This window comes from Podarcis muralis, chromosome 4, assembly GCF_964188315.1.
Source record: "Podarcis muralis chromosome 4, rPodMur119.hap1.1, whole genome shotgun sequence".
In the NCBI taxonomy this organism is placed as follows: Eukaryota; Metazoa; Chordata; class Lepidosauria; order Squamata; family Lacertidae; genus Podarcis; species Podarcis muralis.
The window spans coordinates 48,706,008-48,850,186 of NC_135658.1; the positions used below are offsets into that span (position 1 = coordinate 48,706,008).

Below are 144,179 nucleotides of genomic sequence, written 5' to 3' on the forward strand. Positions count from 1 at the left end.
AAGTAATTTCAAGAACTGACACAGACAGACAGACAGACAGACAGACAGACTATTTTTAGGTCAAATATTTCTTTTCAAGCCGGCAGCGAGATTTAACATTAAAGTGTGTTCAGAGGAATGGGCATTAAATCACTTTCATTTGAGCCACAGCTATGCCTTTGTTGCTAATATTTAGTTATTGAGAAACATGATTTAGTTTAATATTAGAAATCAGCTTCTCTCCTGCCTCTAATTATTTACATGAGATTGATATTTTGTTTCTCTAAACTGAAGTTATAAAAATGCAATCTCAATACAAGTTTGAGCTAGAGTTGGATTAAAGTCGTGACTATAAATCCTAATACCTATGGTTAAGCAGACTTCAACTCTCAGGATGAACTCACGTCATGCAATTGTCAAAAGAAAATGCTGAACAAACACCTGTGTCTAACATTGTTATATTTATTGCCTGAAAACAGATGGTCGATATTAGCCTGCACATTAACTAATAGCACCAATGATGCCCCTGCCCATACAATATCATAGTTAATAGCAATCATAATGTCTTGCTGCCACAATAATTGGCTTCCTCAGAAATCGATGGACTCCATTTCTGACGCAGACAGAACAGTTGAAAAAAAACATTTTGTATTTAGAAAGAGTTGTTTATTCAGGTAACATGGAATTTAGAAAAAAAGATGGATTTATTGGGTCGTGTGTGTGTGTGTGTGTGTGTGTGTGTGTGTTTGTGTAAATTGCTACAACATTGATGCATGAAAGCCAGTGGCAGTGCAGAAGAGTTTGCTAAGTTGGAAGTCCTGAAATACACTGAAATCCAGGCATACTTGGTTGCCCCATCTATTAAAAACCATTGTTGTTTTAATAATATACTGTTTGTTTTAGACTGTACAACCACTTAGAGATTCCTGAAATATATACACTTAATATTTCAAAAATATTAAAATAAGTGCTGTACAACAAAAAATAAACTAAAATTGATACTTCTTGGGATCTAAGGTTTGAATTGACACAATTTGTTCTCATTCAGGTTTTGCCTACTTTCCCTCTTCCCTTTTGGACTCATGGCAGCTGAAGAAAACACAGAGATACTTAAGTGTCAAGAAAGGGCTTTCTGTCTGTCAACTCTGCCTGTTCATCGAAACAAAAATTCCTAACTTCTCATATACATTAAGAAGGTATGAAATGATGATAACTAACCAGGAATGAGATCTTGGGGTTGGGTGAATAGCCCAATGAAAATGTTCACCTAGTGAGTGACATCTGTGAAAATGGTGAATTATGTGTTCCTAAAAACCAATATCATTATACCGTTAAAGAAATCTATTGTGTGACCACACCTGGAAAATTGTGTACAGTTCTGGAAGAGCTGGAATGGTGCAGAAAAGGTACTGAAACAACTCCCTAGTGAAGATACCTTACAAAAAGGCAACAGGGAACATGATGGAGGTGTGTATTCATGATATAGAGAAAATTCATAAGAGATATGTACCCCCCCTCACAACACTAGAAGCTGGTCCTGGGGTCATCCAGTGAAGCTGAATATTGGAAGATTTTAGATGAAAAAAGGAAGTACTTCTTCACATAGCACAAACTGGACTTCTATACCACAAGATTTAGTGATGGCTACCAACTTGAGCAGCTTAGAAGATTCATGGATGGTTAATACCCATGCTTAATAGCCATGAAAGCTGTGTACTGGAAGTGTTATGCCTCTGAACACTAGCAGCTGGGGAACATAAGCAAGAAGAGTGTTATTGCCCTCATTTCCTACTGGTGAACTTCTCATTAGCATTTGGTTCCTCACTGTGAGAACAAGATTCTGGACTAAGTAGGTCTCTAGTCTGATCAAGTAGGGCTCTTCTGATGTTATAACGAAATTGATGCAAGCTAACTTATATGTATCCATACAAATTTAGAAATAATACACATAATATAATTGGGGAATGCTGAGTGATTGCTTGGTGTATTGTTTAGGTGCTAACTGTTGATGGGCAATTTCCAGGCTTATGTTCTCCCTTCTTATGGATCTTTATCTGGAAACTGGGCTTGGACCACACATCCCTTCAAACTGGGGACTATCCTTTACAGATGGCCACCCTCTAATCTTCTTGAAAAGGAAGTAGGACTCACAACATGATGTGGGGAGAAGAGATTTAACATAAGTGAGTGGGCATCATCACCAAGCTAAATGTTTTTTTTTAAAAAATTAGACCTTAAAATGTTTAACCTATCTGATATAGGAGCATGATTTTTAAAGGATGCTTGAAAAGATCATTACATTCAAATTAAACCATGCAGTTTCCTGCAAACCTTAATGGACAGGCTTCAAAACAGATGATGGATCTGAAAGACATGAAAGACTTCCATCACTATCTCAGCAGCTCTTTGCAGATGATGATAATAATTTGCTAACTGACCACATTTTAAAGTTCCGATCATCTTCTCTTATCCATGTTTCCACACTATTTATTGAGATCTTAATTAATTAAATGCTTTAAGTGCTGAAGTAAATCGACATTGATTTTTAAACTGGAATGGTAATTCCAAAAATAGGGGAAAGGGGATATTTATGAAAAGCCATAGCTTGATTCATTTATAGGTACTTTCTGGCACCAGCTCGTATGCAAGTTGTTAACCAGCAGTGCTTTGATTATTGATAGTATTGGAAAAATAAAGCTTGCAGCTTTTTAAAGAATATGTAAATGAGGTTTCTCTGGCATAAATACTAGCAGATATTTTTTTTTTAAAAAAAGTCATAGGGCTTGTCTATATATACATTTTAGTCAAGATGATCACTCAGCATTTTACCACCAGCTGGTAATCATCCAAATGCAGCAGTCCCCCTCCCCACTTACTTGTATTACTGAGGCCCAGTCCTGGTGGACTTTTTTCTTTTGCCGAAAGATAGGTGCAGAAAAATATACATAGACAAAATATGTACAAATTTTAAATGAAACATTTATTCAGCAGAATTTCCCTCCTGTCCTTAATATCCTCTCCCCATATTCTCTGGCTTGGCCTCTGTTGCACAGTGGTGGATGCTGCTGCTCTGTGGTGCAACAGCAACAGGCCAGCCAGATGCCTGCCTGCCCCCTAGAAGTCATCTTAAAGTGAGAAGTTATTGTCAAATGGGGTGGCAGCTGTCTAGCTAGGAGCTATTCTTCCTGTTCACCCAGCTCTCCACCTAACCCTGATATGGTAATAATGAGGAACAGCTTCCCCAAATAAGCACTCCTTCCCTGGTTCAGGTATTCAAATTTTGATGGGACAAACTATTCTGTTGAGGTTAGCAATCTTTGGCCATGATGCCTCTCCATAATGAAACGTTCTGTGAACCACCCTGAGACCTCTGGATATAGGGAGGTATAGTGGTACCTCGGGTTAAGAACTTAATTCATTCTGGAGGTCCGTTCTTAACCTGAAACTGTTCTTAACCTGAAGTACCACTTTAGTTAATGGGGCCTCCTGCCGCCGCCACGCAATTTCTGTTCTCATCCTGAGGTAAAGTTCTTAACCCGAGGTACTATTTCTGGGTTAGCAAAGTCTGTAACCCGAGGTGTCTGTAACCCAAGGTACCACTGTATATAAATTCAATAAATAATAATAGCAATAACTTACTATAGAAGATGCTAAGGGATGGTAGGGAGAAAAAGAGGAATGCCTATTTAATTAATTAAATATTTTGATTGACTAAGACTGTATCTCAACTAATCAGGAAGCAACTTCTTTTTTTAATGATGATAGACAAGTAGTTATAAAAACTGCAGGTAGCAAATACCATTTTAACCAATGCATTTCCACTTTTCTCACTTAAAAATAAATACGTATCTGGTATCAGAACTAATGTTTTTACACACATGATTGATAGATTAAACAGTTCTATTGCAATCCCATGCACATTAAGAAGTAAGCCCCACTGTGTTCAGGTTTACTCCTAGGTAAGTTTGCATAGGATTGCAACTTTCATCAGCTAAAACATATATGAATGATCAAATGATATGTCATTAATTGGGTGATAGCACTAGAATAAAGCTATTCAAATGAGCCATTTAGTCACATGAGCAGTGGGAAAAGGTGACCATGAAAACATGTGAGATCATGCTCCCATTTTTTGTAAACAGAAAATGCATAAATTATCATCTTTCTTTTCCTGGCAGAGAAGGCAGGATTTTGCATTGAGTTTGTGCATCACACATCACATTGTTTATATGAACAGACCTCTCTTGTGAACGCAGCCCCACTGCCATCATCAGCCTTGGCATTTCAGCAGAACCAAACTCTCAGTCACCCTGTCTTGACTGAAAGAAATACTGACTTGTGCACTTTGTTTGTGAAATCAAGTACTGACCCTTGTGGAGAACAAGCTTCTGGGAGGCAAGATAAATCTGAAAACATCTGTATATAGTATTCATCCCATTTTCTCCAAGTATATCAAAAGGTCTCCCGTGGTGTATGCAAACATCCCATGTGCTGAGAAACACTTTCCGATTCCACATGTCCCATTGCAAATATTATGCACTGCAGGAGTATCATCTTCTTTGCTGCCATTTAGGCAACTGCAAATGGAATGTGCAATTTACTTCGCCAAAGCCTGGCATAATCACTAAATGGAAAAGACAGAAATTTATATTTATTGAAATCAGGATTAAGCTGCACAAGTGCCAGATTTCTGGAAGCCTACAGAAACTGGCCAGCAGCCATAGACATTGAATTTCTGCTGAATACAGTTTTATGTGACCACTGCTGTAAAAGTAAGCTTGCCCACAGTTACTGTATATCATCCATAAGACTGTCAGATCTGTTTCTTTGCACACTCTTCACAAAAGCATCCATTTCTCCCATCTTATACTTCTTTCTTTTAAAATAGCTGATCTCAGATTAAGCCATCAAATCTGGTTCATTTCCCCCCCCTAAGAGGGCAACAAAGATCACTTCTTTGCTTGTCAGCAACGAGACTCCGTAGCTAAGTTTGAGGCACCTGTAGATCAATGAATGTAGCACATCTAAATATGAATGACTTGTTACCATAGCAAGAAAAGTACATCTTCCCTTTCTTTTATTACATTTGTACACTTCATCTGTTTTTGGAGTAATCTGTTGAGAAAAAAATTTCCATAAAGAGAAGCAGTCTTGATAAGCATGTCTGATGCTCATAATTACAGTGATTTTTCAGGATCATTCATGTCTTCTCTCACTTGCACTCATGTTTATTTTGCCATATTCTCCTTCAGCTGTAGTGGCAGATAGTAACGCTCCTTAGCTGAAGGTAATCTTATAATCAAAGTATGTGTTGTATGACAGTAGAAATAACGCACAGTTGCTACTTGAATGTTCTCTTTCCTTCCACTAGAATAAAAAGCCAAAGCTGCAGAAATAGGCCAGGGGTGTGGATTGAAGATGAGGCTTTGTATCTTGCTGATATAGTCCCTGAGATTCCTGCATCCCAGGGGTTTGGACTAGATGACCCTTGGGGTTCCTTCTAACACTACAACAGCTGCCCTAAAGAATTTACACCTAACATGTTTAGGCTCCAGCAACTCATTCAACAAACTTTTTTTTAAAGCACCTCTTATGGTCGTTTCCTTTCTAATTTTTTTGAAGCCATCAGTGCACATCAGGGAATGACTTGTACATCTGCTAAAATGTACAGACTGGCCCTCAAATGTTTGTATAATAAAGCTCATGAGCAAACACATAAGGAAGGCAGAGTGATGCATGAGAAGTGGATGAATGACTGAGAACAGCCCTCCCACCCGGCAATCCACAATGATTTGTCCTTGTTGTGTTTGGAGTCGGAACATCATGATGTGAGTATATTTGCTATTGCAGCAACATATGGAACCGCCCAATCAATACAATCGACTCTTCATAAGCTATTTGCTAGATTTAAAATTTCCTTTGGGGATTTGATTTCCCTTCACTACAAAATTTGGGGCTCCATGAATATGCTTCTGTCAGACAAAAGGTAAGCGATCTTGACATAAATTAACTGCTGCCTGTCATTGCAATCCTACAGATCAGCTTAACAACACAGTGCTACAACTAGTGAAATGCGAACCATTCCTATGTTTAGCCAGGCCAGCATCAGCACCTGGTATCCTCAGGCAGAGGTTGAGGCTTCTACACTCTTATGCCCCATCATTGATGGGTGCCCTGGGCTTCCCCTTTCCAGTGCTCTGATGAGTGCTGGGATGCCTCAGAGCCACAATGTAAACATCCCACAGTGCCCTGGATTGCCCCCATTGCTCCACCCATTCCCAGGGAAACCTGCCAAGGCTCATGGAGGGCACTGAAATAAAAGAGGCCTATCAGAGGACATGGCTCAGAGAGTTTTATTCAAACTTCAGATCAACCTGCTGCTAAAGAATCAGGATGGTGTTGACATGACAAACAGGGATGGGCGAAAAATTCATGGGGTCTGAATTCACAGGGGAACTCTCCTTCCATACTAGTGTGCTAATTTGGATGGAGTTCACCTGAGGAATCTGTACCACAACAAATAGTTTGAGGTGGTCTAAGGCTGCCTTTCAAACCTTTCCATCTTTTTAAGCACTGAGTTTTGGGCTTGCCGATCGGAAGGTCAGCGGTTCGAATCCCCGTGATGGGGTAAGCTCCCGTTGTTTGGTTCCAGCTCCTTTCCACTTAGCAGTCAAAGTGCAAGTAGATAAATAGGTACCACCCTGGCGGGAAGGTAAATGGCATTTCCGTGCGCTGCTCTGGTGTTGTCAGAAGCGGCTTAGTCATGTTGGCCACATGACCCGGAAAAACTGTCCGCGGACAAACGTCGGCTCCCTTGGCCAATAAAGCGAGATGAGCACTGCAACCCCAGAGTCATTCACAACTGGACTTAACTGTCAGGGGTCCTTGACCTTAATAACTGCATGGAGCAGTGAGCATTGGGGTCTTGGGTGGCAGCTGCCTTTCCCTCTATGTGATGCTACAGTTCAACATATCTTCCCATCATGGACCAGGGACATGTTGAGGCCCCATTTTCAGGATATGGCAAGAGCAGTGCTTGCTAGTTCCTCCAAGTAGCTGTTAACTGCTTTTAAAAAGTAAGAAAGAAGATGTAGAAAATAGACCACTATGTAAAAGTGAGTGATTCATTTTGTTTTGGGAGTGAGAGGGGCAGAATATAGTGTTGTTGTTGTTTTTTAAAAATCCAACAACTATAGAAATACAGTACACTGCTTGATCGTAAAAAACCTCAAAGTGGTTTATAAAATCAAGAAAAATTCACAACCATACTTTAAAACATACTAAAACATATTAAAATTACCTCAACTTTCTAAGCATCTGGGTAGGCTTGTCTAAAGAAGATTGTTTTTAGCAGGCACTGAAAAGATTAGTGCAGTGGAACTTCTTTGTGGGTAGAGACTACACCAAAGCCATGTTCACCTCCAGGCAATGATGTGCAGGGATGAGCTGTAATGGTCAAAGAGTCATGGTTCAGTCCTCAAATGATGAACTTCAGAACAGCCACACTCCAGCTAGAGCAAAGCAAAGCACTTTAGCTGCTGTAGTTTTCCTACACCAAAGAGACTGAATTAAACATGCAGCTTGCCAAACGTGTGACAGCTCTGAACACGTCTTGGCAATCTTCCTAAAACATCTCTTGCATGTTTCTTTTTTTTATGCTCTGATTTATTTATTTATTTTAAATAAAATCTAGGCGTTAACAGCATAGCTGTAGAGACTGAAAATAAAGAACAAAAGGCAATGAATTGAAGCATTTTCACCAAAGGGATTTATCATAAAATGGATCTGATAATTGCTAAGGAATATATAAGGAATGGGGGAATCATAAGAAATAAGCAATAAGGAATCCCCATATGGTCTTAATCTCCTGTCCCAGTAACCTACTGCAGAACTGAAAACTCAAATATCTTGTCTTTGGTGTGGATTCAACTAAGGCCTCAGCTACACCATACATTTAAAGCAGAGTCATAGCTTCTCTCAAAGAAGGGTGCTGAGAGATGTTGTTGTTGTTGTTTAGTCGTTTAGTCGTGTCCGACTCTTCGTGACCACATGGACCAGAGCACGCCAGGCACCTCTGTCCTCCACTACCTCCCACAGTTTGGTCAAACTCATGCTGGTAACCTTGAAAACACTATCCAACCATCTCGTCCTCTGTCGCCCCCTTCTCCTTGGGCCCTCCATCTTTCTCAGCATCAGTGTCTTCTCCACGGAGTCTTCTCTTCTCATGAGGTGGCCAAAGTACTGGAGCCTCAGCTTCACGATCTGTCCTTCCAGTGAGCACTCAGGGCTGATTTCCTTAAGAATGGATGCGTTTGATCTTCTTGCAGTCCATGGGACTCTCAAGAGTCTTCTCCAGCACCATAATTCAAAAGCATCAATTCTTCGGCGATCAGCCTTCTCTGAGAGATGTTAGGTTACCCAATTCCCCTCACAAACTACAATTCTCAGAGCAGTTTAACATTCAATCCCTTCTCTCAGGAAACAAAATTTCTGCCTCTGATTCCCACTTTGAGCCTTATCTGAGAAAAGTCTGATTAGTTCTTCCAGAAAGCAGCCTAGTAACATGATACATCATAGGTAGCAAGTTTAGCAGACAGAGAGCAAAAAACTCAGAATGACCCATGCAGATAAAAATTAGGTATCAGTGAAGCTCTCCAAGTTTGGGCTCAGAAATTAACTTGGGAGGCTTATTCCAAACTCCTATTCCAGCTCTGATTAAAATTGCAGAAGCCCTGGGAATACTACATCATACAGCATGTTCTACAGTATGCTAGGGTGATAGAAAGTAGAAGAGGGAAATGTCTCTTCTCTATGTATGCATTCACTGTTACACCTGCTACTGTTGATTCAAGGTAAGGAAATATAGGTTTGGAGTGTTTTGGAGGAGTAAGGAATAATGAGGGTTGTGGAAAGAAGCAGAGTTTGTCCAAGACCCTGAGATTGGAGTGGAAAAGTTACCCGAGAACTTCCTCCCCCCCCCACTCTAATCTTCGATAATTGCTGAGTTAACCTGAAGCAAGTTTGAACTGCATGTCTGATTCCAGCAAAAAAATGCTCTTGAGAAACCTATATTTATTTCAGTGGACCTTGTGTGGGAGATGGCCAAGTGGCCTGACCCTGAGTGAAACCCTTTGACAATCTGTCAGTTTGTTAAAATATTCCCAGACTATGAAAAATAGATTATAGTGATTTCACCACTACATACCAACTTTATTGCTCCTAAGTGCTTGATACAATGTCAGCTGCTTCTGACTTACTCTAGAGGCTTTCAGTTCCTTAGTGACATGGTAGGAACATATAATTGGTGGCTGCTTAAATGTTGAAGAATGTCAATGAAATGGAAACCGCTTTACCATATTGATTTGCTTAACAAGAGGGTGGCACAACATTAATAGTACCCCATTACATGTGACAAGATGTTCAGAGACCAGATGTTATTGTAAGGCTCTGTCACTTCGGCTGTAATAAGATAGGGGCTTTGAGCATTCTAGCTGTAGAAACTGACATGGTAACTATTATATTATCCTTCATGGAGAAGACCTTGTCACCATTTTCCTTCTTGAATATGTCTGGCAGGGTAGATGGATTATAAAGTGGCTGGCTAGGAAGGAATAGGACTTTCAGACAATTGTTTTTCAATTGGACAAAGCCTGGACCCAAGAATGGGCACAGCCTGCCAAATTACAGGCAGCTAAGCCCATGGGCTGCCATGCTAGCTAGGCATTTTGAAAAAATGCCTGGGTGGTGTTCAACTAAGTTTTACTCAGAGTAGGCTCATTGAAATTAATGGATGTGATTAAGTCAAGTCCATTTATACCAGCGTGTCTACTCTGAGTAAAACCTGAATTTGAACCATCCATATTGTCAAATCCACAATATTTTATAGACGGTGCATTTGGTTTAGAAAGCTTTTTAATTCTAGTGGCTTGAAACGGAACAATTCTTCAGAGAAAATGTCAAGAAAATAAAGATTTTTTTTAAAGCCTATTACTTAAAGTCCATAAAAGCGTATTTAATAGAATGGAAGCTTTCAGAACCATTGAAAGTGGACAGCATGTCTCCTTATGTTGCTGATTTATAAAATAGTGCAAGAGTTATTGGTATTTTACAATCCGTTAACCACTTTATTGTGGTAATAGCAGGGATTGTACAATCCTCTGTGTCTTATAGCAGTAATTAACTGAAGCCTATTTTAAAGCCCCTGTTACTAACTGCTCGTACAGGCAGCTCTAAGTGTGATTTTCCATATGAATGCATGATTCCTTATATTTCACTGGAGCTATTAATAAGATTTGGACAATAGGTACTCTAGAAAACGATTTGAGGCATGCATATTCAAACATTTTTACCCACAGTTAATGCCAACATGTGTGTAGCAAGCAGGGCCATGCTGAATGACTGTTCTTCAATGTATAATACAAACATCTGAAAATGACTCTTGGTGTCTACAGGCTCTTCTTGATCTGGAACCCTAATCAATTGCTCATGGTTCAAATACTTCCATGGAAGGGCCTGTTCAGTAAGTCTCCACTTCCCATTCATATTGGTTTTAGCTATGTGTAGACCATGTGACCAGGGCTTCAATTTGAGGTATAACCCCCAGTCCTGCAAACTGGGTGGAATAGCAAAAAGGGACCAGAAAAGATCAATGCAGGCAAAGTACAAAGTAAATCATGCTAAGGGGAAACAAGCTAAAAACCCCAAGAGCTGATCAGATCTGAATTTGCTTTGACTGCTGAGGAAAGAGATATCTGAGTAATGATAGTTCACTGAAAGCGTACAGTGTTCAGTGGTAGTGAAAAAATGTAAACGTGGAGTAAAACCTATGTGCATATGAAAGTAATTGCAGCAACACTCAGTGGGACTTACACCCAATTAAGTGTAGACATGACCACCACCTTAATGGAATTATTAGAGAATGAAATTAATACAAGGATTATTTAGATTAATTTTAAAATGTAGCCAAAAGTTGATATACTGTGTACAGTTCTACGGGCCCTATTTCAAAAGGGACATTAGAAAGACTTTACATGATCAAGTAGTTCCTTCCTTTTGCTAGTAGAGGCAAAGTATTTACTGCAAAAGAGCAACCTGCCACGATCTCTTCCATTAGACTAGTCAGTGTGCAAGGCAATATGGAACTTCAGTATGTCAGATTTAGGAGCAGCAAATACATGAGCTGTCACATCAGGAATCCAAGGAAATGCAGCCAGAAACAAATATGACCAAAGTTGGATTCAACATGTCCTTAAGATATTAAATATATCGAATTTTAGATGTCTGCTCATTAAAAAGATTTCATCAAAGAACTTTCAAATACAAATTTGTCTCATCTCCCACATTTCAGGGGATCTAGATGGATGCCTACAACTAACCAAAGTTGAACGCCAAGTTGAAGGCTATGGGTATAAAAATAGACATTTTGTCAGGGCCACTGAACAACAGTCCCATAGATCCTTCTTTAGTGTGTATGAAGGCAGTGCTGTAACGGGCACCTTAGTTCTTTGGTTCAGTAGCTTGAATCCTAATATTCTCTCCCCTTTTCTTTCCCACATTGCTCAGGGAGCTCCCTTGACCCTGTAGAGAGGTGGGTGGCTCGAGTGCAGACTGAGGTTTGGGTGGCTTGGGCTTATAATAATAATAATTCCCCAGCTCAGGCTGGCAGTGGCTCAAGCGGCCTCCTTTTTTTTTTTTTTGCTCTTCAAGATATGGCAACTCTAATATATGTAAGATATTCTGTTTTTTCTCATAATTCACAGATTGTAATAAAAACTTTTAAGAATGAACGACGAGTGGGAGCTGTTATCATAATCTGCTCCTCACTCTGACTGTTGACTTCACACCAATAATGGCACAGGAAAATGGCACCTGTTTTAACTAACATTTATTGGGGTTAGTTACAAATGTTAGTATCTGTTTCAACAGTCACAATATCTTACTGAAAAGAGCAAAGCAAAAATCACACATGTTCCAGGTTGTCTTAAGAATCACTTAAGGCTGAGTGCTGCTTGAAGATTGAAGAATGCTGAATTTGAAAGAGGGTAATGGATAAGCAGGGACGTGGGTGGTGCTGTGGGTTAAAGCCTCAGTGCCTAGGACTTGCCGATCGAAAGGTCGGCGGTTCGAATCCCCGCGGCAGGGTGCGCTCCCGTTGCTCAGTCCCAGCGCCTGCCAACCTAGCAGTTCAAAAGCACCTTCGGGTGCAAGTAGATAAATAGGGACCGCTTACCAGCGGGAAGGTAAACGGCGTTCCGTGTGCTGTACTGGCTCGCCAGATGCAGCTTGTCACGCTGGCCATGTGACCCGGAAGTGTCTGCGGACAGCGCTGGCTCCCGGCCTATAGAGTGAGATGAGCGCACAACCCTAGAGTCTGGCAAGACTGGCCCGTATGGGCAGGGGTACCTTTACCTTTACCTTTAATGGATAAATGCTTTATCTAAACACCTGAGGGGAGAAAAAAAGGTGTGTGTACGCTACCTAAAATGCGCTTTCAGGTGCAGTGGATAGTTTCCTTCACTTCAACTTCTCAGTTGAAGTGTTCAGTGCAGTGCAGTCTCAGGTTCAGTCTCAGGTTCCATAGTCAATATAGTATGTTCCATGCAGTATCTATCCCTACTGGACAGGTGTCCATAACCCAATTGGAGAGTGGTCCATAAAGCAGGAATTGAGCCTTTAGGGCTGTGACACCTTCCGCACTGGAATTCCTTCCCCTTGACTATTAGACAGGCACCATCTCTGTTGTCTTTTCAGCACCTACTGAATATGTTCCTCTTCCAGAAAGCCTTTTGAGATCTTTCCCTCTCTGCAACTGTATTGGAATGGTTGTCTGTTAACAGGTGCTCCAACTCTAGGGAGCCGAGGCACCTTTAGCCCCCTCAATATTTGTTTTAAGGGGGCCTGCCCCCCTCAGTGTTGATGGGGCCCAGTTTGACATCACAGAAGGCTGCACCGGCCTGCTCAGCATCGGGAGAGGTGTGTGACTTCCCATGTGCAACGCACACTGGGGGTCCCCAATCTTGGGGGCAACCTGGCGCCTCTGCCTGTTAAGGTGGCTGTATTGTTTTAGCACTTGTTTGCTGCCCTGGGCTTCTTTGGGAAGAAGTGAGGGATATAAATTTAATAAATAATAAAACAAGCAATAATTGCTTTCTTTGCTTTACTTAATAATATTCTTATAAGTTTCCATAAGCATACTGAGATCCAATTCTCACATCCGGAAGACTTTTGTAGTTGACTCGTACTTTCAAACAGTGCCTTTAAACCCCAATTCTGCAATTCCCTCAGAGGCAAGAGAAAAATAGGAAATGGGTGAACGCAAACAGAAAGAACAAACTTAAGATGTGTAGACAGAAGATTTGCTGAATCCAAAAGCTCCCCCTCATATAACATGGCTGTTATATCTACAATTTATACTCTGAACCTTCAGTGCTGTTCTTCATTGTTGGAATCATGGCAGTATTCAGCTTAATAACTGAGGGGCTAGGAGGGCTGCAATGTAGGACACACCCCTCAGTTACTGGGACAGGAGTCAGAGGGACAGGCTGTGTGGTTAGCACTGAGTCCGGGGCCTCCACAGTTTTTGCTTCAACATCATGGCCAGTATCCTCATTGGCTAGTGAACAACTGTCCTTTGTTTGCAGTGGCTTAGACTTTTCAAATCTCAGGGCAGGGCCAGAATAATCATATTCTATTGTATCATCCAGGTTATCCTCCCCAAGACGACAATGTCTCTCTTTCTTTGTAGAAATCTGAAAACAAATAAGAAGTTAGGTAAGTTCCATTTACCCCAGTTCCAAGAGCTAGAGCATAGATACCAGCACACACTCCATGAGAAGTGGAGACCAGCACAGTCATTCCTCTCCTCCCAAGCACCAGGCGAGACATTTTAGGACCCAAAATAAAAAGGAGCTTTTGCCCACCTCCTGTAGGTCAAAGTGCATAGTACCCAAAGGTGGGAAAGTTTGGCATCCAAAGTGAAAAATCCAGAAGAACCTCCCTGGGAGTAAAAACACCATAATGAACTAAACAATTTGCTGTCATGGTGCCAAAAATCAGCTGCTCTTTCATGAGACCCAATATCAGTTCTCAGGTAAGGTCAGCCCTGCAGGGCAGTAGATGGCATAACATGGGAAAAAACTTCATGATAAGCCTTGACTACAAAGTGCTGTATTTGCACATTATCCTAGCTTTCTTTAAAGAAGTAGATTAATTTTAATGAATCCTAAATAAAATAGGATTGGAGTCCAGTTGATCTCCACAGGAAGGGCATTTAAGAGATTTGGTGCTACCACCAAGAAGTCTGTGTCTCTTGTACCTGCACATCTGATCTCATGTCAAGACAACACAAAGAGCAGGGCATCACACACTGATCTCAATGTTTGGGAAGGTTTGAATGGGAGAAGGTTGTCCTTGAGGTAACCTGCTGCATGAGCACTCATGGCTTTAAAGGAAAAGGATACTGCTTTAAACTGATTTGAGAAATTAGCCAGCAGAAGCAGAAGAAAAGTGCTCCTGGTCACAGTTGCTGCCAGGCCCAGGTGCCTCTTCAAAATGCATACCTGCTTCTTCAGGGGAACATAACCCTATCCAAAACATGTTGTAAGTCTTCTCCCACATCACAAGAACCCTGCAATGCCTCTAATTTGTCCTTATTAACTTTTAACACCAACCATCAAATTATCACTCAAAACAGAAGCAACCTGGTGGAGTGGCCCTGCTTCCCTTCTCTCCCTCTGCTTCAGTTCCATGGAATGGCTACTACTGTGCAACTGATGAGGGAAAGAGGAGCTGGTATCATATTATACATTTTTTGGAAAATGTGTGCCATTTTTTGTCTTATCCTATGGATGGTAAAAAAAGAAGATGACCTAGAGCATAATTTTATCCCAAGTGAATGATTACACTTCCTTTTACAGCTGCTAATGTTGGATAATCTTTTTCCTGGACAGGATCCTGCACATGGCAAGTTTTAATAGCTGAATGTCTGTTTTTGCCTTATTAGGATATACTAATAGCAGATCCTCTATCCCAGTCCACTAGCCAGATACCCCTTCTATTCTAGTCCTTAAAGAGACCCATTAATCCTTGGTTGAAGAGGGAGGAAGGGGAGAAAGAATTCTTACTTCTTCATCTGATGAAATATAGTCAGAATCCTCCATTTCTGTCCAAGTGGGAGCAAATTCTGAAAAAGAAGAATGAGGATAATTAGAAGGACTAGAACCAGGGCTTGGTTTCAGCTGGAACTGACCAGAACTCAGTTTCAGTACCTCTCGGGTGAATACCATTGCCATTATAAGAAAACAAGGGAGGCATTCATGGTTTCTATAAAAATAGCACTGCCTAGAACAAAAATATTAAAACTCTAACTTTCAAATTCAGTACTCAACTATTTAATATAAAAGTCCTAATAGGATCTAAGGCTCCATAAGAAAGCCTTATTATAACACAATGGAGGGTGGGGCAGGAGAGAAAAGCAGGACTGAAATAACAAGGATAACAGGTAGCATAAAAAGCCATCACAGAAATGTGAGTAACAGTGCCTGTGGAACACCCCACTTTTAACCTAGGCTGTTGCTTTTTAGTGTAAGTAGAATAATAATTTCACCCATACAAACAACTAGGTATAAATGCCACAGGGAGGCTAATACCTTTACTGAGTTGCTGTCCCTTCCTATTGGCTTGTAGCTGTTCCACAAGGTTAATTATTTCAGTTGTGTGAAGTAATAACTGATCGTTTCCTTTCGCAAGAGGAACCTACTGCCCACAGATCTTACAAATACTTATACACTGAAGCACCATTTAAGTTAAATGCTTCCACCTGTTATGTGCTCCCAGCTCTAATGACTTTCACATTCCAAACATCCCACAGAGTTCTCTGTACCAAGGAATCAGGCATGTTCAAACTAGCACGTACACCTCAAGACATCAAGGCAGGAAGAGGTTGCAGCCACCAACCCTAGCCTACCACACCCTCTACCATTCACACATGAGTGAAAAGGCCAAACATGGGTGGACTGATGGACATGGGTGAGTCCCCATATTGGAGAGGATCCTGCAGCCATTCAGATTTTCCCCTCCCTTATGTAAAGGTACACACATAGGTCCCTGCTCATGCGTTCTGGCTATACAGCCAGAGTGTTTCACATCTGGTGGACATGTCAGCAACAAGGGGCAGGGTTCACATGATATTTCAATGCATTATGGGGTTCATCTTAATCCTCCTCCTCAAACAATTAGCTTCCATGGAGAGACATTTACTTCATCCCAAGTTTTCAGCCTTTTCTTTGCCTGCATAAAGTAAAATGGAACGTAACTGATTCCTTGCACCTCCATATTGACTGTAAACCACATGACGTGCAATGAGAAGGAGATGTTGTGAGTTTACAGGACTATTTCCACTCATAGCTGTCAACTTTTCCCTTTTCTTGTGAGGAATCCTATTCGGAATAAGGGAATTTCCCTTTAAAAAAGGGAAACATTGTTCCAGAGATTCTCTTCTAGTCTTGACTCTCAGTACTATTAAAAGGAAACATCAGATAAGGTTAAGATTCACAGGACTGCAAGCTAGAGCTGAAATTAAATATCCTTAAAATTTCCAGTTTGACTTTACCCAAATCAATTTTTTTATCTCAAAATATTACTATTTTTGTTATCTCTTTAAGGTTGCAGTCCTGTAGACATAACTTACACTTAAGGAGGAGACTTATTTCTGATTTGACATGCATAGGGTTGCTCTGTAAAGGAATGTTTCCCAAATAGCTTTATGAATCGCTAAGGCTGCAATCCCAACTCTAAGTACTTGGAAGTACTCTCTATTGAATTCAATAGAATTTACGTCTGAGTAGACAAGGTTAAGTTTGTGCTGTAAGTCTGCAGTCATAACCCTGCTTGCCTGAGAGTAAGCTCCACTGAATTGAATAGGGCTTACCTCTGAGTAGACATGGTTAGGATTGTGTTGCAAAATTAGCACTAAAGACCGCATTCACAAAAGGCTATTGATGTCAGGTGTCAGATACTGAATAAACCTCAAGTGAGCTATTTAAAATGTTAACTACCAAGTATAGATGATTATTAGGTATAAAACATTGACATGAAATATAAAATATCCTTAGATGTCACAACAGCCAGAAATAGAATTTGAATGAACAGAACTTATCTGACACCAGCATGTATAGAGTTAATGCCTCTCCACTTACAAATGTGTGATGTGATGTGCAATAAATACAAGCAAGCAATGGGGACTTTTCAAAATGTTGTATGCCCTGTGGATAGATGAAGGAGGCTGTTCAGTGACTTTGAGAATCCATCTGTTCAGCTATTAAATATTAGACTATTAAGGATTAAAATCTCTGTGCTGGATCTTGAAAACCACAATTTGCATTTGATATTAAAGCTAGGTCTAGACATAGATATAGATATGCTATTATATAGATTATTTAAGAATCAAATTCCATAACTCATGAGATCTATTATAAATTAGAGTATTCCCAATAGAAGTGCAGTATTTTGAAGCATTAGCAAAGATGCCAGGCTTTTGTCAGTACTGTTTTCATATATGGTGCATAACTTATTAATGCAGAAGGGAGGACAGCCATTTTAAGATTGAAAATGGACATTCCATTCAATGTACCACTTCATTTAATTCACAAGCAAGGCGAACCGGGATACAGATTTTATTATTGTGTGTAAAAGGCACTGGGATTGGCTCAGCCACATAATTTTCCTTGTGTGAAATTTTTTGAATAATGTTATAATGCAGAAACAGATTAAAATTACCTCAACATGCTAAGCATCTGAGTAGGCTTGTCTAAACAGGAGTGTTTTTAGCAGGTGCTGAAAAGACTAAATGGAAGGCACCTGCTTGTTGTCAAGAGGTGGGGAGTTCCAAAGTTTAGGCACTGCCACACTAAATGTGGAGCAGGTATTATGAGGCACCTGCAGTAGGCCAGTTCCTTCATGGTAGAGGGCTGTTGCCTTTCTCTCCTGCTTGTGGTCTTCTATAGGGGATTTTGGACCCGAGATGGACTTTAGTCTAATCCAGCAGTACTCTTGCCTTCTGCAGGCAGCATAAGGATGGCTTATGGTTACATTCCTAAGGAAGGTTCACTAGAGCAGGCATAGGCAAACCTGGCTCTCCAGATGTTTTGGGACTACAACTCCCACTATCCCTGACCACTGGTCCTGTTAGCTAGGGATGATGGGATTTGTAGTCCCAAAACATCTGGAGGGCCAAGTTTGCCTGTGCCTGCACTAGAGAGTCAATAATGCCCACCGAACACAGTAACAATTACTTGTAGGTAAGCAGGCATAAGATACAGGCTGCTTACACTGCTCTTCCCAGTTGCCATCAAGAAAAGGTCTATTGCGGGGCCTGCACTGGGGAAAATAAAGTCAAAACTAGTGCATTGTTTCTTGATTGTTAATCATGCAATGAGTGCCAACCAGGGACCTTTAGTAGCTTCTTTTTAATTACTTGGTTGGCTTCTTGGTTTATCTCGAAAGCACCATCCTGTGCATCAGTGAGGACATCAGATATGGCAATGAGCTTAAGAAAGATTTTGGTCCCCAAACTATTAGATTAGTCCTGTTGGTTCTCTGTGGCTGTTCATAAAAAAGGCAGCTGTTTCATTATCTCAATCTACCCATGGAACCATAAAGAGCAAGCTAGCATTTAATCCATTTTTTTAACGTCTTGTAGTAGGAGGCTATGTTAATATGCATTTCAGATGGAAAAGAACCTGAAGTTTAAATGAGTCAGAACTGCAGATTCCCAGGATTGTGGGAAATTCGGGAGGGGGGGGTCATTATCCACAGTCCCATTAACAAATGAGGGTTTTTTCTATGTATTTCTTCTACAGCTGAGGGAGCACCATGATAATGCTGAGCTCCAGTTTTTCTTCTGGTTGGCAGTAGGTAAGTTCCACTTACCAATATCTTTCCACTATATGGGTCCAAACCCAGTGATCACCCTCTGCCCGCAAGTACAAAAGTGACTCTGCACACAAGTGACTTGATTCCATTTCTAAATTATTATAGCATTGCTTGGAAGCAAATCCCAGAAATAAGCACTTAGAACTGCATTACAGAGACACCTCTTGTGAGACATTTTGTGCTTTTGTGCAGAGATCCCTGAATACAAAAAGCTCCCAAATGCATTGCCTCAGGATGAAGGGCATACACCCAGATGCTCAGAAAGTTGCTGTGAATCATAACCTCTTTTAGTATTTTAACTTTTTGTATGTTTAAAATCATTATTGTATCCCCCCTTGATTTTGTTTCATCTTTTTGTAAACTGCTTTGAAGGATTATTTTAATAAAAAATATGATTAAGCGGTGTATAAACTTTATGAAATGAAATAAATAAATAAAATATTTAAACAGATGCATTTCCCCTTCAAATACACACAAGTGGTGACTGGGCAATAGTAGTTTGAAAGGGAAAGCTTGGGTTTCTTCTTGTGTGTTCTTAGCACATGACTTTGGTCTACATATATTTTGAAGTGTGCTTTGAGTATTTGTGCCGGTCTCAGTGCAAAGCACTGCATAAGAAGTAGCCCTTAGCTTTGGCCCTTCCTTGCCCTACCATTAGGCTGACTGAGGCAGGCGCTTCAGGTGACAGGTGCTAGGAATGAGGGAGTGGCACTGTGCTGTTGGAGAAAATCAGGGGTGAGGAACCTCCACCTTGTGGGCCAGACTTGGTCCACCAGTCCTCCCCATTTGGCAAACAAAGCTAATGTCATCCATGATGCCAGGTGTGGGGGATTAAGGGTGGGGCTTAAAAGGAACAATCCGGGACTTGAAGTGGGATTCCAGTGGCTCTTTTGCTGGAACTAGGCATGCTTCCAACTGCCCATCAACTCATGGGTGAATGAAAGGAGGAACGCCTGGGGTGATAGGAGCATGTCTAGCTCAAGGAGGGTTTTTTTTTTTTTTTAAAGCTGCCCCATGCCAACCCTCCAATGTCTCACTTTCTTGGGTCTCCCACAGCAGCAGTGGGTGCTTGAGAACTGTGCCATGGATTTTAACAGGTGGGTGCATAGGCGTAGATAGGCTTTATGTTGGGGGAGGCAGAACCTCAGTTAGTTCTGTATTTTTATTCAGTGATTTAGGGGGCAGCTTCCCCCCTGCTGCCCCTTTAGGCTATGCTCATGGGCCAACCTATCTGTTACTCATGTGAGGTCATAATGGCACCATGTGATTGACAGGCAAACATGCCCATCCACCTGTTGAATTTGGCCTACATTGCTGATCCTGATAGAGCCGCGAGGATTCTTCACCACTGAAGAAAACAGTTGCATAACCCAGCATTGCTGCTCCGCCCCCGCCCCCAGCCTGGGGCAGAACTTGGTGCATCTGGCTCCTGGCTCCCAGGGAGATTTTGCTGGAACCTGGAAGTCACTGCTGCTGCCCCTTTTCCTCACTTCTCTGGCGTGGGCGGGTGGAGAGGTAGGACATGCCTGTGCTTCTCTGGTGCCACCTCGGGCACTTCCCACCCCCTGTCACCAGATAAGTTAGGAAAAGCGACCTCGCCAGAACCCAAAAGCTGAGTGACCCCGACTTTGGAGCAGGGTGCGGGTGAAGCAGCATTTTGCCTTAGGCAGCAAAACGGCGGGTAGGGTCGATCCTGGTCTTGAGCCTTCAGACTGCTTAGGGTTTATTTATAGACGCCTTTCATCTGGCCCATCAAAGAGCCTTCTTGGCTTCATGTAATCCACAAATGGCAAAACCGCAGCCTAAAGGCAAGGCGATGCCAAAACTCCGTCTCCCCTCTGATCTTATAGAAATGGGTGCTGCTACATATGCCTACATCTCCAGTAATATGGGGAAGGCGCTCTGTATATGCCCAGAAATATTCTGCCTCACCACCACCCAATCTCGCCTGGCTGCAGCGCGGATTGCAGAAGTGGCGCCTTGACCGTGCGCTAAAGCGACAAGGAAGCCCAAAGAGCCGGTAGAATAAAGCCAGAAAGTCACGCTGCTTTCCCAGAGAGGGGTTGGGGTGGGTGGGTTGCAGCCGCCCGTTAGCATCTTCTGCGCGGTGGCAGAAAGACAGGGAGGCCACCCGCTCCTTTTGCGATTTGGCACCGTCGCCCTCTTTTAATCGCCTCTGCGGCTCTGGAAAGCCCTCTGCCTTGAGGAGGGGGCTGCTGAATCCGCGGCTTTCAGGACCCCCGCCCCCCAGCCCAGCCCCCCGCCTCGCGCTCGGCCCCCTCCCAAGCTGCAGCGCTGCATTTCGCACCAGAAATCGATAGTCGCGGGGCTGGCCCTGCCCAACGCGGAGGCTCCGGGAGGCTGGCCGGGGCCGCTATATAACCAGGAGCCAGCAGCTTGCGCCTTCTTTCTCCCTGCGCGTCCAGCGTCGCCAGGCGCAGGCAGGCCAAGGCGAGGAGAAGGGAGACCTTGCAGTGCTTCCTGCTCCTGCTGCTTCTCCTCCTCCTCCTCCCTTGGACAAGACGCTTCTCCTTCTCGCCCAAAGGGGTCCTGCAAAAACGCGCGCGCTTCCTTGGCGCACGGAGATGCGCGCAGCGGCAGCGGGCAGGGCAACAGCTGGCTCTCAGGGATCTCCTCAAGGCGGCTGCCGCTCCTGCAGTTGTTTGGCGCTTTGAAGGGACCCGCTTTGAAGCATCTTCCCCGCGGAGGACCGGCCGTTGCGCAGGCGCTGAGGGTGCCTGCCTGCCTAACCTGCTGCTGCTGTCACTTCGGGGACTTTGTTCAGACGCCCATCGCCTCTTCCCTCGGCCGCTGCGATGCTCCCTTTTCCGTGCGGAAGGCGTCCTCAGCTGCTGCTGCTGGGCTACTGTTGGCTGTGGGCTCAGAGTTGCCTCTCGCTGCGAGTCTTGAGTGGTGAGTTGAAGGGAGGGATGAGGAACCTGGTTTCTTATTTGGGGGAGAGCAGAGTGAGAGCTGGGACCCCCTCCAGATGTTTCTGGACTCCACACTCCCATCAGTCCTGACCATTGACCATGCTGCCTGGGACTGTTGGGAATTGGAGCGCAACAACCTCTGCAGGACCCTTTCCCTGCTGTATAAAGACCCCCGAAGTGCTCCGGGTATTCGGGTGCAATACTTCCACCTCCTCCTTTCATTGCTTTTCAACTTGATCATTGAACAGTGGTTAGAGATTCCCAGACAGAAAGGTGGCTCTTTCTGGCGGGGATCCTCTTACTTTCAAGCGGGTGGCGCTCTATTGATTCAGTGAGGCAAAGGGAACTCAGGGAACGCAGCCTTGGCATTGTGTCACTGGCACTAGGGACGAGCTGTTTCCTGGCGAGTAAAAAAAGGCTCGATTTTTGTCCCAAGTTGATGATTTGACTTTGCGGAAAGATCACAGCCTCAATGCTGGAAACTCCAAAGATGAGATCCCCAATTCATATCTTTAAATATGGGGGTGGAAAGTTTGATGTCCCTTATATTGTGTCTCCTAAGTCAAAAGGTTTTGCTCTGACTTGTCCTCCATTTATAGAGAGTCTATTTGTCCCTCATTTTTAAAAAGTTCAGAGACTGAGAAGCAAGATAGAGGATCAAATACGGAGAAGCAGGATGGGAGCTCAAATGCCAGATAAAGAGTGGTGTGAAAGAGATGCCCATCACACCTGACAACTTTCTCAGTTCCTGCTTGTCTGCAGTAACCACCGAAATCCACATTCATGTTTGTGGATAGGGATTTGTGTGGCAGGAAAGATATCAGTGCAAGAATACCTCTGAAGAACCATGTGTCCTACCAGATGTAGGCTTCCACCCTGAGTAGTGGGCGGTAGGGGTATATGGGTGGTGTCCTAAACTTCTAAGCTTGTACTTCTACTGATCTTTGATGTGAATCAGTATTGGAAAATCCTACAGTTTCCTCAGATGATCCTAATCTGCAGAGGGTTGGACTAGATGACCATTGGGTTCCCATTCTATGATACGATTGTCTTGCCTTGAATATTTCTTTCCAAGGAAAGATCTTCACAGGGAATTTGCTGAACTGCTCAATTCTTTATACTTAGGAAGCCATCTTCATATATTGAAAAGCTCCTTAAGGAATTTTTAAAGAAAATATTGATTAACATACAAAGTTTTTGAACTGCGGCGCAAAGTTCCTTCCTTCCTTATATATTTGCCATAAATATGTGAAATATGTCATAAATATGAGAAATATACTGTGCCTATCCATTCATTGCATGCAAGTGGTGGAGGAGCTGGAACCTGCCCTGAGTGTCCTGCACATAAAGATACAGTGTACATAAGCAATAAAGAATCCAGTTGTATCTTTAAGGTCAACAAACTTACTATGCAAGGAGCTTTGATAGATTACAGCTAACTTTCCCCGGTGCAGATTCAGTGTGTGCCTATTTTCTAGATGGACCTGTACATATTATTACCTGAGTGTGTTCTATAGGGTACATTTCAGCCCAATTCCAATGGTTTCCTGAAAGACCAGGCGGGAAGCAAGGGACTAGAAATTGGATAAGGTGATAGTTATGCTCCAGTTTTCCATAATTAGAATAGATTCATGAAACATGAACACAAGAAGCAGGAACCTTTAGACCCCTCGTCATTGGACACACCACTTTTAAAATGAAATGAAAAGAAAAACATTCCAGGGAATCTCTTAGGAATGGCTTAAATAGTTCACGTAACCTAGAACCAGTTCTGGTCCTTTTCAGCTACTGATCACATGCAGCACCAACCTTAAGGTGCTATGTAGACACCAGGGGGTGTCAGTGTCAGGAACTTGTCAAGGCTGCCACCACAGTTATGGGGACCATTGCAGATCCCCCCCATCCCCTGTCTCTGCTTATCTGGCTGTTGTTTCTTGTTCATTCAGTGGCAACAACAAGTAGAAATATTGCCCTTTTGGGCAATGGTGGAGATGGTCTCAGGGAAAGGAAATCAGTGACAGCAGTCACAAGGAAGCAAGTCCATGCAGGAATGGGGAAGTGTTGAAGGCATCTTATCCAAGGGCCCCTCAAAATCTGGATTGTGATAATAGCTGAGGGGAGGGAGTTGCATGTAGCAAACAGGAGATTACGGTAATTCATGCCGTTCCTTCTGAGCTTTCTGCCTGGAAGCCACTATACGAATGGAACATTAATCAAATCATAGGAGATAACACTGTCCATTCAGATGCCAGACAGAACTGTTAAAAGAGATCTGTACCATCTCCAGGTTACAAAGTCTTTACCTGAAGACAGTGGCCACCCCTTTAAAAGTTCTAAAGTATTAGGCAACTTCTTCAAAGTACTGCTCTAGTCTCTTTGTCCACCCACCTCTTTTCTACCAGAACACAGGGGGAAGAAAAGCAGAGTGGACTTTAGTGAATTAACTGTACAGGAGGTACACCAACTGTAGTCTTGGTGTAGAGCATTTCAGGAGTGAAGTGCAACCTATGGATGAAGACCTTGAGATACTTTTGGGTGCTGAATCCTTTGGTGTCTTCAGATAACCTGTTTATGAAGTATCCAACCTGATTTGTTTGCAGAAAGCTTGTGCTGCAGTTAGACTATGTCTTGCCTTTGTTGAGCATTTGTTCACATTTGTTTGTGGTGATGTTATATGGCCATGAGCATTCTTTCAAAATCCTTCCTGATTTGCTTGCATGATGTTTATACATCTTCCCATGAATTGTTTGTTCATCCTACACTTTTCAGTGTAGATTTTTGTGCCAGGGAAACAGAGTGCTTTGATCTACTTTAATTGCACAAACCTAAATTTCTGGTATGGTTTGACTCCATTCCACAAAATGCTGACACTCAGAAGGTGTCTATTGCCTGTAACAACCCAGGACAAATGTGAGAGTGAAAGTATCTGATGGAGAGAAATGATCATGGGATTTGGAGAGAGGGGCATTCAATACATTGGTAACATGGAGCTCTACTTTGTGTTCCTATCTTATTCAAGTGAAGCTTTAGAAGTGCAAAATATTGATGTCTGGGATTTGGGATGGCATGGATGAGGGCGAGGGAAATAAGCTCAATTTAGATATGATGGAGCTGATGTTGCTGGGTAGTTTGTCTGGCTTGGGTTCAACTCATTCTGGGAGGATCACACCCTACAAGAGGATCATATTTGCAGTTTGGTGGGTGTTGATTGACCCAGCTTTGTCACCAGAGGCCTACGTGGCTTAAGAAGCACAAAACATTTCCCATTAGCTAAGGCTGGTATACCAGCTGTGGTCCCTTTTAAGCAGAGATAAGCCACAGTCATCCTTACTTTGGTGATTGCCTGAATAGATTATGGCGATATGTTGTATGCAGAGCTGCCTTTGAAACTTTCTGAAAATTTATGAATGCTGTTAGACTAACTGAGATGAGCTATATGTAACACATCTTGCTGGTTCTGAAACAGCTTTGTTGTCGATCAGCCCCAAATTCTAAGAGCAATTTAAAGCCTTATAAGCAGTGTTTGAAATCTCCCAGGTGCCAGGCGCGTTTTGAGACTGGCATGGGTCCAACTGTGACTATGTGACTGACATCTCCATCTGGCTGGCCCCTCCAGCTCTCTTAAGCAGGTAAGCAGAAGAGCGTATTTACTGCATTTATATCCCACCTTTTCCTCCAAAGAGTACAGTACATGGTTCACCACCCTCCTCAGTTAATCCTGAGAACGACCCTGTGATGAGGTTAAGAGGCTGTGACTGGCCCAAGGGCACCCAGTGAGCTTCATGACTGAGTGGGGATTTGAACCCTGATCTCCCAGGTCCTAGTCCGACACTCTAACCACTACACCACACTGGCTTCCTATAGTATTTCTGCTATGGGGCAGCAACCTAAATTAAGTAGGTAAATAAGTATGGGAAAAGCAAATATGTCACCCAGAGAAGGATCTGAAATATTTTCCTTGAAGCTTGAATTTGTTTTATTTTGGATTGTTTCATTTGATGTTTTAATGTGTTGTAAACCACTTTGAGCTTTTTTCCGTTATAGTAATGAAATGAATAATAATAATAATAAACTTCACTGGGAAACCCATAGCTATGTTTTCCCAGTACTGATGTATGGAAGTGAGAGCTGGACCATAAAGAAGGCTGATTGACAAAGAATTGATGCTTTTGAATTATGGTGCTGGAGGAGACTCTTGAGAGTCCCATGGACTGCAAGAAGATCAAACGTATCCATTCTGAAGGAAATCAGCCCTGAGTGCTCACTGGAAGGACAGATCGTGAAGCTGAGGCTCCAATACTTTGGCCACCTCACGAGAAGAGAAGACTCCCTGGAAAAGACCCTGATGTTGGGAAAGATTGAGGGCACAAGGAGAAGGGGACGACAGAGGACGAGATGGTTGGACACTGTTTTCGAAGCTACCAGCATGAGTTTGACCAAACTGTGGGAGGCAGTGGAAGACAGGAGTGCCTGGCGTGCTCTGGTCCATGGGGTCACGAAGAGTCGGACATGACTAAATGACAAAACAACAAATAAATTTCACTTCAAAAAAGAAAACATGCTAGACATGCCAGTAGAAACTGTGACCCAGGTTTAAGGTGCCATTTGGTGATTAGCTGATTAGCTGATATATTTGAGTTAATAAATTATTATTATTATTATTATTATTATTACCCCGTCCATCTGTCTGGGTTTCCCCAGCCACTCTGGGTGGCTTCCAACAGAACACTAAAATGCAATAACCTATTAAGCATTAAAACAGGGCTGCCTTCAGATGTCTTCTAAAAGTTTGATAGTTATTTTTCTTTTTGATATCTGGTGGGAGGGCATTCCACAGGGTGGGTGCCACTACCGAGAAGGCCCTCTGCCTGGTTCCCTGTAACTTGGCTTCTTGTAGCGAGGGAACCTCCAGAAGGCCCTCGGCACTGGACCTCAGTGTCCGCGCAGAACGATGGAGGTGGAGTTTCTTCCTTCAAGTTTCTAACACTGATAAGCCTTGGGACCTCAGGGTCCTCTTCTGGTCACATTTCCTGTGCTAACATCAGAGTAAATGGACCTTTTCGGGATGCTGCTGCTATTAGAGGTTAGATAGGTGTCTCTCAGGGAAAAAAGCCTTTTCAGCTGTGATGCCTCACTTATGGAACCCTCTCCTCTGCAAAGGTTACCTGGTGCCAATTCTTATGCCTTTTCAGCAGCAGACTCTTTCTCTCTCTCTGTATATATACAGTAACATTCTCCAGATCTTTTTAAACATGAAGATAAAATTGATTTCTGCTTCTGGGGCCTCTCTCTGGGATAAACTTAACAGCAGCACAATATACAAAATCATAGTCTATAACAAGAATGTACACAATAGAAAGAAGTTGTGTTCTCAAAACTACACCATGCAACCAAATTCCAAACAAAGTTAAGCACCTTAAGCCTGTTAATTTTAATGGGATTAGACCTGCCTATTTAATGGACTTATTTGCTGTATGTGCGCAGGAAGACGAAATGAGGAGGTGCCAATCACAGAAGGAGACTTCCAGGTGCACAGGAAAAGGTTGATTAGGCCCAATTTGTTTTGGAATAAATCCTCCTTTGGAAGACTCTTGAATTATTGCTGTCAACCTGTCTATAAACCACTGTTGTAGCTTGTTCCACATATACACCAGTATTCCTAATGGTGTAGTCTTAAGCCTGTTTACTCAGACGTAAGCATCTCTATGTTGAATGAGACTGGCTCTTTGCTGTGGAAGACTGGGGATTTCCAAGCCATATTGAAAGCAGAGCTACTTGAAGTTTTGTCTGAGGGTTTATGTGCAGTCAAATGATTTTTATTTTTATTTTGAACAGTTGACTCCCTCCTCATTGCCGCATCACTAATGCCTCTCAAAAAACAACAACAGTGTATTATGAAACATAATGGGAGAGGTGACAGCTGTTGCGGTGTGTGTGTAAAGCCCCCTTGGATTCAGGGAACTAGTTCCATGGACTTACGAATACTAGTCAGGGTTGAACTGTAGGCCACAGTAGGGATGGGGGAGAATTTCAACTCAGTTGCCATTTAAGGGCAAACCCACCTCTTCTGTATTTGCTGAAGAAGTATGTGAACCAAAATAGAGCCATCCTTTAGAATTTGCTCTTTCCCAAACTGTGGAGGGCAGTTCTCCAAACCAAGTAACATGTACACAGATGCATATACAGTGGTACCTCGGGTTAAGTACTTAATTCATTCCGGAGGTCTGTTCTTAACCTGAAACTGTTCTTAACCTGAAGCACCACTTTAGCTAATGGGGCCTCCTGCTGCCGCCGCACCGCCGGAGCACGATTTCTGTTCTCATCCTGAAGCAAAGTTCTTAACCCGAGGTACTATTTCTGGGTTAGCGGAGTCTGTAACCTGAAGTGTATGTAACCCGAAGCATATGTAACCCGGGGTACCACTGTACTAGGGTGCGTAAACTGTATGTACCAGTATATATTTGTGAAAGTAACACAGAATAATACATTATATTAGGGGAAATTGGATTGCAAAGAAATTGCATATTAGGAGAAATTCACACTAAAACATTCAATAATTTTCAAGAGTACTTTTTTTTTTTTTTTTGCTTTTAAAGGAAAAAGTTTAAAAATGAGAAAAAGAGAGAAAATGAAATGGATATATTTTTCCATCCCTGGTCACAGCGAACATAATCTTTGTTGGGTTCTAAATGAATGCTAGAAGGGGAAGAAATGGAGGCAGTGAGAGATTTTACTTTCTTGGGCTCCATGATCACTGCAGATGGTGACAGCAGTCATGAAATTAAAAGACGCCTGCTCCTTGGGAGAAAGGCGATGGCAAACCTAGACAACATCTTAAAGAGCAGAGACATCACCTTGCCAACAAAGGTCCATATAGTAAAAGTCATGGTTTTCCCAGTAGTGATGTATGGAAATGAGAGCTGGACCATAAAGAAGGCTGATCACCGAAGAATTGATGCTTTTGAACTGTGGTGCTGGAGGAGACTCTTGAGAGTCCCATGGACTGCAAGAAGATCAAACGTATCCATTCTGAAGGAAATCAGCCCTGAGTGCTCACTGGAAGGACAGATCCTGAAGCTGAGACTCCAATACTTTGGCCACCTCATGAGAAGAGAAGACTCCCTTGAAAAGACCCTGATGTTGGGAAAGATTGAGGGCACAAGGAGAAGGGGACGACAGAGGACAAGATGGTTAGACAGCGTTCTCGAAGCTACCAGCATGAGTCTGACCAAACTGTGGGAGGCAGTGGAAGATAGGAGTGCCTGGCGTGCTCTGGTCCATGGGGTCACAAAGAGTCGGACACAACTAAATGACTAAACAACAACAAAATGAATGCTCCATAAAATCACTGGAAAGGTGTCTAATTGAGTTCAACAGGTATGACTCCAGGACTAGCAAGGTAACTGCAATTAAATGCCATCTCTGAAAGTTAAGCCAAGATTACATAAAATGCACCTTGGAGCCAATTGTATATGTAGTAGCACCTGATTCAAGTTTTCAATGCACTTCTGATGTGTAATAGTGCCATTATTTTCTCTTCTCACCATAAATTAGCTCCCCCAATTCACCTTTTGTCAATAGGATTGAAAAGAGACTGGCAGCTTGGTTGTTATCAGCGAAAATGATGGACATTTCTCCCACTATTTATTCAAAACTCTCTCTGCAACTGTAAGGGCTATAAGTATTTCTCCAAAAAAACAACAAAAAAACCCCCACTGGTAATAATGTCAAAATGATAGAATGGTGGAGATGAAAAGGATTTGATCTGTGGGCTTCATAAATGAGCTCCTGAGAACTGCATGCTCCTTATCCCTCAGCAGAGCAAAATTATTCTATTCTGTTCTCTTATCTCTGCTAACTCATGATACTTCATGGTACCTTGCAGCATTTTTACATTCTACCATGTCTTATCTCATATCCTCGTAATTGACCCTGTAGCAATTTTTCTCATGGTGGTAGTGCTATAACAAGTGATAGGGAAACACATTATGCTTTTGTGTTCATATTGAATTATTGGCAACAATAGCTGTTTGCAATGCAGTAGTTCAGAATGCCTGGAGTTGGCTGAAGACCAGTCCTTAAAAAAGAAAAGAAAAGTGAGAAAACAGGGTTAGGAAAAACTGCTGAGTGTTACATAACCCGCATTGCTGTACCTATGACATCATAAAGCACATAAAGTGATGATAATGCAGTTTGCAAAAATGCAATTACTTTAAGTATCTGTTGGGCAGGAAATACGCGAGCTAATCTTTTTACTAGCCACTTAACAACCAATGTATTAATCAAAGCCATTATGCCTTAATGACTGCTGTTTGCTGTCAGTTTATTTTTGCCCTTTTATTTGTGATATTTTCTTGATTTTGTCAAGTGTGTATTCTAATATTTATGTGACAGTACTCAAAATAAGATCTCTGAAGATCAAAAATAATTCATAGGGGTGTGTGTGTGTAAAGTTGCCATTTACTAAAATGGAAATATCAGCAACAGAAGTGTGGCACAATTCCAGAGAGAGTTGTTGTGTTAATAATGGGCAGACAATAACTACAGTAGCCCAAAGAGTAGATGCAGATCCATATGTCAATCTGTTTCACAGTCTGTATGGAATGGTAGATCCCTCTGAACATTGTGGCATGAGCATCTGGTCTGTGTGGACACTTTTCGCTTTTCTATGAGCAGTTACTCTGTAGCTGATCACATGAGTTCTTGCTCTAGAAACAGGCATCTGATGGAATCATAGCTCTCAAACCACTGCGGTAACATTCAAAAATGCCTTTATGTCTGCACATGCTCAGGTACACTCTTGCTTTTACTTTTACTTCACACATTCCAGAAGAGAGCTCTGGAAGTTACAGAGCTTCTGGAGCCAGCCCCGGGCTCACATTAGAGCTAGTTAAAGGCTTTCCAATATTGATCCAAGACATTTGAATTCACATCACCACTTCACGCTGAATAGGAGGTTGTGACTTATGCTTCTCTACAAAGAATTACAACTGGCTGAAGCATGAAAGCATTTACAACTTTGCAATAAGCAATACCTCTGATTAGGCAAGCACTATGTCAAAATTAGACTAGCTAATTTTAAGGTTGGTTTCCCATTGTCAAGCTTGTATCACCCTTATGTTCAAGATGTTGGCAGCAAAATAGATGGGACTAAAGAAAAGGTAAAGGACCCCTGGACAGTTAATTCCAGTTAAAGGTGACTATGGGGTTGCGGTGCTCATCTCGCTTTCAGGCTGAGGGAGCAGGCATTTGTCCACAGACAGCTTTCTGGGTCACATGGCCAGCATGACTAAACCACTTCTGGGGCAATGCCACACCGTGATGGAAACCAGAGCGCACGGAAATGCCGTTTACCCTCCCACCACAGTGGTACCTATTTATCTGCTTGCACTGGTGTGCTTTCGAACTGCTAGGCAAGCAGGAGCTGGGACAGAGCAACGGGAGCTCACCCTGTTGTGCGGAGCTATGAGGAGCATTAGGCAGAAAGACAGGCATTTGCCCAAGGCCTTGAATCCAGGAGTATTTCCAGACTGCTGCATCTGACTTCCCTACAAACAAATCAAAATGAGTGTTCAGTAAATAATAATGTTTATTCACCCTGCAAACAAATTAGGATGAATGCTCAATTGGTGGCTTGGAAGTGACCCTCTGTTTCCCCAGTTCAATACAATAATCATGAGGCCACACTGACTTACTTTGGGTGTGATTGGCCATTTTCAAATATGCTTTTGATCTATTCACTTACTTTAGAAGACAGAGCAAACTAATGGATGAATATATGTTTTTAGATTCTTAATAACATTCTTGGAAGAAGCTTAGCACTATTTATCAAATCATGTTGCAAAACATAGTTGGCAAAACAAACCAAACCTTGTTTCAAGACTTGAGATTTTCTGCATATTCATCAAGAGCTTTGAAAAACCAAAGATCCTTGATGAAAGCAGGAGTCCTGCTAAGATGTTATCTCCTCCGCAAGCAAGAAAAGCAACAAGGAAATGTGATGCTTCACAATGTTTTCAGTTTAGAAAAATGACCCTTGATCACTGTGGCCACAGAAAATAAGTGCAGCTGCTGTAGAGAATCTGCTGCTTCTGTTACTTCAAGTGAAATGAGCATGTTCCACTAGGTACCGGTAAATGTGGGGTGCACAAATGTGGGATATGATACATAAGTAGCAGTCAAGTACAACATGCCTTGTTTTCCTAGAGTAGACATGCAGGGGAATGTTTGGTCCAGCCAGTTGGAAACTTACTGTTTACTGGGACAAACTTCCTCTGCATGTGACTAGAAGTGGGCGTGACCTTACCTGTCCAGGTAACAAAAGGACAAGGCATGCTGCCACTCTCTCTCTCTTTGACTTCCTCTGTCGTTGAAGCAGCTTTTTAGCTAGAAATGCTCTGTTGGCTTTTAGCCAACAGAGGACACTGGGATTATCCCCATTTGGGATAGATCCACATGCATATACTTTGTAACTACGTCTGCCTTCAGGGATCCAATTGTAAACTGATGATGTGAGTAAACTTATTTTATACACTTTAAACAAGATTGTGACATTTTTATTCTTTTAAGAGGGATATAAGGAACTCACCAGGAACCTCATATTGAGAGGCTTAAACAAGCCTGCAGCCAGCTATCCGCTGGGCGTTTAAAAGGGGAATGTAAAACTCTGCTAAGTAAAGGAACTTGCTAGTGCAAGTTAGGAAGGATATTAATAAACAATATAACCTCTTCTGCCTCCTTGAACATTCCCACAGCACTTGTGCTCCGAGCCCCAAAACTCATCCCTCATGGAAATAAAGACACAGTGGAGACAGAATTTAGTTTAAATGTTAATGGGCAAATTTTGGCCACAACTTTATTGAATACACAAATGTGACTGGCATTGGCTTAGGCATTGGTATCAAAACTATATCTGGCTCCTGCCCCACCCTGCAGGAAGCCTGGAAGGGTAAACAACCAGCAGGGGGATCTCCGTCAGTGTATATTGACTGGTGCTCACCCCTGGGGTTCCCCGGGGGTCCTGGCATGGCCCTAGCCCCTCTCCGGGCTTCAGACGAGATCCAGACCCCCAGATTCTTTTAATGGAATACCCTATTCATTGGAGGGGAAGGTGATGGCTGCACCTCCCCTCCCCACATTTCCCTAAACCAACTTACAAAGTTGTGACGATTGCTAAGAGGTGGGCAAAAACCAAGTGGCCACAGACAATCTGCCACAGTGGGAAAAATTCCTACCCGGCCCCCATTCCAAAAGAGGCGACCAACCGAAGTCCAAAGCAAGGCCAAACATGACCTAATTAACGGGTGGGTGAGCGGGTGTTTGGCAGCGTGAAGCAAAAGGAGGTCCCTATGTCGCTCTGCCAAATAAGATACCCCCAAACCCCAACCTTGCCACGCTGCTGATTGGCTAAAGGCTGGTAGCATAACTGTGGCATCACTGGCTTGGGGTGGGGCAAGCCCCACCCACAAGCTGGTTAGGGAAGAGTTTCAGGGGCCAAGCACAACATGAACCCTCTGTTAGGAGGATCCAACTTGCCAGGCATCTTTAGATTGCCCCTGGTACAAGCAAATCTGCAGCAGGAAGGTAAAGAGAAAAGAGGCAGGTTATGCTGAGAAAGGCAGGTGAGCAGAACAGGTGAATTGGGTCCAGAGCCAGCTTCAGAGTCCAGCTTCGAAAACAAGGTCTCCCACTGATCAGAACATCTTCTACTAAAAAAAGGGGGGGGGTTAAAAACATCACAGCAGAATGAGAAGCAACTTCATGTGGATTTAGTAATACCATATTATTCAAATACAAACAATTTAATTATTAGTACAATTATCACGAGTTTCATCTGAGTGACTGTAGAGAAAATAAATAAATGAGTGTACACGTACATATTATGCCTTAAAGTTATTCTCTGTTCTTTTGAACCAGGGCACAGCTAGGGTGTGTTAAATAGAAAACCCCAAGGCTGAGAAGAGCTTGTGTGCCACTTTTGACTAGACCAACAGAAGCCTGCACAGGAAAGCCATTGGTTAACCTTTAGCTTCATGTTTAGAGAGAGTGTGTCCCATCCTAGGTTTCAAGTTATGCTTCAAGATCTCTGTGAAGCCACAGATACCACCAGTTTGAGACTGCTGGAACATTCTTAAGAGACTTCTGCTTAGACAGAACTCTGGCTGTCTGCCAATACTGATCCTATAATTTACAGCTGCAGGGTCCATGAGATCAAATGGGGGTGGGGGGAAGCATCTATTACAGAAACAACTAAATGGGTCTCAGCCTCACATTTTATAGCATATTAAATATATGGAGTGGAACTAATGCCAAAAAATAGACATTTTCTACTTAGAACGGTAAAGCTGTCAGAATTTTAATAGTTTGGCGCACAATTGCCTTCAGGAAATACTGTAATATGTAGGGCTTTTTCCTTGATAAAGGCATACCACTTAAACCAACAAGTAAAACAGTGTTTCATTTGCTCCTTCAGCATAATACCAATTTGCTGGTTGAAAAACCATTTATCGTGTATTGATCCAGGTAATTAGACTTCTGCGTTTCTTCTGGAAATCTGCGTTTCTTCTGAAATCTGTGAAAACTAAAATGCTGAGTCTGTTTTAGTCAGATGTGCAAATAAACTTTGAGACAGTACTAATGTATGCCCAGGTCTGAAGAGCTTTGTTCTTTGTGGATTCTTTCAGAGCTCACTTTTTCTGTGATTGCATTAAATTGGAAGTGTGACACTTTAGGTTATAGGTGATAGATGCATACTGCTCAGAATGGGTTTACACATCCATGTACATTATTTGATTTATCTGTATTTATATACCACCCAACTTTATCAACCCCTAACTAGGATGCGCATCTTCTGGGATGTGCTGCTGGGTGAGTTACATGACTCACACCTTGCTTTTGCCCTGGGTTAATGTGAATTTTGCTGAGGAAAGGCCCTGTGTATATGAGACTGTGGGACCTGCACAATAACAAGGAAAGTAAGGGATTGTTACAGTAGTTGATAAGAGGCTGAGAAGATGATCGCGAGGTGAAGCCATAAGACGTTTGGTAGAGATAACAGAGAATATTCTGAGTCAAAATTTGTTTATGAGATAGTGGGACAAATCACAAGGACAGTGCTTAAACTTTCCCCCTGATTTTTATTTTTTATTTTGCAAACAAGGAGAGTGGAATAGTTCCCACCTCTTAGCAACACAGAAAGTCTGGCCCCACCTCTGATTGATTAATATTGATTAATTATATACCACTTAATGCCAAGATAGGCTTCCAAGCCATTTACAAAAACCATGTGTAAAATCCTTAAAACATTCAACTCTGAACATCCATAGCTTAAAACATGCAGCAAAACAATAATCTTGCAACAGAGTAGCTAGAACAGAGTACTTGGATCAAGAGATCAAGAGAATTCAATATAAAAAGGTCAGGATTAGTGAGTTGGAGTATACCATCTCTGCCTCTCTTCTCAGGGGAGTGATGGATAGAAAAAGTTCACCAGGCCCTTTATAGTGGTTGATATGAAGTACTTTGGAACTCAGAAGGGGCTAGACTGATTTAACTTTTAAGTAGGTGGACTAGAAGGGAGCTTTGGATAAGAGGAAAGCTTGGCTTCATTTGTTTCTTATCTTTTTAATTCTACATGGCTGTACTGTTTCTTTATTTCTACAAAGTTCTTTATTACCCTTATTGTTTTATCATTTCTTTATCACCCATTCTTCTTTGCATTTATAGTATTTCTCCTATTTTATTAAGCAGATATATAATTATTTCTCTACTACCCCTCGTGTTTTAAGTTTAGTTCACATGAGTTACCGTTTTGAGTGTATGGTCTTTTATTAGTGACTCAGCTGTACCCATGGGGAATAGTTTTGAACCCAGATTCACTTGCTACATTTGCTGGAAAAAATGGCCAGTGGGAGATCTCCTACCATAAGGCTTGTGTCTCATGCGCTTAAGGGAATCTTAAATTCTGGATGCTCGGGCAAGATGTTCTTAAGTTCTGATTCTCTGGATGTAGTTAGGTAGGACATTTGTGTACTTAGAAAAAATATATTGGCAATATATCCCCAGGGGATCTTGCATTGTTTTAAATAGTCACTCCCTGACTCACCAAGTCATGTATGGTAGCTTATAAGAATTTGATCAACCTCCTTGTTTTGCTTCCTACCTGAGGCCACCAAAAGTGTGTATTCTCAGGTACCAGGCAGGTTACTATACCTGGTTGGTCATCAGAATTCAGCTTTATGGGTCACATCGTGTGCAGGCTTGGCAAAAGATAACTAGCTAGAGGGATGAAAGACCAGCATAAATGTTGAAGCAGAAAGATGTTTCTTAGCGGAAAAGAAGCTATTAGTTTCCATATATTTATCTTACTAATGAATACAGAGTACAATTATGAAATTATGCTGCGGCAGTAGTTTTTGAAGAGACATAATGTAATGTGATTTATCCTAAAATGCAGATTAGAGCCCATCGATGGAACAAAAAAGAAAAAAAGGGTATGGTGCAGTGAAACATCAATAGTACTTAATGCAATTCATCACAAGATTGGCTTCTGAATCGGATCAAAGTTCTGACAACATAATAGGAAAGGATGATTGCTAATCATATGATACATCATGGATGGGTCAAAATGCTACCCTAGAGATCTGTTCTTTCTATTTATCAGCTCACATCTTGCATTTTCTGTGGCATGTTAGCTCTCAAGCTGAAATTGTGTGTGACATTTAGGTAGTCAGGACCACTTGTAGGATGAATAAAATAACTTTGGTACATTAACAGAGATATCAATGAATTTGCTATCATCATTTTCAGCAGCTGTGACAATCCGTTGCCTATTATGTAGCATTTGAGGGTGTGGCTGTAAATTTAAAAAAATGTCAAGTTGGTCTTTACTCCTATTATTCCCTTCAGGTTTTTCCCCTATTGATCTCTTCATTTCCTGATCTTCCAGGGATTCTCATGCATCCCTCTTCTTTAAAACATGGGCATTTGTCAACATCACTCTTTGCCTCTCCAGCAAAACTATTTTCTTATTCTTCATGGTTCTCTCTAATTCCCTTTTGAAGCTGTCCAGATTGGTGGCAAAAATCACACACCTTCTGGTAGAGAATTCCTTGGTTTAACTAAGTGCTGTGTGAAGTAGTCCCTCTTCTTATTTGTCTTCATTCTTCCACCATGCATCTTCATTGGAAAAATGGGTTCTAAGTATTATAGGAGGAAGAGAGAAAGACTTCTATCTACAGTGGTACCTTGGGTTAAGAACTTAATTCATTCTGAAGGTCTGTTCTTAACCTGAAACTGTTCTTAACCTGAGGCACCACTTTAGCTAATGGGGCCTCCCACTGCTGCCATGCCATCGCCATGCGATTTCTGAAGCAAAGTTCTTAACCCGAGGTACTATTTCTGGGTTGCCGGAGTCTGTAACCTGAAGCGTCTGTAACCTGAAGCATCTGTAACCCGAGGTACCACTGTACTTTTGTACACCATGCATAATTCTGCCATGTTCCCACAGTTTACTTACATTTTAAAAATAAGTTTAAAAGTCTCAGTGATTGTAGCCTTTTCTCATTGAGAAGTTGCTGCAGCCGCTTGATCATTTTTACTGCTCTATTCCATCTCTGTAGCATTTTTTAAAAATAACCAGACTTATAGGCAGTCTTTCAAATGTGGCCACACTAGATTTGTATAAAGGCATTTTGATAACGGTATTTTTAGTTTCTTTTCTAAGGCCATAACAATTTGACCTTTACACAACTGTCAGACAATGGTTTGATGTTTTCATCAAGTTGTCCACCATAACCTCAGATCCCATTGTCATTTATGTGGTTAGGATTCTTTTTGCTCTAACGCAAATCACTTTCTACTTGGACTTACACAGTGGTACCTCAGCTTACGAACTTAATGCATTCTGGAAGTCCGTTCTAAAACCGAAACTGTTCTTAAACTGAGGTGTGCTTAATAAGCCTCCCACTGCTGGTGCCCTTCCACCGTTCGGATTCCGTTCTTAGACCACAAACTGGGATACTGCTTCTGGATGGAGTTCGTAAACTGAATAGTTCATAAACAGGGCTGTTCTTAAACCGAGGTACCACTGTACTTAGACTTTATGAACATACTTTATACGTATACTGAATTATATTTGCTATGCTCATTCATGCAGTTTTGTGAGATTCTTTTAGAGGTCCTTGCAATCCCCTTTTTCTTTTAAGAGCATTGAACAATTGGGGATCATGAACAAATATGGATATCATTCTGTTCCCCCAGAACTACTGATAATTTATGAATGTTTAAAAAGCATTGGTCCTATACAGATCCTTGGAGGACCCCACTGTTCACATCTCTCCTTGATGCAGTCTGTCCATATATTCTTATTTCTCTTATTTAACTAGTTTCTGATCCATAAGAGGACCTCTCCTCTTATCCCATTCCTGTTGGCCTTATCTGGTACCCGATATGCTTTTTCTTTGTGGAGTTGGAAAGTATTTTTATTCAATTCATTCATGAAAGTCAGCAAGGAATAAATGCATGCCTACCTTCATTCAATATTGCATGCTTTTGATATGGTATTTGTTGGATATTTCACAGACGATGTGGTAGGTATAAAGCTTTCTGGTTTAAATTATATTTTCATGGGGAAATACAAAAATAAATAAAACAAGGATGATGCTGTGATTCTTTCAGTAGGCTGAGTCCACATCTGAGTTTGCAATTTGTTTCTTGTTTTTCTTAAACTATTCAGATCACCTTGTTTCTGTGTCTTAACTTTATACTATATTGTTAAACAGGGTGTTTACTCTATTAATATAGATATTTTATTATATATATGTTTATCATATTAAACATGATATATATGTCTCTCTGTGTTAGATAAATGTGAATTTGGTTACTAACAAATGTACACCTGGTTCCTTTGTCTGGATACCATAACTCATGACCACAGCCTAGGGTTGCATATGATTTTCTGTTGCAGAATTGGGACCACACATGTGGCACTGAAAAGTTGACCAGTTCTGCCATATATGGTAGGGCTAACGTGCTTGGGCATGAGGGACAAGCAGTGATGTGCACATATCTCTGAATCAGAATATGCAACCATGAATTAGATTTCTATCACACTGTCCACTTAATCCAGTAAAGTCAGATTAAAATGATCCAACAATTTAGAACTATGTGACATAATCAAAACCCAAACCTGGCAATTAAAAGGCAGCAAGAGGTGGCAGATAACTGACCCCAAAACAAAACAAAAAATAATGGTTAAGTGATTAAGTTATAGTGCAATTCTATGCATGTATTCTTGGAAGTAAACCCCATTAAGTTCAGCAGGATTTGGGCTGCACTCAGACAGCACTTTATTATTTCCCTGACATTTCCATACCTGATAATTTCTTATCTTTTATGTGGTATTTCACATGACATAAAAGCCACTTTTGGAAATCTGGTGGAGGTTTAGCACTTATTTCCATACTAATTGTTGTTGTTTTTTAATCTGTTTGCAATCCCATTAACTCGCAAGCCTGATAACTTGGAAAGCTGAGTTTTGTATTGTAGTTCCATGTGATGAAAAGTGGGGCAATATCCCAGCAAGAGTTCTTCCCCACTGTTCAAAATTCAGCTTGACATGGCAGTATGTCAATCTAAAAGCCACAGTTCCACAATGCAGCTGGTACTGCAGTGTAAAAGGAACATTAGAAATTGGGATAGAAGCTCTAGCCTTATAAGCAGTAAAACTAATGCAGCAAACCTCACATTTGAATGCAGCCTTGCTTCCAGCCCATAACCATGTGTATTAGCCTAGCAAAGAAGTTTTGAGAAAGGCACTGAAAATATTGTAAGGTGGGGGATGACATATCTACCTAGGCAAGGAGTTACATACGCTGGGAGCCATCACAGAGCAGATCCCCTTCCACATTCTTACTGGATGTACTGCAGGCAAAGGGAAGATATACAGCATAACCTTATCAGATGTGCTCAGTGGTAGAGTAGCCTAAAATGGGAGAAGGAGGACCTTTACATATTCTGGTCTCAAGCCTGGTAGACTTCAGTAGTGCCAGCAAGCACTTTGATTGGAGTCCAAAAACTTATTGGTACAGTATCCAGTGCAGTTAGTACAGCAGAAGTGTTATTATTATGTCCCAAGGACCAGCCCACTTAGTGCTCTTGCTGCTAGCTGAAGTTTCTGAAAGCTTCTCTATAGCAGCCTCACATAGAGCACATTGCAGTAGCAGTCCATTCTTGAAGTAACTATGGAGCAATGTAGTGTAGATAGATATTCTTTTCAGAGTCCTTAGCAGGGCTTTTTTTCTCTCCCCTATCTGGAACTCGCCAGAGTTCAGTTCCAGCACCTCTCAGTTGGGTGCCATTGCCATTATAAGAGAACAAGAGAGATGTTCATGGTGAGTTCCGGCACTTCTTTTTCTAGAAAAATAGCACTGGTCGTTTGGAAACCATAGTTTCATGCTCTGTCTGCTATGAACCTGTGTGAGCATTGGGTTCATGCGCTTCGCCCTCTCGTAATTTTTCACAGTCACAAGGGGAGGATTAGAAACATTCATTTCTGCTTTTGAACAAATCAGTTTCTGATTACTGGTGCTGGTTTTAGCCTTTAAAGCCCTAAACGGTTTGGGCCAAGGATACCTGAAAGACCACTTTCATCCATATGAGCCTCACCAGATGCTCAGTTCAACATCCGAGGTCATGCTGTCTGGCCAATCAATAAACCAAATATTTATATGTTTATATTCTTACATTTGTAGCCTACGTTCCTTCCATTATGTAATCCAAGACAGCATTCATGTGCTTCCCAAAGACAGTCTTTCATCTATTCACTGACCAGAGCCAGAACTGCTTAGCTTCAGCAATGTGGTGGCCTCGTGATTCTTCAGATCAGACCTTGGGCAGGCACCTTACACAGGGCATTCTCAATGGTGTCCCCATACCCTTGAACCCTCTCCCCATTTCTGTTTTTTGTAACTTGAAAGGTTTTGCAAGAACAAACCATGCTTTAGATCCTGAAGGGTGTATTAGAAAAGTATTTAAAACATGAATACTGGGGAAACTGGTTTGTTCTAATTAAACCTAGTTTGTGCAAATCACAACTCTCTGAATTCGTAATGGAGGACTGTAGTTTGTTTAAAAGCTGAAAAGATGCTTCCATTGAAGCTCACTCCATTTAAGCTTCTGATGAGGTCCTTTCCAGTTCCATTTTAACAGGACCAGTATCAGCATTTTGATGAGTGTTCAAATTACACTTGTCTCAGGATCCATCATGTGACATTTGCTCAGGAGACAGCTTTTGCTCATCAATCTCTGTAGTTGGATAGGAGCAGAGCAGTTAGGGTAGAGAGGATCAATGGAGGAAAGATGTCATTTTCATGTCATTCCATTTCTTTCATTTTCCACAAAAAAATGTTCATGGCTCCCACAAATAATAATAATAATGAAAATGTACACATGATTCATTGATCCCCCCCTTTAGTCTGCACTTGTGGGTTGTAACCTTCACGAATATTGTACCCATTGCGTCTCAAAAGTTATCATATCAGATTCTTACATTTTTAAGGCACATAACATTTTTGAGTTGTTTATTAATTTTTCAATCATTAGCATGGAATTCTGGGAAAAGTTAATAAAAGATGGTGCGAGAGTAGGGGAATGTAACCCTGATGTCATTCATATGCTGTTTTGCTATGAAAGAAGGCTCCATTAACCTATAACTGCATGTCTCTATATTGGTGTGTGGTTGTTTTTTTAGGGCAAAAGATATGTTATGGTGATTCAACACACCCCTGCTACAAGATAGCCTATTTTCAAGACTTGTCTAGACGTCTGGGATTCCAGGAGGCTCGCCTGGCCTGTGAAATAGATGGCGGAGTACTCCTCAGCCTTGAAAGTGAAACAGAGCAAAAGTTAATAGAAAACATGCTGCAGAACCTCACAAAATCAGGCCTCGGCATTTCTGACGGGGACTTTTGGATCGGGCTGTGGAGAAGTGGTGAGGGACAAACCACATCAAGTGCCTGCCCTGATCTTTACAAGTGGACAGATGGAAGCAATTCACTCTTCAGGTAAATATTTTGTGTCATTTGCTGCTGCTGCTGCTGCAAACAGAGACCAAAAGGGGATTTGGGTCTGCTAGGCAGACTTGATATTGCCCTGGGGCCCCATAATCCCTGAAGAGAAAATGGATCCTGTGAAATAAGAATAATGAATTATGTATTAGTAATTTATAAAGAAAGAAATGCTTACTAGTGAAATACCCACCAAATGCTGGCAGCATGTATAGAAATGTGACTAAGTGGGTAGATAAATGCTAATCTCAATTTTCTCTGTTTTTGTCTCACTTTCCCCATTTCTCTGCTCCACCACTGAATCTAGCATAGTATTATTTATATCCAGGGTAGTCAACATGCTGTCCTTCAGATGATGTTAAACTGCAGCTCCCAGCTTCCTTAGCCATTGGCTATGTAGGCTGAAGATGATGGGAATTGTAGTCCAACAACATTTGAAGTCACCATGTTGGCTACCTCTGGTCTTCATAGGCATAAAGTGGTTTTCCAAAGCTTCAGAATGAAGTATTTCTCAGTCCTTGCTGGGAATTGAACCTTGGATGTTTTGCCTGCAGAGAATGTGCTTTACCACTGAGCTACTCCTGCTCCCTTTTTTAGATCCAACAAAGCAAAAACGGACTCACAAGCAATAATAGTTTTCAAACCAATTTTTACTGTAATTTGTGTATTGTTATAGAAATTGGTATACAGATGAGCCTTCCTGTGGGAGCGAAGCTTGTGTTGTGATGTATCATCAACCAACTGCAAATCCTGGCTTGGGAGGGCCTTACCTTTACCAATGGAATGATGACAGATGCAACATGAAGCACAATTTTATCTGCAAATATGGTCCAGGTAGGAAATGCTGAAGATGAGCTTCATATGTTGTGTGTGATTTCTGGTTGACTTTTCAAACCCTTGAAGTCCTGGTGACTTTACCCTAGTGCAGGCCATGTATCTCATTAAGACAGGTGAAATTCACAGTTTAGTTGGATTAGTGTATAGAAGCAAGATAAAATGTAAACCAGGGGGGTACTATGTTATTCTGTTACTAAGAGGCAACATCACCCCGCTTCAGATTTTAACAGAGGGCCTAGATTTTAGCAGAAGTTAAACTAATCATTACACACTATTTTATTTTCTGCCTCAAGCATAGGATCTTGCATTAACTATCCATACAGTAGTATACATATCTCCTTATAAATAAATTCCATTGAGTTCAATGGGACTTATTCCAAGGGAAGTAGGTATAGAATTGCAACTCTAATTAAGTACTTCTTAAGATGCTACAGGATGCATTGTGTCCTTAAGTACAAAAATCTATCCCACTGAACACAATTGTCAACATATGGTTTTAAGTATCTGAAAATCTGCTTATTTAAATTTAGGATTGCCTGAAAAATGTAAACAACCTATTCCTCCCTGTCTTGTTTATATATTATTTTAACAGATGACATCCTAGAAAAAGAATTAGGAGACAGAGCAGATCCAGATTATGGTAAGAAACGTTTGGATTGAGTTGCAATGGTAAAGCAATAGAATCTCATCCATCATTTCCAAAAGCAAAACAATCCATAGATTGGAAAAGCAGAGTAGCCATGGAACAGCTGAACAATGAATCCTGTAGAGAATAATAGTTACCATGTATGTTTTTATAAGTGTATGGATACATTTTGGAATATTTCAGTTTGTAACTCTTATTCCAGATGTGATCCCTATGTTACAGTAAAGTCCTTAGACGAGTTTATCACCTACACGTATTCATGTTCAAAACTGATTAATCCTGTTGCCTTTGGAGCTTTTGCAAAGTGCAGTAATATGTGCAGATGTCCCAACACAGGAATTCGATTTTGTTTTGTTAAAATATGTAATTACTTTCACAGAAGCCCAGCCAACGGTGCCAGCAGGGAAGCCTCACGATTCAAGCAGGCCAGAAGATCATTTTCCGGTGGTTGTTACTGAAACTGGTAATTGATGCATATGATTCTGATATCTGAGTAATATTTAAATATAAAGCATAGACTGCAGACATGCAAACCCCACTTATTCATCATATGAATAAACTGGCTGTACTCCCAGAAACTAAAATGAACCTGAGCTCTGGGATTTTAAAAAGAAGAAGAATTCAAGATGTCGTTGCTGCAGGGCAAATAGCTCTACTTGGGTTTTTAAGGGGAAATGCTTTTTGTCAAGGATAGACATCACATCGCAAACAGCCAGAGTCAATATGCCAAGTATTTTCTCCCACAGTTTCCTCTCATTCTTACTCCAGAGCCACACACAGTGAATGAATTGCAGGGGGTTCTGCATGTTCAAGTCTTAATCTAGTCCATTAAGCTTAATGGACCGCAGAATAACTAATTAAAAAAATAAACTAACAAAACATTTGGTTAATGAACAAGTTTTGGAAAGTCAGCTTTTTGCTAAAGATCTGCACCTTCCCAATCAGGTTCTTGTTTTGTTTGTTTGTTTGGCTTTTATAAATGGTGGCTGGTGAGGTTGTTTGTTGAGTACAAATGCATACAGCTATGATGCTGAAGTAGGGGGCATGCATTTTTCCTTACATTGTTAGGTAGTGTTGGAGGTAAAGGTAAAGGTAAAGGGACCCCTGACCATTAGGTCCAGTCATGACCGACTCTGGGGTTGCGGCGCTCAACTCACTTTATTGGCTGAGGGAGCCAGCGTACAGATTCCGGGTCATGTGGCCAGCATGACTAAGCCACTTCTGGTGAACCAGAGCAGTGCACGGAAACGCTGTTTACTTTCCTGCTGGAGCAGTACCTATTTATCTACTTGCACTTTGACGTGCTTTCGAACCGCTAGGTGGGCAGGAGCTGGGACAGAGCAACAGGAGCTCACCCCGTTGCGGGGATTCAAACCTTCGATCTTCTGATCGGCAAGTCCTAGGCTCTGTGGTTTAACCCACAGCGCCACCCGCGTCCCTGGAGGTAGGGTACTATTAAAGCAACCTGCACCCATGCTGGGTTGACCGTCCGGTTACCAATCATACATGGGACTGGGTTCAGCACTCCCTGCTTCCACTGCTACCACTCAACACAGAAAGGAAATGATGAGAACCAAAAGCCCTGGCCAGGACTGAAGATAAACCCTGGGACACTCTCAAAACTTTTGCAGTTGTGCTTTATGTGGAAAGGTCTTTAGAGGTGGGCAAGTTGTTTTTCAGGAAAGCTTTGCTGCCATGACCAGTTTTTTCACTGAGGCCTTGAAAGAGCCTCAGGGTGGTGTTCTGCAGTCTACAGTTTCAAAATTGGAAGAGTAGAGTCCTTAAGGTTGGACACCTCTTGGGTTGTAAGATTTCATGGACTAGATCACGCTAGTTCATATGTGTGAGCCATTGGCCTAAGAGATCTCTGATTGTTGTGATTAACTGGTGCAGTACAAGAGAATTTGTGCAAACAGAGCCTATGATTTAAATCAACATACAATAATGAAACCCTTTTTTTTGTAGGTTTAATTCCCAATTTAATTTATGTTGTTATACCTACTATACCACTGCTGTTGTTGATATTAGTGGCTTTCGGGACTTGCTGTTTCCAGATGCTGCATAAAAGGTAACTATTATGACTGGACAGAAAGAGTGTCTTGGAACTTAAGCTCATGTATTAATCCTTTCAACTGGCTCATATTCAAGGACATTCCACACACAAAGCAAGGCCATTCTCATTTGCACTTGAAAATGAATATTATTCCAGTGTTATGCCTTGACTAAAATGGCAGGAAGTCCACATTTAATAATGTAGCCACATCGTCAAATATATAATGTGTTCAACATTATTAGCAGGTATATTGAGTTTGCAAAACCTTTTGTTCTAAGTAAGTTAATGCTGCTCTCATGCTAGTGTAAAGAACTCGTTGCATTTGTAGATTAGTCATGGGGAGCCTTGGCCTTCCAAATGTTATTGGACTACATTTTGCATTTTTGTTGCTCTTTGGCCATGCTGCCTGGGGCCAATAAGAGTCTAACAACATCTGGATGGCTGCTGCTTACACACACCTGTAGTATAGTATAGAAACTAGAAAACTAACATTTAAACCCAATGCCTAAGCAAACAGCCCTTAGATAGAAGAAAAGGTCCTTGTTGTGTACTTGATTGCAATGCAAAACTGAACTTAATACTTTTTCTACCCTGCTCTGATACCTGCCTAGCTTTTCCTTTCAAAAGTCTGTTTAAGAAGAAATCAAGGTCAATCATACTCAGTGAGTTTCCCAGCTTTGAAGATTTGGTTAGTTTCTGTTATCAAAAGGATCACAGGAACAAGCTGTTTTTTAGGGCTGAATCAGCTGAAACACTTTCTCTGACACAGGCTGTGTACCCACCAAACATTTAAAGTACATGACACCACCTGAAGAATCCTAGGAACTGTAGTTTAGCCCATCACAGAGCTACAATTCCAGTACCCTCAGCAAACCAAAGTCCCCAGGGTTCTATGGGGGAAGTAATGTGCTTTAAATGTATGATGTGCACATAGCCACCACAGTATGTAGTCTTGGAATATTGTGGGCACTGTTCTCTCTGCACTGCAAGCGAGGGCATAGCCACTGCTGCTACTGCTACCTATGCAGAAGAAAGAGAAATGGCAGGAACACAAGGATTTGATCCCATGCTGAGCTTTGTCCTCATCCCCATAAAGTTTAGTCAGACTTACATCATCCACATTTCCTTAACCAATCGGCTGCAGTCAAAGATGTGGAGCTGAAGTGGGTTGGGAAAACAACACAGGCATATCTGACTGAAAGTTGCAAGGAGAAGTAGGAGCTGATGCACAAATGCCATTTCAGAAGCAAACTTATGTCAAGAACACACCAAGTTCTGCTCCGACAGGATGCTATATCGCTCTTGCTCTCAAAGGAAGAAAAAGTTATGATGGTCCCACTGGTAGTGCTAAAACCAAAGTAAGGCACGAGAAGCATCCACACTGAGGATTTCTCCTGTTCTTTATGGCAAACCAGCAACTCATTCATGCTTAGTGGCTTTCCCTTTCCTTTCTTCTAGGGAAGCAAGGAGAAACTGCTTCAATGACTCATCTCCATTATCATCTGAATGCCTTGCAGAAAGTTTAGATTCTAACTTGGTATATTTCTCAGTTTCTATGATTGTATTTTTAAGGTAGAGCTAGGATTCCTGGCAACTCCTGTGATCTACAGAAGGCTCTTCCAAGAAACTTTGCACAGGGACAGAATCTCCTCACCAGGAGGAGCTCGGGTGGCTTCATTTAGTTTGGTGGCCTTGAAATTGTGTTGCTCTATATCTATGGATATAGTTCAATCTATGCACTTGGTTCAGAACATATTTTTGCTACCTTTGTTCAGATGACATCCCACTCAAAGTGTCCTTTAAAAGCAGCAGTACTGGATTGGGGGTAACTTTTCCTTGCTTCATTCCATGGCACGGTGGCAAATTCTAAAGGTTTGGCACAATGTGGTTGGGATCAATTGTGCTTTTAGTATCAGATTGTTCCTAGCCCAACCCATGCATCTCAGATGACCAACAGTTGTATGGGAAGGACTCAAATGTATTGCTAGGCTTTTAGCTGCAGTGCCTTTGAATGGAGCCATAGAAAATAAGCTTCCACATTATGGATATAGTGCCCTTAGGTTAGCTGAGAAATAAATGCATACTGCAAAACGGGTTTCAAAGTATAACACTGCTAATGGTGGATTGAAGAAGGAAAGCCACTGGGCTGATTCAACAGCTATGGCTATTAATTACCATTAGGAATTTTTGACTCAATACAAAGAAGCTATAGATCAGGTAATGAATTAATGTACTGTAAGATAAATATGTAAAGTACCACACGAAGCTTACTGGATCTAAGCTTTAGACTTTAAGGTTTGCCTGAGGGTGGGCATAGATTTTGAGGATCATATAGATGCTAGATCTGTGAGAAAGCACAGCACTGATAGGCTCATCTTGTATACTTCCTTACCAAGAAAAACATCCTGTCGAGTGTGAGGTCACTTTCCAGCGGCTAAGTGCATAATCTTTTTACAGGAGGCCAACCAAGCAACATTAGTAGCAGAGACCATTTGGAAAGCCTTTACAATTGTTTTTTGTGCACCGTCACCCATCTTTCATTGCATACTTACATGAACATATGAAAGGAATAGATGCATAATAAATGCATGTATATACAATTGTGTTTCTAATTTTCCAGTAAAGGAAGAACAAAAACCAGTCCGGACCAGTCTACGCTATGGATTTCTAAGAATGCACGGAAAGACAGCAGCATGGAGGTATAGAGATATGACTGAAAAGAAAGCAGGAATAACACTTTTCCATTCAGGATCTATTATAATGTCATGTCAGATATTAGCTTGGAATGGCTTGGAATTGCAATGGATCAGCAAAATGAACTGGAAGCTCCCCCTTGAGGCAATTGTTCAGATCATTTTTATATGCAAAGTTTGATTTTGAATTCAGTAGCAAAACATGGCACTCCAAAAGAAAAAAAGAATGCATTTATTTTGCTATGGAAACTGACTCTGCTACAGATAGTAATGAGATGGAAAGAGCATTTGGAATATATATGGGAAAATGTCTTCTGTATATGTCACTTCTAAACAGTCATTTCTAGTTTAAATTTTAACTCCCTCCTTGTTAGTTTCTCATACGTTGTATTGTCTCTTATTAATGGGTGTACTGTAAATTCAGTTAATATAAATTTACAGTGTAACAAAATAATTTATCTTTGCATAAAAATTTGATAAAAATATTGACTGTAGGATTATTTATTTGAAATAGGAGGTGATTTTACTGTTGTTCTTTGACTTACATTACTAAAGACAATTGGCAACACTGTGCTATTCTGCAAGGATAAACTTCAAAACCACGGGGAAACAAACTGATGAACTGTAATGAGTACACTTTGGTAGCAAAAAGGGTATTTTGATATTATGCTTGCCCAGGGGCAACTTGAGTCATTCTGCCCGTGACAAGTTATTCATTCAATCCTTGGAAACAAACAAAAAAGGGGGGTGGGGGTGGGAAGGCAAAGATCACTAGTTATTGCTGTGCCAAGTAACTAGATTTTAAGAACAATTGTTGACGATCTAAATAAATAAACTGTCACCATCTGTGTTTTGCTATGTCAGGAAAGGCAGAAATGTCCAGGGTCTAGTATAAAGAAGCCAGCCACTGGCACAGGGGGACATTTTGTCTCCTTGTTTTGGTGTTTTTCCTCTTTCTTGCACTGGGAAAGATAAGACACTGTCCCAGTGCATCAGAGTTTCTAGCTCACTGATCCTTTCAAGACCCTGGGAAGCACAACTGCTATTCAAAGGCGGTGGCAGTTAAGGGAGGGATATATGTGGCAATTGAGAAGAAGCTTATATATACAGCTTCTTACAGCGCAGTATCAGAAAAGCACAACTACAGTCATTCTAATGATCCAACACCAATGGAGGTTGTGTAGGTATATCCCTGCAGTAAGGAAGTGAAGCTATGTTGCGTTTTGACCTTCAGAAATGGACGGCTCTGCCAAAGTTGCCTGTTCCAGGAACATTTTTTTGACAGCAGAAATCTCTGCTTCTATCTCAGCATCTTAAATAATACTTCAGGATTGAGATTTCCAGTAACCAAAATCAACGGAGGAAGCGTTACTTAAAGCATCTTCAGTACTTTATTTGTGATGAGAAAGGCACAACGAAAGTTAAGCAGAGAGAGCAGGCATGAACAATATTCAGTACTACAAAAATACATTTTAAAGACTATGATTCCTTCATTGCAGGGGGTTAGCTTAGATGTCCCTTGGGGTACCTTCCAACTCTACAATTCTATGATGCTATGGTATACATGTCACAGTTGATGTTTCAGGGTAAAGAGGTGCATTTATAGTATACAGTGATTGATGAAGATGCAAGACACTTCTCTCTCGGGAGAGAGTTCTACCATTTAGGGGCTGCCATGGAGAATGCTATCTCCTGGGGTACCGTTCTCTGCACTTCTGAATGTGGTGCCCTTCTCTGCTGATCTTGTAGTCCTAACGGGACACTGTTGTCCCCAGAACATACTTATTGTGGGGGGTGGAAACACAGGGGGAGAAGAGGCAGTGGAAGTTCTTCTGAACAAGTGGAAATCCTTGTAGTAATGGAGTGGCTTTGTTGAAAATCATCCTCTAGTTTTCCATATATATATATGTATATATATTAAATGGTGCTAATGGATAGTCTTTTTTATCCAGTCAACAAATTTCGAAACTTTCACATAAACGCCGGGACGATTTGGCAGAGCACACTGACGGCCAAAGGATATCACGCCAGCCAGTAACCACCTTTCATTCTCCTGACACATCAGTGGCCCACCAGAATCTCCCTGGAATGACAAATATTGTTACATACATTTGTTTTTAATTGGAGACAAAACGCTATGTAAAGCTAAAATGGGATTTGCTATGGCCTTCAGCATTCACTGAGATGCCTGTCAGTTATACGCAGTATTAACAGAACCCTCTGCATGAGCTTCTACTTTAAGCTAAATTCTTTGAGCCAGCATGAAAGTTGTGTCAGAAGGGCTTTTGTAAGCATTGGAGAAATAGACATTGCCTTTCTTAGACGGCAGAATATCTTTAGAAACAATCTGAGGATGACAGCAGCCCATGGCCTGCAATGCTATCAGTAGTTGCTTTGTATTCCCTTGGAGGTGACAGAGCCTAGAGGTTGTTGTTTCTCTAAATAAATTCAAGTATGCTAAGGTCATAAATGAGAAGAATTGAAAGCAGTAAGATAATGATGATGTTGATAATGATGCTGCCCTTAAAGAAAGCTCCCAACTTAAGTAATGCTTTTTCCATTTATCAGTTATCGAATTATGATATAGAACATTTAGCACCATAAGTAATGGTCAGAGAATAAAAAAATGTGCCTAATAATAATAATAATAATAATAATAATAATTTATTATTTATACCCCACCCATCTGGCTAGGTTTCCCCAGCTGTATTGTAGCAGAAAAGACATATCAATTTTACCTGACAGGAATCAGTTCCTCCTTCATCATATCCTGCACATATCATATTTTCAGTAATATTGTACTCTGGCATCAATTGCTGGCATTTCTCATGTGTTATAAGAGGGACTTCTGCTTCCTGCAATATGCTTGCCACAGAACCTGTTTAAACATATTCATTGAATGAGCCTGATGTATAATGTAAAACAAGTTCTTCAAGCAATATTTTCATTCATTCTAACATTGCTCGTTTCCAACGGACAGTTTATAGATGCCTTATACTGCCTGTGTTACCGTGCTAATAAATCCAGTGAAGTCTATGAGCAGCTAGCTTTCCATAATGAGTAGAGAGCTTCATAACTGCTGCAGGAAACAACATATATCAGGTATTTTCTGCTGCAAATACATGAAGAGCGAAAGAAAAATATGCATGCATATATATATATATATATATATATATATATATATATATATACCTATTTTAAATACCCACATTTGGGAAACCTGAATCATTCATTTATAATTACTTATGTCTGTACATTTGGGATTGCAGCAAGACTCTTAGAAAGTCAACAATATGAGCTTGTAGTAGATGTGTACATGAGCATAGCCGTGATAATGCACAGACTGGCTTAAAGTTTGGACTAACATAGCCAGGTGGTCTTCTTATTCAGTCATCTCCTTTTAGTTGTTAAAAACAAAGATTGTCACAACAATTGACGTTCACACAACTTGGGTGGTGTTCAGCTATGCTGTGATTCCTGCCTTGCAGGGGATCCTACTAAATGACCCTCGAGATCCGTCCCAACTCTTCAATTCTCTGATTCTCTGATTCACATAGAATCTTAGACCCATTGAAATTAATTAACATGTTAGGACTGAATGGGGTGTCAAAAGAAATGCATTCATTGTTGGTTTACATTTTAGCTTCCATTTTACCTTCCATGGAAATGAGGTTGCTGGCTGGTCCCAGCTGCATCTCTGAGCCTTGGTAAAGGGTACCCCCCCCCCAAATGTTTGGGTCCTTACATGATTGCTCAACCTAAGCAGGTTTTGGTGTAGTCAGTACCTAGATGGGAGAGTGCCTGAGAACCTATGTCTCTTTGAGTTCCATGATCGAATACAAATGTATTAGATGAAATACTAATGTTCTATTAAACTACGAATAAGTAAGATATTTAAAGTCATAAAATTGTAAGAATGAAACACTAAGACTAAATCTAGCTGAATCCTAAGATCAGTTCTCCACAAGAATCGATGAAAATTGAAAGGGGGTGGGCGAGAAATCACATTTAAATTTGTAGGCTGTTAACTGAAACTAAACTATTTTAAAACTGGCAGTTTTATGTTGGTTGCACTACCAAAAGCATTCCATTTAATACTGCACAAAAATTTAGCGAAAATATGTCTCTATAGAACAATGAAAATCATCTTTAACTTCTTGCAAGTCACAAATAATTCCTAAAGGATAACTGAATATCTGTTTGAAAACGTGTGACGCATTCAAAACAGATTTATTGTGGCACGAGCTTTTGTAGACCAGAGCTGCCCTCGATTTACGGTTTTTATTGTTTGTAAACATCTATGTGTTTGCCAAATGAAGAGGATACTTGATGCATGGAATGAAATAGGCTCAGGTCCATAAAAGCTAATGCGACAACAACTCAGCTAGTATTTTTTAAGTGCCAGAAAACTCTTTGCTGTTTCTGATTTATTGGTATCTTTAAATATAGCCCCTTGTTTATACATATAATTGAGAGCATAGTCTAGAACAGAAGGCCTGTGGGCACATTTGCAAACCAGAGAAACTGTTGTGGGCACCCCTCCTGCAACCAAGCACACAGCACAACCTCTTCCATTGTCTACAATAAAATGCTTCTTTCAGGATGAACCTCAGTGGAGAGAGATACCTTGTGAATGACAGGGAGGGTCTTTGTAGGCACATGTGCATCTGCCGGTGAACCATGGTCTAGAAGCAGAGGCCAACATGCAAACTAACATATCAGAATGGAAAAAATAACTTTCTTCTCCATGGAGCAACTTGATGGGATTGGTAGGCATTTGTGAGAAATGAGGCATTATGTATTTGCATCATGTATTGATGTTTCCTGATTTCCTTAACACTGGCCTTGACTGCATTCTGTCCTTTTTAACAGGTGCAGATCTATGCATATTGGTTGCAATGTGCATTATTTATTCAGGGCTAAACTACATGCCATGCATTATTGAAAAGCAGTCACCTTGCTCTGCTAATTTGATTGGAGCAGGTGGCTAAATTACTAATTCCTTGCACAACATTTTCCAGATAAAAATCTCTACACCCAATCTGTTGTTTGCCCCACAGAGGAATAAAAGGGCTTATCTTTTCTTCTTATGGCCCACACTTTGGTCCAACAGCTCTCCTGGGTGGGGGGTATAATTTGTTCTATTGCAGCTAGTGCTATGACAGTATTTTTCTGCATAGCAACATATATTTACTTCAAGTACCTTGTATTGATTGCATCATGAAAATACCAAAACACAGAGACAAAAAAACACAGAGAAAAAGTTCTGCTCCGGATTTTAATAGGGCCTTTTAACAGTGTGATGACGTACCTTGATTTGTAGTTCTTCCCCAGCCAGCAATGGAGCAATTAGTTCCTGGCAAAAATTGTTTTGTATTTTCTGGGAAGCAAATGGGCTGAATGTAATCTGTGAAAAATAAATGATCAATCAGTTTCAACTCCAGTGTCCATTATGTCCATTTTGTGATGTCATTATACAAGCAGCTCCTCCACAGAAATGAGTCCAGAATGCGTCCATTACTCAGGTCTATTTTATTATTTTATTGGAAACATGTAGTATCTTAACTTTCCAGAGTTCTTCCAGATTTGACTCTAAATCACTTCACCATATGAAAGAAACCAGGAAAAGAAAATGATCCCACCTGTGTAATTCACTCGGATTTGAAGATGCATCAAAGCAATGTCACTATCTTTCGTTCGCTTATTGTAATGGGGATTTATGATGATTTGATCAATCTCTTGAATGACGATTTGAGGATATGACAAATTCAGATTGTTATGCGCACCAAGTACGGCTTTCCACTGAGATGGCTTTAAATTCCTCCTGAGGAATTAGAAGGAATATTCTGAGTCAGAATCAACTGTGATCAAATAACAAACCTGAGCAATTTGTGACATGTAATTTCTGTTACTTTATACTTTTACACCACTTTGCACAATGTCTCAATCATTTGAATGCAGCTGGACCATGCAATGGGCTCTTACTGTATCATTTGAAATTGGTATGGAGGTCTGACAGTATTGTTGATATAAACCAGAGCATGCCAAATTTTTACAAGATTCCCACATATTAAAATTGGAGAGACATATTATTTTAACACAAAAATTACACACAGCCTGAAAACTGAATAAGCAATCTGTTTGCTACTGTGAGAAAGGTAATCTAATATTGTGTCCTGCATACCACCCAAAACTTTGTGGGATGTAACATAAGCAGTCAAGTACAACACTTCCTGTTTGCCCAGAGTGGACACACGGGGATGGTACTCCAGCCAGGAGGACTTTCTGTCACAACTGGTCTGGAGCATCATCCCCCTACCTGTGACCTGGTAGATGGATGTGATCCTGTGAGACCCTTTAAAAGGGCCAGTCATGCAGCCATCTTCCTCTTTGACTCTTTTGCTGCTCTCTTCTGATACTGATGCTTTTGCTGTCTGCTGGCTCTCAGCCATGAGCCCAATCCTCATATGGGATGAACTCAATCTCTATTCTGTAACTACAAGCCTGCCTTCAGGGAACCAGCTGTGAACTGTATGTGAGAAAATTTCTTATTACTTTTAAAAGAAGACTGTTGTGCCTTTATTCTTTTTAAAAGGGTTAAAAGGGGAAATTACCAGGAATAACCCACTCTGGATAAAGCCAGATTGGATTGCGTAAGTAAAGAGATTCAAACGAATATACCAACTAGCTGCCTGAAATACGCTGGGGAATGTACTCTGCTACTGACTCACTAGTGTGAGTGAGGAAGGATAATATTTAATCAATATATCCTCTCCCACTATCCGCAACATTCCCATAAACCTTTCATTGGTCAGTTGATATTGAGACTATACTTTCCGTAATTGCCCAATAACCACAGTATGAACTGGACCAGTATATGACAGTGTGGTTGTACACCTTCCTGGGGATACCTCTGCCCATATTGGGTACCCATCTCTACCAGATGTCAGGGACTGGCAGGGTTCTGCTGAATGTGTGATGGAGGAAGGGGGCATAGAGGATGACCCAGGAGAGAGGGCAGTGATTTATGCATTTTGGTGCCACCAGCAAGGCAGGAGCCAGGGTGGTAGCAGCCAGAATTGGAGGAGGGGGACAGGGCATGTCAGAAATGGAGGTAGAGGCAGTTTGGGTGAGGGACCTGATCTCTCCTGCCCCACTGCCCCCAATGGGAGCTTGTATAAAAGAAGCACAGGGACAACTTTCATGTCTCAGGTTGTGTCTGCGCACCCTGTCAGACAAGGCTACACAAACTGGGGTGGTGGTGGTCAGAGTGGCTTGGTCCTACAGTTGCTTCAACTGCTTCACCCAGCACAAACCTGGGAAAGTTAATGCTAGCTACGTAGATGCTAGAAGCATGTGTGTGTTTCTATCTGGTGCGCTGTAATTGTGTGCTTTTGTCAATAAAGAATTTACTATCGGCTGCTTGTCTTCCTTGGCTGGGTGTGCACAGGACACCATGTCTGGTTTTACCACATAGTGAGGGATGATCCAACAGGGTGGCTTAATTTTTCAAGTCACACTTCAGCTTCCGCCAAGGAACTATGGTGCCTGGGGACACCATTATGGAATACACCAAAATGTTTGTACATTGCTTTCATATTTAAGCAGCTTTTCAGATGAATTTAGATTATTTGTGAATAAAGAAAAATATGTTTGATGGTTACAGACTTTTATTTAACCTGACTTACCACTGCCTGTATTTTGTGTCTCATAGCACTGGGAAGTGGGGTGTCATCAAAGAGGTAAGGATAACTGATGCACTTATTCCACTGCAGAGACACGATCACCTTCTAGCCCAGTACTATCTATTATGCAGCTTTGAGAAAGGAGGGGTCTTTTTATAGCAGCCAAAGGAAGAGGGCTCAGGAGTATATTATTGTGCTTTTATGACAAAGGCTAAATGACAGCTTGGTCAGTGACAAATGGGGTGCTTGCTAATACCACTTACACCGCAGAGTGTAATTCATTGCTCTAGTGGTCAAACACGAATACCTTGGCTTATTTTTCCTTACATGGATGGGTTGTATATTGGGCTGTGAAGCTGAATCTACCTTTAGAAGATATGAGGTCATTTCTTAATGACACCACTGGCAACATGTCGGATGAGTAATGCAGATACTCAAGTGATTCTAAATAACGTGGGAACACTTAGCCTGGTATAGCATATTTCATGTAGATAACTTTACATTAATCACTTGTTACTTGCTTATATCCCCTATTGTAACTGATGAGATATAAGGTTGCAAGTAAATTGAAGAATCATCAAACTGGATTCCATTTTTAGAAGTGAAGAGCTTTGACTGTATTAGATACATTACAATAAATATGTTCACATTCTGATATACTGTAGAAGATTTTAGTAATATGTAATCTGATTAAAAAAAACTGATTAAAAAAACTGAACTGAACTGAAAAATAATCAACAGTTTATCAGCAGAATGTTAAATATATGTTATTAATTTATATATATTTACATATGCACACACACAAATATATAAATACTAGAAGGAAATGCCTGGCACTGCCCAAGTATTTTTGGAAACCAAGAAATATTGTGATTTTTAAGTGAATAGTGTTGAGTTTTTGCTTGTCATGCCAAAAACTGAATTCAAAAAATGAAGTCAATCCACTGATTGTCTCCAAAGAACCTAATTTTGACTCCACACACACTTTCCCTTTACACCAAGATGACAATGCAGTTGCTTCTAATACTACCATAGCAGTCTTTTAGATCTCCTCCAAAACCATTAACACCTCATTAACACATCAGCTCATAGTGATTTCGGGCCCCAGAATGTAACTGTCAGTAAAACAGAGCTATTGCTTTCTGTCAGCTCTATTAAAGGCATCATTTTGTTAAAGAAAATAAAAAGCAACAAAAACCTTGATAGAGGCAGCTAAAATATCTAAAAGATTGAGAGACCCACATGATGTTGTGGAAGTATGCTATGTAGGTTTGCCTAGTTTTCGTTTTTTAAATAAACCATTCAATATGCCAGCATATCCTTAATTGCTAAGGCATTGGAAAATGGCATGCTTTAATAGTGCTAAAGTTCTATGTTATTGTTAGAACAGTATGAATAAATGCAGCTGAGTAAGAATTGCCCAGAAGATCTTCATAACATTAATAAATCTAGATGGAAAAAATGAAGAATTATAACTGATTATGGCTATTTTCATTTAACCTTTGGGAAATCTGCCAGAAGAATTTACACATTTCTTTTGTCTATATAGCAGAACAATCTGTCTCCATCTATGTGCAACAGTGCTTTTTTGTATAGTTCTTAAATGAGCATTACACCAAGATGCCTGATAAAACCTGATTGAAAGAGGGGGGCTGAATGTATATGATTCATTTTCACTAGAAAGACATTTTGGCACCTGAGGCGAACTACAAAATGGCACCTTCCCACAAGGGATGAAGTGGTGAATGAATTTCTGCATTAGGAAAAAGGGGAGAATAAAGATCTTGGGAACAAGGTGGGGAATCCAATCAACCTTACCCAAAGGCTGTTGTGGGTGTGGGGAAAGGGCCCACTGAATCACACCAGGCAGGTGAAGATTCCAGGAGACCCCAGAGGGGCATCTCCACCATTTCTTCCCTAGGGAAGGGAGGAAATCAGTAGTGTCTCCTAAACACCAAGAGGCTGCTGGTAGCAAGGTGGAGGATCCAGCCTCCAAGGAGTGTGCTGTAGCTATTGTTGATGGAGCAGCATGAGTGGGCCAGCCCTGACTAGAGCTAAGCTTCATCCCAGGAAACACAGCATGCAACAAGGATAATGAGCCCTTTGCAGCACCAGGATTAAATGTTGATATAATGAAATGATATAACATGAAATTTCATATGATCCCTAACCCTGATCATTCATGTTGCTGAGTTTGAAGATTTGTCAGTTTCAAGGTCTAGGGCACCTGCCACCCCACCCCCAATGATCTAAGATCAGAGTGACATGGGCTGAAACAGGTAATGGGGTCCTACATTGCGTCATGGCCATTTCCCCCAAGCCACATCTACCTGCTCTATAGCTGATGCCATATGGCACCAAGTGTGGGGCAAGTAAAGCAAAGGCTGCAAAGAAATCTCTGGGAGCCTTAAAGTGCCTTCTTGATGTTACCCAGCAAGAAGGGCTGTTTTTGGTGTCAAAAACCTAGCCCGGCTGGATTTATGCAGGAGCTCCCAATCTGAGCTTCTGCAGTTGATTTCTGCATAAAGTGGTGCTGAGTTTTGACAGGAATATTTGCTTGAATTCAAGCCATGGCTGCAAAGATCCATCCTTTGCAAGCCCAGTTTAGTTCAGCTGGTAGAGCAGGAGACTCTTAATCTCAGGGTCCTGGGTTTGAGCCCCACATTGGGTAAAAGATTCATGCATTGCAGGGGGTTGGACTAGATGTCCCTTGTGGTCCCTTTCAGCTCTATAATTCTATGTTTCTATGAAATTAAAGCTGGGGTTGCAAAGAATGAAGAATCAGGCATGTACCTGACAAAAGTGGCCCCTGAAAGATGGGTCAGATTCATGTATCCACTCAACCCTCATTTTATGTTAGCTTATGGCTCTCCCTGAAATGGCAAATCAAGCACCATAGCTCAGTTGTAGAGCACTGACCTCTATGTGCAAAAGGTCCCAGGCTCACGCCCTGCTATGTCCCCATAGGGTTGGGAAAGACCCCTGTTTGAAACCTAGAGAACCACAGCCAGTCAGCATTGACAATTTGTTTATCTATTTAAAGTATTTTTATACCACCTTTTATTTGAAATCACAAAGCAACATAAAACAACATGCTAAAATTACAATAAAACAACAACATAAACAGAATCTAAATTAAGAAACAGCATCATACAGAAGCCAAGGAATACTAAGCAAGATGCACCAATGGACTGACTTGGTATAAAACAACTTCCTAAATTCCCAATTCCTGCTTAAGCTATCAGAAGTAAAAATATTATGACAACAAAGAACCAGGTACATATTACAAATTAAGGATAGAATTAAGCTTACCCATAAACACAGTGTGCAGCAGAGACCAGCCATTCATTGCTGACAAGAGATGCTCCACAAACTGGCCTGGAATTGAAACGTAACGAGACCATCCAAGGCCAAGCACCTTCTGGAGCATCAGAACCACCTATAATTTTCATTCCATGTTCCTGAGTAATCAGCCTTTCCCCACATGCTACCATTAAAAGAAAAGGTTAAAGTTAAATCCATGTCATTTGTGGGGCTCAAAATCTAGAAGGAAGTATAATGTCTTTCCAAAGTGTTGGAATTTCATTTGAGATTGCCTTCTTTATGATCAGTTCATGATCTCTAGGATTACCCAGAGCTACATTATTTGAGTTTACTATACATACAGATGTCAGAGACAGATACTTGGAGCCATAGGCGCCGACTCCATGGGGCCTGAGGGGGCCCGAGCCCCCTCAAAAATTCGTTTGGGGGGGCTCTGCCCCCCCAATAATTTAAGAAAATTATTAGTTCGGCCTCATTACCCCCCCCCCCCCGGCGATTCTCTGCCAGCCGCTTCATTCCGCTTCCACGCGCCTCGGATAGAAGGTGACGCGCGCCGCTACCTTCTGTCGCCTCCGTCACTTCCCGGCTTCATCTCCCTTCGTCCCCGCCCACTCTTGGTTCTTCGGCGCTCCTGCTCGGCCGGCAACAGCGGAGACTGCGACCCGCTCCGAACCAGCGCTCTCCAGGCGTGAAAAACCCGCGAGGGGGTCTTCCCATCTGCCGCCCGGAGCTGCGCGCAGCTTCTCTGCTGGAAGCGCGAAGTCGCCGAGGGGATGGAGCATGGGAAAAGCAGGAGGAGGAGACCGGAGGCGCCAAAAATAAAACTGTAACGGCATTCAGCACTCCGCCTCCCCGGTGGGATCCCACACGGGCGGCCGGGCAAATGACGAGCCGAGGAAGAAAGTCTGCCTTTCAGCCCCGGCTGACTGACAGCGGGTTCAAAGCGCAGTCGCCGCTCCGGCTTTCTCTGCACCGGCCGCACCCGCCCCCCGCCAGCCTAGTTGGCTCCACCCTCCCCGGTATGGCCCCCCCCAATATTTTTTATAAGTCGGTGCCCCTGCTTGGAGCAACTGCCCATAGTAGAAATGCTTTCTCTTACAGCCTTCACGTAGCATGAAGATGGATATTTTCTGGAAACACTTAAAGATTATTTTATTTGTGCTGCCTTTTGGTGTCCTAACTTAAGGTAGGATTTACAATACATTTTGCTCCTGTGAAATCTATTTTATACATGTTAAATATAAAAAACCATATTGTTACATATAATATGGTGAGAGAAACTGTACGTGGTGCAGGCACTATGTGTTAAACTTTTGAATGTTCATACACTCACGTTTATTGTTGCATTGCAGGTGAATCACTGAATTATTGAGACAACTTGCCCTAGAATGAGAACATGGTAATTGTATTTAAGCTGTTTAGCGAAAAGAGATTTTCATTACCTGTTGGAACAGCATAAGGTTAGCGACCTGGTGCTTCTCACCACATATGTTTAATTTTTTTTGTGTAAAATATGCAAGTATTTTTAAGGATTATGTAAAGTCTACACTGTTGGATAATCTACAAAAAAAGCCACCCCAAACCCTGTACTTCCTTAATCATTAGTATTAGGGAGTATGCACATTTTACAATAGTCTATAGACTCTCAGTACTCTAGAAAGAAAACAGTATTGCTTTCTTATATGTTTACACAGTCATTTGCCACTAGAGATCAGTGTGACCAAAGATTTAAAAATGTTAGCTTGCTAGGAAGTAATACTTACATAGATATAACTCTGCTCTGTCAGGACTATCTTAGCTTTGCTCAGAAGATTGAGAAATATTTGGTCAAGAAAAAAAGAAGATAGATTCCAGAACAGTAAAAGACCACAGATCAAAACGACTCTAGTATTTCTGTGATCCAGGGGCTTGAAGAATATTTCATTAGCTGGCAATTCATCTGAGCCCCAGAGGCTGTGACTGAGCCATTAGTTTACATATCACAGACCAGTAAACATGCATCATGGATAAAAATTTGCAGATAAATAGAAGACAACTGCACAAATGGGAAAAAAGAATACATACAGTGAGAGACTAGGGCAGGGGTAGGCAACCCAAGGCCCAGGGGCCGGATGCGGCCCAATCGCCTTCTCAATCCGGCCCGCGGACGGCCAGCATGTTTTTACATGAGTAGAATGTGTGCTTTTATTTAAAATGCATCTCTGGGTTATTTGTGGGGCATAAGAATTTGTTCATTCTCCCCCCCCAAAAAAAATATAGTCTGGCCCCCCACATGGGCTGAGGGATGGTGGACCGTCCCACGGCTGAAAAAGGTTGCTGACCCCTGGACTAGGGGCTTCTGCCCCTTCTTGCATTGCTTGCCAAGGCTGCCTCCTCCATCCAACCCCTCACTCTATTGTCAACCCCCTGCTTACCCATGGTAATCCCCTAGAACTTCCCACCTGATGTAACTAGTACTATTGGCCCTGGGAACTCCCCTCCCACCCTATCCCCAACCATATGCCCTCAAGCCAGGCCATAGCCCTCACTGGCCTTGCTTCACACACTGCTTGTGAGGAGAGTGGTATAAAAGGAAGATGAAAGGCAAAGTCAACAGGGTCAAATCTCCAGAGGACTTGGAGTTTGTTCAAAATCACAATAAGCTCAGGTAGAATGTATACAGCAGTTCAAGAGGTACCACTCGAGCCAAGAAGATACCACCATAGTTAACAAGAAGAGAAAAGGTAGCTGTTAGGGGCAAGAAGGCTTCCTTCAGGAAATGGAAGTCCTGACCACATGGGAAGAAAAAGGAATACTAACTTTGACAGAAGAGATGCAAGCGAAATAAATAAAAAAAAATGGATGTAAACCCCCCCCCCCAACTATACCATTGGGACTGACCTGCAATTTCTGCATAAGCCCCCTCCTAATGCCACTAGCATGATCCCTTTTTATAAAAGATGAAAGGATCAGATGACAAGCTGAATTTAAAGAAAAAATAATAATGTGCCCCAAGCACAACTTCAATTGTTCATCATCATAAGTTTAGAATACTTACTTGGGTGTTAGTATTAAACTGTTGTTGACTGCATTTGTAACTTCCACAAAAAGTCCTGCCCGATCAAATAAGACAGGATACGATCTATTCACACTTCTACAAAGGAAAACAATGCTTGGGATATATTCTTTAAAATAATAATAATAAACCTTCTAGAAACAATTATGCCAAATGCCTTATTAATATAGCAGTAGCTTTAAGAAATGGTCTGATGGATTTCTTTCTTCCTCTTCCACTTCCTCAAGTAATCTTCCCTTTATAGATACATGACACACAACATCTGTGATGTATGGAGAAATGTGGCCAGTAAATTGAGCAGTCAGAATACGACAGCCAAAAATTGCTGTGATCACAATGGTACTTTGGCCAGCCAAGGGCAAAAAGTGCTGTACCTATCACTGTGTTCTCCTGTTTCTGGAATGGGACTACACATGAGCTTGCTAGATACAATACATTTGAGAGAAGGGAATCAATCCACTTACCTTCTTCCTTTCCCTCCCCAAAATGAGAGATTAGTGGCATCAATACTGATAGTGCCAAATTGTACAGTTTTCATCATCAACCAGTGATGATAGTAAAATTCATTACGTATTCTGAAAATGTTCAGTTAGGATGGATGCTCTACATAGACCAATGCACTCCCTGGTTTCAGTCCAACCATATCAAATGACGTATTATTATTATTATTTTACTGTACTTGACTGTAGTAAACAGCTACAGTCACATAATCTGTGGATGTAAGCATTACACATGAAATCCTGAGCTTCTATACCTAAAGCAGGCTTTGGGGACTAGAGCAAGAAAGTATAGTGCAAATTTTCTCCATGAAAGCTAGAATATTTTTTCCTGAACTCCATTCCATTTTATAAATCCTAGCATGTTTTAATTTAGGTGAGCAGGAGAGAAGGTTAATGTCTAACCCTTAGGACTTTTATTTTACTTACCATTGACTAAAATAACATTTAATTTTAGAAGTTCTGTATGACAGTTCAAACGTGATTTGCTCTTGTGTATTGTGGTGGCAATACCCAGTAGGACTCTTCCTTCCCATTGTGAGAAAATATTGAGGAAATGAAAATATAGGCCAAATATCAGCAGAGCTCTAGAATGCAAGGCTAAACATGCAGAAGTCATTGGGCGATTGGCAGAATATCCTGGAAGCTGGAAACTAGGCTAGCTAACACTAGTGTGGAAATACAGCTGGAGAACAATCCCACACTTGGCAGGAAGATGGACTAAGTGACCTAGCAGGTCTTTTCTATCTGCAGGTTCTTTGATTTTATGATTGACTTTGCTCTTGCCACTTTACCAAAGTGCTTGGAAGCAGCAGGATATGCGCAGAGGTTTGAGGGTCTGGTGGAATACAATACATCCATTATAAAAAGAATACAACATAGTCATCTTCCCCCAAAATTTCAAGCAACGGGGATGCTGTTGGCAGTTAGCTGAAGCACACACACTGTGCTAAAGACGGCCCTAAACCACTCTTTCTGTTAAGCTGGTCAGTTTTACACACTGTTCTTCAAGTCATTATCAAGAAGGATGATGCTGAGCACATGCCCAGCCCCTCTGATTTACTTCTCCTTGTCACCATGGGAAGACCAGACATTTCCAATTTGATCAGCGGTTAGTCTTTTTCCTCAGGAAAAGGCTAGGTAAAAAGTGAATTTCCTCATAAATCTCAACTGAAAAAAATGAACTCCTTTAAAAGATCTGCCTGCTCCACAAGCTGTTTTAGCTGCTCAATTCAGTGCTATCTCCAGTTCAGTGCAAGAGAGAGAAAAGCTAAAGTGCATTGCTTGCAAGTCTCATTAGCTACTGGACAATGCTCAGGAGGACATCACTGGCATCAAAATGGCAACTCCCTTTGCTCATGCCCACGCAGTTTTTCAAATATTAGGGTGGTATTCAGCTATATTTTATTCAGAGTAGAACCATTGGAATGAATGAGCATGGCTTAGGGAGCAAGCCAGATCCAAGATCTGCCAGGATGTGACTTAGGATCCATCATACCATCCAGCTAGGGACCCAGGCTGAATCTTAACTCTACTCAATCACATTGCCTGACACCCTGGCAGAAGTGAGGCCAGCAAAAAGGATAGAGTAATTCAAACCACACAATAGAAGTCAATAGAGAGGGCCCAATACTCAGAAATCTGGTCCTAGCTCACCCTAATGTCTCACACCACTCTGAAAGAGCACTTGGGTAGGGGTGCAGCAGGAGCCTTGTGAACACTCCAGGGAACATACTTCACAAACACTGGGCACACTGAACACATTCCCAACGAAGTGCAAATGGGGAAGAAACAAAATTGTCATGCTAACATCTCTTTCCCAAGCTTTTTCTCCCCACAGGAATGCACCAGCAGTAGCAGCTGCAATTTGGAGATCCAGTAACATCAACAACTGCCCACAAGGAGCAGCAGCCACAGAAAGCAAGGTCAGTTCAGGTACGGGGATCTTCAACAGAAGACCAGGCAACACCCCCATTCCCAGTGAGGAGGGTTGCCTGCTAGTGTATCTCACCAAACAACTCATGGTTGCCATTGCTCCTCTTAGGGAAAGCCTCTCTGGCCACAGCAGCCCCACTGGTATCCTAAGAAGAGGTCCCTCCTCTCCCAACTGGTCACAGCTAATGCCAAGATAATGCTGTGTGCCTGACAGGTGCTCCTGTCAAGCAATGGTGTTGCAAGTGTCTTGCTGCTACTGCTGCTGTGAAAATCATTGTCCTTAGCAGCCTACCCTACTTGGCTTAATGGCAAGGACTGGAATGATACCTACAAGAACATTTGAGGCTGCCCACCCAGGTGGCCATGGTGCAAAGCCTGTCTCAGAATGAGGTGATCCTCAGTTCAATCCTGTCAATGGAAACCATCTGTGGGGTGGATTTCCTAACAGGTGCATGTCCTTACAGAGGAGATGGTGTATAGAGGGGGAGCTGGGCCTCTGAGTGCCTGGCAGCTACAGGATGGACGGGCAGCCTCCTTCATGCTGATAGCATCCTTAAGATTAAGATGATGGTGATGATATTATCAATTGTATGTTATAGCATTCCGCACTTTTCTTTAAAATAGTGCTACTAATAGATGCTGGTAATACTCCATTTAAGAAGATGTCTTCTAAAACTAAAGAAAGAAGGCAGAGTGCATTGGCCAATGCAGGTTTTCTGAACGATTCAGCATTTGTTATGAAAGTCTCGTTTATTTGTAATAGACTTTGAGGAACTAAATCAGCTATACTCCACAACACATTCAGGAGGGTACCAGTTTTAGGGCCCTTCCTGCATCCCTGCTCTTTCTCAAAGCAGTGTCATAAGCTGCCCACTGCCCTTTCTGAGAAGTGCCTTAGTGGAAGAACAAAAATATAAATATATAACCTCATAGTATTGATCCACTCAAAATGATGCTCTATATTAAGGATGGGAAACCTATGGCCCTCCAGATATAACTGGACTTCAGGTATTGTCAGCCCTGATGCTTCAGCTAGAGCTGATGGGAATTGGAGCCGAACAACATCTGGAGATGTTCCCTATTCTTCATCTACATTTTATTGGATAATCACACATGTATGTATACTGTCCTTTGCAAAGTTGGCCAATCTTCTACCAGATATAGGTATTATGAAGCATATACAGTCTGAAACAAAATGTATTAAACAGCCTTACTTACCCAAGTCCCAACCAGTGACAGACACTGCTTGACAATTGTTCAGCCCACTCATCTGCACAAGCTGTGTACCATTCATTCTCAACCTTGAACTGGACCAATCCATTGAAGCTGAGAGAACCATTGACCAAGCGCACTGTTGACAAAGTAAATAGACTCAGAAGTAAACTTTTAACAGTGCACTATAGATTGTAGGATATTTCCACTCATGAAGAGGGGCTCAACTTAAGGCATCCTAGCCAAGAATGGGAAAAGGGAACTAAGACTTGTGCTAAGACTTGTCCCTAATTTAGGTTTTTAGAAAGCTACTCTGAAGCCAGCCATAGTGTTTGTGTGTAAGTTTGGGTCCTGAAGCAAACACCATTGCCATCATGAAGCCATTACCTGTAACACAAACAGGGTGGCTGACACTGTACCATGGTTAACTCCTGAATGGCCAGTAAAAAGCTTTCATCTATCAGTTTCTTGCAACTGTATGTTGCTTAGCATCCCTTAGGTGCATCTGTGGATGGTATGATAAGTACACTGTTAGAGGAAACATATGGACAGAGGATTTTACGAATGCCTTGACCAATAAAAGAGGAACAAGAAAGGTCACTGCAGTAGCAAAGTACATGCAAATAAAGTATTTCATATTGCACTTTAGGGATAGGTGTTCAGTTAACCATAACCACAGCCACAATTTTATGGGAGTAAAATTGAGCAAATAAATACTTGTATTATTCAGATTTTAAACCTTCTATAGAAATTGCTGGGACGCGGGTGGCGCTGTGGGCCTCAGCGCCTAGGGCTTGCCGATCGAAAGGTCGGTGGTTCGAATCCCCGCGGCGGGGTGCACTCCCGTTGTTCGGTCCCAGCGCCTGCCAACCTAGCAGTTCGAAAGCACTCTCGGGTGCAAGTAGATAAATAGGGACCGCTTACTAGCGGGAAGGTAAACGGCGTTTCCGTGTGCGGCTCTGGCTCACCAGAGCAGCGATGTCACGCTGGCCACGTGACCCGGAAGTGTCTCCGGACAGCGCTGGCCCCCGGCCTCTTGAGTGAAATGGGCGCACAACCCTAGAGTCTGTCAAGACTGGCCCGTACGGGCAGGGGTACCTTTACCTTTACTATAGAAATTGCTGCCAACATTTGCAGGTTCATATTTGTTAAAAAAATAATAAAGTATAGTTTTTTAAAACAAGCTTCTGCTACAAAAAGTAGACTGCCGGTAAAAATGTCGTCTTCTTTAAATATAGCAGGATAAGATGTATTAGGAGCTGTATTTTGCCTTTGGACACATATACCACTAATGATATAGCCCAAGATACCTGCCAACAGATGTCTAAGAGTTTCACTACTAACAGTTATGATTTATCTAACATAAGCCAAGGAAATACGTGTCTCCAAATCTAAACATCCACCCACAGAAACGATTGTGTCAGACAGCTCTTTGTCTGTGAGAGCAATTTTGTTTTTTTTAAAAACCAGACCCTAGCATCATTTTAACATCAGTTCTGCATATAAATTGGTGCACAGAGACCATTATTTCTGTTTTATGAGAAACAGAGCTATGTATGGAACATTTAATTTTGGAAATAACTACCTCCACAGATGGTACTGTGACAACAGCTGTCATAGTTGTCAAAGTAACCCGCATATGTGTTGCAAAAGAGTTGAAATGGTGCTCCCCCGCAGCTGTTTTATGCTCCTGTCAAACACTTTTATCAGGCTTACACTTGATCCTAAACTCGTTTGCTTGAAAATGAGCTTGAGAATTTAGTCCCAAGCATGCTTTTTAAACAAACATTGAAGTGAATAAATAGGACGTTGCAGAGGCAGTAAATCCACAGCTCCTACGTGTATAGGAAGGCCCTGTATCAGAATGAATCCATTCTGGTTCAAGATACGAGGCTGCAAGTCTCAGTCCTCAATAGTTTCTTCTTTCAGTTCAGTGGAAACCGAGCTGCACAAGGAGTCTAAGGGATATCATGTACTGAAGTCCCTTTACCACTAAAATGAACAGAGCTCACAAAAGATCATGTGTATTCTCTGGCCCAGGGCATACTAATTCAGAGAGGGTATGCGCATAGATACTGAGCATACAGAGCTCAGAGTACATTTGGCTCTTCACTCTGTGGCCGCAGTCTGCTTTAAATATTGTGTATGTATGGATACAGCAGTATGTAACATGGTTTAACATTTTGGTCGAGAATCTTGGCCTGTGTGAAAGTTTCAGTAGGGTCAGTGGAATGAAGCCTATTAAATATAAACCAGTGGGTAGAATGTTCCCATGGAGATAAAGCAGCTTGTACTGCCTCACATACAAAAAAAAAAAGCCCTTCACCTACCAGAAAAGTAGATGTGCGAGCAGGGCATATCTACTATGAAACAGTACATCTTTCCAAATGTACGCTTGCCTACTTGTGCCATCCAGTTTGGTTGTTGTTATAATTCCTTTGCTTGATGCTATAATCCACTCTACAGGTATAAGAGCTCAGGAGTTATAGCACTTGTCCAGTGAAAGGAAAAAATCCATAAAGAAGTATTAGGATGACTTAGTTTTCTAACTAGTGATCTCTGTAAACAGAGTTCTTAGTTCTTCACATTTTTTTGAGAGAGATTAGCACAGGAAAGGTGTGGTGATGTCACTGTCAAACAAGATAAAGTAACTGCTATAGAAGATCAAGGATAGGCACATTGTTCATTACACTTACAGTAGGTAAGAAAGCTGGGATAGTAAAGCAAAGTTTTTAACATCTACTTTCCTCCCTGAAGATATTCTATATATCACAATTTCTTATTGAGTTGTGTTTTTTTTACTTATTCAAGAATGTCACATGTATTAGAAGTGGGTAGCTTGTTTTTCGTTTTTGAAATAAAGATTTACCACAGTCTGATTCATCAGAATTATCTTTACAGTGCTGTGATTGATCACAAAGGTAAACCAGCAGGATGCATTCTCCACTTCCACACTGATAATAATTGGGACCGCAGGGATCTGTAAAATAAAAATATGTATCATTGGCCATAAAAATGTAGCATTTTAATTATTGTACTGAACTCGAATTCTACATAATGTTAATAAACACAATCTGAATCCATTTTATCTTTAGAAACTTGAGGCAATTTTCTGGTCTCTCATGTGTAAGGGTATTCTTGCAACTCCTGCAAGAAGGACTTACAATTCAAAACGGGGCTTAGTTAACCTCTTCTTGTGAAGAGATACTAGGTTACCCTGACAACCAACATTAGCCCAACAGCCACTTCTTCGTTCCTCCATCTGTCATCAGAGGAAGGTGATTTGCAGTGGGGAAAGAGCAGGGAGGATGCTTAACCCTTTTCTTCATACTATTTCCTCTCTGAAAGCCCATGCTTTCTTAGACCAATGTTTTTAAGGCAAACACAGCCTGGCATCCCACAGGAAACAGAAGTGTATGGGGTTGATAAGGAATCTCAGGGGAAAGTGAGAAGAGGGCAATTTTTCCCACTGGTTCTCTGCAGCAAATCATCCCTGCTGATCTTCCTTGGAGTACAGAATTAGCCATTTGGTCAATGCTAGGCAGAATAACTGAAAGTTAGTGTGTAAGATGTAGATTAGCCCAACAGAGGTCCTGATAAATGTGAATTACATCTGAAGGCTTTAGCTTATACACTGTAATAGAGGAAGCTCCATTAAACCCAATGAAACTAACTTCTAAGTAGACATGCATAGGATTGCACAGAAACAAATCTTTGTTCACAGATTCATGTGCCCTTTTTAAATCTTTGATTAAAAATGTGCAAGTGTGAATCTCACCTGGCAAGCCTAAATGAAATCCTGTAGTGAAATTGGCTGCAAATCCTTTCTTAGTTACAGAATCGTCAGTAATAAAGAATACAGTCATCTGATGAGTCGTAGAGAATATATCTGGCACCGGGGACTTTCCTGTATATACAGCTACCCATAGAGAAAACAGAAAGATGTATATTTTAGATATAGGTCAAATGCTTTCTGCTTAGAAATTGTGTGTAGTGTTGTTATACATAAAAATAAGAAGAAAAAACGCAACCCCATAACTTTATGAGTGAAAAATATGCCATTGTCCTTCATCTATATCTAGGGGACACAGTTTTTCAAGACTAGTCTAGAAAAATTATCCTGAATTCTTTCAATATGTTTCATCCACATATATTGGTGAATTCTGCCCAAACTGGAATTTGTGGGGAAACAGGACCAACATCTGTAATCTATTAGCAGTTCTGGTTCAAGCAAGTTGTGGGTTCACTACTAGAATCTGCCACATATGCATGGAAGCCTCTCTACCACATTGTGGTACAACATGCTACAATGGTGCTATAACAATGTCTGACACACTGAAAGCATTACTACACAGAAACCTATGGAGCATCATGGGATAAACGGCATTTCAGAGTCCAGAATGACCTCTCTGTAATTCTCTTAAACTATACCAGCCAATTTGGAAGTTTCAGTGAAATCTGTGTGAAAAGCCCACCAAATTGTTTCCAGAGTAGAACCTGCCCACTTCTAGTTTCACCTGCATTGTTGCAGCTAGTGTTATTGATGTTATATTTTTAACTCTAGCAAGGATAAACCATCAAAATATTATCTCATGATCAGCTCAGTGAAATTGTCACAAATGTACTATAAGCAACTTTCATTGTGTATTTTTTTTAAAAAAAACTAACTAACTAACTAAGGTCGCCTGTGTTTTCCAGAAAATATGAAATACTGCTCAACCACACACAGTATTCTAATTCTGCATAAATTTGTGGGTTATACTTGCCTAAAAATAAAGAACCAGTTCCTGTGCCATCTCTGATTTCTACAACGTCATTAATATTTTCCAGATCAAGGTACTGGAAATGAAGTTGGATATTTTTTCCTTTCTCTGCATTTAAATACCATACACCTAGGAAATAAAAGACAGAGAAAAACATTCCCTTTGTTTTATAGATATACTAGAGCTTTGATTTATCAACATCTCCACATAGAGAAATATGAGTAGCAGCTTAAGCAAAGAGGCAGACATAACAACATTCTCTTCCAGTCTGAGAATGAATATAAAACCAATTCCTGCCTCATGTGAAGTCACTCTGGCATGTCACTTCTGCCATTTATGCTCTATCTTTCAGTATGAACATCTTTGAACATCAATACATCCTATAATCATTTACTTGGAATTATCTGACTGTGTTCTATGTAATACAGAGAGACACAATCAAAACTGCATTTTGATTTTTTGGGGAAATTGCACCTTTTACTGCAGGCTGTGGGCAAAGGGAACCATAAATAAAGAACCATGTTATTTCACACTAGGGACAGTGAAGAAATTTGATTCAATTGGCATTCAGAGGCAATCATGCCTAATTCATACTTTCTGATACAATTGAGAACCAAAACACAGGAATCCTTGAAATTCATACTTTTCTTAATTGTGCGATACAGTTCTCCAGTCAAGCAGTGTCTACAAAAATGCATATATCCTGTGTAAGTATACATAAAAATGAATATTTTGGTGAAAATAACATACAAAATGCACTTTATTAGGGAAACTGCATGCAAAAATATGTACATCAGTCAAAACTGCATACAAAAATGTGTTTATTAGAAAAATAAATGCTCATAATTATTATTAGTTTTAAAATAGCAAATTACTGCAGAAATGTGGGGAGGAGTTTAAGACTGGAAGAATGAGAAACTGAGAGAACTGAAATTAACAGTCCAGTCCACCCCTATTCCACACCAAATAAAAGAGGGAATGCAACCATTTTTGTGCAGTGTTTAAGCACAGTGTACCTTCCTAGGCTCCTAGTAGGTTCACAAGATTTTCCTCATGTATAAGCACTGTTCATGACCACATACCATATTCCATCCAGTCTAATAACAGCTTATGATGTAAATTGCTTAACAGAATTTTGTTGATAAGTGGTATATAAATGTTGTCAAACAAACAAACATTCATTAAGTTCTGAAGTTACAGTACTTACAAGAGGCTAGGTTGGGGTAATTATTTGGATAATTCATGGAACTAAATGTAGTGTTTGGTTCCCACAGATCAAATGGTCCACCGCAGTCAGCTGAAAGGGGAAAAATGCTAAAGAAATGACAATCCGTTTATTTATTGACTAGTGTATATCAATACAGTTGTTTACTTGGCTGAAAATTTAGAAGCTGTGCTCCAACCTTGCTCCCTCTTCCATGTAATGCTGTTTGGACATATCCTTATCTCATCCTTAGAAAGAGTATATGCACCATACATTGCTGTGCACTTGCTCCAAATGTGTGCATTCACATAGGCACAGGATACATGCTTGCATTCATTCATTCAAATGACAAAAGCCCCATGCTTTCGTGAGCCTTTGGTTTCTAAAACTATAACTGGATTAAGATATTCCAAAGTGGTGGAATTTCAAGAGCAGTGTTGCTAACAGAGACACAGCCTCACTGGCTTTTGGAACTCTTGGCTTGGCGTCCATTCTTGCACTTCTTAAACACTGAATGCAAAGAGATTTTTGGAGAGTGGTGTTGCTGACCTGGCAGCTTTCTGAATCCCAGGACATATCTTGCTGGGATAAGCTTAGCCTTATGACTTGTAAACTCCCACTTTGGTTTTCTGTGCTCCTCCTCATCTACTGATCTTTGACTGGCAAAGTCTTGACTGAGGAGAACTGCCTCCCTTTTGAACTTTCCCTGATGCACAGTAACCTTGCCGTTGTTAGCTTTCTACTGCACCACTTCAATGCCCCTCCTTTCCCTTGAACTCTAAAGCATCACAGCCTTCTGGACATTGCAGTCATCTCAATTCTTATCCTCCCTCTACCTTTCTTTTCTCTGAGAAAGTCTTCAATGTATAATTTTCCAAGTACCGTACAAGGGCATCCCAGTATCTAGACTAATTCCTTAATTGACACACACTACCCTGTGCATTTTTGTAAATGTCTCCAAACCCAGCTCTACCAGCTCTCTTCCAGCTGAATAATGCCAGGCATGCAGTAGAAAAAGGACTGCACCAGACCTAACCTCCCTCTTGTGTTTGAGAAGGGCTTATTCCTGAACACAGGAAAGCATTTTTGGATTTATGTAAAGTAAACAGGGCAAAATATTATTTTGGGCTCAATAAGTCGTTTTGCCTAAGACATTCTAATAAAAAATAAACAAACATTTCTCAAGGGGCTAAGAAACACAACATTGTATTTATAATAAAATCAGCAATGTCACAATCCTGTCTACTGATTTAAAATCAAAATTGGGGATTGCTAACCCCTGCCCTGGAAAATGGATTAGGTCTCCACACTAATTTTTCTGTTCTTGCTAGACACCACAGAGTTTGGGGGCAGCGGCAGCAAAAGGGAAATTAAAAGAGACAGAGAGCTGGTTGGGCAGAGAGGTTTAAATCTCTTCACTCAGCCGAGGGCCCTGGAGATGTTTAATTACACAGAAAGAACTTGGGAAGTTCAAAAAGTAGTCTGTTTATCTTAAGATGGTTTTTATGATCCTACAGAAAAAATATGGAGAAGGGAAGAAATGTCATGGGCATTAATGAGCCTGGCAAAATTACTAAGCCTCTCTAATATCTATAATACATACTAAGTAGAAGATGTATTCTTAAATAATGAAGACCCAAGTTTTAGAATAAAGTATAATTTTACGCTGAACACCTCACCAGGCAATGTATCTTTTATTCTTTGTCTAACAAGATATATTAACCGCTGTCTAGGTACAGATGGCTTGAAAGAAGCACTTACAGGATCAGCTATTATAATTATAATGATACCATTAAATCTAATGATAATTTGACTACTCTGTGTGGAACAGATCTTCCTCTATAATATTGCTTCATGCATCCTCTTATACTATGCTATTAGATATACTAATCATACAGCGGCAGAATAAGCATTCAATGGAGAAAGGTTGAGAGCTACATATTTAAAGAAAGAAGCCTCACTCTGGACTGTCTGCCCTAATAACCTTCAAATGGCGAGTCACAAGGTGGTGGGGCAAAGTTCAGTTTTTAGTACTTCAGGGGTTGCTGCTGAAGATCAGCATGCTTAGCTGTACAACAGGCAGCTTGGGTATCTGTTTCAAAATAATTTGTTTTCTCTAAGAGAAGTTGAGAAGTGTACCAGTGAATTAATATGTTTAAATATTCCATAATTGCAAGGGGTCCAAATAAGAAAACTTTTGGAAGAGAGAAATAAACTTGGTTGACTATTTCATGTTACTGATTAGTGGACTTTAACATCAAAGAACATCCAGTCACCTGGGTTCTTAGGAAAACTGTCACCGCATAGGGAGAGCAATACAATGGATATGTATGGGTAGGAGGGGGACAATCTGTGAGTGGCAAAGCTGCCACTACTTCCTATATCCTGCTGGTTAGCTGCGGCCAGGGTGGGAGGAGATATTGTATCTCCCCCCCCCCCCGGGTCTCTCCACTCCTAAATTGATTGCAATAGGAGGGGATTAATTATGCCTGCTCTGAGTTGGTATAATTAGGGGACCCGTCTTGGACTATGGTGGGGGAATGAAGGGGCTTAGGATCCAGCAGATCCACTGTATCCCCACCTGGAGTGCCCTGTTTTCACCCCTCAATGGGACATGACCACCAGGTAGAGTTTTCTATTGCTGCACCATGGGACTTCTGGTGATGGACCTCTGGGCACTGGAGAGATAGATCAGATTGTTCTCACAGTTTATTAACTGAATTACTCCCCCCCCCCATTTTCTAGGAGAGAGTAAGATATGTGTCAGGACATTCTTTTTTTGTTCTCATGTGCCAAATGCACAAGATCACACCCTGTATGTGGCACTAAACAGAAAAACTGCAACTCCCAAGTGACATATTAATAACCATTTGCACAGCAGACTCATCATTCACCTACCTGTGTCATACTCTTGACATGAAGTAGATCTATCTATGGCTGCCAAGTGTTTGTGAAGGGCAGTAAGCTAAAGTTCTAAAGATATTGTAGTTACCGTTGTTACCAGCTACTGTTGCTACTGCTGTTTAATCACTGCTGAGGATAACACAGTAATAAGGGATATTCTAGGTATGTGCATTTGATTCAAATATATGGCATCCCAAATAGAATACACCCTTATTTTTTAAAAAAATAAAAATAAAATTATACAAATCCCACCATTTTTTCTATGCATTTGTGGCACATTGAGGCTGAAAGATGGCAGCACTATGGAATCAATCTTTGTTTTACATTGAGTTTAAACACTATTTGCATGTATCACATATTTCAATTTGGCGGAACAACTGGATATATAAGCCACATAGGAAACCCTCAAGAAACCTGACATCACGCATAATTTAAGCAGCTCTTGGTTAATGTCCTCCATAGCTAGGGCTATAGAGACCAAGGTTATTTGAACTGTTTACACATGGATTGGTCTCCCCATATTGAGACATATGGCGTTAAGTGAAGTGTACTCATACAAACAGCCCCAAACGTGTCTCAACAGAATGCTCTCTCACATCTACTGAAAGTTTAAAGAAATTTGGAGCATGGTCCTGTGAAGACTGCGCCTTGATTGGCTGTCATTTTTTTTGTTCTATGAACTGCTTGGTGCTACAATAAAGAATAGACTTGTTTTCATTTTTCAGTGTTGGCCAATCTATATGGTTTTCTAGTTGACTGAATTGCCACGTCCAGAGATAGCAAAAGATGTGCAATAGAATGAAGCTACACATCAAGTGACATAAATTTAATGAAGATATTGATAGAACTAGAGTCAGGGGAAAACCTGAAGTGAAGTCCATTCTCAACAGATATAAATCATTGACATTTTGTTTTGGAGCAGGTTTTTAAGGCAGGATAACAAGATGAGGAAAATAGTGTCTCTCGTGTCTCTCAGTGTGTGATCTGATGATTTAAACAGAATCATAGAAGCAAAGTCAAAACTTGAGCTTGGCCAAAATTTGATTGTGTATGATTCCTGTACACAAGATTTCCTATTCATGAATAGGAAACATAGTTCTATGGGCAAAAATAATGTAGAAAAATACTTCTGCTTTTATCTTGAAATGTACTTTCAAGATTGTTCATAGTACCTTCCAAGCCATCAGACTGGAAGATACATCACTTTTCTATGTTTATTTTGAAATTGTGAGGTGATCCAAAACTAAATAAAGGAGTAAGAAAATGTCAGGTATCATTGTATGTGCATAGTAAATTACTTAGGGACAAAAATAAATTCCCAACCATTCCCATGCTGAATGGATCTTCAGTGTCTGTGGCCACCCAGAAAAGCCATATTGGATCTATAGATGGAAGCTCACTGGAAATGTCATCTGACTTCAGTGTTAAGAATTATTACGAAAACAGAATCTCAAGAATGACAAGGCCACACAGTCAAATTTGGAACACTGTGTAAATGGAGCAGCTTCCTTTCGAGGAAAAGGCTAAGGCACTTAAGCGTTTAGTCTGGGGAAAAACCTGAAGATGGAACATGTTAGAGGTTTATAGAACTATGTAAAATGAAAATGAATAAGAGAAAGATGACAGATGCTGCCTAGTGGGGCTGGTTGGACAAAGGATGGGGCATTTAAGAGCAGGGGTAGGAAGAGCCAGAGGTCACAGTAGGTAGAGCAACCCCACCTTCTCTCTCTCACACACAAATCTACACAGAGTTTAAGCAATGGGAAGAGAAGAAAGAGCAAGGCAAAAGTCTGGGAAGGGTGTGGTGAAGAGTGCAAGCACGACCTGCCTTTATGTTCAGTAGGTGGACCAGAGTGGAGACCAGCACATGAAGTCTTCATTCTGGTCCATCTAGTAAACCATACCCGTCTTTCTCAGAAAGGAACTGCAGCAGCAGCAATGCAAATGGTTGAAAGCATTTTGAAGGAATTCTGATTGGTTCAGTGACACACTCAAGAGTAACATTGTGGGAAACATTTTGAAGCAGACTAGCTGTGGAAATTAGTTTGCAGTGGACTCTTTTCTGCAAATAGCAGCAAATAATTATGGGTGGTGTCCAACTATATAGTTTTGTTACTGCAAGGACATTTTGTGTGCAATGGAACTTCCATCCCTATCATGTCCCCATGTAGAACAGAATCTGAAAAAAGAGCGATAGATATTAGTGATATACTAAAAGATGGCAAGGGTGTCCCCTTCCAATGATTTTAAACACCATGCCCTGTTTTAGAATTTCACTAATATCCATCCCTTTAAAAAACCCATATATTTCACATCTGGAAATGGGAATATTACAGCAATGTGTAAAAGACGGCTGATCCAATTCCTTTAAAATCACTGATGCTTTGCTATTGTCTCCAGTGAGTGCTGCATTACAGCTAATGTCTATTGGAGTAGGCTGAGGTAGGCTCAGGTCCTTTTTGTCTGTTGTTTTTGGCAGAACAGATTTAATAATATCAGTAGCATTATAAAAATGTGACAAGTTGAAAGATTGAATTTGATGGTATTCAAGATTTCTGATAGCTCTAGAGGGAAAGCAATTTTCAGCATGCTTTAGCAGAAGAAGGAATATAATAAAACTAGACGTATTAGCCATCTTTCCCTGGCCGGAGTTAGTATAGAATATGCTATTATTTCATTATGTGAAGCAATCTGATCCTGCCTCGGAACCTCATTAACAGTTTCATAAGCATGTATGGCTGACCCTTTATCCTTCCCACCCTTGTTATTATTTGTCAGTTCACTGAATGTTCATGAGATATAGGTTACTGTTTCTCTCTGAAATGGACAGAAATTACTCATGTGCATCATCAACTCTGTCTTTCAGCATCTAACACAGCAACAGCAGCAAAATTGGAAAATATGTGAATTTAATTAAGACATCCTTATTTCCCCCCTGCCCACGAAAGTCATATCCTATCAATGCTTTTGCTGAGATTTCCAGTGAACATCAAGTTGTCACATAATGCAATAAATGGGATTTTACATTAGTGATGATCTGCAAAGTGATGCCATGGATGAATTTGCATCAGTGTGTGACGTTAGTAGGAAGTCTGGATTTTAATAGGATACAGTTAATTTGGGGACGCATTAGAAATATTACACTTTTGTCTTAAGGCCTACAGATATCTTCCAGTTCAGTACATTGGCACCACATAGTGAAATATCCCTCCTTGCTCAAAAACTGGCTTCTGTGTGGCATAAATCAAATAGCCCTGCTATTTCCCCCATCATCTGCCATACCAGAGGGTTGAGGGCTAGCATGGCACTAGCTAGTTGTTTGGAATAAAGGGCTCAAATGTGCTAAATTAGCACAGCCAGTCCCCAAAGAAAGTCCTGGGCAGACATGCCATTCAAAATTTAAAATAGTGGAACAGCAGAGCATTATAACCCCTTGCACCGCATAATTGTACAGTGCAGAGGAGAGCTATAGTGCAGCAATGCTGATAAGAGTCCAGCCCTGGCAGTGCTAAATCCTTAATTCCCACCTTGACTGGCTGCAGCAAGCAGAACAGCCAGTAGGAAAGAAAGAGATAACATAGGAATGGCAGGTGAAGGGAAGTTATTCCTTCTTCAGATATTATGCCTCTAGCTTTGCTTTGTTTTTCTGTCATCAGCTGTTCCACTTACTACTGATAGCCCCCTCCAAGAATACAACATAGTAACCCAACCTATAATGAAATGCTTCTGTGATCACAGAAAACAATAATACTTACTGGGCAGCTGAGGGGTCGTAGGGACTGTGGGGACCAAAGTAGGCTCTGGATAAACAGTTTCATTGCAGCCTCCATTTGTCAGACCAATATCATCAAGGGCAATGCCATCCCATCCTGGTCTTTTAAAGGCATCAAAAGCAACCTTTTTTAAAAAAAAAATCACATAAAATGTTATGCATGCAGTTTCATTTTAGACTTTACTTATTTATTTTACTTATTCTACTTATTTACATATAATTTATATATCGCTGTTCATAAAAAGATATAAGAGCTATCATATATAAAACCATACAACACAGTCACATTTTTAAAATCAGACATACATGGGAGTAAGAACCATGTGATTCAGTGATGGGGCTTGCTTGCTAGACATGTATGGGATTCATTGTTATTAAAATTAGAAATGTAGAAAGATTTCTTCTATAAGTAGAAATGTGAGCAGTCATCTATATGAGCCCTTTAATGGCTTTACAAGGAATTCTACCTCCCCTAAAAGAATTAACTACACATTCAGATTCTCAAAACATCTCTAGCCATTTTTGCTAGCGACATTGTTAGTGGATGGAAAGATGACATAGGAATACAGTAGAACTTATGGACCGAATCCATTTTTCAGTACAGGAAAGCTGAAGGAACAATTCTTCAATAGAAAGGTTCTGTTGATTTATTGGACATGTTAGGCCAATAATTTATAAACTAGATCTAAGCACGTTCTCTTTAGAAGCCAAGTTTGACAATGTAAGCATAACTAAGTCCTAGAATTGCTGTTTTGGAATCAAAAGGTCCCTGGTGTGAGTCCCAAAAGAAATTGGGGAGGGGGAGAGAGACTTCATGTTGCATTCCTTTATGAAGTACTTCAAGTAAAGCAGGTAAATTTCAGTTGTAGATATATTTCATCACTCTACCCAAGGGTTCTTAACTGGTGACAAAGCTGGCTAGCCCAAGACAGAGAGAAGTTTCAGTGTTCCAACATAATCATAATAATTTCCTCTGTCAAAAACATACAGTCTGCTCCTATTAACTAGTCTTGTGTGCTCTAACCATTTTTTGGCAGACTGTAATGATAAAAGTATTCATTTTGCAGATACGAAGATTGGGATAGAAGATTGGGAATGGTCATAAAGGCCTGCTGAACTCAGTGACCTGACTACATTCTTTATTGATGATAAATAGCTTGACATACTTTAAAATTAGATGTTTCATTTAGTGTTATTTGACCATAGTTCCAGTTATTTCCATAATTTCCTTCTTTCTGGAAAACTGTCCTTTCAGTGTTCTGGTCATACGTGATGGTAATGCTCAAACGATACACATTAATACCATACATGTGATACCTGAATTGGAAAATGAGAGGTAATTATTTATTCTGGCATATTAAATTGAAATCCACCTGGTATCCATTAGCACAGCAGACTTCAGCTTGTGCAGTGAGCTTTTCCTCCCCTCTGCAGCCCCTCGTGGACCCTCAAAATCTGTTCCAGAGGGTTGGGGGATTCTCTGGAACAGATTTTGAGGATGTGTGGAGGGAGGAGAGAGAACTGACTTTGCTATTAGTACACATGGTATGTTCACAATACCAGAAACTTAGGCAGAACACATCTGAAGAGGGGACTAAGGATAAGCTTAAAAGTCGAACTCTCACAAGTCTGCCTCCAGACATCATTGGTGTTGAAATGTAATAGCCTGCAAGACAGATAATAATATATATTAGTTAATTATTAACTCCTTGTTCCACCAACTACCTAAGGAAGTACACTTGCTAATTTGCTGCCCTGAACTTCTACCCTGAACAATGGAATATACATTGAATAAATAATAATAAAATAATTTATACGATTGGCTTCAATGGGACACTTAGTAGCTGCAGTTTTATAAAAAGAGACACACATAGTCCACTGGCTCTCATACAGATGCCTAAGCTTGATGGATCACTGGGCTGAGGGGAAAGGTCCAAGGAGCCCATGTTTTGTAGCCCCAGGCCTGACAAGCTAAAACTTTCAGTTTTTAGAGCAGACGTTGTTTCCTTTGCTAAATACAAACAAACATTCTTTATTTTGCAGATATAACAAAAAGAAGGGGGGGCATTGTTAACTCAGATGAACAATAAATATAATCCATCAGTTCTGACCTAAACATTGATATTAATATATGCATTCCATTGGTCCAAATAGGTATCCAAATGAGATTGACGATTATAAGATATATTGTCAAGTGTACAAAGAGTAGTGAGATCTTCAAGAGGAGAAATAATCCCTTCTGCCTTGCAAGCCATTTCTATTTTATTTTGCAAAAATATATTGGTAAAATAGAAAATTCAAATCAATTCATGTTTTGCTCATATCTTAATTCTTACCTGATAAATTGCCAAATGTATGATCAAAGTTAGGGCCAGATGTAATAGGGAATGTGGGACCACTAATTCTTGCCCATTCATCATCATCATCTAAGTCTTGAATCCAGTAACAAAAGCCATCTTCAAAAGTGCAGCTAAGTTTCTGACTGTCTTGAAGCGAAATGTGAATAAATTAATGAAACGAAATTTAATAAATTAACTCAATGGACTGTGAACAATGACATTCCACCATGTACTGATTTATTATAATCCTTTTCATATCACAAGCAAAGTGACTGTGTTGAAAGTGCTTCCCATCCAACCTGAAAATACATCACCCAAATGTTAGCTTCTATGAGCCTTGGCATGGTTTCTGTAGATAATCCACACACACTTATTTTCTGCACTAGTTTCATGGTAGGTTTAATGGCCTTTCCCCATTGTCAAAGCACTAAACATGAGTACTATTTCCCTCAACCGGCATTAGGGGATTGGTGTTCGACTGGATGACCCTTGGAGTCCATTCTCACTCTGCAATTCTAGGATTCTCGATATACAGTAAGCCTGTAATGCAGATGCAAGTTTCCCTCCCATCTCCATTCTAATATTCAACCATGGACTTATCCACACTTTCATTCCCTCTGCTTGTTCTAGGCATGGTCCATGCTTTAAAGCTCTGTGTTCGAGCACCCTACCCTTTTTTGCTCCAGAGCCTTTCCCCACAAAATTCCACTCTTTAAAGCTCAGTTGGAACAAATGACAATCCGTGGAAAAGCCAAATTGATATTCGCTTTGATGGTGTGCTCAAAAAGCAGGTTTTTGTGGGGAAAGTTCAGGGGCAAAAATACCCTCATGCTCAGACACAGAGCTGGGTTGGAAAAGAGTGGGGGGGGGAAAGGAAAGTGTGGCTAAGCCCTAGGCCCCTCTGCAAAGGAAGACAGAAATGCCTAGGCAACTGGACAACTCTCCCTCTCTTCAAGATCAGTGCAGCAACTTGTATCTTTTATGACTGTAAGGTTTGTTAATATCCACAGAAGAAATGAATATAAAAGATACAGGTCTTTGTTTTCAGGGCGAGAGGATATTTGTTTCAAAATAACACATGATGTTACAACTCAGCAGCAGTTCTTATGCATGAATGCCTATATTTAGTTTGAACCGTGTGTGTTCCAACTGTCTTCTTAATGAATATAGAAGTTGTGTTTTTGTTTTGTACAACATGCTGGGCATAGTTGTTACCAGCTCTGACTTTTAAAGCCCTAAACAGGTTGTAACCCAGTTATCTTAGGGATCACTTGCAGCCATACCAGACTACCCATTTCATGAAAGCTATGCCAGATGCCCTGATGTGATGCCTGCAGCCAAGCACAAGAATCAGGGCCTCCTGCCTATCATGCTTCTGCCTATCAAGGTTTTCAATTTTGGAGGAATTTAAATTTAAAAGAGCTGTCAATGCGCATTTTAAAAAAATGCCATTTGGAGAGTAGAGCGTGATGCTGGATGCTGGTTTGAAGTAACTGGATATTGTCCTAAAATGTGCTACAGAAATTTCTTAAACAAAGAAATATATTCTTGCATGCCACTAGTCAGACATTTCAATCAATTTTTATTTTTTATTTTTTTTCCAAACCAGGGGGTACTAACATCTAGGAAAAAAGTCACATAATATAGTAATTATCAAGGTGAAATGGGAATTAGATGGGAAATCATCTTCATTAATCTGCAAATCCTGTTAATTATGTATGTTCCTGGGTAACATCTCCAGGTATGGATACATTTTCCCAATTTTGTTGTTGTTGTTTTTTTTTTTAAGTCTAAAGAGTTCAAAGCTGAAAAACAAGTAAGCAGCCTTGATGATACAGCACCTCTGGTATCTATAAGCAGCAAAAAGGGTAATGATATCAATATAGAAAGGGATAATTATTCATGGGGTGTTTGGACAAGTTAAGTGGATAACAACACATTGTTACATTAGCACTTCAAAATGGATTTGATAAAAGAATACAGTGTCTGTAGCATAAGGCTACAGACACAATGTAAGACTAACGTTTATGGGAGCTGATTTAATACATCCACTGCAAGTCACATATGAAATCAGGTGCATTTGTCTCCATATCAGAGCAATGTCACAGTTTTGCTAGCTGTGGCTAGATCTCCTCCCACCACATATACTAACAATGTGATATTTAAACAGAAGTTAGAAAGACTACTTACCTGTCAGTTCACTTGTGTTAAATGCACTGTAGGTTGCATTAAAGCCACTATAATTTTCAGCGTAGTCTGTAACAAATTCTACAGTGGCTTTATTAGAAAATATGTAAATTGTACCAGGATCAGAACCTGAGAGGAAACCTACAAAGAAAGAGATGGCACAGATATCTAAAGGGTGTAATGCCACATACACGCAAATAATCCAAATCAGTAGTCTTCAGTTTACAGAAAAGTGAGCCCAAACACTTATGGTTTTTCTACTATTATCCATTTGTATACCTAAAAATGAATGGAGTTGCTCATATTTAAGCATCAAGCTGTGAGCAAGATTACAATTTGCCATTGAAATTGTTTCTGCCCTCATAAGAGTTCGAAGTGTTATCCTAGAATATATCAGATTAACCTCTAGAATCTCATGATGAAAATAGACAGCAATTTATAATTAGAATTAGAAACACCATTGACTCGTAACTTCATGGAAAACAAACAAATCATTTATATGACATTGACACATGAAGAGTTCAGCATTATTGTGGCCACTGGTTCCCCATGGCTTTGGGCATATAGTAGTGGTTGACTTCTGCATAATCAGAACCTCAACTAACCGTTAGAAGTGCAATCTGGAATGCTTTTAAGCAGAGATCCTGCAACAAGTGTTGTGCTTTCATCCGCAGGAAAAGTATAAGTTGGACATTGCATTTATTATAATAGCAATTCTTACTTCTCTTAGAACTTTTGGAAAATGCAAATGGGACACATAACAAAGCTGTGATCAACTAAAAGCCTATTGAACTGACTAGCACATTTGCAATTGCCACAATGAAATTGTTGAAAGGAATGTACACAAGGTGCTATTTCCTCCATTCAGGTGAATGGGGAAGCCTGCTCATGGAAAAAAATCCCTGCTTATCTTGAAACACAAAACTCTGGATGAAGAGCATCATTCTCACCACATGGGATTATAAAACATTGCATTGTAAAAAGAAAAGGATGCCTGGTTGCTGTAAGTATCACAGATTTAAAACAGTATTAAAAAGGTGTCTTACCTCTTAAAATCTTCCCTGGGCCTACACCTTCATAAATACTTAGAGTGTCTGCATACTGTTGTGTATCAAAAGCACTGAAATTCAGCTTAATAGACAGTTCTTGATTTACACTAAAAGGGGCAAAATATTCTGTTAATAGCTGCGTGGTTGCTGAATGCAGTAGACATAATACACAGAAATGTGAGGACATATATTGAATCAAATCCCCTCCACCCAGCCAGCAGCAATTTTCCTTTGCTTTGCAAGCTAAGTGCTGGAAATATGCTGCTCATGTAAAGAGCATTGGAGCTCCATCCAGATGTTCAAATAGTTGCTTGCACATTTTATTTACTTACTTTATTGCTTTCCACTCCACCTTTCCTCCCAAAGGAGCCTATAAAGGTGCTCCTTGAATCGTATCCAAGAGAAGCAATTCAGGGATAGTTATATTTTGAAAATTACACACTTCATTTATTTATATTTAGGAAAGTATTTATATACTGCCCAATCATAAAATACCGGAGTGTTGTACAGCAATATGAGCACATTAAAAAAACATTTAAAACAGTGGGAAATGATGATTGAAATGACTGGCTAGTGGCTACTCAAGAAAATGTTAAACAACCACATAGGCCTGGTGGGATAAAACAATATTCAACTTGTTTGAAAGTCAGTGTCTGCTGAATCTCTGTTGGAAGAGTGTTTCAAAACATGGGGCTGGAGACTGAATGCTCAACTTCTGATGGAGGTCAGCTGGGCCTCTGTAGCATGGCGGACAAGTGGTTGACATCCCATTCTAAACAGACTCATTTTGAAGCAAGTCCTAACGAATTCTATGAGCCACCTAATTTAGGATTGCAGTCTGAATCTGAATCCTGTTTAACTAAACTTTCTCTGCCCCCCCCCCAAGTTTGTGCAAATCTAAGTATAAGTTGCTGATTTGTATAACAAACAAATATAAGCATTAATTGTGCACTATCTGCTCTGAAAGTTCATGGCAATTTTTAAATTATTTGTTGGAGAGTATTGTTTAGATTATATTTTGTCAACTTGGAATTTAAGGCAACGAATTTAAGATATCTGGTAATACTATGGTCACCTCACACATTACCAAGTTAGAAAGTGTGCTACATATGGTGACAATGTATCCTGTAAAATGGGAGAAGATTGCAAATTTATTTGAGCAATACATGCATCCTGGGTGGAGCTGATTTATACAAAGTATATATGCAATGTACGCAGAGTTTTTAAAACAGGATACATTTTATCATTATACCTAGGAACTTGCACTACATCCATTAATTATGTAACATGAAATGGAACTATACACACAAACCCCTTTATTTTAGAGACATGCATGTTCAGAAAATGATACAAATCTGCTCCAGGATGTCCTGTATCCCAATCTTCTGGAGCAGATTTTGGGGGTGTATGAGGGCCGTAGGGGAAAATTCAGTTATGCAAGTGGAACTCTGTAGCATGAACAGAACAACAGTGCTGGAAACAATGCATAGTAATTTTTTTTAATAAACAGTAGCATCATCTCAGAAACAGTCCTCATTTCCATTGTCATGTCCTCCTCCTTTTAATTCCTTTTAGAAACTAGAAAATCTGGAATACTCAGGATGTGAATACAAACTTCAAACTGGCAAACTGTTTTGAATTTACTAAATTACCTTTTCCCCCCTGGTTGCAGTTCCCAAAAGGAATTGAAGTATTTGACCACAACCATTTCAACATGCTTGTCAGAATCAATTTGGAAAGTGTAGTAGAGCACATTTTTAATGCAATCTGTAATCCTTTCTATTTATTCTTTTGTTAGCACTTGTGTAGATAGAAGAAGCATAGAAAATTATATCTGACAATAAAAAAGCTCAAGGAAAATGCTGGGGAAAGTAACTCAGCAAGGCATATTTGGCTAATTTAATATGATAGGGTAATTTGACAACAAGCAAGTTATTTTTCTACATTTATTAAAAAGAATAACAATATTATATATTTCTGTTCAGGAAAGAAGCACAAAATTGGATGAGGAAATGGGAAATCTTCATAAAAGCTTAAGTCAGAAGAAAGCAAAAAAGCAAAACAAAACCCTAACAGATCATCTTTGTCCTGCTACTAATTTACTTTTGAATCACTGACAACAGCACGTGCAGGAGTTCAACATGTTTATATCATCATTCAAGGACAGGAAGTGTCTGAGTAATTTGTTGAATCCTTCCACAAATATCCCACATGCCACTCAGCTCCTTCAAAATACGGTACTGTATACCCCTCCAGTTTGGCTGGAGAAGAGGACTGGGGTGGAAGGCGAAGAAAACACCTAGGATATTTCATCCTATATCCTGAGCTTGTGCTTATTTTCCCCACCCCTCAGGTATTCAGCTGGGAGATTGAGAGCTAAAGGGCTCTCATCCATCAGCCAATATTGGCCCTATATTGGGGGAAAAAACATATTCCTCCTCTGCAAACAAGACAAGCAACAGCTGTACTTTGGAGATCTATGTTCATCAGTAAGCCTCCCCACCCCCTGACCTATGAGGTGCTCCTAGAGATGTGTCAGTAGTCTCTGATGGTGACAACAGTTGATAGTTAGGTTATTAAGGAAAGGAAAGGAAGTAATTTGTTGCATGAGACAATGTTAACTGACTGATGCATAGAAGCAGGAAAACTGGATGAAACCCACCCTGAGGTTATGTATCAAGACCAGGGCCAGCCCAAGACATTTTGACACCTGAGGTGAACCACAAGATACCTTCCTGCCAGAGAAGAAGGTGTGAGTGAAGATTTACACCAGGAACCAGGGAGAGTGAGTGCGTGCATGTGTGTTGTGATCTACATTGGGAACAAGGTTGGGAGGAGACCAGCAGCGCCTCCTATCCACCTATTCACTACAGGTGCAGGGCTGCTGAGGAAGAAGCAAATCTGGCCTCCAAGGAGTGCACTGCAAACATTGCTTGGAGGCCAGATATGTTGCCACTGTAGATTCTGGGAATCACCTTGAGGAGGAGACAACACAGAAAATGGCCCCTCTGGGGTTTCCCCTGCTGTGATGCCATTGGGGGCCAAGAATTGCACCCCCATGAAGTTTGCAGATAGGTGGTGGAATGATCCCGAGTGAAAGAGACCTCCGGGTATAGGTTGGTATAAAAATTCAATAAATAATAATAAATAATAAAAGACAGGGAAGTGAAGATATTCCAGGGTGAGAGATACAGAGGGAAGAAAGGCCCCCAGGTGAGAGCAGAGAGGGAATATATCCTAATGTCTTATTTATTGTTTCTGACTACTTTTATGTTGTAGTTATTTTTTTATGTTGCAAGTCGCCTTGAGCATGGTTTGTACTATGGAAAGGTGGCATCCAAATAAAATTATATACCGTATGTATGTAAATAACTTATTGGTGCATATTATGCCCCACATTAACTGGAGTGTATAAAAAACATTGTTGAGAAAAAAGTGTTTGCATTTTATCTGCAAATACAGTCTAGTTGATAGAATGTTGTCAAGTGACTTACTGTATAATCCATCGGCAAGCAAGGTTTGAAATATAAGGCTCTGGATAATGAATAGAGTGGAAAGATCCAGTGGAGCCAGTCAAAATAAATTTTCCATCACAGGATGTAGCTGTAAATAAATAATAATTATCTTTTCAAGAAATTCAGTCTCAGAAAGAGATTGCTCCAGTCCTTGATTATAAAGAACAATTGTACTTTGTTTTCCAACTATATTGTCTCAGTAACACATTATGGGAAAAGGAAAAGCTTCACAGTTTGAGATAAATTTGGTTATATTAGCAGACAGAATATAGATTTGGTATTCCTCATTTTATTTTTACTGTCTTGAAGGGGCTAGGTTTCTTGTTTCCAGGGCTCCCCCTCATACATTGAATTGATTTCTGGAGCATGAAAAATTACCTCACAAGTCAGCTGCAACCATTATTCTAAGACAGCAATAGTAATTCATCCATTGCTGCACTTAGAACCTTCTTTCTGGATATGCCTTAACTATCACTGGCACCATTGCAAGGTCTGGTTAGATAGAACTCGGTATACTAGAGACATGGAGCTCATTCTTATGAAGGGCCAGCCATACCATTAGCCACAGTCACAGAGTCACGTCAGGCAGCAGATGGTGAGAAGTGGGGTGGTATTCAAGAGAGCTGTTTTTGTGCCACTTGCTCTGCTCTAGCTTTCTATCCTCAAATTCAGTAGGAGATGCTATTCCATCACTACTGTTGATGACCCCATCTGCACTATACATTTAAAGCTGTATCATACCACTTTACACAGTCATAGCTTTCCTCAAAGAACCCTGGAAACTGTACATTGTTCAAGGTGCCACAATGCCCAGAGTTCCCTGGGAAGGGAAACTGACTGGCAAAGCACTCTGAACTCTGTAGTTCAGTGAGGGACATGGGGTCTCCTAAATAATAGCTCTCAGTACCCTTAACAAACTACACTTCCCAGGCTTCCTTGGGGAGAGCCATGACTGTTTAAAGCATTTGACAATGCTTTGAATGTATAGTGCAGATGGCGCCTTAGATTCAACTAATCTAATAGAATGGGGGAGAGTGCCATCTTGTCTTTTGCCTCAGACAGCAAAAATCCTCGTGCTAGCCTTGTGCCCATGAGGTAAATCCTTGTGTTGTGAATGTGAAGAAATACAAATCTGGTCACTTTTCTCCCCCAAGGGAGACCAATCTCTGGCCAAATGAGTTCAAATGCTCAGAGCCTATTTTGTTTTCGCTTCTTTGCTGACTCATTACAGCAATCCAAGCACATTTTCTTGAATTTGTCCTTAGGATAATGAGGAAGGGTGTCCATGTCTTCACAGCCAATCCATGCTAACCAAGATATTTTGTTGACAGGTAGTTTCAGATAAAATATTAGCCCTCTTCAGGCATTAGTAAATGGTGACAGTAAACATGGAAGGGAAGGCATTGGGGATGAGTGTGCTAGCATTAGTCATTTTGCCCCTCACTGTTTTCATAGCTTTCATGGAAGATGACAATTTGAAGCTGACACTCTTTGGTATCCATGGGGGCTCCCTCCACATTTTACAACCCTGATTTTGTGTCTACGTTCACTGTTTAATAATGCCTGCAGAGGGTGATTGCTATAAACAGTATATAGCTGTTCAAATTTGTTGTGCTTAGACTTAGCTGACATCTCTGTCTTACAGTCATACAACCCACCACTTCTTTTAAATAAGGTAACAACTTAATAAATAAAAACACACTTTAGATTTCCCATATATCTCTGTCCTCTTTTAACCAAAAAATCTTTTAGTACCATGACTACTTCTCCTATGATTACTACCTGAATTTCAGTATAGGACACGGTTCTCACATTCTAATGCTGAATTAAGGAATGGGGACAATGGCGGACTCACTTCATTTCATGGCGATTTTATCATTAAAACTAGGGGGCAGAGGGTTGCAATGTCACCTGTTGTCTGCATTTCAGCTGAGAAGCTAATTGATTTCACTGAACTCTGACAGCATCAGGAAGAAACTGTTAGAATTACACCCTTCCTGTGCTGCGGCTTTATACCTCTTGCATATGCTGAACTCCGTAGCACTAAAGGGAATTTTAATGGGGACCGGATGGGGTTGGACATAGGTTCTTTTGTGGACAAGAGTAGTTATAAAATGACTATAAATCCTGTTGTAAAATTTTCCAAACTTCGCAGGCAGCTATTATGGAAGAGGTAATGTCCCTTTGGTAATGGGAACCAAGTGAAAAATCACAGACCTGGAAAACTTGGCCTGCATTCTAACAGTGTAAGTGGCTTGGTTCACCTCTTGATGGTCTTTCTGCTATCTCTGCTAGAAGAACTAAAGCCTGGCAGAACTCTTCCTCACTTCCAACTATAAGACCATAAAAATAATGGTGAAAATGTCACATCCCAACAGAAACCTATTCTCCTAAATTTTGTGGAGGGCAGGTTTTATCTACTTTTATTATTATCATCACCACATTTATATACCACCTTTGCTCCATGTAGCCAAAGGTAATATACCCACTTTTCTCTCTATTCATTTTATCATCACAACAATCCTGCAAAATAGTTTAGGTTGAGAGATAGTGCATGGCACAAGGTCACCCACTGGACTTCACAGGAAAGTGTGACTTTTAATCCTGCTCTCCCAGGTCCTAATTGAATACTCTAACTGCTGCACCATGCTGGTTCCTTTAGGGAAACAATGAGCTGAAACAAACACTTTGGCTACGTAGCATGTTAGCATCTTATGCACATTTAACTTGTGCCATTTCAGCCATCTGTGGCTGAAGGCAGGCTGGTTGAAATTCTCTTGGGGTTACCTGTTGCAGAATGACCTTAAAAGCTCTTTTCACATTGGGTAACCCAGCTTAGGGGGCAAGGCCCGCTCTAACTCCCAGTTCTAGGATGCTCTCGTGAGATCTTGAGGGGCAATCTGAGTTCCTGTATGTGAATGTTCTTAGGCTTCCAGAGCCAGTGTGCTGAGATGGCCTTGCCTGGCAAACAAGGCTTTAAAAGCTCTATTCATGCCAGTTAAGCCAAGCAGACCAGGCACAAAAATAGCTTTTAAGCTATTTGCCTGGTTTGCAGGGCACCCAAGCCCATTCAGCTTGCAAGATGTCCTTGAAAACTCTCGCTGGGTCATTTGAGCTCCCATGAGATCTTCTGAAAGCATCTCTTGCCTTCCAGATCCAGCATGCTGAATGGGCAGAGAGCTTAAATGCTCCTTATGCACCAGGTATCCCCAAGTGGACCAAATGTCCCCCCCCAAGCTTTTAAACTTTCTGTCTTGCTTGCAGGGCAGGGCCCACTCAGCACACAGGATCTGGCAGTACTGAGGATTCTCTCTCTCCCTGCCCCCCCCCTCACCCTCTAGCTGCAGGGTGCCTCCAAGTGTTTGATTATAGGTAATTTTCATGTATAAGCAGAAGCCTTTGAACCAAATCCCTGCATAAGATGGGACCATACTGTATATGTATTGTGATGCGTCATTTCAACAAATAAAAAGAAGACATCAAAAGCTTTTGTACACTGAGTAATAGCAATTGTCCAATAACGTCTCCGACTGGCAGTAGCTCACTCTGGCTCAGAGCTATTGGGTTTATTGAACTAGAAAGCTCAGAGGTTTATCACTGAACTGCATACATGCTAAGCATACCACGGGGATAGAGAGCTAAGCTTAATTTTTCAATTCTATGCATATGGATTTTTCACAGAGTCCCACTAAGCTGAAAGCTGAATTCTATAGGTAGAAAAAAATATATCCTTGTGTATTGGCTTAACATCTTTCAATGTTCCTACACTTGAGGCTGTGATATATTAATCTTGCATCTACATTGTTGACATACTAGGAAAGAGACTGTATTCATAGTTGCTCCCTTGATGGTTTGTGAAGTTTTGTTTTAAATGTCAGGAAAAGAAATGGGTTAAATGAGCAGCTTGTGTACATGCTAGCTTCTTAACATCTTAATATTAACACCAATGCTCTTGCTATATTGTCAACATCAGAAATCTGAAATTTGAAAGAACAAAACAAATATAAATATTGAACATAAGCACCCACAGAGAAATATGATATTGGAACTGGGGAATAATATTTGATCGCATGTAATTAGAATACTTCCTTAAGGCACTTCCTGTAAAGTTTCGCCCTCAGGGGCATAAATATGAGTTGTGGACATAAGTGAACAATCTCATAACCTTTGTTTGTATAAGCAAAATACAGCTCTGGGTTATGTGAATATGCTCAGAGTAGTTGTAGTGGCAGAAGGTGAAGGTGTGCTTAACCAGCTGCGTTAGGTGCAGAGATTGAAGAATCAGATAGAAATACTACTACAAATAGTAGTAGTAGTAGTAGTAGTAGTAGTGCAGTGGTACCTCGGGATACATACGCTTCAGGTTACATATACTTCAGGTTACAGACTCTTCTAAGCCAGAAATAGTACTCCTCGGGTTAAGAACTTTGCTCCAGGATGAGAACAGAAATCGCGTGGCGGGAGCAGTGGGAGGCCCCATTAGCTAAAGTGGTGCTTTATGTTAAGAACAGTTTCAGGTTAAGAATGGACCTCCAGAACGAATTAAGTACATAACCAGAGGTACCACTGTAGTAGTAATTCCCTGCCCAACTGGACCACTCTTGTTGGTTTGTTTGTTTAAAAAACCCTGATCTCCACTGCTTTTTTCCCAGAAGGGGAAAAGAAACCTTCTATCATTTCCTTTACAACAGAAAAGCAGTTGTGGGAGGAGGGATTTTGACTGAGAAAATCATCTGCAGTGAAACAGTCAAGCATCTTTCTACCACTCTCCCATTCAAATTTCTAGCCCTTCCCTGGTTGCATTCCAGTAATAACTGATAACAACCACCGCTAGACTGTTCATGTGTCTCCCATGCCTTAACTAGTTTGGTGCTTAAAGTCCCAGCTGCTGGAATGTGATTTATTTCCCCATCTTATCTGAATGCTCTGTTGTTGGCCTCCTGATATTGAAATCTCAACACAAACAGTCATCATACAGTTTCAAGAAAACAACCCAACTATCCACCATAGACTGGCCTGCGCATGAAGGTAGGTACATAGGAAGCTGGCTAATGCTGAGTAGGAGCATCTAGTTCAGAACTGGCTACAGTGACTGACAGTGGCTCTCCAGGATTTCAGGCAAAATGTTTTCCCAGCCTTTCCTGGAGATGTCAGGGATTGAACTTGAGACCTTTTATATGCAAGGCAGATGCTCTACCATTGATCTATGGGCCTTTCCCTTAAAAATGGGCTGGGAAAGAGGTGGTCGACTTATAAGGTAGAACAGACTACACAAGGAATTATATTTCTTAATGTTTCTCTGAAAATCAACACGAAAGCAGAAAAACACACACAGTAGTGACTGAACTGGGCTACACCAAAACCACCCCCAATCTTGCCACCCAAAACACCTCATCTGTGCCAATACTACAACTAGAATACCAATGGTGGGGTGGCAAGGGCAGCAGAGACCTCCATGTTTATAAAATGGAGACATCAACCGGAGACCTCCTTCTCCTCCTGTGGATCCACATCCTATCATATAGTCTCCAAGATGCCTTCCATGGAAGACCATCTCATCTTACATATGCAGCTTGGCTTTTCACTTCTATTTCTTTCTATTGTAGCCTCTGTCTGAAAGGAACCAGACGAGACTGAGGATATGAATACAATATGAATTTAGAGCAGTGAAAGCTGGATCTTTGTTTCAAAGCAACATTGTATCTCAGCCTTTTAGATAGCATAAAACAGCTATTCATGGTTAATTGCATAAATCTTTTTGTAGTCAGAATATTGCTTTTCTGTAGTATTTCACCTATAATTTCTTTATCGTTATTCTTTTATTTTAAAAACTGGTAACTCAAGTTGCAAGAATTTCTTTCCCCTGATGGGTTAAAGAAATAATATTGTATTACCTTCCACATATTGTATTACCTTCCACACAACACTGCATGATGTTGAGAGATTCTGTAAAGGGCCAGAGGTTAATTGAAGGAACTCAAAATCTTACCACATGTTTTTTCATTTTCATCAGAACCATCTGGACAGTTTGGTATTCCATCACAAAATGATTCTCTTCTTATGCAGCTTACACCATCAGCACAAAGCTCATTAAGAGGTAAGCATTTCACTAAAATAAGTTTTTAAAAGGAAGACGACATTATTCAGAATGTTGCTTTAATCATACACAGTTTGTTGTTTAGATTGTGCACCAATTAGAGATTTTTGAAATATTAAGTTACATATCAAGCTTTAAAATAAGTAAATAAATATAGCAAGGGTGGTCTGGGATGCCCAATCCAAAATACAGTATTGACAGTGTTTTCTATACTTCCAGTGCAAACTTTACAGTGTACAAACCTGGAGCAAAAGGCAGACATGCATTCTTCTCCCAGAAGTGCTACTCTAGACTTTCCAATAAGATTGCTAACTGGCACTTTAACAACAGTTTGGTTCTGCAGCAATCAGGAGGTTAAAATGTTTAGCTGTGAAGGATTGAACCTAGGACTGCGTCAGTTTTACCCCCTGAGTTACAAGCCCTCCATCCACTTAAGAGAACTTTGTGCCTTCATACTGTTCTGTGAGCCCAATATTACCAGTGACAGAGACTGATTATAAGTTCTGAGATACTTCAAGTAAAGGCATAATAAATCCTGTGAAAATAATCAGTAGTAGTCTGCAAAAACTTGAGTTTTATTGACGTTAGAAACTGTGCTTATAAAGGACAAGTTTAAGTCCTTTTGGAATTAAACTTCAGAAAACTAAACCACATCGCCATCTACTGGGGAAAGAAAATATGCTTTCTTCCATTACTGATTTTCTTTCCAAGTCAGAATAACAAGCATATCCAATCATCAACCTTTTAAAGCACAAATGTTCCTTACTTGTTCCTAATATCCACTAATTGGTACAGACACTGGTTACTGAAATAGATGTATATTAGTGTAATGTGGCAGAAAGTGTTGCTCATAATTTGAACACAACCTTTTAAAGCCTTATCTGCACAGGCTCAGTGTGGATCTTGTGGGTGGAAAAGCATATGATTTACTTGATTTACAAAAATACCTGGAATCTTTGATACAAAAAAACACTCTATCTTGCCATTTTCTATCTACTAACCTGATGTTGTCAAAGAACTTGTAGCAAATGTTCTGAAGTCTTCAAAGCAAAAAACAAAGAAAAGGGGGGGGGGCGACAGAAAATTTTTTATAAAGCAAATGTTCCTTCCATTCATATTGTAAACTTGATAGTGCAATCCTATGCATGTCTACTCAGCAGTAATCCCCACTGAGTTCAATGAGACTTACTCCCAAGTAAATGAACACAGTATTGTAGCCTTATGCAAAAATGTAGAAAATGATGTGAGCAGTATATTATTTTGGTTGTTGCACTTCATCAATGACTTTGTCTAGATTTCTTTTAATATTAGATTATATGCTTTGTATTTACTAACCTGATGTTGAACCAGGCAGAGGACCTTCTCAGTAGTGGAATTCACCCTGTGGAACGCCCTCCCATCAGATGTCAAGGAAATAAACAACTATTTAACTTTTAGAAGGCATCTGAATGCAACCCTGTATATGGAAGTTTTTATGTTTTATGCTTCGTTGTGTATTTAAGAATTTGTTGGGAGTTGCCCAGAGTGGTTGGATATTATTATTATTATTATTATTATTATTATTATTATTATTATTATTATCATCATCATCATCATCATCATCAGAATGATATTGGAAAGTGTGGGAGTATATTGTTTAGCCATTGGAGATTATCAATTATTTTTCACAGATTTTCCTTTTAATTAGGCTGATATAACCTTTAGAACATATTAACTAAATGAATTGAAATTATGTTTATGTTTTCATTGGCTTGCTTTTTGGTGTTAGCTTCTGTGTTGGACTCATCTCTGCTATTTATTCTTGTTAAAACTGAATGTTGTTGTTTTATAAACTAACTCCTCAGTGTCTCTCTATCCCTGCTTTATTCAAACCTCAGTCATTGTTTAAAACTACTATTTTTTCCCTCTCAGTGGAGAAACTTTCACACAGCACACAAAGAGAAACTCTTCTCCCCTTCCTTGCCTCAGCAATACCTTCCTCCTTCCTCCTTTCTAGGTACTGCCTTTAGAACCTTGGGAAACAGCCAATGAAAAGAGTGTCATGATGGACTAATGCAAATATAATATATGAGAGAGAGAGAAAAAAATTCTAACCATCCATTAGGAAAAAATAACAAGTAGGAAATAAGAAAATCACTCCAACAGTCTAATTCAGCTACTTACACACTGGTCTCACATCTAAGACTGGAAGAGAATGACCACTCTCATAAAGGACTATGCTTCTTTATTTCAATACCCCTACCCTAAAGTACTGTTACTAGAGCTGCCTTGAAAAATAATTTGCTGTGATTTCAAAATGAGAGATCCCCCACCTCTCTACCCAATTCCCTTTTTTCTACATCTTATCCCCTCTCAAGCTCTTGTTGTATGTCCAATCAGCTTGGTTTCATTTCTCAGAAAATGCTATATGATTTGTACTTGTATTTACTAACCTGATGTTGTCAATGGACTGTTTGTGCTAAACATTCCTGAATCTGCAAAGCCAAAACAAAACTGAATATTATTTCAGAAAAGGAAAGGAAAAACAAAAGAATAAAGTGTCATTATTTTTTTGGAAAAGAACAAGGAGAAAGAATTGGGTTGGAGACTCCCTGCTCCAATTTAACATGCCTTGTTAATTGCACGGCCCAACTTGGGAATGTGAGAATTTGCCCTGATTTTACCCTGATTCACCCCTACCAATTAAACAGAAGGTCTAGCCAGTAAGGCTGATGCTAATTAGATGACTGTGCAACGAACAGCTGCATTTTCAATTAGTGGTTTCCATAACAATGAATTCCAGTTTGGAATTCAATTTCTGAATCTAAAACACACTAGGTATGAAATATTTACACAGAATATAACCTCTCAAGTGCAAGCTATTTTCAAATGATAGTTTTACTATGTGCCAAACTTAGAATGGCTGCTGAGGGGTGGGCAGCACTTGCAGCCTGTCGCGGGCTCTCCCCATGCCTGGGGGGTGAAATTCCTTTTGGTGCAGCTAGCCACTGAGTCCTCCCCTGGTCAGCTGTTTTGGATGGCGGGATAGCCTGCCAAGACTTAAAGGTCTGCTGCATGCATTTCACTCATCTCAGTCACCCCAATGCAAAGCAGGTGTAATTTCAGGGCACCCCATTAGAGGGGACTTAGTGCAAGTCTCTGCCCAGAAGCCAAGAGTGGGGCAAATGGGGCATAGAGCTTCCAGCAGCAGTCAATGATGGGCCCCATCAGTCGACCTGCATCTTGTCATGGTCCAAATCCCAGGTACGACCGTGATTAAGCTTCATCCCTCCCATCAGGTGGCTGATAATAGATATACCCCCAAAGCCTGAGTCAAAACCTAACCTACATCTGTAATCAATAAAGTTGTGGCCAATTTTTAATTCCAGACTGTTGTCTTGTCAAGTTTGTTCCACCACACCATTGCTATTCACTTCACCCTTCGAAGTTGGGGGCTCTGCAAGTGGGTCCACAATTGATATTGTATATGTAATATCCTGTACTATTTTTTTTAAAACATTATTAGATGCAAACTATTAAACACTACTGAAGGCAGAATACCAGCTGTTGAGTGCCAAATAACAAATGCCAAATACTGAACAGTTTTCTAGTCCTGTCACTATGGAGATGGATTTGGGTGTTGTTAATTTGGGGTGGGAAAGGAAATAAATTGGGACACCAAATTTCCCTATTATATTATATTGTGGATATCCACCCCCATTTGGAAACTTTCCCATTCCCTCTCACATCTTCAATGTACACAGTGCCTGAATTCCACTTCTGACTCATCTTACTGCACCTCACAAATTCAGTCATTTATTTGTTTTAAGTCAGCCTTGTTGTGGCTGTTGTAGGTAAATACTTCAGGATGAGGAGTGCTGCTGACTCTTATCGACACAGAAAGACTTGTTGGCAGGAGCAGGGGTACTTTTAAGAAGATGCCACTGTTGAATCAGGAATCAATGGATGGTAGTTGAAATAATAGCACAATGCAATGTTTCAAAAGGAAATAATGATTACCTGTTATTTCTATGCTGTTCACATCAATGCTGAGAGTCTGCAGAAGATCACTTTTATTTCTTTCAATGCCCAATGCAAGTTCATTCTTTATAGTTACACCAGGCACCCATTGTAGAAAGGAAAGGTTGAATAGTACAATAATGCTGCCATTTCTGCCAAAGATCAACAACAAAACAAAATTAAAGTCTGCGAAAAACTTTTTTGTTTAGATAAATTCAAATGATATACGATATACGATATCTTTATTGTCATTGTCCCATACAGAACAATGAAATACGATATCTTTATTGTCATTGTCCCATACATACTTTTTTTTAATATATGAAAACTGTTTATTTCATTGATACTTTGATAATTTTATTGTCTACTGTTCTTCTCACTGCTTTGATGATAAGTGGGATCATGGAAGTTTAGGCAGTGGGCCAGAAATGGTGCAGATTTCAAACTCCAAATCAGGAGATAGTAAAAAAAAGTCATCGTCCCCCCTTTAAAATGTCACCACACCAAAACGACATATAATCCTTGTTTATATAGAGCTATAATGAAAATGCAAGATCTGAAATAAGGGAGAGGAGATCTTGAGAAATATATTTTTGTAAGAGATTGCAAAATACATGGGTGTTGACTCTGAAAGCAAAAGGGGGGGGGGGAGGGAAGGATGAAAAGAGGCCTGTAAATGAATCTGGTGAATAAGTGGGTGTGCATTCAATCAGGCTAAACAAATTAAAAAGAAACTAGTGGCATATTTTAGAATATACCCTTCATAAGCGGGGAGAGTGAACATGACCTAAAATGCTTCCATCCTTTGCCATTTAATCTGAGTATTGGGATTTTTGACAACATTAGTTTACCCAGTGGAAGTTTCTGCTTGGTTTCCTTCATTTTCTTTACTCTCAATATAGATGTCTCTACTTGTAGCAATATCTGGACTGGCGGTGATGTGTGACTCTATAATAATGCTTACTGAAGTGAAGAAAGTTTTCTCGTGGTTAAAAATCAGCAGTGACCTTTCTTATTTCAAAGAATTCCTGCCAGCAGACTGTCACTGATACAGCTGTGCTTTGGGGTAAGAGGTGATTAATCCTATCATGGAGCAAAGCAGAGGCTGCGGCAATGTAGTGAAAGATTCTTCCCTTTAATTTCTTAAATGATTCTAACAACCTCTAGGCCACGCTGAGTAAACAAAAGCTTTTGATGCTATCTTTGTGACTCATCTGATTTCCAGGGATGAAATAAGAAATCGGATTGCCCTGAAGGATAGGGCAAACACTTTTCTTAGGAAAGCTGCACAAGGACACACTCTTTGAATCAAAGTAACAATTGAAGTTGGTCGGCATGCAAACAATGTTGTCTAGGAAAATTTAGGGCAATGCTGGTAAGTTTTGGCCCTGAAATTCTGAAGTTGTGCTTCCTCCTTTATTGCCCTGCCCAGTTGTAAGGTTGTGGGGTTGGGGAGGACCTATTCACAGAACCATCACTAAATGAAGCATATAGGTAGGGCTTCTTGGCAGTAGCCTCTAAGTTGTGAAATGGATTTCTCCAGTTGCACCTTGCACCAGCTTTCATAAGCAGGTGAAGATACACAATTTTTGCTCAGGCTTTTGGAGCAGGGTGGTGAAATGATGCTTTTAGTTCAGTGGTTCTCTGACTTTTTTCTCTGGGCCACACTTTCAGAATAATTTTTTTTCTTGTGCCACACAGCATTCTTTTATTGATAAGAAACAACTGCTAACGGTGCTTGATTTATAACATAGAACACAGCTGCTTGGTAATATGATTGTGGCACATCCAGAAAGTGTAGAACAATGCAGCTACATAAGAACATGAATCATTCTCAAAATATAATACTGATTGTTCTTGAATCTTCCAACCACAATTGCCATCCTCTCCACCACACAGTTTGAGAACCAGTGTTTTAACCAATTCCACCTTCTCTGTGGTGTTGATGTGCTTGCTGCTTGTACTGTATATTTACTGTGATTCTAAGGCACAATACTTTATGGCTTGTATCTAATGCAGCACATAGTAGCTATCCTGTGAGTGCAAGGATTTTTGCCTGAACAACAGGACTTTCCCAACTCTCCTCCTCCATCGGGTACCCTGCACCTTCTCCAAAGCTACTCTAGAGGGTTTGGAGGAAATCCCAGAACAGATTTAGAGATGTGTGGTCAGGGGAAAGGGGTGGGCGGGCGGACGTCCCATTGAACAAGCAGAAACCCTTGTGCTATTGGGAGGTTACTTGGTGCTTCATAGGATTCAAGCCAATATTTTTACATTTTATTCAGCATGTCCTGGTACCCTTGGCAGAGGGGCAGAGAAAAAGAAAACAGTGGGTGGGTAAACTGAACCCCACATCCCAGAGAAAGCCAAGGCTTTTAGGTCAAGTGGGGAGTGATTCATCAACATTCAGGAAGTGCTGATTAGGGATCATTTTTCAGTGTTGAGTTGAGCAACCATTGCCTGTGTATGCTTGAATATACATGTTGACACTTTATCAAATGTAATCGATATGTGGAGGTGTTCATGCAGCCTAAAGCTTCATCGACAATCTGAATTACAGTGGGGTTAGATGTTCAAAAGATCTTAATTGATATTGCTTTGGTTACTAAAAACATTTATGTTGTATTTGGTTTCATTTTATTTCTCAGATTGCAAGCCAAAAGGTTCTGGTTTTACTTAATTTGAGTATAACTTGACAGCAAATGTTATTAAACTTGGGAATGGTGATTCTGTGCTTCATTAACATTGTCAAAGGCACCAGCCAGCTGCTGTATTTAGCAAAGGGAAAATGTGTCTTATTTCTTGACAGATCTGCTGGAGAACTGATTAGAATGGCAGTCAGATATGCTATGAGGAAATGCACAGAGTAACAAAAATCTCGGAAAAATCAAAGAAACTCTCAGAAGAAATAAGCAACAGACGTTCTATGGCAGCATAGTTCCCTAGGCCTTGCTGGAAGTGTTATTATACAAGTCATGAAAGAAACTAAATAAACAAATCTAGGTCTTAGGACCCATTGCTAAATTTGGAAGATGTTGGGAGAGCTAGCATGCTCCCCCCCCCACATCACCATTCCTGTCTCACCTTGTGGAAGGTATTTGTATGATATGGGTAGAATCCTGTATCTGTGAGGTTCCGTGTGCCTCATGGAATCATGTGAAAACTCAGGATTGTAAACCACATTGTGATGTGTGGGTAGGGCTCCATGGATTCAGGAGACTGCTTGTTTCACACAAGAACTTCCACAAGTTGAGAGTTATAAAATGAGGCAGGGTGGAGCTAGGATGCTTGTTTCTGCTACCCCACCTCAAACGTTTAATACCACATTGTCCTTAGTCGGCTAAAGAGAAGCATGAAGAGGAATATAATATGCTGTATAATTATCAAAATAATTTAGCCTCCATTCCTGCACATTTGCATATATTTCAATCTGTATGATTTTAGCAGTATTTAATGTACATAAAACTGCAATCCCCCCCTCTATTTGGGAAAAAAAAATACACCTCACCTGAATTGCAATATTTTACAGTCCTTGTAGTCATTTTGAAGTTCACTTGACTGAAATATATCATCCACCTAGATAGAAAAGGATGACATAAAATGTTTCAGCTATCTAGCGGGGGAAGGATGACAGGCAATTATGACAAAATATTTCAGTCAGTGCCTATATGCAAATTTATGAACTTTCGAGTGAGTTATAGCTCTGTTAAACAGAAAAAGAAAAAAAGCTCTGGAAGGTTCTGTGGGTAGAGAAAGCGAGAGAGAAAGACTGAGAATAGGATCCACAAGTACAACCAAGCTATATAGGACCAGGTAAGAATATTGTTCTTGACTAGGCATCAAGCTTCACATTTTTCCGTACTCCTGGTGCTCGGCAATTGCACATGTGTAAGCATGGAGGCTTCTAGACACAGACTTAATATTGTAATTGGATCAATCAGTTATCATAAATGGGTCATTGGGAACAGGGTTTTTATTTAAATCAAATTTTCCACAGAAAGGGTAAATCTGGATTAAATGAAGAAAAAGTGTAAAAACACTCAAGGAAGATGCAGCGCCAGGGAGAGGTGTGGCATGGGGAGAATCCTGTGGGATAGATAGGGAGACCCAGAGGGCTGCATTTGATTCCTGGGCATGAGATTTCCTATCCCTGCTTTAAACTAGGACACACTGCTAAACATTACCACTATTTGGCATTAGAAGGCATTCAGATATTGATGCCAATGGCAGTTTTCCTTCTGCGCTAAATAGCATCTTTCAGGGTATAAGGGGTGTTTTTGTCCAGACCATAGCATCAGCTCCCTCCCTACAAGCCCATGGTGGCTACTTTAATGATAGAAAACAGCCACATAATGCCATGTTCATGTACATCATTAGATAATAAACATCACACCAGTCGATTCCAATTAAGTTTCTTTTTCTCCCCTTCCTGCAGGCCTCAACCATGAATCTACTCTGGAGGGTCCCAAACTCTCTGAAGCAGATTAGAGGTGGGCTGCAGGGGGGAGAGGATGAAGGGTAAATTTCATTTCCACAAATGGCTACCACAACTGGACGTCTCCCACTACTGATATCTGCATGTAAATGGCAGAGAACCTGGATAGATTTAAAACTGAAAGACAATATAGAGGAACCTGTGAAAGCTAATCAATTTAAAGAATGTATTGGTTGATACTTACCATCTGCTGAACATCAAAGGCAAGAGCTTTAAAGGCTGTTGATGATTTATCTTGCAAAGCCGGACTGAAAGATGCTCCTGACAGTATGGTGAATTTGCCCTGGGCTGTAGTTCTGCTCATATCTGATATAATTAAAGGAGATATATACCAGCAAGGATACACTTCTCTCATTTTATTTAGAGCTGTCCTTTGCACTTTCTGTGAATTCCAAAATGGAACCACAACATCAAGGAGGAATGAGTGACAAACCTTATGTTGCGTGTTGAGTCCCACAGTGCCACCCCCAAAAAATTCACACAGCACACTTCAATTTTTGTTTAAGGTTTTTGGCATAATTTTTGGCCACAACTTTATTTAAATACAAAAAATGTGAGTGGTTGCTTAGGCATTGGTTTGACTATCTGTCCTTGCCCCCAAGGACAGAGCTGGCACTTCCGGACACCACCGGAAGCCAGCGTGGGAAACAAGTATTGGGTGAGAGAATGAAGCTGGGACACAGACCCACACCTCTCACCCTCATGTTCCGGTGGGGCTTGCACGGCCCAAGTCCGGCTCCACGGACAAGGACGAAAGAATGGCAAGCCCCTGGATTCCTTTAACGGAATTCCCATTCCGCATCATTTGGAGGGATAGGCACCTTACCCCTCCAAGAACCAATTTAACCAATGCCTAACCGCCAACCTTACAAGTTGTGACGATTTGCTACGCAGTAGGCAAAAACCAAATGGCACCAGCCAATCAGCCAAATGGCAAAATTCCTACCAGGCCCCCGCTCAAAGGCGGACGACCCCATGACAGGCATAGCAAGGTCAAGTAACCACGGAACCACCCTATAAAAGGGAGGGGGGGCGGGTGATCCGATGCAAAACGGCCAAGAGATCGTCCCATCGTCTGGCTCCTGAATTTATAGTCTCTGACCCCTCCTCCGAATTGGCAACACTCAAAAATCCCCAGCAACCCAATTAACCCTTTACAGGTTTGGGTTCCATCAAATTTGCCTAGTCATGGCACAGTGGCCTGTTCCCCCAACCGCAACACGTGCTCTCTGTTAGGGAGAACACGCTTTATGCTTATAAGTTTCCTCACAATTTTGAAGTATATCTCTGACAGTGGATTTGGTGTAAATACCCAACCTTGCAGTGGCAGACCTTGGGATCTCAAATTTCAGCAGCTTTTGGGCAATGCCAAAATTCTACACCCTTCACATGTCACATTCTGTTCGAAATAATAGTTGCAGTGTCCCCTGTGGCTCCGCTGAGGTTCAGCTACCACTGCAGTCAAACTCCCTTAAATCCACCTCTGCAACCGCAGCCTGGACATAATGCTTTCTTTTATATAGTTACACTTCTACTGCACAGGAATGACGGAAATTTCCTGTAGCAACACACACACACACACACACACACACACACACACACACACACACACGGTAGTTGGCATCAGCTATGGAAGTTGTGTCACTTCTATCTAAGGAAGGGACAATGGCTAGGCAGCCAATTTTATCCCATACAGGAAATCATGCTGAGGAAATTGAATACTTTCAGGGTATTATAAGAACTAAGGATTAATGCTATTTCCTCTGGGCATGAAATAGATACAATTCTCTGATGTACCACTTTGAAAGAGGCTGCTTTGATTTGACACAGATATGTCTGACCTTTTCTGTCAGAACTCATGTATTGCTTTGGGTGAATGTAGAGAATACCTTCCTACAGTCATTTTGATCTTTCAGATTGGTAATCTTATAAAATAAAGTTCATTTCAGTCATTTGAGATCTAAAAATAGCACCTTAAATATTGAAATTATTTAATCCAGCCTAAGATATTTTTTTTCCCAGTTCTGAAAAACAGCAAGGATTGAAAAGCAATCTCTTAAATAAATCCAGTGTTCCTCGTGTTGTCCCTTTAAATGCAGCTTAATTTGTTCATGGAGCAATGCCTCTGCTTCGTGTTCCTGGTTGTCACTAGCAGATGCAAAGAGACTGACATAACGGGCACGACACCGTTAGTGAACTATGTTATCTTTTTGATGTTGTGAGTTGCCCTAAGCATGGTTTATTTTCAAAGGTGGCATACAAGTAAATGATGGTGATGATGATGGCAGTGATCAATCTCCCATGAAAATATAACTTCTGGTGACAGTTCTGTGGCAAATTTAACATGATCTCCAAATGTAACATGAGACTGGGACTCAAAGTGTTGAATTAAAAGGTAAAGGTAAAGGACCCCTGACAATTAAGTCCAGTCACAGACGACTCTGGGGTTGCGGTGCTTATCTCACTTTACATGCCAAGGGAGACAGCATTTGTCCACAGACAGTTTTTCCAGGTTATGTGGCCAGAATGACTAAGCCGCTTCTGGTGCAATGGAACACCCGACACCAGAGCAGTGCATGGAAATGCCGTTTACCTTCCCTACCTATTTATCTACATGCACTTTGACGTGCTTTCGAACTGCTAGGTAGGCATGAGCTGGGGCAGAGCAACGGGAGCTCACCCCGTTGTGGGATTCGAACCAATGCGTCCCAACCAAGTGTTGAATTACTTATTAGTAAAATGTACCACAGGGGTACTGTCATATTAGAAACACTTAGCACTTTGCAGAATGTGGTGCCAAACATGCTTCAACAAAAGAACTTATTTTTCCTTCATCTATCTTTTCGTTCAATGCACTGTAACATTCCATTGATTTAAGCAAGTGCCCTATAGCACATACAATCAATTCTCAAACTTGTAAATTAAAGGAATTCACACAAAAGGCTAAGTACAAAAGCAACTTTCATATCAACTTTAAAGTCACCCTGTTCTATTCTGTCATTAACTCAGTGAACATATGCTTTAGTATTTAAATTATGGTCTAAGGGTTCACTACTTTTATGTATAATGATTCTTTTTCAAAGCAGCAGTACATCTGCCTAGCATCAAACATGACAAATAATTAAAGTAACATGAGCAGTTGACTTCAGAACTCAAGGTTGAATCCTACCTCCTTACCTTGTTCAGCTGGTTTACTTTCGAACCACAAAAGTGTTAATAATCCAATGCAAATGCATAATGATACTGTAAACAGAGCAGCAAACAAAATTTCATAGCTGGTAAGAGGAATGCAGTTTTTCTTTGATCTTTTTATCAGGTTCATTTCTGGATGGAAAATGGTGACAAATTAAGGATTGCCACCCGATGCATGTAAGAATAACAAGAACAATGATCTGCTTGAGCAGATATTTATATACCGATAGTGATTAGAAACTAATTGCAACTTTAATCTTCATTTACACTCAGTCATTTCAGCTCAGGTTTCTCTGTCATCCAGTGTAATGATATGTCCTCAAGAACATATACATAGTATGAAAATGTAACTTCTGTTTACAAAGATAATATTTTTCAACATAACGTATGTAAACAAAACACCCAAAGTTATAAATGTTAATTGTCAACTTTACATTATTATTATTCTACCATTTATCTGTCACCAGTGAAATTAATGTGACATTCTATATTGCTACTAGGCTAGAGGTATTGGAAGCCTGGTGTCAATTTACCTTTGCACCAACAAGATAAGAAATCAAAGTTCTAAACTGCTAGAAACAGTGGCAGTCAGCTTGGAAAGGTCCATTCACATTCAAACCACTTATCTTCAAACCACACACCCAGTTGCCCAGGGTTTGCTGAAGAGATACTGTCACCTTACACGAGGTTTTTAAATGATCTTCCATTCCTGGATAAAGATAAGTAAAGGTAAAGGGACCCCTGACCGTTAGATCCAGTCATGGCCAACTCTGGGGTTGCGCTCATCTCGCTTTATTGGCCGAGGGAGCCGGCGTACAGCTTCCGGGTCATGTGGCCAGCATGACTAAGCAGCTTCTGGCGAACCAGAGCAGTGCACGGAAATGCCGTTTACCTTCCCGCCAGAGCTGTACCTATTTAGCTACTTGCACTTTGACGTGATTTTGAACTGCTAGGTTGGCAGGAGCAGGGACCGAGCAACGGGAGCTCACCCCATCACGGGGATTTGAACCGCCGATCTTCTGATTGGCAAGCCCTAGGCTCTGTGGTTTAACCCACAGTGCCACCCGCATTCCCCTGGATAAAGATAGGGATAAGTAAAACCATCGATTTTTTTTCCTGATTATGCTATTTTTGTAAGAGTTCACCCATTAGTCTATTCCATCCCATTTCTACATGCGAAGTTCACATGGGCAGAGAAATCTGAATGGGGAGGGAATGCAGGCAGTTTCCCCCCCTTCTCCTTCATTCTGGGAGCTTTACAACAATTTCCTTTCCATTTAGTTCATCAGAGTGAGCCTGAGGCCACTGGGGCTGGGGTGTGGGAAGCATAAAAAATGACAACAGTCATACCTCGAGTTACGAATGCTGCGGGTTGCGGGTTGTCAGGTTGTAGACCGCGCCGAACCCAGAAGTACTAGAATGGGTTACTTCTGGGTTTCGGCACTCGTACATGCGCAGAAAAACAAAATGACTTCACATGCATGCACAGAAGTGCCAAATCGCATCACGGGCATGCTCAGACGTGGTCCTTCAGGCTGTGAACACTGTGGGTTGCGAACGCGCCTCCAACATGGATCACATTTGCAACCCAAGGTATGACTGTATTGGGATTGAAATGGCCACATCTTTATTGATTACAGATGTAAGCAGGCTTTGGCAGAGGTGTTGGGCATGCACCCCGAATCAATGAGCCCAACTGCTGGCTGATTACTACAGCAGGGTTGATTTTTACTTCATCAGGGTTTAGAATCCCCCCATGACACACATCAAATAGGGAGATCCCTCCATGGTCAAGTGGGAAGTTCTATGGCACTTGCTGCAGCTTCTGGACCAGATACAAGGGCAGACCCACATAAAGCTTGTTATGGTAATCAAGTCATGAGGTTTCCACTGTGGTCAGATTGCTGTGGTGCAGGAACTGCTGCAGCTGGAGTACCAGTCAGAATTACTAAAAAGCACTCCTGGCCACAGAGGTCACTTGGGCCTTTAGTCATAGAGATTGGTTAAGGAATAACCCCAGAACAAGTAATTGACCCATCTCTTGGACACAGGAACCACCCACCCTCCAGACCTCCATTTTTCTGGGATCCAAGCTCAGTTTATTAACCCGCAGTATTAACACTACTGTATCCGGACCAAAACTCCCATCAACACCAGGTTGGAGAGAAATAGCTTTTAAAGGGAAAGCTCACATTTTATAATGCTATAATTCCTAATCCAAACCCGATTGCATGGTCTTTCTTCCACTAAAGAAAGTGTGGCGGCCTACTCCATCTTTTTTTCTTTTCCAAAACTCTTGAGCTCCTGCAATCAAAGAAAGAGCCATGTTAGAAATCAGAGGGAATTGTGCCAGGTACATAAATTAATCTTTTAAGGGGAGATTGGAGGCCAAAATTTTCTTGCTTTAGAAAACTGCCCAAATGGCAAGATTTTGTATGCAAAAGAATGCTGCCCTCTGTAGAATTACATTAGCAGGGGTTGCTGTTATTTTTTATTAGGGAAATTCAGCAGTACGATCTAGCTCAATAAGACTGTCAGAACCATTACACAATGTAACATTGGGAGCTGCAAAGAATATGCAGAAGGGGGTGAGACATGTGAGGGTGAATTAGGCCTTGAGGAAAGGTGAGTAAAAAACCTTATCTGAGGTCTTATACATTGTGAAAATACACCCTACAAGCTTCTATCACCCACATTATTTTAAATGGCAAAAGAGAAAGTTCCTCACACTGGAAAAAAAATACTTTTACTGTAGATCTTTATTTTCATATTGATCATTGATATTGCTCCATTCAGCAATACTACTACTACTACACTACTACTACTAATAATTTATTTATACCCCACCCATCTGGGTGGGTTTCCCCAGCCACTCTAGGCAGCTCCCAACAGAATTAATGATGATGATGATGATGATGATAGTAATAATAATGCGATAAAACATCAGTCATTAAAAACTTCCCTAAACAAGGCTGCCTTCTAAAAGCCAGTTAGTTGTTTATTTCCTTGACATCTGATGGGAGGGCATTCCACAGGGCGGGCGCAACTATTGAGAAGGCCCTCTGCCTAATAAATGATAGATATTCACACAACACAGTTGTCAGGGCCGCCTCAGGTCCCAGCTCACAAGAGACCAACGCCAAGTCCTCTTTATTTACAAAAGTCTTTATTGAAGTACATTGTTTGTTCCACAGCCGAGGCGCGCAGCCCCACGTCTGTTACGCTTAGACCGCTGAAGTCCCCTCTGAATCAGTCCCGCCTCCACACCAGTTTAAGAGGCTTCTGCTGGTCCACCTCTTCCTGTCCTTCCTTTTCTGCAGGGTCTTTCTGCCCCCCTGGGTTCCTTCCCTCCTGCTTTCCCCTGACGCTGAGTCCCCAGACGCCTGCTCCCCCCTCCTCCGTGCTTTGGGACCAGGCTCCTCCTCCGGGCTCTCCGCATTTCCGCGCGCCTCCACATTTGAACTTGGCACGCGTTCGCTACCTCTGACCTTCCTCTTGACAGCTACACTACTCTCTGTACTACTCTCCGCCCCTTCCGGCAGGACGTCTTGCCCCGATCTCCTTCCCCTCTCTGCTTCCTGCTCTGCTTCGTCTGTCACACTGGGAACTCCACCCTCTTCACTCCGTTCCGGCGGGGAAGCCGGCCCCGATCTCCCACTCCCACTCGGGATTTCCCTGCTGCTCCCCTGCTCCTGACGAGTCCCCCCTGTGGCTCCCCTTGGCCTGACCAGGGGCGCCCCCTTTTGGGAATCCTCCGATTCACTTGAAAGACTCATGGAAACCCTCAAGTCATTGTCATCCTCCTCCTCCTCGTTCCGGGATTCTTCCCCCTCGCTCTTAGTCTCCTCCCTCATCTGTGCCTCTCTCCCTGAACCCCTGACAACAGTATATATTTTTTCCTTTGCTTCCCAGCTTTGAAAGAAAATCATTTCCAATGTTCCATTCTAAGTCAAGGGAATCTCCATCCTACAGTAACTTCAAAAATAATGACAGTTATGGTAGAAACATGTTACAGGGAATCCATCCTAATTCAGTTAAGATAAGCATAATGGTCCTGTTAGCTAGGGAGGAAGGGAATTGTAGACCCAAACATCTGGAGGGCAGGAGTTTGCCTATGCCTGAGTTAAGAAATAAAAATAGTGGTAATGTTCAGCTTTTATCGGTGTTGAAATAATTCATATAAATCTTCCATCAGGTATGCACAACAGGAGCAGGCTTTGATTAAGGCAATCCACAAAACGATGGGAAATTTCCCAGCATTACCACCCTCTTAAATTCAGTAGTTCACACAACAGGCTGATATAGAGCACATTTCAGTGCTCAAAAAGGAATTATAGTCTACCAGAAGAAACCCAGTCATTATAACTTTGGAAAGGTTACGTCCATCAGTTCATGCAGGTTACAGGTTAGACATATTAAATCTTTCCCTTCCTTGGAATGAATAAATTTTAGAATGCAACTTTGAATACATTCTGCAGTCTCCTGTGCTGTGCAGATCACAAACAGGAAGTTCAGGAATGCGCAGCACTTTATTTCGGCGATGTTTGTCCCTCATTACTCTTCCTAAGAAGCTTCCAGTTTCTGATTTGAAATATTGTGATATGGTTAACTGTTTAGAGCAACCTCAACTTAATAAATAGTATAAAACATGGTACCTGACACCATTAAGATTTTTGTATATGTTCAAAACATCCACAGCTCAATGCTGAGCAGTCTGTGGCGAGGTGGGTTCATTTTCTCGCATGTGGTGGGAGTGCAAAAAAGTTAAACATTTTTGGGATTCTATTTTTGCAGAAATAAATAATAATAATAATAATAACAAGAACAGCAATAATTGCAATACCAGAACTGGCATTATTAAATATATATATGGGAACAAACCAAGTGTTGCTTGCTAACAAGAAACCAACTGGTTTTCTTCTCATGGTAGCTAGAATATTAACAGCCCAACACTAGAAAGCTCAAAAGTTCTTACTCTGGATTGTTGGTACAACAAAGTATGGGACATATCCTTGATAGAAAAGCTATCTAAGCAACTATACCTGGTGAAGGGACAGAATAAATACCTGAACTTACCTTTCATGGGAATGGACTCCTCTCCAATGATATCTGTTTTCTTCCATGTTGCCAGCTACAAAATAAATGGTTATATTAATTTATCTTCCAGGTTATGTGCATTGTTTATGTTCTTGTTTTCTCACACTATCTGTTTCGTCAGGAATTAATTGAAAACCCCCAAAAACATTGTTTTTATTTTGTAATTTCTTTTTAGCGTTTCATAGGAGACAACCAGCCTCTGTGTCAAGTACCGTTAAATGTCTGTTACATGCAGAAGGGCTGCCATCCTCTCAAGCACTGTTTTGTTAAGTGCTTTTCATAAACCTTGTCAGTGTCAAACTGGCCAGAAGTCTTGCTGGTTTCTTTTCTGAGAAATGTTTTACATATCTGAATCCCCACAGATTCATGTTTCGATGAAGTTTATGTTGGCTCAGCAGTATCTGCAGTTTCTTTGAGATTTACAGTCTCATTGTGCTGTTTTTATTTTCTCCTTTTAATCATGACTACACAAGCAAAAGAAGTTGCTGACAGAATGGGAAAGCATAGTGGGGTTTTTGTGTGTGTTTTTTAAAGAAGAAGAATCCCTTTAATTCCAGGTCTATGTGAAAAGAAGCTAGTGCCTGACATATTGTTAATCCATCTGTGGGGAAATGATTTGGCTACATGCACAGGATTGCCCTCCATTAGCAAGATGAAGTCAGACTCAGCTTTCCTGTGGCAGGTGTGTTAAATGATTCGATCCATTCTGCAGTGCTAGCTGCTGTGAAAAAAGGTGAATAAACTGCATCGACGGATCTGCGATGAAAACCTGGGGGAAAGTCCAGTTGCTTATTTTTGCTGACACTTAGAGCCTATGCTTATGAAAAGAACTCTTAGATGGATATCCTTGCCTGCTGGGGGAATGTAAGAATTTTGAAATATAAGCAGGTTGGCCATTTGACACACATCCAAATTAGCACACTGTCTTGTTAAAAGTCATATTTTAAAAGATTATTAGCAAAACACCAATTCTGCAATATGTTATTTTTATGTCACACACTTCTGTTGAACATTTAAGCACATCTGCTTTCCCTGCATAACTCTCATTGTGACTATGTTACCAAAAAAAAAAAAAGCATTTTGTGCCTCTGAATCAGCCTCCTGCTTATGAAAGTTAATACGATTATGACAACAACCACTAAAATTAGCTGGTTCTTAAGGTGCCTTTCTTACTTTGTTAACTTTATGGGAAAGTCACTGTATGGGAAAGACAAGATCCTATGATGAAATCTAATAAATAACATAACAACAACAACAATACACAGAAGATATCTTGCAACCACAAGAAAAGTGTGGCATTTCATCAGATTATCTCTCAGACCTTATATAAGGCCTCTATATTAACCCAAAACTATTTGGCTAATTATAGACTCTTTTGGGGCTGACTTAAAGGAGTTAATGGTGTGCAGGAATGTATAATTTCATGAGAAAGGACTGTGGTCTTTTGGTAAAACTACAGCAAGAGAAATGGGACGCGGGTGGCGCTGTGGGTAAAACCTCAGCGCCTAGGGCTTGCCGATCGCATGGTCAGCAGTTTGAATCCCCGCGGCGGGGTGAGCTCCCGTCTTTCGGTCCCAGCTCCTGCCCACCTAGCAGTTCGAAAGCACCCCTAAGTGCAAGTAGATAAATAGGTACCGCTTTAAAGCGGGAAGGTAAACGGTGTTTCTGTGTGCTGCGCTGGCTCGCCAGAGCAGCTTCGTCACGCTGGCCACGTGACCCGGAAGTGTCTCTGGACAGCGCTGCCCCCCAGCCTCTTAAGTGAGATGGGTGCACAACCCTAGAGTCGGACACGACTGGCCCGTACGGCGAGCCAGCACCAGCACAGCACACGGAAACGCCGTTTACCTTCCCGCCAGTAAGCGGTACCTATTTATCTACTTGCACTTAGGGGTGCTTTCGAACTGCTAGGTGGGCAGGAGCTGGGACCGAAAGACGGGAGCTCACCCCGCCGCGGGGATTCAAACCGCTGACCATACAATCAGCAAGTCCTAGGCACTGAGGTTTTACCCACAGCGCCACCTGCGTCCCTTTTAACATGTAGTTTACCATAATATGTGCATTTCCCCCCACATTACTTGGCTAGAGACCTGCATTTCAAAAGTCAGAGAAGCATGCATTTTGAATTATGTCTGCCTTTCAGTCTGCATATTCTTTCAGAAAGCGTGATATTTTGTAGGTTTGCCTTTAAAATCAAACTTAATTGCATTTCTCCACATCCCTTGCTGCAACCTTCTCTCTGGAAGTTCAAAGGCTTGTGCGGTCATATTTTGGCTTACTGTGCCATGTGCCAGTAAAAGGCTTATTTCGTTTTCATGTGGGTTGTGGGCAATCAATTGTTTAAAAGCATTACACAAAGCAGAAGGAAGCTGTGGGCTCATTAGGGCTTTTCTGTGTCAGGTTCACCTAGGATGTGAAGCAGTTCATTGCTAGGAAAATATATGACTCAGTCCATGCACTAGGCACAGAATTCCAGGTCACAGAGTACTTAGCACCTCTTTAAAAAAGGAAAGCACTGAAATGATGAGGGGGAGAGGTATACAAGAACTGCATTTATAAGATAAGAGGCATCATGGACTATATAAATAAACATTCAGATGAGTCAAAGTCCTCTCTGCCAAAGGTAAGGGCACCAGTCACTGTGCTATAACTAAGAAAGAAACAGTTTCTTATCTCCACTGATAATGCTAATAGCATAAGAGACAGGCACAGCAGGAAGAACAAAAAGAAGCCACAGCAGCACTGGCGCCAAAATGTTTTTTGTCAGTGAAAAGCGGAATGAGTTAATAATAACTTGGTAATGGGCAAAGTTCTAGCTCAGCTTTCAACAGGTGATTTTAACATACAGTATATTACATTTTGTGGACGCGGGTGGCGCTGTGGGTTAAAGCCTCAGCGCCTAGGGCTTGCCGATCGCATGGTCGGCGGTTCGAATCCCCGCGGCGGAGTGCGCTCCCGTTGTTCAGTCCCAGCGCCTGCCAACCTAGCAGTTCGAAAGCACCCCCGGGTGCAAGTAGATAAATAGGGACCGCTTACCAGCGGGAAGGTAAACGGCGTTCCGTGTGCTGCGCTGGCTCGCCAGATGCAGCTTGTCACGCTGGCCACGTGACCCGGAAGTGTCTCCGGACAGCGCTGGCCCCCGGCCTATAGAGTGAGATGAGCGCACAACCCTAGAGTCTGGCAAGACTGGCCCGTACGGGCAGGGGTACCTTTACCTTTACCTTTTATATTACATTTTGTATCCATAGCTGAGGCAGCAACCAAGGTTAAGTTCTCATCACAGATAATGCAAAACCGTAGGCAAACCTAGGAATCTGAACAAATAAAAGTTTGGAGCTTTGGAAGGGAATTCTGCTCCACTTGCAATATACTTAGGGGTTAATGGTTTGGGGCCAAGGTACTTAAAAGACCTATGAACCTGCTTGCATGCATGCCAGGAAGGGAGCTGAGGCTTGCAGGCTAGAGAAGCAGGGCTATCTCCCCTGAGATTTACAATCAGCTCTTTTCTTGGTACTTTCATTGTTCCCACATCTGGCAGACTCCAACTGAAGGCTGATATAGCCCAGGCCACAGCCAACACCAGCTGCAAGTGCCTGAATCTGTTCTAAAAACCTCATCTCTTGAGCATTATCATTACTCTCAAGGAGCTCTTTACTTGTGCAGTGAACATTGGGCTCTCAGGCACACACCATTGTTGGGTGGTTTGGATCTTCTGGAACAAATGTTCTGAAGGATACGGTGTTTGTGTGTGACTCAAACTTCCCCTCTGACTTGGCCAAAGCCTCTTGTGTCAGAGGTGGATCGGAACCCTCACCCCAAGGGTCCTTCTAGAGTCCGCTTTGGTAATAGACTTGGGTCTTCAGTCAAGGGGCTCTCTTTGCTCAGCTGGGCTTTTGATCATCAGGTGGTCCAGGTCCTTAGCAGAGGATTTTTCCATCGGAGCTTGGCATAAAAGTTTAATTGTTAGCCACCTGGGTGGGTGGAAGGTGTTGATCTTTGTGCTTGGTAATAAATGATAATGGATTGGATCTAGACTGGGTTGGTTGCACTTACTTTGCATTCAAAATCAATGGGATCTAAGGCAAGCTATGACTAACTTGTCCCATTGATTTCAGTGAGACTGAAGTTCAATTTACTTAATCTGGATCCAACCCAATATGTCCAGAAGAAGGATCTGCCTCACTTTTAGTTTTAGGGCATGTTTTGCATAACCATATGAACCTTTGATTATGAAACTTTATGGTGCAAATCAGCAGTTATTACTGAAACCAAACCTTGTTTGTGTGCTTCCTGAGATACATAATCCTCACATAATTTAATATTGGCAGTATGCTAACTAACTGTGTTAGAATGAGTCTCATAAATTCCTAAGTCATAAGACAGCATTGCTATCATTTGAGTAAACAAAGAAGCACAATGATTTTATGTTTTGACATAACCAACTTGAAAGAAAAACCCACAAATCAAGCCATCTTACAATGTTCTTGAATATTTTGTGCCTTTTGTGTTTAACCTTCCTCTATCTTCATTTTATCACTGGAAGATTGATGAGGATAGGAATGCCTGAGGGATCTATCTGCCACCCCTTGTTAATTGTGGTAATAAGATTACAGAGGTACATTTCTGGATCATCAGGCTTGCTCAATCCCACTTACTTTCTCTTCCTTGCAGGATCCACAATCACAACAGGGGAGCTGAATGCTGAACAAGAGATAATTTATGCACTTTTAAGCACCTCATGAGGAAAGACATTCAGGTTAGACCTCTGTGGTAATCCAATTAACTCCTTGCTCCTAATTAGCACTTCACAGTGGACACTTGACAAGATGATTGAGAAATAAAATGATGACAGAACTAATGTGGTGGGCTTTCTGGTTTTCTTTTGGTCAGATCATGTGAAAAATGCACAGGAATTCTTAAAACAGGGGTTGCTTATTATATATTTGCCTACGGTTTTGCAAAATGTTTTTTATCCATTTTTTTAAAGATGGAATGCCTTGGGATGAAATGAAAATCCTGCAGGAAACACAAAGCTGGCACTGATTATAGCAGGCTCCCTGTTCTTGCTTAGGAATACCTAGTGAAACATACCATACCACACCACTATTTGATTAAATAATAAGAATGCAAACATGAGAAACAATTTCTAGAAGAAATAACAAAATACATACAACATTTAAGACTAAGCACAAAATTAAGCTCCAAGCAATACAGAATAGGAATGTACAATCTGTCGCTCCCTAGTACATCCCAGTTCTGTGCTTATACAGCAACATACACAGAATCCGCTGAGTAGGTGCATCTGTTTGGTGCTCTTATTATTAATCTTGGTTGTACTGGCTAAGGAAATCTAAAAGGAATACCAATGATGCATAGTATAAAACCAAGTTCCAGTTAGAATAACCCACAAAGAGGCACTCTTCATGCACTTCTCAGCGCAGGTAGCACTGTGGTCTAAACCACTGAGCCTCTTGGGCTTGCCGATCATAAGGTTGGTGCTTTAAATCTCTGCGACAGAGTGAGCTCCCGTTGCTTTGTCTCAGCTCCTGCCAACCCAGCAGTTCAAAAGCATGCCAATGCAAGTAGATAAACAGGTACCACTGCGACAGGAAGGTAAACAGCGTTTCCGTGTGCTCTGGCTTCTGTCAAGGGGTTCTGTTGTGCCAGAAGTGTTTTAGTCATGCTGGCCACATGTCCTTGAAAGATGTCTGCAGACAGACGTTGGCTCCCTTGGCCTGAAAGCGAGATGAGCACCGCAACCCCATAGTCGCCTTTGACTGGACTTAACCACCCAGGAGTCCTTTACCTTTTTACCTAATTGAATTCAGCAGTTGTTCAAGGGAAGGGAGGAATTCCTGTTCTTGATTCCTCTGTAAGGGCATTGAACTGCTTAAAACCTTAGTAGAGAAAGGTAGGATCTAATTAGTTTACATTTTTTATTTAAATGAGGTTATACTATGATCACTGAAAATGCAGCCTCCTGAGTCTACTGCAAATTTTTCTTAAAAGGTACATTATTTATTCATTTTAATAACCTCTCAGGATTACTAAATTTGGCAGACTGCTCCTACAATGTCTGTCTGACTGATATTAAAAGAAGTAGGGACTGAGTAGCTCTTTATTTTGGAAGGATCCCCCCCCCCTCAAATCACGTCTGTATCACATGATGGACAGATCCTAAACTGAAGGGACTGAACTGCCAGCATGATGGATGATTTTAGATTTTCCAGATTGTATGTGGGCACATTAGTAAAAATTCTGACAAGTGTTTCTACTGACTGACTGTGCTGCAGTGCTTCAGTAAACAACATTGGCTGTGATATGCAATATTCCCTAATATCAATGGGGTCTCTCTGGAATCTAATATTTACTAGTTTCTCAAAGTAGTGTTGGTTAAGGGTTTTAAAAGAAAAGAATACAGTGCAAAGAGAAGCAGAATGAAAAACCGGCTTTCATATTTACATACTAAAATCTCTGTTTGATATGCAGCTTCTGCTATGTAATAAATAGTGCTTACATTTCTTTGTTTTTTATTTGGCGAGGAAGGGGGGCTGCATCACGACTCTACCTGATAAAAGAGGTGGTTGTAAAATATATATATTAAAATGGAAGTTTTATAGCTTTATTAAAAAGCATCTGGAAGCCCCAAAAAGTTTAGCAAGTGCCTCTAAGGGACTGGCCAAATGGGAAGACAACAGCAGACTATTCAAGATTCAGGAAGAATGGTGTCCAGAAGTTGTGCTGATGTTATAGTAGCATTTCAAGTTTTCAATCTCACTTTGCAGACCATCTGTTGTATACGTTGTAAACAAAACTCTAAGGGAAAAAAAGGAAGTCAACACTATAAAAAAATCTAAAGCTATTTCCATGTGCGATAAAAGCCCCCTTATGCATTCAAAAAGGCTGAACAAACATATGTGGGGATCAGGGAAGTGGCATCGCCACGGCAGGTTCCACCCCAGACCAAGACATATTCATATACATATTTGTATATGAATATATACATATACAACATATACAACATATTTGTATATGTTGAATATAACACATATTCAACACATATTTGGACCCTGTGTTCAGAGTCCAAAGCATATTGGTATATGCTCTCTAAATAGGGGGCTTAAAGTGTTACAAGCATGCTGGGTCACCCGTCTGCCTTACCTGCTAGCCATACCCTCGCCACTAGTTGTGTGTTCTGCAATGATGAAAAAGGATTATATGCATGTAAAAAAAATGTAAAGGACCCATGGATGGCTAAGCCCAGTCAAAGGCGACTATGGGGTTGCAGCACTCATCTCACTTTCAGGCCAAAGGAGCAGGCATTTGTCCACAGACAGCTTTGCTGGTCATGTGGCCAGCATGGGTAAAACGCTTCTGGCACAACAGAACCCCGTGATGGAAGCCAGAGCGCACGGAAATGTCATTTACTTTCCCACTGCAGTGGTACCTATTTATCTACTTGCACTGGCATACTTTCGAACTGCTAGGTTGGCAGGAGCTGGGACAAAGAAATGGGAGCTCACTTGGTTGCGGGGATTCGAACTGCTGACCCTCTGATCGGCAAGCCCAAGTGGTTCAGTGGTTTAGACCACAGCACCACCCGCTGTACCAGAATAGGTACACAGAGACCCTCATGATCCCCACTAGGAGTTAGTACATTCATAAGAGCCCCTTCTCCCAGCTGTAGAGCATAGGGCTGGTGGATGTGATGGCAGCAGAGACAGGATTGGTGCTATTATTTATGTATTTAAAATAATGCTGTCAATTACAGTTTCTCTCATTTTTGCAAGCTTAGATTTAGTTTGCCACGTTTCTGCATCAGAACTGTTGGAACAGATACAACAATATTATTTGCACATCTTAATCACAAGCCTACAAGATGTCAATATAAAACAGTATGTGGTATCAGCTTAACTACTCGCTTACAGGTTCCTTTGATAAAATGAGGATTTTTTAAAGCAGGTACGCAGAGGTCAGGTAATATTTACGTATGTAACATATTCCCCCCCAAAAAGATATTGTTTGTTTTCATTATAATAAATTATGGTCAATAATTCTGACTATACTATATGCTTGAATATTTGTTCAGCAGAAAATGTAAGTCAAGTGCTCTTGTTTCATTTTAGCACACAGAAAATTGCTGCTGTTGCACTGGGAAATATCCTAGAAAAGAAAAACCTACAACCCACAGAGTTCTATAAATATTTTACTGGCCATTTCACTTCTATACCCCTGGGCACCTTCAAAGTCTCAGATCAAACAATCCTTTTCAGTTGGTAAGTACTTGCCGTTTGGATAGTTGGGAAAGTTTTACTTTTTGCTTTGCATTTGAAATCCTGGTAAAGCCTGAAGATTTGTGCTGGAACCAATGCAACATATATTTGACATAACTAATACTATTTCCAGAATTGTGAACAGTCTAAAAACTCTTTCAAATATCGCAGACAATATTACCTTAAACAGCATTGTACACACACATATACACATACACCCCTTCAATCCATCCATAAGCAGAGTTGCTGTTGATGTGTGGCTAGATTATCATCAATTATGTAGCTGGATAGTGGATCTACCCTATCTATTTATGTAGCAGGTTTTCAAACTTTACTTACTTCCATTTTGGACTTGTTTGTAGCAGCGCACTACATATTTGCCACACAGAGCTCCCATGGGCTGCAGATTATTCTGCATTCGAAAGCACACTCATATTTAACATAGACACAACACAGGCATGATAGATGTCATATCCTAGCCGTACTTGAGTTTGGGACCAAGAACATTCCCAATGCATGTCTGTGTATTCCAGAAGACCAATAACATTGAACAATCTTTTTTTTAAAAGGGATGTTTGTCTGCCATTATTAATCTATAGGATTCAGTAGTAAGCTTCCAAGAAACCCTAAGGTCCCACAGAATAGAGTGTGAAAACGACTGCCATAGGTAATTTGACTAGATAAAACTGAAACACGACTGCAAATGGAATGGCTCTTAGCACACCGTGGGCTACAAATAAGCATGGCAGCAGCAATCACACTAGAACAATGAAGTTTCCCTTTAGAGAGAAAGTTTTCATTTTCAGTTTTGATTTCCAGCATTGTTTCATTGTGGCTGCCCTACTTTTATGGCTCATTTTCAAATATAATGGGGGGGGGGGGGAGCAGTTGCATTATAAACTCTCAATTTAGGGTTATATTCTCCTTTGAATGCATAATTCCCATTAGTGCTAATGAGAATTATGCGCATGCACCTAGGGAAGAATCATGTCCCTAAGCTCATTTAATAAAAAAAAAGCAAAAGATAAAAGCAATTGCTGCTGCTGTGCTGTTTGAAAGTCTTTGCTCTTGTGGCCTGCTCTTTTTTACTGAAATTCCTGGGTGGCGAAGCTCTATTGCATACAAATGAATATACTTTATTCCACTTCAGTGTCCTTTGGGGGAAGCAGGGAGCAATCATTTCAATTTATTTAGAGGAAAAAGAAATGTGTAGATGTTTTGAATGGCACAAAACTCAATTTTTTCTCCATTTTCCTTTAATGTTTCTGGAGTTGTTGGGATCTTGATCTGCCTCTGTAAACAGCAAAGCTGGTTTGTTGGAAGGTCAAATTTCCATGTCATATATCTTCTTTAATTATGCTACCTTTTAAAGAATGTGCCTTTCTTTCACAATCAGAGAGTTTGTCTAATATGGCCCAGATTGTGAGATTTTCTGCAGAGTAAACAACCTACCTGAACCCAACCTGAACCGCTACCTGAAACGCAACCTACCTGAACCCAACACCCACTCATACATACTGCTGGTGACCCATATTTTCTAGACCTCTGTGCACGATGAGCTGTGGCTTCACCAGGCTAACTCTTCTAGTCATTTCTCATCCTGAAGATGCAGCGCGCCTAACTAAAGTCTCACAAACAAAAGTCTCACAAACAAAAGGCAAAACCTAAGGCTCATTCACATGGCGATATGAGCAGTTGGCAGCAACAGTGTTTTGTCTAGTTTATGCTGGATTTTAACCCTTGCTGCCAAATGGTAAGGCGGTCAAATAAAAGTCACCGGCTACCACCTGATATGATGTGCTGAGCAGTTAATGTGCTTTTACTATGTACTCCAAAGCTACAGGTATGATGATATGCATGCAAAAGACTTATTAGCACTTAACTCATGGTGGGTGGTTTTTCACTTTCACAAAATTATCTCAGCTCAGGGCAAGCTGGGTGAAATAATTGATCTTCTTGCTAAAGAAAATCCATAGTCTCAAAAGAAAAATAAATGAAATGGCCCTTGGGCTTGAACAATTCATACTGGTCACCATATGCAGAATATAGGTAAAGGTAAAGGGACCCCGACCATTTGGTTCAGTCGTGACCGACTCTGGGGTTGCGGCGCTCACCTTGCTTTATTGGCCGAGGGAGCCAGCGTACAGCTTCCGGGTCATGTGGCCAGCATGACTAAGCTGCTTCTGACAAACCAGAGCATGGAAACGCCATTTACCTTCCCACCGGAGCGGTACCTATTTATCTACTTGCACTTTGATGTGCTTTCGAACTGCTAGGTTGGTAGGAGCAGGGACCGAGCAATGGGAGCTCACCCCGTCGCGGGGATTTGAACCGCCGGCCTTCAGATCGGCAAGTCCTAGGCTCTGTGGTTTAACCCACAGCGCCACCCTTCCCATATGCAGAATAATCAACATTAAATGGTGCACATGGGCGTCCTTCTCAAGATTACTAAAAATCTCATGATTATGCACAAAAGGACACTTAGGGAAATGTGAAGTGATCCATAGCGGAGTATGATTTGTTGAAATCTCTGCCACAAATTGCAACAGAAATTTTCAATTTTGTTATCAAGTCAATTCTGCTTCATCTGAATTCCCATTCTTTCTATCATATGCCTAACAATTTTAAAATGACACAAAAAACTGCTAAAACTGAGAGGCATTTTTAAAAAATTAATGTGCAGCACCATATTATGCATGTTTACTCAGAAGGAAAATCTCAATGAATTTAATGGCACTTACTCCAAGGTAATGTAGAGGATTTCATCCTTTGTGTAGAAGATTTCACACTTTATCTTGAATCTACAGTATAGACAAGCTGTGTCAGACATTAATGAACGCTGCTCACCCCCTCAAATCTGAAATTGCACTCCTGAAGCTAGACATAATGATTCAAATATTTCCAATGCATCTCTAATATGGATGTTTCTTTAGAATTGTTTCAACTAACCACCTCATCAGCAAAAGGTCAGTTTTTGAGGGAATTTCTTCCAACAACCAAAAGGAAAAAAAACTATCATAGATTTTCTGATGCAATACAAATTCCATATATATGTGTGCCTGCGTATTATGTTCTTATGGCTACTAATGCTTATCGCATTATGAATAGAGAGTTTGAGCAGCCAAATTAGAAAATATGTGGTTCAAATGAAACATGATCTATGAACTTTATATACTTTCCAATTTGCAAGAAATTGAACATGGATTCCTAGGGGATGGAACTGTTCAGAAGCTTAAAATGAAATGCTTATTATTGGGTCGCTATTGAGGCATTCCCAGCTTGGGTCTAACATGACATCCTTTTTCACTTCTAAATTATAGAATCATAGAATTGTGGAGTTGGAAGGGACCCTGAGTCCAACACCCCACAAAGCAGGAATCCTGCCCACAGCTGTCCCTGGGTGGGCTCGAACCACCAACCTTCTGGTTAATAGGTTGATGCACTAGCCCACTGTGTTACTGGCTTACTATGATATCAGATGCCCAAACAAAACCACCAGTAAGAAGATAGAGGATTCACAGTCACCCCTATGGACCAATCCAATATTTCTAATTATAAAATATCATATGTCAGAATCAGCTAAACGTGAATTGGGACCATCCTATGTACATGCTAACATGTAGTGTCCAATGGTGCCACTCCAGCATTCGGAAAGAATGAGAGAAAAACAATGTTCCCTTTCCCTGAGCTCCAGTGTGATTCCACTCTTGAACTCCAGCCCAGAACCTCACTGCTCTGGACTGACTTGACTTGACCTGGCTATAAACATTTCTGGATCAGGTCTTGGTCCAAGTTAGTCTTCTTAGTGTGGCTCTACAGTTTTTGTCTATACTCTTCTTCCTACTTGCCTGCCTGCTTGCCTGCCCCTTGATCTCTTTGCACATAAGGTGCAGATCTCTGTGATACAGATACTCTGGTAGTGGGACAGAACACAGACAAGCTACAAAGGAAGAGCCTGGGGTGGACTTTACTCAGTTTTGATTATCATGGGGGCAGACCTTAGCAGTCTTTGATGGTTCCCAAGTGGAGCCGTGGAACACAAGTTGTCTGTTTAACCAACGTATATGTCTACCCACCCCCAAAGAAAAACAGGTGAAGAGGGGAAACTGCATTGGCACTCTCATTGTTTAGCCCAGACGCTGAGGTCCAGCTCTGAGGACCTTCCGGCAGTTCCCTCACTAAGAGATTGAGACTATAGGGATCCAGAAGGCCCTTTGAGTAGTCACATTGGCTCTGTGGAGTGCCCTCCCAGCAAATGTCAAAGAGTTAAACAACTATTAATTTTTTTGTAGGTGTCTGAAGACACCCTATTGGGAAGCTCTCAAAGATTGTTGTTGTTTTTCCTGTATTTTTGTTGGAATCCACCCAGAGTTGCTGAGGCATCCCAGTCAGATCTGTGGGATATAAGAAATATATTATTATTATTATTATTATTATTATTATTATTATTATTATTATTACAGCTGGCCTGAAAGGGGGGGGGGCATTTACAGGCAATGAACAATTTGCAATCCTACATGCACACTAACCAGTCCTTCTGCCTTCTATTGGCCTGGCTACATATCTGCCCAATGTTTTCCTACATTACTGAATCTCCACTCCAACCCTTTCTGGACAGACTTCTTGATTTATAAATCAATCAATTAAGTAAATTAGGCTGCAACACTTGTCTGGGAGAAATTCCCACTGAACTCAATGGGACTTGTGTCTGAGAAAACATACATAGGCTCACACCACTAGTCACATTCAACACCTTTATGTCCATTTTTCTCCACTTTAATACAACAGTAGCCATAACTGAGAATACTGAAATGTGGGGAAACTGCAGATTGATTTTAGATTATGTGGGACTGTGGATTGATGCTGATATGACCCTTTAAACAAACCTTCCTTTGCCAGCATTAACTAATAGGTACACGTTATATAACAGACCTCCTTAAACGTCCTGGGAAGTTAGATAAGAAATTGGTACTGCCTACGTTGATAGCTATCTCTTTTTGCATCTTACTGTGGCCAATGCACATAATATTTTATATTTTGAATTACAGGTGTTATGGTTACTTCTCATTTATTTTAAATAGTATGCTTGCAGAAGACTAACATATTAATTAGATAAAATTCATATACCATAAACTTAGAGAAAAGCAATTATGTTTCCTTCTTTCTGTTTGCTTTTTAAGGAAGATATTTGTGGACTTTGTCCAGAATTGATTTCCTCCTATATGAAACCATGGTTCTTATCTATCTCACTACACTGTAATCTGTAATTATATTGGCAAGCAGCAGGGATTGCAAGCATACCATATTTCTCACAGTGCCCAGTATGATTTAGGATAGCAAATAGGAGAATAGATCCATCTGAGTGCATTGCACATCCTTAACCAACAGCAGACTTGCTGACAATGAAAAATATTCCCCATAATTGTGCATAAATGTAGAATCACTGCCCCTCTGAATGCTATGGCAGTTACTTCTGAGTAAGTTCGCACAGAAGTGGAACATACTGTAAGAGTGTCTACTCAGACGGCTGCATCAAATTTAATTGATACATGGTTACAGGAGGAAATCCTATGATTCTCTGAAACTCTCAGTCTAGGGAACTTTGGGAGTGGCCTTCAATTAACTGCAAGTAGTTGGGATGACAAAGAAGCACAAAAACAACTGGGATAAAGATGCAGAAGCACTGGCATGTGTCAAAAGTGTTCTTGTTGTCAATTTTGATACTGTTTTCTGACCCCTGAGCCATCTGAATCATAGAATCATAGAGTTGGAAGAGACCACAAGGGCCATCGAGTCCAACCCCCTGCCAAGCAGGAAACACCATCAGAGCACTCCTGACATATGGTTGTCAAGCCTCTGCTTAAAGACCTCCAAAGAAGGAGACTCCACCACACTCCTTGGCAGCAAATTCCACTGTCGAACAGCTCTTACTGTCAGGAAGTTCTTCCTAATGTTTAGGTGGAATCTTCTTTCTTGTAGTTTGGATCCACTGCTCCGTCTCCGCTTCTCTGGAGCAGCAGAAAACAACCTTTCTCCCTCCTCTATGTGACATCCTTTTATATATTTGAACATGGCTATCATATCACCCCTTGACCTCCTCTTCTCCAGGCTAAACATGCCCAGCTCTCTTAGCCGTTCCTCATAAGGCATCGTTTCCAGGCCTTTGACAATTTTGGTTGCCCTCCTCTGGACACGTTCCAGTTTGTCAGTGTCCTTCTTGAACTGTGGTGCCCAGAACTGGACACAGTACTCCAGGTGAGGTCTGACCAGAGCAGAATACAGTGGCACTATTACTTCCCTTGATCTAGATGCTATACTCCTATTGATGCAGCCCAGAATTGCATTGGCTTTTTTAGCTGCCGCGTCACACTGTTGGCTCATGTCAAGTTTGTGGTCAACCAAGACTCCTAGATCCTTTTCTAGATCTGAAAGCAATCCTGTATAGGGTTTTTTATGTTTGATGTTTTATTGTGTTTTTATATATGTTGGAAGCTGCCCAGAGTGGCTGGGGCAACCCAGTAAGATGTATAAATAGTAAAATTATCATTATGGAATGGGGCATCCCTATTTTCATCGGAGAAATGTTGGGAGAGTATAAAAGTGATATGGTTGTATCAAAAGTTAGTGATATTCAGAGTAGACCTATTGAAATTAATGGACATGACTAGCAAAGGTACATCAATTCCAATGGGACTACTCTAGTTAGACAGGGGTCAGCATTTTTTTCCAGCAGGGGGCCGGTCCACTGTCCCTCAGACTTCGTGCGGGGCCAGACTAGTTTTTTTTGGGGGGGTGTGTGTGTGAATGAATTCCTATGCCCCACAAATAACCCAGAGATGCATTTTAAATAAAAGGACACATTCTGCTCATGTAAAAACACGCTGATTCCCAGACCATCCATGGACCAGATTTAGAAGGCGATTGGGCCAGATCCAGGCCCCAGGGCTTAGTTTGCCTATCCATGTATTAGAATTTAGTTGGCTACTACATCTCATTGTTTCATTAGGACAGTCAGAAAGAATGTCATTTTTATGCCACTAGTATGGCAAAATCTTGAACCTATGTAGAAGAATAGTTTCAGATGATTGTACTGTATATTAAATTATTAAATTTCATGCCTCTAAACAAAAGCAAAAATAAACAATAGCCATTAAAAAAAAAGGAAAGGAAATTCAAAATCCCTTTAACAAAGAATGCATATTACCACCAGGGGGCATGGGTGCTCTTTCTCAACATCATTAGCTATCTTGCGACTAAGAAGAAGCTTAAAATTCTCTGAGCTGGGATTTCAGGTTTCTGTTTCTTCATGAAGAAAGATAATATACAGTGCTAGTAATATTATTTCTCAGACAATTCACAGTGTAGAAAAGCTTAGACCAGCATTTGTGCTTAACAACTAGCATATGTTGCAATGTATATGGAGAAATATTGCTAGCAAGAAATGGATAAAGGGACTATACTGTCCAATTTTCTGATGAGCTCATTATTTCTGAGTGTCCAGGTTAAGATAAATTGTACCCAAGCTTCAGAATTGCTGAGGATTAAGAGCTTTGATTAAAACCAATGACTGCTAAAATAGGAGTCATAGCTGGGCACTCTTATGTTTCAAAGAAAGCTATTCTCAAACCAACATCCTTTTTTAGGAATCAGAATTATCTTTCAAATATATTTACCAAAGAACATACTGCACCCAATTTTTGAAACTTTACCACTGACTTGAAGGTGACAGAATTCACAAAGCCTTTAAAAAAAAAAGTCCTGGTATTAAGCCTAGAAATATAAATATATGAGGTTCTGGAAAATGGAATGATCAGCTGGATATTCAAGAAATACTTCACATAAGGGGTTAAAGGTTGTACTTTGCTTTGGAGGCCAGTTCAAGGCACCCATATTGGTGTTTAAAGCTCTAAATGACTTAGACCCCAAGCATTGAAAAACCACCTCCAAACCTACAGACTCTTGGTAGTTGAGAGGGTTTCCCTTGGTAGTTCTGTCACTCTCAGAAGTGCGAGGAAAGGCTAACCAGGAGATAGCTTTCATGCTGGCCACATGACCCGGAAGCTGTCTGCGGACAAATGCCAGCTCCCTCAGCCTATAGAGCAAGATGAGCGCCGCAACCCCAGAGTCGTCTGCGACTGGACCTAATGGCCAGGGGTACCTTTACCTTTAATTTTTGGAACGTTCTCTTTACAGAGGTGCACCTAGCATCTTCATTAAACAGCTTCCGTTGTATGCTGAAGACGTACTCTTATTTTGCCTTTGGCAGTAATGTATTTTTGTGGGACCTTCTGCTTTGTTGAATATATACTCTGCTGAAATTTATTTGGAATTGTTTAAGTTGTTTTTTATAATTGTATATAAATTGTTTTATTTCTTTTTCCCGTATGATTATAACTCTGTAAACCACTTGGTGACCTTATGGGGTAAGAAATAATGTAACTGAATAAATAGAATTGGGTATGACTTCAGACACACATATACATAGACACCTCCAAGACTTAAGTGAGGAGGGGGCACCTTCTGTTTCCTTTCATCATTATCCCATCTTTTTCTTGCTTTCCATTTCAATCATATTGGCAGGCAATGTGATGCCATAAGAAGACAGCATAAGACCAAGATGTAAGGGCAAACTGGTGTTAAACCATGCCTGGAATAGAACTCTTGATGGGCACTTCTGCATGGGAATTAAGAATATTGTGCTGGATGGAGGTACTAGGGTTTCTAGAAACCAGGTGAAGATGTTTCACTGAAATTATTTATCAGGAAGATTGTCTTCTGTGAAGGCTCTTTCAACCCAAAATAGTTCCCATGCTTCTTCTTAGAAAAGAATGGGGGAAGTGATATGAAGCATTTCCAAGCATACTCCTCTGTTAGGGTTGCTGGTAAGGATTGGTTAATCCACTAGAAGAATCACATAGGCAGTCAGATTTTAAATAATTGATTTTATTTCTGCTTTAGTACATCCTGCAATTCTGAAATATTCCACAGTGAGAAATATGGAGAAAGAAATGAGTGTAACAATTACTTTGACTTCTGCTTTCTTTAGATTGGGGAGGAAGAGGGAAAGTTCTTTGGGAAAATAAATTAGTTTTAATAAGAAGAATGAAAACCTACTTCTATTTTCATCCCAAAGCATTCACAATTCAACACATTAACCCCTCAGTGCTGTGAACTCTAAATCCACAAATTTAATGTTCTGTCATTTACTGTATAACACAGTGCACACTGTCTCTTTAGCATTAAGTATTGATTAAATACTACAACAGGAACAGTGGCCTCCCTATAACCCACACTTTTCACACCTTGTTGTGGACCTGGGTTCAAACATTTGTGTGACAGATTAAGTGGAAGAACGGCAAAATAGCCTGTTGTGCCTCTGACCCAACAATTCCCACATTTCTTGCAGGGATTTAGGGGGTTGGGAACAGTGGGCAACGTAACAGAACAGGTAAACAACTAGGGTTGATTTAACAAGGGAAGGAGAGCAAGTTGAGTAACACAGATTTAAAAAATACTGTTGTGATAAATCTCTATACAAAAAAATAGAAGAGAATTGAGGCTGATAAAAATAATTATCTGCAGGAGAGCAATTAGAGTCTCTCAGACCTGTCTATGTCTGACTATACAGCCCTGGGCTGGGATGTAGTTGTAGCCGCAGTCTCTGTTATTCCCTGGTGCTAGAGCTGCCGCTGGGTGATGGAAGAAGGCAGCCCTTTTCCTACTCGCCCACTTCTAAGGATGGTTCCTTTCATTCACAATCACAGCAGTCTCCTCAGTTTCCTTTCTCTCCCCCCCCCCCAATTTCTCTCATTAGCTTTCCCTTTCTGAATCTTTTCAACGAATGCTGCTCAGAATATCTCTGAACTCTTCCTCAATTTTTTCCGAAAGAACCATTCCATCCTCTATAATAGCTCCTAAGACATTGTATGAATAGAAGCACATTCCTCTAACAGTGTGGGGCATGTGTTGCAGCAGTTAAAACGGGGAATTCTCATCTGAGGTAGCCTAGGGTTGCCATATTTCAAGAAGTGAAAATCCGAAGACAAACAAATTGTTGACCTTTCTTTAGAAAATTCCCAAAGTTGTTGAATTCTTTGGGGTAAATAGCTCATTTGTTGAGCTTTTTTTAAAGGAAAAACCCCCAACCCCCTCCCCAACAATTTTTCATTTATGTTGCCCCTTTTCGGAAATTCCCCCTGGACGTCACTTCTACCATAGAAGTAGTCACTAAGGTGAAAATTGAAGCAGGGACAGTCTTTTTCCAGATTAATTAACCCAGAACATATTTTCCCCTCTGGCTCCATCCATTATTGACTCTGGCTTCTCTCATGGTCGGTATGTGACCTAGGGCAGATAACTCTTGAGGGAGTGCAGTCCTTGGCTTCAAAAAATATTGCCTACTTCTGCTGTAGGGCTGAAACATAGGGGACACATGAGTTGATTATGTGGTGCTAAGAATTGATCTCAATGGGAGATTTTAGGAAAGGCTATTGAAATTATGAGATAGACAGACTTGGACATTCAGTCCATATAAAATTGACTGTGCATGCCTAATATATTATTGATGTGGTTATTCTTGATGTTGATTAATCCTATCGATGGCAATATGGTTCAGTGGTTTTCCAAGAAAGATCCCCCTTTTTTAGTCTTCTGTTTCCCATAATGGGTCAATAGCCTTGACAAGAGCAGCTAGCATAAATTAAAATATCTCTTCCACAAACTTTGATTAAAAATACAGACACATCTTATACATAACATGATGTGGGCTCCAACTTTCAGTATCCTATATGCTTTTCCACTAGAAATTTCTGTATTTAGGTGAGAGTGCATGCCAAGTCAGAAGGTCAACAGTCTTTAATATAAAATGTAATGTGAATGTAGGGCAGCAAGTTATAAATTCAGATCCATACTCCTCACAGAGGCAGCAAAGGGGAAATAATAATGGCTAGGTTAACTATGAAACAAATTAGCTTTTCAAGCCCTGATACTGGCTACCAGACTATAACATTTTTATCATGGTTGTAACAATAAATTAATGCATTGTTCGCAATCCTGTCTCATGACCATATGGTGCTGATGGGAATTGTAGTTCAAGAGATCTGGAAGACACCAAGTTGGTTGCACGAGGCCTTCTTAAATCCACCTAGCTGATGCCTAAAACATCTTGTATGAGGCAGACAACAGATTGTACCTTCAAGACTAGAGAGAACTCAGACTGTTTTATTTGCTGGCGGTTAGTCATGCAGTTCTAAACAGGGCATATTACAGATAGCGCTGAACGTAGATGTTTTTTCCTACTGGTGTGCAGTTTACTAATGGGATTTCGCAAAAGAGCATGACCTCTCATCATATTAATATTTAATCAGGCAATAAACATGTCTTGCTCAGAAGCTCAAGGCTGACAGAATCCTCAATGGCTATGTTCTCTCCGTTAAATTGACAGTAATTATTGTGGCACATTTTGGCGGTTCGTTATGGAGAGCCTGTATAGTCATAAACACGCGGACACAGAGGACGTGCACTACTTTTAATGTATACCATGAATATATTTATATTTGATTCAGATCCACACGGCACATATAATTACCCTTTCTTAAATTCTCAGTATTCCTAGATAATGTTGCCTGCTTCCAAATAGAGCTTCCAAGGGAGAACCTCATTGCTGCCCTTCTGATCTGTGAATTCTCCAGGGAACTGGCTGTGGGGAGCAGGGCAGGACAGGGGATGAAAGCATACTAGATACAAATGTACCTGAAAAGGTTTTAGCAGGCACTGCTTAGAGGATCATAGATTTCACGACGTTATAAATTGGTAGTTACAAGAAAACAAAGCTGCGAATGCATAACTGGCTGGGCTCCAGATCAGGGCAAGTTCACATGTTCATTCTTCAGTTGGTGGCAACATCAAGTGATGACTTGAGTAAAGCAGGTATCACAATTCAAGCATCACAGACTGAGGTGCTAGATTACCTGACATCACCTCAAACATAATGTTTTCCAGTGAAGGCTATTCACACATTTAGCTGCTAGTCTCCCAACTGTTATAATATTCTGCTCATGGACATGATATCCTGAGAAGCTTTCCAACATGCCATCCTAACGATTAAGCATCCTATCTTAGTAGTTACCCTGCATTCCCCTAAATCCAAAACCTCTGTGTGTGTGTGTGTGTGTGTTTGCGCGTGTGGGCTATACTGTAGTATAAACAATTTGCTAGAAAAAAGAAGAGAGACAAAAAATTGGCATTTGAGACTGTTTAATCGGCAGCAGATTGACAAGGTTATTGGAATGCATGGCTCAAACCGCACTGATGATGAATATGCATACAAAACCCTAAAAATGGCTAAATCAACACTGTAGTTAGGTAAATTTAGACTCTGGATTTAATAGTCTTGACAGGGAATATGGCTTTTTACATGGGATTATTCCCCCACCTGACTTACTTCAAAATATGGCAAGCAAGTGGATGGCTTTCTGTTTATTCTGTCAATTGGACCCTGGATCTCTGCCGCAAAATTCTGCTCCACTGGCTAAACGTAGCGGCACATAAGTTAAAGCAGAGTTCATGTTGTGTAACTATAAAATGTTGTTTTATTCTACCTGGACCTGATTTTTTAAAAGCACAAACACCATTATGTTCCGCAAACATCAGTGGGAATAAAGGGGAAGGGAAGACAAATCAGAAGAAGAATCAGTAGTAAAGGGAAGCAGAAATTTAGAGTTTCAAAACTGCTTTAATATCACTGTTGCCTAAGGCAAGACAGTCTCCCAAATGTGATGGATTGACTTAATAATGAATTTGTGCTGGTACAGCTAAAGCGCGAGGCCTGCTCTACACAAACAGCAGATGAGGTGGTGAAATTGTTCCTGGACTGTACCACATCAGAGTGCAAATGTGGTTCACATGACTGAATGCTTTCTCTTATAGGAAACTTCACATATAGTAAACATTAAATACTGGGAAAGTGTTTAGCCTAGCCTGCATGGCATACTATGTGCAGATATTTGTTTTTGGTATTCCCCCCCTTTTCCACTGTCACCTGCAATCTGAATCGCAGCTTCCAGGAGCAGTTTCATTATTCCCACCAATTTATCATTTCTCGTGTTGTCCTGGGTGAGTTCTGCACCCAGGGTGCACCTGACTGTCTGGATGAGGTTTTCAAAAAAAACCACAAAAAAAAACCCAAACATTTTTGTTCCCCTTTACTTTCAGATCCATTGGTGCATCTTTGTTTAGTTCCTATAGGGCAGGCATGGCCAAACCTGGCCCTCCAGCTGTTTTGGGACTACAGTTCCCATCATCCCTGACCACTGGTTCTGTTAGCTAGGGATGATGGGAGTTGTAGTCCCAAGACAGCTGGAGGGCCAAGTTTGGCCATGCCTGCTATAGGGCAACAAGGCCTGCAGAATGTGGCATAACAGGACCAAGGTATAATGGCCCTCGACCAGTACAACTCTTCCATCCTGCCAGTCCTAAGATGCTTGCTGGAAATGGTGAGCTGCTCCATCCTGCTAAGTGGGAATCATAACATTAACAGACGTTAATGTTATATGTGTCACAGGGAAACTTTTTTTCAGGGCGATATAGGGGAAAAGTCATTGACAGGGATGATCAACATGAAGCTTTTAAGTAATAATACAGTAATGATATTTCTCTTTCTCTCCCTCTGGTATTTTGTTACAACTGACTACATTCTTATGTTTTTTTATTATTTAGTAACAATTTTAGTAGGAAATGTTTAGCTAAACATTTTAGGGGGAAATAATGTGCACTGATTCAGGGACTGTTTAATGCCTTTATAAATATGACGGGTGAGTGATTAAGATAAAAGCATCCCTGAATTGACTGAGATGCTCTAAGAGATTAAAGTAATGAAACAAAATAACATCACAACGTTTAAAAGTCAAAGACTGCCAAAGGTGACTGACTGTACTAGTGGGGCTTTTTTATGGTGGCTTACTCCTTGGGCAGATGTAACTAGGGCATACCTATTATTATCTACTTGTGCTCATCTATCATGTACTGAGAGGAAGAGCAAGATTTATAACTGCAAAGAGGTAGAGATTACTGTAAAATCTCTTATGTGAGTGTCATTGGTTTGTTGTTTCAGAGTGCTAAAGGAACAGACCATTTCTGTATATGAAAATGAATGCAGCTTGATCTTCCCTTTGTGGCTTTTGAAGGGAGTTCATAAGCTACTTACAGTGCTGTATTGTGATGAAAGAAGCTGTACCTGTGTGTTGATGCAACACATCTATGAAAGCAAGGCTTTCAACAATTGGGCTGCCAGACGTTGTTGGGCTCCAACTCTCACCATTTGTGACAATGGGCCATGCTAACTGTGCAGTCCAACAGCATACGCCTTTATTAAAGACCAGGAACAGTCTGTGCCTCCTGCCAGTAAGATCACTGCCATTTACTGGCAAGGAAAGAGAGAGGTAGCAGAGAGACCAGCAATGTGCAGACACTTTGGCGGGAGTGCCATATTGGATCCATTCATGCAACTACAGAGTGCCAACCTCCCTGTCATCTTGTCCCTGATTTCCCAGTGATCCGCTGCTCCTGTTAAAGACATGGCTGATCTAGGGACAGGTGGTCTCTTTCTCAGCTCCCATATGCTGGGCTGTAGAAATTTGGGAATGGCATGAATGTCTTTCATTTTCCACTTAAAACTACAACACTATGAAGCTACAAGCTGACTCATTTTGCTGAAACACCACAGATCTACAGGGCATCATTTCAAGAATCTGATTGATTCTCTGTACATCAAAAGAAAGGGAGACAGCTTAAAAAAAGAGACATTTGTGGCATTTATGAAAGGATTTATAGTGTCTAGGTGTCTCTTTACTTTGAGAAAAATGAATCTTTCAGACATTGGGTCTATATTCATCCTAGAGATTCTTTCTTCTATTTCCTGTCTCATTTAAACCAAGCTTTCCTCTTTTCATTTTTCATTGGTACTTGGACACCACAAATAGAGAGATCATAAGCATCCAGGAGCATTGGTTGAATAGAATAAGAGATCAAATAATGAATAGAAGTATCCAAGTATTTACAAGCATGATTTTATTCTTGCTATTGAGCTGCCTTGACATAGGGTTGCCATATTTCAAATGTCTAGGCAGGCCTACCTAGACAACCCAGATGTATAAAGTGTAAGGACCAGTACTAGAGTTGAGCTGAGAAGCTTAAACATTTGTTTTTCAACCATTCATTGAGTCAGAGGGGTTGAATAAATCTCTGCCCCAAAGGGAAAGTACATTTCTCATCAGTGTGCAGGAAGGTTGTTGACTACCTAACTTAATCTTACCTGGTAGATGAAGGTCACCAGGTGTGTGTGTGTGTGTGTGTGTGTGTGTGTGTGTGCTATTCATTCATTAATCAAAAGCTTTGCGTGGCTCACAGCACTAAAGCTCTCTTCACTTCCCCCCAGGCATGTTTCCTGGAGTGCCTTGAGAGTGAAGCCACACCATGTCACATTACAGGGTTGCAAAACTGAGGAAATACAGCTGGCAGGAAACTGTGGAGAGAGACTTGCAAAAAATAATAAAAGCAGGAAAAAAATAGAAATCCCACAGCTATCTTGTAAGGTTAATTAAGGTGCCAACATGAGCCTCACAAAATTCTTTACCAAGAAAGCAACAGAAAATAGACTTCTGTTTTCACAGCAGAGAAGATTTTCAGGAAACCAATACTTTCTGTGTGTGTGTGTGTGTGTGTGTGTGTGTGTGGAGGAGGGGTAAGACCAGCCTCAGTACTTACCATTTTCTTGCTGAATACAGCTAGCTCTTCTCAGTTTTAGCTACCAGCCTAATCTGCCCAGTTGCCACCCTGTCAGGAATCTGAACCCATATAAAACCCAGAAGGACTTGGTAATAGCATTTGTTGTCCCAGACGTCATCTGAGAAATATCTACTTGTCAGCTTGGCTCCAGACTCATTGCAGGAAAAGCTGAGCTCAGAATTTACAAAGCAGAAGTTTTGTGCTTACTGTTTAAGCCACAGGACATGACCAGTTTCAGCATCTTAGGCTATGGTCCTGTAACCAGTGATCTGGGAGTAAGCCCCATTGTGCTGACATTTGAGTACCGGTAGATGTGTATAGGCAGAAGCAGTTTTAGGGTTGCACAACCAGTGTGATCGCACTGGGTGCCACCCTGAAGGGGGCACCAAAACAATGTCTCAGAATGGAATGCAAGAGGTGCGGCAGAGCACTGAATTTTAGTGTTGCCACTGAAATTTGAGAGCCCAAAGTCCGCCACAGGTATAGGATTGTTCTGTTAGGGTCTTTGACTTTCCAAATGCATTTTATTGTATGTAGAGCAAAACTGTATGCAGATTTTTAAATTATTTCCCTTGGATTTCTTCAAACCCCCCCCCCCCCCATAACTTGGTTTAAGGGAAAAGAGAACAGAATGTCTGGAAGAAAAGTTGAAATAATATTTTTTGATGAAGTTCTAAAGGCTCATAAATTTTCAACGTGAAGCAATGCATCAGGGGTTTCTGAAGAGTGGTCCAGAAGCTTCATTTGGGTGGTCCACTGTCTGTCAGAAAAAAATGCCATTGAAAACCACACAGCATCTAGCACTTAATATTACACTTGCTGAAACAGAAAAATAATTAAGTGGTTTCCCAAGATCCTCAGCAGTTTTCCAGTGGTCAGAAGTTTGGGTATGCCTGCATTAGATGTTACTTGATTGGATTGGTGCTTATTTTGGCTATATCTGTTGCCTTTCTTAACAAAGAAGCACAGTGGGTATCTTACAAATATAGTTCTTCTGATTGAAGGACTGACTGTCAACACAAAACTTAACATCAGAACTATCCATAACTTTTAGTAAGAGGTGCAATGCATATTTATTATATATAAAAACACCCATAATTTAATAGAACAGTGAATTTAAAAGTTAAGTTAAAGTGCTTAACAGCTGCACTTATCTGGTGATATGAAATTACCGAAGAAGGACAGCATGATTATTACTATATAATAAAGAACAATTCTCAGTGTTCACATGGCTGAATTGATTTCACAGCAGCTGAGCTTCTAAATAACAATTCAATATATTTAAAAACTCATACTGTGACTTGAAGATGCTGAATGTCAGTCTAAAATGAGTAATCGGTTTGCAGTAGAACTTCAGCTAAGAAGTAAGAAAACAGGTTTATTTGTGTATTTTTATTGGTTCAGCTGGTTCACAATCAAAACCATGGAACAAAATTTATCTGTATAACCAAAGCATTTCCTGCATATACTTGAAAAAAACCTAAACAATTTTTTCACATCTGCAATGAGCCCTGTTGGTGGTGCTACTGGTCTGTCACAGAAGACCTAGCCAATTTTAAAGTCTGTTTGATGCATCTTTAAAAGTAAATTCAGATTTGGCCACAGTATGTTCATGTGAGAGAACATAAAATGGTTGTAACGTTTTTTCATATATATTTTTTGTTATCATGCTCAGGTAAGCTGTTTCTTATAATCTGAAACCTGGTCACGTAAACATGGGAAAGTATAGTAGAAACAATTGCTCATCTGACAGATGAAAGCCTAAATCTACAAGGGAAGCAGCAGTGGGGAAACATTAAATTAATAACTAGATTGCAATGTACAGGACTGAAACAAGAGACGGGGGCTTTACCAGCTTAGTGTATCAGAGGAGTGACAGAGCTAATTTCTTGGCAGAGAGTCAGATTTAGATAAAAGCTACAAGCTGGGCACATGCCGTTTCTCCTGTGACAGTTCCATGGGGATCTTCCCTTGATCCAATGCTTTCAACCTATAGGGTGGCTTTGGGTTGCCTACTTACTGATGTGTCTTTTCAAATGTTCATCCATTCCAATAGATGATCATTCATTTCTCCATCCAACTGCACATAAAATGTTCATAGATATCTCTGCTCTGTCACTCTTCCATAAGAGGATGTCAGACCTCGTGGCGTGTGCGAGATGAAGAAAGGCCACTCAGAGAGTCAAAATATGAACTTCCAATGTGATATAGTCAATTATACACTTTCTTGAGAGTGAAGAGGTAGAGCAATGAATGAAACATGGCATGGTGTAATATTGAAATGGTCAGAGTAGCAAGCAACCTGAATCTGCACAAATGCATCAGATTTCAATCTTGGCTGTCTTTAGGAAGATTTTGGAGAAACTTATATCAAGCTTTTAAGACAATGAGGGAAGGGGGAGAGAGAACAAAAAATACATTTTTTAAAGAAATCATTTGATCTTTTCGCAAATATAGAAAGAGCAAAAAAGAATTCAGTGCAGCAATAGTTGGATAGAATATAAGGTTGGGTCAGAAGAACAACAGAGAATCTAGGACTTCTCTGTTTTTCTTTTACTTATATTACAGCTTGCTGGTAGTTTATCATTATGTGATGCATCCGTTTTGGGTTGAAAGTGGGCCATCATAGATCTCACTTTTAGAAAGAGCCACTGCAAACTGCAGACACCCTTCTCCTTCTTTTCCAAAGAGTTGGCCACTTGGGTTCTTTCTGAACAAACTGTTTACAGAGCATTCATCCTGTTTTGTTTACTGGAAAGTTATGGCTGTACACACACACAAGCTTTGAAATGTACAGGGGGCATTTTCTAACTTTGTGCAAAAAAGTATTCTAAAGCAGCAGCTATTATCCATGTTATCTACACACAGATGGGCATCTGTGTGTTTATAACTTATTTTCAATAAACATATATTAACAACAAAAAAGAGGTGTGGGGTACATTTTTTTACTTACATAATGTAACTATTCAGGCAATTAAGGGCACACCCCCCACAATGGTATATGGGTGTTTGTTTTTTAATTTATTTTTGTTTTTAACTTGCTTTTAACTTTTTATGATTTTATTGTCTGGTTTTATGTTCTTATATTGTTGTAAGCCACTATGATATATTTTTATGACACAGCAGCATATATATATTCTTATAAATAAGTAAATCGTAAAACTGGCCACATACAATGCCCAAACGTGGTATCATATATTATAAGATACCAAATTTCTCCATAAAGTTATGTGTGTTGCTAGAGGTTTAATTGAGGAAGCAGATTTATTAGCATACGAAATGGACAGGAACTAGGTTGCATTAAACATGCCATCTTTGGAGTGAGCTCTTACCATTCTACTATGCTTTATTAATCTCCCTGATAATGCTATCTCCCAAATCCCAACAAGCCAATTTTGAAGAATAAGACCAGATCCAAATTTTCATTTAGCGGCAATTCCCTTGCATATAACCATAGGTGCTATCTATGCAGAGCCATGGCAGCCTGGGCACCCACAAATTTTCTTTGAACCCAAGGTTCTATTTGGCGGCAGCACATCACAGTGACATCAGCATGTGCCCCGGGCACCCGCTGTTGTGGTGGCGAGGCGGTGTGCCTGCATACAGCCTTAGGGTTACGGTCACTCTCTAGCGAATGAGATTCTAGCACTGAGTCAGGAGTAGACTGCTAACCCACAATGGTAAGTGTTTCTTTGGAAGTTATTTTCCAAAAGCACTGAATCACTGTGCGCTGTCACCACATTTGTTTGGAGGAACCCAAACCTTCACATCCTCTCCATTGCTTTGGGGATACCATGCCATTCATATGGAAAAGTTTAAGAGGTGTCCGTTGCCATTTCAACAACATTTTTAAGGTACGAGCTTGAATTTTGGTTGACACTATTTTAAGGAGGGAGGAAACTGGACCTCATTGATCAGGGAAGTGTACACCCAAATCTTTTCTCCATGAATCTGTCAGCACCTGAGAATTTCCCATCAGTTCAGCAATAAGGAATTTATAAATTAAAGAAGCAGCTCCATCTTGATCTGGATTCGCCTTATAACAAAAATATCCATAAACAGTAAGAGATATTAGACCCCACCCCTTGCATACAAAACATTTCCCAAACAATAACACTTGAACAATTTGGAATCCATTTGGCTTGATTTCCTCTAATTGTGATTTCTCTGTTGCCCTCCCCTCAATTAGTGTTTGCACAGATCTGATTAGGCATTGTGAGACAGGGTGCTGTGCTAGACAGGACTATGGTTTGATCTTATGTTTTTATGACCATGTCATCTCTGTTGAATTGCTATATTAAAGGGAGAAAAGAGAGAACATCTTCAAAATATAAGAGCTTATATCCCAATAGAAAATCTGCATTATTTACTTTCAATTCTTCAAAGAGATGTGGCACAAGCTACGTTTCAGTACCTCATTTTGCAGAGAATTGGAAAGTGCACAGGGATTTTATCCTTCTAGTGAAGCATAACTGTGGTGACTAATAGAACCACTTATAGTAAAACAAATGACCACATGCTAATAGCCATTTGCTACATCTGAATGATGAATTTTAATGCTTTGAACACAGACAGTCTATAATCCATATAAGCAGCCATGTACACCAATGAAAATTGTAGGCACACAAAATTGCTATTCATTTGCTGAAAAATATCTTGGGAGCTAGAGATTTAATGAGATTGATGAATCAGTGTCATCTGGGCAAGAAATAATAGAAAACAATTTAATAATTAGAACTTCAAGGTCAGGCCAGTGATCAAGGTATTTGCGTGAGCACTGCACATATATTTAACCACCTTTCCCCCAGCCATTGAATCATTGCTGAAAAGGCTCAACAGCAGAATGGTATGAGGACAGTCAAATTCCATGTGATACACAGAGGTTTAAATATGTAATTATTATTTTTAATTCAAATATGCTTTCCTATAATTCAAATTGCCCATCAAAAAAACACATCACCCTCTCACCAATACATCACATAATGGCTTTTTGTTACAAAAATGAAAAGTACTATGGTCCACGGCCTTTGTTAAGAGCCCCCACTGCCTAGTAGAGGTGTCAAGGGCTAAATCTGTGATCTTTGGCACACAAAGGATGCACCGGCCCCTCTCCTACAGATGCCCCAGATTAATCATATCATGCAATGCAACATGTAAATTTGAATCAGGAGCCAACTGGAACCTCTGGGATCAAATCTGAAAGGTATTTATTTAACCAGGTTGCATAATTTGGTAACTCTGTTTTCACATGCACTTTGCTTTACATAGATCCAGTGTGGTATAGTGGTTAAGAGTGGTAGATTCGTAATCTGGGGAACCGGGTTCGCGTCTCCACTCCTCCACATGCAGCTGCTGGGTGACCTTGGGCTAGTCACGCTTCTTTGAGGTCTCAGCCCCACTCACCTCACAGAGTGTTTGTTGTGGGGGAGGAAGGGAAAGGAGAATGTTAGCCGCTTTGAGACTCCTTCAGGTAGTGATAAAGCGGAATATCAAATCCAAATCCAAACTCCTCCCCCCCCCACCCGGTGCTTTCATAACAAATTGTGGTGTACTGATTATTTTGTTCTATTCTGCAAAAGCTGATAGTTTTAAATTTTGTAACATGTTTTTATTTTAAAAATTAAAGACAGGCAAGGTAGACATGTACTAAAGAAATGCAAGTTCAAAAAGAAAAACTTTTAGAGAGATAGAGACAAGAGATACAAATATCAATATTTGTGCTATTCATAGAGTTTTTTAAAACTCAGTTGGAAATAAACATTGGTGCTTTCAGCTTGTTTTTTGGAGATGGATCATTTTAGATATGCATGACTAGACATCATGGTTCTTTTACAGAAGATGGGGGGGGGGGGAGGAACTACTCCAGTATTCACCAGAGAAATACTTTTCTCACAATATATTGGCACTCACTTAAGCCTTTAGCTTTCAGTATGCATTATGCTATTTAAAACTTAACCATCTATGTCCTAAAACATTAGTTTTTTCCATGTTTCTGTACATTTGGCAAATAGTCTGAGGAACTTACTAAATGAATAGCTGAATTAGACTCCCAATGCTTAGGAAGTAAGAAGGCTGATCTCAATGATTATAATCTCTCCCTCATATTTAAAAAATATGTCTGACTTGCTTCGGCCTGGTGACTATATATGTTGTGGTAGGATAGATTATTTTATTGAGAGATGCCTACATATCTCACTCTGTTATGGATGGTGAACACATGTTAAGCTTTCTTGAATGGATGAGGATGAATTTGTGTGCAGGTTATACAGTGGTACCTGAGGTTACATACGCTTCAGGTTACAGACTCCGCTAACCCAGAAATAGTACCTTGGGTTAAGAACTTTGCTTCAGGATGAGAACAGAAATTGTGCTCCAGCGGCGCGGCAGCAGCGGGAGGCCCCATTAGCTAAAGTGGTGCTTCAGGTTAAGAACAGTTTCAGGTTAAGAACAGACCTTCGGAGCGAATCAAGTACTTAACTCAAGGTACCACTGTACTGGTAGCTGTGATTATATGTGGCAACACAAGTTCATCCAAAAGGTGAAAATGGTTCCCTGCTCTTTCTTCTTCTACTGGCTGCTTGGTTCCTGCTGTCTGGCCTCTTCCTTCTTTCTCTAGGCCCTGTAAGAGGGATGTGTCCAGTGACATGTTCTCACCAATGGCCTTACCATTAGGCAGAATGAAGCAGCACAAAGGAATGTGTGCCACATGACCTGTCCATTGTCCTTTAAAGTAACCAGCACCCTCAAGTATGGTGAAGGGATGCTGTCCCATCACCAGTGTTGAAACTTGCAACCCAGACAGCTCTGTACCTGGAATCAGAAGGGCTGCCATCTCTTTGACTCAGGCAGCAAAATGTATTGGGTCAGCCCTGTGATTCATCTTTGATATTTGGGGTTCCTGTGCCTTCAATGCATGCAGTGCTTACATGTCTCCCTATGCTGGGGTATTTCATGTTATCTCAAGGAGCTGCTATGGAAGAGAACATTAGCTCTCCTCTCCCTGCCCAGCAGGACCTGATGGCAGCAGAAAAACCTTTGTTTCTTGGTTTCCATCTCATCTCAGGTTGCACCGTATTCCAGACACTTGCTTGCAGAAGGTAAGGCTCATGTCTCTCCTGCAGAAGAAGCATGCCAAGGGAGGAAGCAGCTCCATCTATACCTTCTTTGGGGGGAGTCCTAAAAACAGTGCATCTCTTCCTGTATTCGTGTTTCCTAGGAGATGACACCTGCCCTTAGAGCGACCTCTGCTGTAGCTGTCAGCATTTGGAGGATTTGAAGCAGATAGTGACAGGCTGCCTGTATGTTACAGGTATGATAATCAATAGAAGTGATATTCTTCTGGAATTAAGATTTGCCTGGGAACTGGAGGCAGATTGGGGCAGACTGAAATAAAAGGTCACATTAACATACCCATCAGTCATGGCCAGCAAGCACAGCCCTGCTCATGGGGCCCCCGCATTACCAGGCACAACCTCCTTTCATTCAGCTCTGCTTATCTCCCCACTCATATGCATGCTTCATGAAGCAAGTCTTCACTGCCACAAGGACAATATTAAATAGATTATTACAGATGCTCTTCTTAATCTCTTTCAAAAGTCCTGATTGCTAAAGAAGCATGATATACAAATTCTGATTTGAACCACCTTGTTAACCTCTCACATTTGGGCCTTTGACTAGATTAACCGAGAAAGCTACTTATGTTGACATAATGGCTACAGTCCAATACAGAGGTAAGCACACTTAATTCCACTGCTTTTAATAGGCTTAAGGGTGCTTTACTCCAAGTTGGACTGTGGCCAATAACATGCAGGTGCTAGCAGCATTGATCTAGACTGGCTTCATTCATGCCATCAAAATGTATACTCAGAAATTATCCTTATTTTCATCTGCTTTTTGATGCTTTGAAATTGAGGTCATCCTTACATATGAGGAGTGACTCTGCAGATGGCTAATTGTCTCCAGATGGCCACTGCTCAGGGATGATGGGAGGTGTAGTCCAGCTACATCCAGTGGACACTGGGTTCTTCACCCCTATTCTTTGAGAAGTGTGATATAATGTAAGGCTCACACCAGATTTTCCTTCATTAATACCTGCAATCTGAAGCCAATTTTTCAAAAAGTTGTATCGTGCATCATGCTGAGTTGTTCTCAACTTCTAGCCTTTGGCCATCAATTTCTTTTGAGTGGAAAATGTGAGTTAGACATTTTGGATTTTATTGCTGTGGAAGTCTTATTCATTAAAGGCACTTATTATTTAACCATGAAAGAAGCAAAAATGGATCTGGAGCCAAAGGGGAAGGAATGGCATTTATTGCAATGCATCAAACCTGTGAGTGTTGGAAACCTACCTCACTGAAAAAGAAAACAAATGCATATTTCTCCTAGTATAGCGCTAGCTATCTGCATGCTTGGAACTAGTCCTACCTCATTGTGCCTTTCAGAATCGACTTCTTTAGGAATTTACACTTTTGCTTTGATATTAGACAAGCTGTGTTTCATAATGGGTGGGACGGCCTGTTCTTCCTAATCATCATATTACTAGGTCATTATTATTGGTTTCCACTTGGTAATTCAAAGCCGTGATGTCATGTTGCTGAATTCTATTGTGCCCAAAGTTGAATAGCCGCAGTAGGTGTTTAGGAATTGTATTTATTCCTATCAATGCTTCATTCAGTTGGTCAGTTTCCTTTCCTTTCTTCTGAGCAGAAATCATAGGTGTCATGCAGAGCTCAATCTGCCTCAAGGCAAGCTATTTCTATATCCCTATCTTATTGTTTAATCTTTTTTTTAGATTGGGCCAATTTTCATTTGATTTTTTCCAGTGTTGATCAATGAATAATCTCCATCTGTTTGCTTGTTTTCATTTTGGACCTTGACAGCACCAGTTCAATGCCTAGTTAATGTCGATATGAAACCCACTAATGACCAACTGATTTTCTTCCCACATTTTTTCATACCTCCATTTCCCCCTGATATTTTATTTTACCAGTTTATTATTCTTTGCCTCAGTAGATGTTCTATATGCTAGACATTAGATGTTCTAATATCTAGTATTTGGAAATGAATGAGAAAACAAGTAACAAAAAAAGACTTTTTCATGAATCTTAAAAGAAGTGAGTTTATCCAACATCATGGCGATCAGAATGAAGGCCCAAGGTTTAGTGCCATTTTATTTATACAAAATCACAAAGAACCGAATGTTTGCAAGCAAAAAAATCAGAGTTGTCAGGGCCAATTATCATGCTGAAGTTTTAAAACATGAAACTGCTACCAGGGGGTGGGGGGTGGGGAAAGCTCTTCTTTAGGAATCTCCTGTGGATCATGTTCTACAAGTGAGGGAGACTGAAGTGACATGCTTAACCAAAGGAATGGTAAACTATCAGGGATGGTCCTTCTCTTCCACTGAGCATTCAGCTCCAGGAGGGAAACACATGGAGTATTGTGAAAGTTTGACCTTCCCTCATGCCACCCACACCAACCCTATCAATCAGGCGATACAGCCCACAATTACATCACCCTTGCACTAAGGTGACACAATGTAGTTTGGAGAAACAAGAAGGAACTCAACATCTTGCCAAAGCATCCTCAAGCCCTTCGGAGGAAAGATGAGGATAAGCACATCCTGAGTCATCCTGCTTTGCTTGTGTGGTACTAGTATTTTCCCATTC

At 40.8% G+C, this 144,179-nt stretch overlaps 2 protein-coding genes across 3 annotated transcripts; one reads left to right on the plus strand and one right to left on the minus strand.

Moving 5' to 3' along the window:
- Positions 1-21,176: 21,176 nt before the first annotated feature.
- CHODL (chondrolectin) lies at positions 21,177-48,299 on the plus strand. 2 transcript variants are annotated; one of them, XM_028726952.2, is made up of 8 exons: positions 21,177-21,822; positions 41,593-41,905; positions 42,585-42,742; positions 43,338-43,385; positions 43,771-43,854; positions 45,357-45,459; positions 46,903-46,981; positions 48,065-48,198. In XM_028726952.2, exons 1-8 carry the CDS (start codon positions 21,726-21,728, stop codon positions 48,065-48,067), a joined length of 885 nt encoding a protein of 294 aa, XP_028582785.2. In that variant the 5' UTR covers positions 21,177-21,725; the 3' UTR covers positions 48,068-48,198. The 2 variants fall into 2 exon arrangements, with proteins under 2 accessions (XP_028582785.2, XP_028582784.2); XM_028726951.2 differs by lacking the exon at positions 46,903-46,981 and having other exon boundaries at positions 21,184-21,822; positions 48,065-48,299.
- A 1,210-nt stretch (positions 48,300-49,509) lies between these two features.
- TMPRSS15 (transmembrane serine protease 15) lies at positions 49,510-105,681 on the minus strand. Its single transcript, XM_028726947.2, has 26 exons — positions 105,347-105,681; positions 102,354-102,475; positions 101,183-101,250; positions 97,675-97,826; positions 96,108-96,149; positions 94,677-94,715; positions 93,568-93,687; positions 87,558-87,666; positions 84,061-84,170; positions 83,018-83,155; positions 80,825-80,974; positions 80,049-80,154; positions 79,655-79,805; positions 78,472-78,613; positions 71,816-71,905; positions 70,612-70,737; positions 69,624-69,764; positions 68,715-68,825; positions 65,852-65,984; positions 62,184-62,279; positions 60,480-60,529; positions 59,135-59,309; positions 53,780-53,961; positions 53,449-53,544; positions 50,876-51,015; positions 49,510-50,220 (listed from the first exon to the last, which is right to left on the minus strand). Exons 1-26 carry the CDS (start codon positions 105,489-105,491, stop codon positions 50,065-50,067), a joined length of 3,090 nt encoding a protein of 1,029 aa, XP_028582780.2. The 5' UTR covers positions 105,492-105,681; the 3' UTR covers positions 49,510-50,064.
- Between the last annotated feature and the right edge of the window lie 38,498 nt (positions 105,682-144,179).

Bases quoted from the DNA above. Each gene is read 5' to 3' on its own strand.
- CHODL (XM_028726951.2), top strand. From the start codon at position 21,726: ATGCTCCCTTTTCCGTGCGGAAGGCGTCCTCAGCTGCTGCTGCTGGGC. The intron at 21,823-41,592 runs GTGAGTTGAAGG...TTGTTTTTTTAG, and splicing joins CTCGCTGCGAGTCTTGAGTG to GGCAAAAGATATGTTATGGT. The intron at 41,906-42,584 runs GTAAATATTTTG...GTATTGTTATAG, and splicing joins GGAAGCAATTCACTCTTCAG to AAATTGGTATACAGATGAGC.
- TMPRSS15 (XM_028726947.2), bottom strand. From the start codon at position 105,491: ATGAACCTGATAAAAAGATCAAAGAAAAACTGCATTCCTCTTACCAGC. The intron at 80,975-83,017 runs GTAAGTAGTCTT...TTTCGCTTCAAG, and splicing joins TAACACAAGTGAACTGACAG to ACAGTCAGAAACTTAGCTGC. The intron at 69,765-70,611 runs GCAAGTATAACC...CTCTATGGGTAG, and splicing joins AACTGGTTCTTTATTTTTAG to CTGTATATACAGGAAAGTCC.